Source organism: Dasypus novemcinctus, chromosome 17 (genome assembly GCF_030445035.2).
Source record: "Dasypus novemcinctus isolate mDasNov1 chromosome 17, mDasNov1.1.hap2, whole genome shotgun sequence".
Lineage (NCBI taxonomy): Eukaryota > Metazoa > Chordata > Mammalia > Cingulata > Dasypodidae > Dasypus > Dasypus novemcinctus.
In genome coordinates this window covers 18,494,770-18,638,948 of record NC_080689.1, presented here as the reverse complement: position 1 = coordinate 18,638,948, position 144,179 = coordinate 18,494,770, and the positions used below count along the sequence as shown (strand labels likewise).

General features: G+C 44.9%; 1 protein-coding gene across 2 annotated transcripts; it reads left to right on the top strand.

The window, feature by feature from the left end:
• Positions 1–58,090: 58,090 nt before the first annotated feature.
• Positions 58,091–123,222, top strand: XDH (xanthine dehydrogenase). Of its 2 annotated transcripts, none has more exons than XM_004451079.5 (36): positions 58,091–58,209; positions 64,835–64,892; positions 67,196–67,292; positions 68,685–68,793; positions 71,686–71,812; positions 72,711–72,772; positions 75,567–75,635; positions 75,948–76,034; positions 77,567–77,708; positions 80,242–80,334; positions 80,884–81,035; positions 82,163–82,256; positions 83,569–83,678; positions 85,746–85,930; positions 87,066–87,240; positions 88,652–88,735; positions 90,150–90,319; positions 93,628–93,751; positions 95,992–96,111; positions 96,562–96,658; positions 97,544–97,668; positions 98,446–98,579; positions 98,964–99,051; positions 100,279–100,365; positions 108,200–108,391; positions 108,588–108,733; positions 109,423–109,504; positions 110,081–110,176; positions 110,804–110,932; positions 111,572–111,646; positions 113,791–113,843; positions 116,860–116,974; positions 117,767–117,832; positions 119,119–119,307; positions 120,509–120,685; positions 122,584–123,222. In XM_004451079.5, the coding sequence occupies exons 1-36, from the start codon at positions 58,168–58,170 to the stop codon at positions 122,632–122,634; spliced, it is 4,002 nt and encodes a 1,333-aa protein (XP_004451136.2). In that variant the 5' UTR covers positions 58,091–58,167; the 3' UTR covers positions 122,635–123,222. The 2 variants fall into 2 exon arrangements, with proteins under 2 accessions (XP_004451136.2, XP_004451135.2); XM_004451078.5 differs by having other exon boundaries at positions 75,945–76,034.
• The last annotated feature ends 20,957 nt before the right edge of the window (positions 123,223–144,179 follow it).

Here is a 144,179-nt window from a genome sequence, read left to right as displayed (position 1 = left end):
TAAAATTGTGGACAACAATTATAAACATTCCTGTTCAAAAAGGGGGAAAATTGAAAGTAAAAGGAGTCACTAGTCCTTAGAAATTCTGAAATCCAACTGAGCAAATGTTGGAAGTTCTTTAATTAGGTCTTAAGCCTGGGAATAATTCTCTATACTTCTTGGCTCAGTCTTCTGGTCTTTAGATCCTTCCCTCTGAATCATCCTTTCTTTTCATGAAGGTATTACATGTCTGCAGCTAAGTAGTTTTCCCAGTCTGCTTCCTGCCAAGAGAATTTGGTGGTTCCAGACTTCTCTTCATTTTATACTGTTTCTGCATATGTAATTCTATTTAAAACTTTGTGGGTGTTCTGTGACTCTTATTGGGACCTACTACATTAGAAAAAATAGTCACACCCGCCGGTCTTTTCAAATCTTTTTTTCTCTTGGGCTTCTGCTGAGATGGCTGAGTGACAACACCCTTGTTTCCTAAAACCCTCTTGTCCTTTGAGAGAATCTGTGCTTTCTTAATCTCTTTAGAAGAACTTCTCTCTGACTGAACAGTGTTCTAAAGGCATCACCTTTGATCTTTCTGAAGTTTTCACAAAAGATTTTATAGTTATACTCTCACCTTCATCTTCAGAGCAGGTTTTTCTGGCAGTGCCCTGGATTTGATCTTTGCTCAGATATCATTTCAAATGTTAGCATTATTTGGCAGCGAGAGCGGCTAAGGTGTTTTTAAACTACCAAGACTTGGCTCCTTTTTCTTTAATAGTCATTAGTCTATCTCCTCTCTTATTTGACTAAAAGCAGCAGAAAGAACCAGGTGACACCTTTTCAATACTCAGGTTAGAAATCTCTGGCTTGTTAGGTACACCTCTAATTGCAAATAACTGCAGTGAGACTGTTGCTTTCTCCCACTAAATAAAGAAGATCCCCTTTTCCAGTTTCTAATAACATTTACCTCATTTTCCAGCAACACTCATTTATCAAAAATTGTGAGGTTTCAATTAACAACTTCTTCAAGTCTCTTTAGGCTTTCCCTAAATGCTCTCCCTAAAGTCCACTGCCTTGTTGCAAAAGCCTCTCCATACTTTAGGTTTTTCTTAATGGCAGCTCGCCACTCCTGGTGCCAAACGTGTTATCTATTGATGTTTCATAAAACGTTACCCCAAAAAGTAGCAGTTTAAAACAAGAAATATCTATTATTTCAAATATTTTCTGAAGGTCAGAAATTTGGAGCAGCCTAGCTGGGTGATTATGGTTTAGGGCTTCTCATGAGATTGCTGTCAGGCTGGAGCCACTGTCCTCTCAAGGCTTGAACAGAGCTGGAGAGTTCACCTCCATGCTCACTCAGCTCCTTTCTGGATGTTTGCTGGAGGCGTCAGTACCTCTCCATGTGGGCCTCTCCATCATGTTGCAAACCAGGAGGTGGGGCCAGCCAGCCGGGGGCGGTCTTGCTCTCTGGCCACCACTTTCACTGAGGTCACCACGAAGCACCTCCCTCCCTCCCTCCCTTCCTCCCTCCCTTCCTTCCTTCCTTCCTTCATTGTTTTACACTTTTAAAATTAAAGTTAATAGATAACAAAGAACGTTACATTAAAAAACATGAGGTTTCCATATGCCCCACTCCCCACTCCCCACCCCCATCATTTTTGTAAATTGTATTTTTTTTAAGAAATATAAGAGGTTCCCGTATACCCCCCAACCCCCACCCCACTCCTCCCACACCAACAACCTCCTCCATCGTTGTGGGACACTCATTGCACTTGGTGAACACATTTTGGAGCACTGTTGTACCACATAGATAATAGTTTACCCAGTAGTTCACATTCTCCCCCAGTACATTCAGTGGGTTATGGCAAGATGTATGAAGTTCAGCATCTGACCCTGCAATATCATTTAGGACAACTCGAGGTCTCAAAAATACCCCCACATCACATCTCTTTTTCCCTTTCCCTGCCCTCAGTGACTACTGTGGCCACTTTCTCCACCTCAATGCTACAATTTCTTCTGTTACAAGTCACAATAGTTTTATAGTAGAATATCAGTGAGTCCACTCTAATCCATATTTTATTCTTCCATTCTGTGGACCCTGGGATGGTGATGTCCACTCCACCTATAGATCAAGAGGGGGCTTAGATTCCATATGGATAATGGATGCAATTCTTCTGCTTGCAGTTGTTGGCACTCCTGATTCCCTGGTTTGGTGGTTGACCATCTTCACCTCCTTGTTAGCTGACCTGGCTAAGTCCAATGAACCAGAGAGTAGGAGTTGCAACTCTGCTGAGACTCAGGGCCCAGCTAACACATGGACAGTCCAGAGATTCAAGTCCCCTGAGTATGCACCATCCCTAGCTCCAACCACAGGTTCAGTAAAAGTGACAGAAGAGGCATGTGTAGGAAGGTCACATCTGAGTCCAGCTCCATCACACTTGGGAGCAAAAATTCCAAAGTAGGGTCCTCTGACATGGCACAGAACTCCAAATCCATCTGCCATGAGCATATAACCTGTGGATCTCTGTAGCCTTCAGGAGAATCAGCACCTAGGGTTGTATCTACTTTGGCTCTCTCTGGGGTTCTGCTGAGGTGTGCATAAGCGTGACCCCTCTGATGACCTCCTCTGATGACCTCCCAACTCTTTTTGGAATTCTCTTAGCCATATAAACTCATTTGTCTTTGCCATTTCTCCCTTTTATTCATGGTCAAAAAGCAGTTTTTTACCACATGATCCTACATGTAGGCTGATATTCTGCTGGTCTGAGTTGACCCTTTTATTCAAGGTCTCTTTTTATTGCATCATGAGTTAGGGATTGGTAAGAATCCCTTGGCACCAGGGAGGTCAACCCCAGGAGTTATGTCCCACACTGGGGGAAGGTAATGCATTTACATGCTGAGTTTGGCTTGGAGAGTGGCCACATTTGAGCAACATGGAGGCTCTCAGGAGGTAACACTTAGGCACCCTGAAGCTCTAGGCCTACTTTATATTTCAGGCACATAGACTCATAAGCATAGTCCTCAGTATCAAGGGCTTATTATTGAACCATCCTTCCTTGTTGGTCTTTGCCATTGCTCTTGGGGGATTATTGTTGTTCCATTGGAGAATGTTGTTGGAGATTTGGACCTGAAAGGTATGGGGAATGAAAGAAAGAGAAAAAGGAGAGTAAAAGAAAGAGAAAGAAAGAAAGAAAGAAAAAGAAAGGAAGAACGAGAGAGCTGGCATCAGGGGGTCTGGAGTAGAGACTCATTGGACAACTTCATTGTTTACAAGGGGCTCTCTATATACCCCAGTATACGTGACAACAAGCAGCAACATGCAGCCTATGTGACAACAAGCAGCAACATGCAGTAATCTATCAGCATTACTCATAGTCTAAGGAATTTTAAAAAATCTTATCTCAAGGTACAAAGTCTAAGTGTTCTATTTACTACAAAATATATGTGCTCATCTTTTCTTTCAGCCTTTAACAGCTTCATCCCATTTGCTGGGAACTCTTAATTATCGCAATCCTTAGGGGACAAGCGGAGCCATAGAGACAGTTCATCTCTCCTTGTGAGGCCACTGTGCCTCAGTTTCCAACGAATGTGACAGAGCTCCCCTGGGTAGGAACTCAGCACTCCCTCAGTTGACATTTTTAACTATAACTACTATAAAAATACCCAACATATATCAGAACATTTTTATGTCCCCTATATAAAAGCCCTGGAGAACTCCCCCTACTCATGTGCCCCCCATCAATAACATCCCACACCAGTGTTCCTCCCCTGCCATAGCTGAACCTCTCCATGGTCCAAAACTTTTTCAATAAGGAAGCCTAATATATTGCCAAATTCAATTAATAGGAAATTGAAATAAAGTGATGGGTTTAAAGTTTAGAAATAGAATACATAATAATTTAGAAATACTAAAATAAAAATAAATTGGGGTATTTAAAAAGTGAAAAATATTATAGAACTTTGTTTTTAACATTTGCCTTTCATCAGTGTAATAGGTGTTGACCTGTATGTACAGTGGCAAGGCACTTTCTTTCATTTCTTCCTCAGTGTCTACATCTTTTTTTTTCTTCTAATTTTTAAATTTTGTCTTCAAAAAAGTTTCAGATCACAATAATTCACACACACAATATAGGTGACTCCCATATATCCACATCAAACCCTTTTCCCATTTCCCCAGCAATGATCTTTTCACATGTTCATGTTATATTTGCTGCAGCTGATGTACAGATTTTGAAACATAGCTATCAAACATGGTTCCATTTGGTTTACATTATGGTTTATATTTTAGACTGTACAAATTTCTAAAATTTTAGCTTCCTTATGTTTTACATTATGGTTTACATTTTAGCTTATAGACTTTTATGCACTTATGGTGTAAGTTAACATGTCCTACATCCATCATTGCATGATCTTGTGGAGCACTTACATTGCCCCCTAGTTGCCTTGCTTGCATCTATTCTATACCTCACTCCCCCATCCCTCAGGCCCACAGTGACAATCAATCTTCACTACTTTGAGGGACCAGATTTATAGATATTGTAACAATACTGAGGGCTTGATATACTAGACTGCCCTAACTAATTGGGAGCCACTGATTCTCTTGAAAGACACAATTCCCTCTATTTTGGAACATCAGGTCTCCCTGGGTAGTGGGTACACCTTCACGCTCATTGTATGGGTCTCCACCCAATGATATAACACACTATGACAAGATGAGCACTCACACACTCCCTGAAAGTTTGCCCCTGTGCCAGATGACACCCCTCCCTTAAGCACCTTAAACATGTAATCCTTTCTTATTTTATGTTCTAAAGAGTTTTCTCAACATTATAGCTTCAAACATATACCTCATATTCTCCCATATTCAACTGTTTCCCCACCCCTCCCCCAATTCCTTTGGCCATCTGACCAATCCTCCCAACCCTAGGCCCCCTCAAGCTCACAAAGCCCCATCCAAATGTATTCCTATGCCTCCATCTTATCCCTTTCTGTACAAATACTTACCTCCAACTTATCAGACTTCACCCATGTAGGCATCAGCTTGCAACCTTCCTCTCACCTCAAATTCCTGTAAGCCTATCTTCCAATCTCTAGCTCTCTGAGACAGCTTGGTTTGCTTGTTTCATATCAGAGAGTCATGTAGTATTTGTCCTTCAATATGTGGCTTGCTTCACTCAACATAAGGTCCTCAAGATTCATCCATATCACCACATGTGCTTGTACTGTATTCCTTCTTACAGCTGAGTAGTATTCCATTGTATGTATATTCCACATTTTATTTATCCATTTATCTGTTGATTTGGGTTGATTCCAACTTTTGGCAATAGTGAATAATGCTGCTATGAACATTGGTGGGCATATATTGGCTTGTGTCCTTATCTTCAGTTCTTCTGGGTATATACTCAGCAGTGGAATTGCTGGGTCATATGGCAAGTCTATAGCTAGTTTTTTGAGAAACTGCCAAACTGTCCTCCAGAACGACTGAATCCTTCTGCATTCCCACCAGCAGTGGATGAGTGTTCCCATTTCTCCACATCCTCTCCAGCACTTGTAGTTTCTGGTTTTTTTTGATAGCTGCCAATCTTATGGTAGTAAGATGGTATCTCATTGTAGTTTTGATTTGCATTTCCCTAATAGCTAGTGATTTTGGGCATTTTCTCATGTGCTTTTTAGTCATTTGTATTTCTTCTTTGGAGAAGCATCTGTTCAAAATTTTTTCCCATTTTTTAAATGGGTTGTCTTTTTATTTTTGAGATATAGGAGTTCTTTATATATGCAGGATATAAGTCTCCTACCAGATATATGGTTACCAAATATTTTCTCCCATTGGGTAGGCTATCTTTTCACTTTCTTGACAAACTCCTTTGAGGTGCAGAAGGCTTTAATTTTGAGGAAGTCCCATTTATCTATTTGTTCTTTTGTTGCTCATGCTTTGGGTGTGAAGTTCATGAAGCCATTTCTTATTACAATATCCTGTAGATGTTTCCTATATTGTTTTCCAAGGTTTTTATGGTCTTGGCTCTTATAAGGGGTGATAGTGGGCATCCTGTCTTGTTCCTGATCTTTGAGGGAAAGATTTTAGGATTTCACCATTGTAAATTACATTAGCTGTGGGTTTTTCATATATTCCCTTTATCTTGTTCAGAAAATTTCTTTCTATTCCAATCTTTTGTAGTGTTTTTATCATGAAAGGGTGCTGTATTTTGTCAAATGCTTTTACTGCATCTATAGATATGATCATGTGATTTTTTTCCTTCAATCTGCTTACGTGGTGTATTACATTAATTGATTTTCTTATGTTGAACCATCCTTGCATACCAGGAGTGAAACCCACTTGGTCATGATGTATAATTCGTTTAATGTGTTGTTGAATATGATTAGCAAGTATTTTCTTGGGGATTATTGCATCTAGATTCATTAGAGAGATTTGTCTGTAATTTTCCTTTCTTGTGGTGTCTTTGTTTGGCTTTGGTATTAGGGTAATGTTGGCATCATAAAATGAGTTAGGCAGTGTTCCTTCTATTTCAATTTTTTGGAAGAGTTTAAGCAAGATTGGTGTTAGTTGTTTCTGGAATGTTTGGTAGAATTCACCTGTGAAGCTGTCTGGCCCTGGGCTCTTCTTAGTTGGGAGGTTTTAATGACTGATTCTATCTCTTTACTTGTGATTGGTTTGTTGAGGTTATCAATTTCTTCTTTCATCAATGCAGGCTGCTTATGTGTTTCTAGGAATTTGTCCATTTCCTCTAAATTGTCTGTCTTGTTGGAATATAGTTTTTCAAAGTATACTCTTATGATAGTCTTTATTTCAGTGGGGTCAGTGGGGATATCCCCTTTCTCATTTCCTATTTTGTGTATTTGCATCTTCTCTCTTTTTTTCCTTATTAGTCTAGCTAAGGGTTTGTCAATTTTATTGATCTTCTCAAAGAACCAGCTCTTTGTTGTTTTTTGTTTTTGAGTGCTTTCTTATTTTCTATTTCATTTAGTTCTACTCTGATATTTGTTATTTCTTTCTTTCTTCTGTCTTTGGGGTTAATTCCTTGTTTTTTTTCACTAATAACTCCAAGTGAGCAGCTAGTTCTTCAATTTTAGCTCTTTCTCATTTTTTGATGTATGAATTTATGACTATGAATTTTCCTCTCAGTACAGCTTTTGCTGCATGCCATAAGTTTTGCGATGTTATCATTTTCATTAGTTTCAAGGTAGTTATTGATTTCTGTTGTGATTTCCTCCTTGACCCACTGTTTTTCTGAGAGTGTATTGTTTAATTTTCATATCTTCGTGCCAAATCTGGGTCTCTGGCTCTTGCAGATTTCCAGCTTCATTCCACTGTGGTCAGAGAAATTATTTTGTATGATTTCAATCTTTATGAATTCATTGAGACTTTCTTTGTGGCCTAGCATGTGGTCTATCTTGGAGAATGATCCATGTGTGCTTGAGAAGAATGTATATCCTGCTGTATTTGGGTGTAATGTTCTGTATATGTCTATTAGGTTCAGATCCTCTAATATATTGTTCAACATCTTTGTTTCTTTATTGATTCTCTTTTGAGATGTTCTGTCCAATGGTGATAATGGTGTGTTAAAGTCCCCCACTATAATTGTAGAGCATCTCATTCCTTCACTTAGTTTCTCAAGTGTTTGCCTCATGTATTTGGAGGCACCCTTGGTAGGGCCATAAATATTTATGATTGCTTTTTTCTTCTTGAAAGATTATCCTTTTCACTAATATGTAGTGTCCATCTTTCTCTCTCACAATAGTTTTGCATTTAAAGTCTATTTTGCCCAATATTATTATAGCTATACCTGCCCTTTTTTGGTTATTGTCTGCCTACAAGATTGTTTTCCAACCATTCACATTCATTCTCCTTGAATCCTTGGGTCTAAGATGTGTTTCTTGTAGACAGCATATGGATAGGTCATATTTCCTTATCCAGTCTTCCAATCTGTGTCTCTTAACAGGTGAGTTTAATCCATCAACATTCAGTGTTATTACTTTCAAGGAGTTACTTATATTAGCCATATTTTCTTTGGATTTGTGTTTGTCAAATGTTGTTTGATTTTTTTTTCTCTTTTTGTCATTTCGTTGATCTTGTACTCTTCTCTATCTCTGTCTCTCCTGTTTTTTTTTTCTTTCCTCCTGCAGAACTTCCTTTAGTATTTCCAGAAGGGCATTGTTTATTGTTGGCATACTCTCTTAGTTTCTGTTTATCTGTGAATATTTTGAACTCTCCATCATTTTTGAATGCTAGCTTTGCTGGATAGAGTATTATTGGCTGGACATTCTTTTCTTTTGGTTCCTTGACTATGTCATACCACTGCCTTCTTGCCTCCATGGTTTCAGATGATAAATCAGAAATTAATCTTGTGGAGCCTCCCTTGTATGTTTTGGTTCTCTTTTCTCTTGCTGCTTTTCTTCTTCTTCTTCTTTATTTTCTTTTAAATGTTACATTGAAAAATATGAGGTCCCCATATACCCCCTACCCCTACCCCACTCCTCCCACATCAACAACCTCTTCTATCATTGTGGCACATTCACTGCACCTGGTGAATACACTTTGGAGCACTGCTGCACCACATGGACAGTGGTCTACATTGTAGTCTACACTCTCCCCCATTCTTTGTCTTGTGCATTGCATAATTTGACAAGTGTATGTCTCGGGGTAGGCCTGTTGGGATTTATGTTGTTTGGTGCATGTTGTACTTCCTGGACATGTACATGCATCTCCCTCAATAGGTTTGGGAAGTTTTCAGCCATTATTTCCTCCAACACCCTTTCTATCAATTTTCCATTCTCTTCTCCTTCTGGAATGCCTATAAAACATATGTTTGTGTGTTTTACATTGTCATTCAGGTCCCTAAGTCCCTTCTGGATTTTTTTCTATCTTTTTAGTAATCGATTCTACTATCTGTTTGGTTTCAGGTGTACTGTCTTCCACATCACTAATTCTTTCCTCTGCCTCTTCAAATCTGCTGTCATTTGCTGAGAGTGTATTTTTGATTTCTTGGATTATGCTGTTGATCCCCATCATATCCATTATCTTTTTGTGCATGATTGCAATTTCTTCTGTATGCTCTCTAAATGTTTTCTTAATATGCTTAATCTCTTCCTTCACTTCATTGAATTGGTCCATGATATATGTTTTGAGAGCTTTAATTATTTGTTCGGTATTCCACTTCTCTTCCTGGTTTTTAGTTTTTTCATTGGTTTGGGCCATGTTTTCCTGATTATTGGTTTGGTCTATAGTTTTTTGTTGCTGTCTGGTCATCATTTTATCTTGTTGGGCTTATTCAGTTGATTAGCTTCTTTGTCTTGGAGTTTAATTAGTTGTTGTTTTTGTATGCATGTTAAGTCTTCTCTTTGTCACTTTGTTCTTATTCTACTTCCTTGTTGTTGGCTAAGTTCCCTTGAAGCAAAATATTAAGACCAGAGAAAGAAAAAGGGGTAAGAAAATAAAATATAATAGTAGTATTGCTAGTGAATGTTAGCATGAACTATGTGAGATCTAGGAGAATGGATAGTGAACTCATGTAAGCTGTGTAGAGTTTTAACAGTAAAAAAGTGGATAATGAGATAATAAACTATAATGAGATAGTAAACTGAATATGGGGAGGAATATAGTATGAATTAAAAGGCCAGTGTGGTCAGGAGAGAGGGAAAGAGAAAAGAAATGACAGTAGCATAAAGAGTGAATAAGGGAAACGGACTTGGCCCAGTGGTTAGGGCGTCCGTCTACCACATGGGAGGTCCGCGGTTCAAACCCCGGGCCTCCTTGACCCGTGTGGAGCTGGCCCACGCGCAGTGCTGATGCGCGCAAGGAGTGCCGTGCCACGCAGGGGTGTCCCCGCGTAGGGCAGCCCCACGCGCAAGGAGTGCGCCCCGTAAGGAGAGCCGCCCAGCGTGAAAGAAAGTGCAGCCTGCCCAGGAACGGCGCCGCCCACACTTCCCGTGCCGCTGAGGACAACAGAAGCGGACAAAGAAACAAGACGCAGCAAATAGACACAGAGAACAGACAACCGGGTGAGGGGGGGAATTAAGTAAATAAATAAATCTTTAAAAAAAAAAAAAAAGAGTGAATAAAAGAGAGAAAACAGATTAAAGGTATTAGGGATAAAAAGTCAGAAATATTGGGGGCTAAACAAAGAGAGGTGGAATTAAGAGAAACAATAAATAATGGAGGATAGAATGATGTAAAGGAAAGGGGATAGCATTGGTAGGCAAAATCAGCACACACAGAAAAGAGGAAATTGAGTATAAGGAAGAATAGCAAATAAGAAATGTTGCCTGCAGCACCTAATATAAAAAAAGAAAAGAGAAGAACAGAAAAATAAAAAATAAATAAAAAATTTTAAAAAGCAAGCAAGAGAAAGGAAAAAAAGAAAAAAAAAAAAAAGGCCATGGGGGGCAGGGGATAAAGAGGAAAGGAAAACAAGAAAACAAACCAACAAAATAGACCAGATAAGGCCTCAGGCAAGGAATTCTCTTTGCAATTGAATAAACTGCTTAGGAGTCTGACATTCCCCCTTTCTCCCTTCCTCACTTCCCTCTCTCCCAGAGCAGCAGGAAGCCTGCATGAAGGCTCCTATAGGAAATTCAAATGGGTCCCTGGTGAGCCAACTCTCCTCAGAAAATATTGTCTCTTAATTTCTTGAAAGAGAGCACCAACACCTTGCCAGGAACCCTAAATATGCTACTGGAAGCCTGAAAAGCATGTTTTACTGTCCCTCTCCCTTAGGTGTGCTACAGGGGGGCTAGTTAATTTTCTGACTCCACCTTCTCCCAGACCAAGATTCCTCTCCCAGGGCATTTACCTAAATTGGGCTCTCTCAGCAGATTCACCTCTTCTCTCTTTCTAGGGTCTCCTCAAGTCAGCTGATATGCTCCTCCAAACTCAATAAAAGGGGGGCACCGGAAAAATGAACCTGCATTCCTTGGACCCTCTGCACCTCCCACTCCCAGAGTTAGTCCGTGACTGGAGGGTTAGCGCAATGCCGGATTGCCAGGAGTGTTGTGCTCAGGAACAGAGCCCTGGGAGAATGTGAACTTGGGGTATGTAGGTCTGTGAAATGTGGGTTGCGGGGGTTCAGGGAACACGGGCTTGGGGTTCATGTGCTTGGGGAACAGGGGGTTTGGGAACGCTGCCTCATGACTGGCATCTTTCCAGGAGTGCTGTGACACCCTCAGCCTAGGGGGAAGGGATTTACCTTCCCACAGCTTCAGAGTTCAGTGTTAGAAACTCACAGTTCTACCTTGAGCAAGCACTAATTCTGCTGCAGTCTCTCCAGATCAACGTCCAGACACCTCCTGCCCTGAGGGTTCCTGAAACAGTCCACTCTGGCAGAATTGTCACCCTGAAGCACCTCTTAATGGCCACATCCAGTAGACACTCTCCTGTCCTTACCAGATAAGGTATTTTCAATCTATAGAGGATTTCACTCCTCTGAGCACTCGATCCTAAACTCCCTTTCCTCTATAGGTGTCTGTGGTTTCCTCTCTCCTGCTTCTCCAACCCTTCTCAGGCATGTAATTCCTCACTTTGTCTCCTAAATATTGGCATGCTCCCCAGGGAAGTGTCTTCAGGTTTCTAATATTCTCTCCTGATCTTGGTGACCCTAAATTGAACTCACAATTCTCCTTTTATACCTTCTCCTTTTGTGTTCACTAGACCGCTGGTTGATTTGGGACCACAAAGTTCCCTATTATCAGTGTTATTAGCAATGTCAGAATGACTGTCAAATCAGAGCTTTCAAACCATGGAGCCTCAGGTATATATTGTTTGTTTGAAATTGAATAGGGTTTATAAAATCTGAAAAATAGCAAAGCCCTGATTTCCAACTACACTTGAATTTTCAAATGACAACAATAAATTGAAGCTAAGTGGCAGCTATCCCCTCTTTTCTAGACAAGTGCCATCTAATATCCTGTGCAGTTTGCCCTAGACCCCAATAATATCCAAAAATATACCTGGCACACTTTGCCTTTTTTTGTTACCTGCAAGGTAGACCTTGTAGGGTTATGAGCTTGTAACTTCTGGTCTAAACAAAATCAAACCCAGCTAAAGCCTAGGGCTGCCTTAATTGGCAGAAAATGAATATTTTCTTTCTAGATTCTGAATGTTATTAATTTTTCATCACTTCCACTAAGTTGCCTTTAAATTTAATCTTCAATCCTTGTCTCCAAGTATTATATCAAAGTAGGTTTCTGACCTAATCATTTACTTGAATGCTTCCACCCCAAAATTCTAGTTCTATTTTTTAAATTGTTGCCATTGTTAGAGAAAAGGGATGCAGAGACTGGTGATTGCAGGCAGAAAGTTTATTGGGAAGCTTTCCCAGTAGAGGGGGTCTGAAGAATAAACTTCAGCCCACCCCTGGAAGGGGGAATATGAATTTATACAGTACATTCCTGGGCAGGAAAATGATAGTCGGTGGAAGGGGGTTGAGGGTTTGCGTAAGGTGCAGGGACCAATAGTAAGCCCTAAAGGATGAAAATATTCCCTTGGATGGCTAGAGGGTAGTGGGTTAGGGTGTTATGTTTTTTTGGAATACTGGAGGAGGAGGTGGTGCTTTGATCTGGAGGGGGTGAAGGTGTCTATCTTACTTTATTCCCATGTCCATGTGGTTTCTTTGTTCAACCTTTGGGGGAGGTGTCATGCTTTCAGGCATGTAGGCAATGGGGGGCGGGGCTTGTCTTTCCTCAATGCTTGTCATGGGGAACTGAATCACAGCTTGTTAATTATTGCAAACCTAGTGAAGGGGAACCTCTAACAGCTATACTTCCTAATCTACGACTTTCTGAATTTGTTTTATTGTATGTGTAGCTTTATTTCTAGGGTATAGTTTTTTGCTAAAAGCAAGTTATATTTTATAGTTGTCTGGAAACATGCTGGTGCTTTTTTATGTTATTGTGTTATTCATTGCATGTGCAAAGAATATAGTGACTATTGCAATAGTATATTTGGACTGTATATTGCTCTAGATCAACTTCTAAATAAAAGAAAATGAAGTTTATGTCCCCTATGAGACTGGTTCCTCTTAGCATCTGCTGTTACTATTCTCTGTCATCTACTGTTGTTAATTATCCCTGTGTTAGTTTGTGATTGTACAGCATTTAGAAAGAGACCTTAGTTGTAGCATATTTGGTCCAAAGAACTCACCCGTGCACAATTATTAAATCGCCCAAGTTTGCTTAGTGATTTAGGATTTCTTGGCCCAATCCATTATATCTGAGTCAGGTGGGTTGTTGTCATCAGTTTTGATAAGGATCATATGTCATTTTTCTATTCCACTTACTTTTTCCAGTGGGAGTGGAGTCAAGTCCCCAGGAAGCTGGGCAGTAGTTCACTTTTCTTGGAGAGTCTTCTTCTTTCTGAACTGTGCCTGCAGGTAAGACATGGTGTCAGACTCTGAGAACTCTGGTTTATGGTTTGGTAGCTTCAGCATCATGTAACAGGGATAGCAAGGTCATACAGCCTGAGCCTGAGCAACAGCTTATTTATATACAAATCAGAAAACTATGCTTTTGAAAACCGCCAACAAAAATCCATCTCATTATTTAATCAGGGATAAATAACACCTAGGCACAGATAAATAGATAAAATAAGAAAACTTCTATGAAATGATAGATTGGTCTGTTTAATCTATTTCAGTTTCCTGATAACCTTTTATAAATGTAACCAGGGTTCAGCTCTGCTAAAAGGCTACAAACCATCCTTGCAACAGTCTGCCTGTGGTTTGCTAGTTGAATTTATGATTGTACTTGGCCACATATAAAGATCTCCAGGAAACTAATTCTTTCAAAGGTCTTCAATTCCTTACAAATGTTTCTGGACTTCTCCCCCATTTCTTCTTATAAAATGAAGGGTGCATTTTAAGAATAGGTTTCTTTTAAAAAGTCTACATATATTATTTTTTCTCTATTTCATTACACTAAATCATGTTACATAAATAAAAAGATGGTATGAGCCAGATACATTCATATTTCAACAAAACGAAGTTTCTCTGCAGGCAACAAAATTTAAATACCCTATCAAATAAAATCAGCTCCACTTGAATTCCCTTCCCTGAGCTCCCGTGTTTCAGAAATCTCATTACTTTTGGCAACAGAAGAATATGGTCGCTCTTACAGTAATTCAAGCAGGGAAAGGTAGGGGAGTTAAACCAGATCTCCCCAACCGAAGTAAAGCCAAAGAACTAAATTAGCCTCAAATGGCATAATTTGCTGCTTTAACCTGAAAGATTTAGTTCATGTCAAATTAAAAGTAGGGCTTGAGGGAAGCAGACTTGGCCCAGTGGTTAGGGCATCCGTCTAACACATGGGAGGTCCGCGGTTCAAACCCCAGGCCTCCTTGACCCATGTGGAGCTGGCCCATGCGCGGTGCTGATGCGCACAAGGAGTGCCGTGACACGCAAATGTGTCCCCTGTGTAGGGGAGCCCCACATGCAAGGAGTGCGCCCCGTAAGGAGGGCCGCCCAGCACAAAAGAAAGTGCAGCCTGCCCAGGAATGGTGCCGCACACACGGAGAGCTGACACAACAAGATGACGCAACAAAAAGAAACACAGATTCCTGTGCCGCTGACAACACACACAAGTGGACAAAGAAGAAGATGCAGCAAATAGACACAGAAAACAGACAACCAGGGCCAGGGGGAAGGGGAGAGAAATAAATAAATAAAGCTTAAAAAAAAAAGTAGGGCTTGAGAGTGTCTGAACAATTTGGCCATCTACTCAATTTCCATTTTATTTTGGCAGGATTTTCTTTTGCTGTATATGCATAAAGTTGACTTAATTCAAGAAGAAAGAGGCATAAAAAAGAATATAGGGAAAGCAGACCAAATGACAGCACTCAACTACCTGAGACAACACACCCGGTTCCTGATAAGCTCAGTAGGGGTGGAGCAGCAATCAGAATGTTGTGACCCAATGTGGCTGTCTGGTTAGTGTCCTTAGGACTGATGGATGGATAGACAACTAAGGTAACATATTGGAAACATTTGAAGTCTGAGAACAGGAACAGAACTTGTGCCACCACAGTAGAGAGTTAGGTCCTCTCACCTGGTTCCCAGACCTTAGCCGGTTCTGATTCTGAGGGAGAAAGTAGATCTCCTTGAGAAAGGAGCCTGTGATACTACCCCAAGTATATAGTATAAATATTTCTCCAGACTTTCCCCCAGGGCCCTGCAGCCATATCTCAGGATGACAGTGAATTGAGGAAAGAGAAATCACAATTTCTTTAGGAATTATAGGCAATAAATTGGAATTAATGTTAATCACAGGGACCTGAAACACATCCATGGTCCACCAGAGGAGGGGTTCATGGTGGTTGGACAATAAATGGAGTTTTGGTCTAGCTCTACTATCTCATACTGAGCCTAGAGTCTCTTTGAATGTACCTCGGAACTACTTCCAAAGTCCCTAAATGCATGGCTGGCGTCAACCCACTGGTAGCTGGCACAATCACCACTGGGTTCCCTGACCTATGGACTGAGTGCTATTAAGGTAGGAAATCCAAGCAGAAGCTTCTGGAACTTCGTCTCCCTACCAAAAGTAAGTCAAAGGCAATGCCATACACCTGGGAGAAGTGAATGCCACCTTCAAAGGCTTGAGAGTTGCAGGCATAAGGATAATGAATCCTCCCATATTCCCACTTAGCTTGCCTGTTGCCCTGGGCAGAGGCCAAAACATCTTGGAGAATGTGCACTTCTGAAGACAGAGTGACTCCAACTGTAGCAGCAATACGGCTGGAGTAAGTGGTATGGAAGTCTGAGCCACTTGTTCATGCAACGTAATCTCACATTCTGGGACCACTTCATTCAGCATGCTGCTGGGCATGTCCAAATTTGTGACTGGGGTTTCCCATACTACCCATGACGTAATGGGCAGCTTTGGTTAAATGATACTTTCTGTCCCATGGTCAGGCATTGAGGCTTACCTGGGCTCAGCAGCGAGCTAGGACCTGTTTTTCAAAGAATATTCATTTGAAGAAGAAGGTCTGTCTTTGCTCCACACCTTCAGCATCTATTATGGGGGCTTGCCTGAAGTTCCATACAGTGTCTTTCTCTGCTACACATACCACAAGCATCTTCTGGGCAAAGGCCCATGTGGCTGAGCAGTCTTAACCTGGACAAATTGCAGTCTTTCTTGCCCTGGGCCTCATTCAAAACTGGCAGCCTTATGGGTTCCTCAGTAAATGAGTCATACTAAGGTACTTAAATGTGGGCTATGTATAGGACGATCTTACATGCCAGTTTGCCCAGGCCAGTCCCAGTTCATTCTAAAAGATATAATCTTCATCAGTGAAATGATCCTTAATGCTTCATTCCCTGGGACAAACACTTTCACTCTTGTGTAGATCTTTGCCATTTCACTCTCCTGGACAAATACTTTGACCCTTTTATTGAGCTTCAGTATGCTATTTCTTGGGCAATGATATTCCCTGTGACCCTGTTTATATTTAATATTTACTGAGAAAATATGCATCCTCTTTTTAAAGTACCCAATTCAGTACCCAATTCAAATAGCCTATTTTGAAAAGTAATTCATGATTGCAAGGTCCAATTCTACCTTTCTGTTGAGTGTCACGTGGCCTCATGTCCCCTTCCTGAGTGCCAAGAGGCTCCTCTTCCCTGGCTGACTTCAGAGAAATTCTCAGGATTCCTGGCCTCTATCTGCGTAGGAAAGAAATGTCCTTGAGTTAAGGTGTGGCAATCAAGGCCCTAAACTGGTCTTATTTTAAAATGGCAAGTCTGTGGTCTTACATTTCCATAACAGTCTCCACTTGCGCTCCCCACACAGAAGCTTTTCTAACCCTAAATTAAAGAACTGAATTTAAGACGGGGGAGTATACATTGGCCCAGGCGTCATTGCCATTTCCCCCACAGACAGCTCCAGACAGGGGTCAAAATGAAAGAAGAGAAGGAAGGCGGGAGTGGTAGACATTTGTAGGAAGGGAAAATGGCAGAGAAAGGGCGGGGAAGACAAGCTCACAAGGCTTAGGCCGTCCTGCTCCTTTCCTGCTGGGCGGGGCACTCAAGGGGAACCATCTTCGTTTGGAGATGCAGCTGGCCTGTAAGTTAGGGGAAACCAGACACAGCGAGCTGCTGTGGGCCTGTCTCCTTGCTAGCCTGCCAAGGGAGGCTGATTACCCCTCAGTGTGGAACCTAGCCTTGCCGGCTCTGGCTCTCACTTTTGAGCACTGGGCCATCGGCTTCTGAAAAGCCCCTGCCCTGGCCCTGCAGGTGTCTTGGCTTTCTGGTCAGTTACTTCTTCCTCTCCTGCTCAGCCCCTGCTTAGTAGTGTCTAATACTGAGGCCTCCTCAGCCTTGAAGGGTGATGAAAGGGTGTCGCCATGGGATCTGGGGTCTTCTGAACTGTCTCCCTCTAGCCCCACCACCCCTGCTAAGGCCTGGGGTCCTGGGAGCCAAAGCTGAATTATGTTCTTCAGAGCCCTCATTATACCAAAGCCAGCACACTGTGCCAAGCCATGTTGGTAACTGGGGCCAAAAAAGAAAAATCTGCACCCCTATCCACATGTTTTTATGTATTTTTGATGGTTAATTTTCTTTCAGACCATGGAAGATGTTGAAAAAATTGATAAGTAGGTCTATTAAAATCCACACGATTATTTTAGGTTTAAATATTTTATTTATACCCCACAGAAAAAAATTTATTATTTTAATTTCCTGGCTTTGATGCAAGCAAAGTCATGAATAATATTTCAAAATCTACTTCTGGGTAACTTGCAAACAGCATGCCTCAGCCTGGCACTGTTAGAGCTTACCTTTATTTAAAATTTTGTTCATCATGGGTTTTTTGCATTAACTATGATTTTTAAAATAATGTATTGAAATATTCCTTACCCTGATAACTGGGTTTTGGGCACTCCCTTAAGTTATGTGTCTAAGGCGGTGCCTCATTTGCCGCATTCTGATACCAGCACTCGCAAAGCAATACCAAGTTCTAGTCCAGGGAGGCAGAGGCTTTGTCTCCCTCCACCGTTAGCCAACACTGGGGAGGGCTGCTCAAACGGCAGGGCTACATCTGCTGTCTCATCACTAAGAAAGAACGTTGTATGCAAACTGTTAACAGATCTCGTGCGGGATTTGGATGAGCTCTGGCTGGGCACAGGAGGAGCTGACTTATTCAGGGAGTTTGGAAATCACCCAGTGGAGAGGGCACTAACCCTCAACCTCATCACAGCTGGGGAAGGGCAGTCCTATCTAGAGCAGGGGCACAGTCTCCATGGCCTTCTCTCCAGAAGTCAGGCTGGCTTTGAATAGCTTTGTCTGGGCCCCAGTCTCATGTCCCATCTCTATGAGAAGTGCTCATTAGAAAACACCTGTGCTGAGGTGAGCCATGGACGCATCCGTCTTAGGTGCAGAGACTTTTGAGGAGGAAGTGGATGCCATCTTTGTCCCTTTGAAGTCTCCATACACACAGCAACTAGAGCAATCCTTTAATATTCAGTCTCTTTGTGCTCTGAGAAGGGTCATCACTCTTCCCTGCGCCTCCTTTTCCATGTCCTCTGCCTCCCTGGCTATGTTCCAGTCATGCTCATCTTTTTTAGTTCCTCAAATCAGTCAAGTTTCCTCCTACCTCAGAGTCTTCACACATGCTATTCCTTTCTCTAGAATGCTCTTTCCGTCTTTCTCTGGACAACTTCTTCTCATGCTTCAAGTCTCAGCTTAAATGGCCTTACTCAGGCCAGGACCTCAGGAAGCTAGGTGCCACGGTACCTCTTCATAGCTTTCCACCATTGTGATCTAAATGTTTATTTGTGATGTTAGTTACTTAAGGTATGTCTTCATTTCTAGATTAGATTAGGGACTCCAGGAAAGCCTGGGCTGCCTCTGTCTGCCTCTACCCATTGCAGTGACTGGTATTTGGAATGACCCAAATAAAAATTGTGTTGAGAATGAATGGAATGACGTTGAACCTTGTTTCCTCAGCACAAAGCATGGTGCCTTGCAGAGAAAAGAGCTCATTACTTGGTCATGGAATGAACTGGAATGCTGAGGTCAACAGACACATCTGAGTGTGTCGTGGCCATTTGCACAGTTGGACATGCTTCTCCTGGCTGCACGGGAATCCTGCTACTCAGCCTCAGCCTTCTACGCTGGGTTAGGAGGCAGAAGAGTCCTTTGGAACGAGCCCTGAACAGAGGTCAAGGGACCTGGGCTTTGAACCTCCTGCAGCTGGGACCCACACAGAGAACCAGCCTCCCTGCAAGGGCCTGCCTCAAGGCCAAGTGACTGGCAGCTGGAGAGACCAGTCTATCAAGACCATGCCATTCCCTCCTGGCCACTCATAGATGCCCCAGAGGCACCAGAATGTGCCTTTGCATTTGCCAGCACTGCAAACTTGCCCAGCAGCCTTCCTTCTCCTTGCCACCCGCAGACACCTACTTGCCTTTCCAGATTCAGCTCAATCGCTGGCTCCTCTAAGAAGCCTTCCAAGGCATGGCCTCACTCCTGCCTCCCCTAGGACTGACCACTCATCTAGTTATGCTCCCCTCTCCCATGCCCAGCACAGACTTTAGTCGTTGTTCCCAGACAAACTTGAGTGAGGGGATTTGCCTCCACGCAGCTCAAGTCCTTCTAGGATGAATTTCATGTTGGAGAGAAGATATGATATCATTGATTTGTTTGTATGTCCATGTCTCCCAATTTGACGATGAGAGGGACAAGGAACTCTGTTCATTATCTCTGCCCCTAGGGACTTGGCCCTTGTCAGGCATTTGATAAATTTATGACTTTATCTGATACACTAATAAATCTTGTAAATGAAGTGAAAGGCAGTATAGAGTAGGGGTAAAGAGCTAGACACTGGAACCAGACTTCATGGATTCAAGTCCTGTCTCCTTCACTTTCTAGCTGTGTGACCTGGGCCAAGTGACTTAACCACTCTGCACCCTAGTTGTTTACTTATCTGCAAAATGGGGCATAATAATAGTGCCTGCCTCATAGAGTTGCGGTGAGGATTAATGAGTTATGTAAAAGGCTAGATAGACTGGCACATGGCTATCCTATGTAAGGGTTTGTTTTTACTATTATTATTTGGCCTAGCTGACTAAAGCAATTGTCTTTCTGCAATTCACTCATTCAGGCATTGGGGAGTCAGTGGTGAGCAAATCAGGTGCAATCCTACTCTCCTGGAGCTTACATCTAGACGGGAAGAAAGAAAAGCAAGCAATAACAGAGCAACCTGTGGGGTCAGCTGCTTCATCTTTCAACAGGCTGCATCTCTAGGAGCCCCCTGGGGTCTGGAAATTCAGGGACTCACCCTTTCTCACCACCTTTCTTCAATAGGTCTCAATATAGCTGAAAATAGATCCTTTTTAGAAAGGCTGAGGTCTCTGCTCTCAAGTCTTACAGAGCAGGGGCTGCTGATGGTGGTGGCAGGAATCAGGCAAGTCTCTGTTCCTGCTCTTGCCGCTTCACTGTTTTATTCTGAACAGGAGACAAGGTTTGTGGCTCAGGACTTGTGAAGAGGGAGGCTATGTTCATGTAAGGGGTGTTTTGTTTTTTTTTTAATAATGTTTTTTGCATTATTTTTTCTGCCACCCTAAAGCTGTTTCTTTTTGTCTTCTGTTTTTCTCCTCTAGGCTTCACTGGGATTTGATCCCTGGGACTTCCAATGAGGGAGAGATGTTCCCTGTCACTTGCGCCACCTCAGTTCTTGATTTCTGTTGTGTCTCACCTTGACTCTCCCCTGGGTCTCTTTTGTTGCATCATCATCTTGCTGCAGCACTCACTAGGTCTGGGAATTGAACCTGGGTCCTCCCATATGGTAGATGGAAGCCCACTTGCTTGAGCCATGTCCGATTCTCTATTATTAATATTATTTTTAATCTTATCAGAGAAGTTGTGGTTTTACAAAACAATCTTGCATAAAATATAAAATATAGAATTCCCATGCACTGCCCCACCACCACCATCTTGCATTGATGAGGAACATTTGTTACAATTGATGACAGCATATTTTAATAATTGTACTTTTAATTAAAGTCCATCATTTAACACAGGGTTCCCCGTTTGTGTAGTGTAGCTCCATGGAATTTTTAAAAAATTTAAAAAATCATATTCAGATATATGTTTTAGTGCTGTTAATTGTGCTCACAATGTTGTGTTACCATCGTCACCATCCATTACCTAAATATTTCCATCATTTTAAATAGAATCCATGTGTATTTTAAGCCTCAACTTCCCACCCATTCCCTATCATGAAGGATCTTCATGACTCTCCTCTCCATCTCCTGCTGTCCTTTCCCTCTAACCCCTTAACACCCACACACCACACTCTAATTTCACACACACACACACATGTACACACACACACTCTCTCCTCTGCACCAAGATATGCCATGTCTCCCTAGAGAAGTAATCAAACCTCAGTTCTCATCAGATCCCTCAGAGTCTTGAAAAAGCCACAGTCTCAGGCAGGCACTGCACATCCATAGCACTTCTCCTGGGTTCAGTGATGGCTATTCTGCCAATGGGAGGGATGGCCCTGGTTCCTGGCCTCTTGCTGCCCCTTTGTGATGAGTAATGTGGAAGGCTTAGGGCTAGTTCTATTGATGGGAGTATGGGTTGGAAAGGTTAGATTTGGCCCTTGGAAGGAGGGGTCAAGAGAGATTTTCTGTAAAAGGCCAAATAGTAAATATTTTAGACTTTACTGACCATCTGATCTCTCATAAATATTCAATGCAGCCATTGTGGTGAAAAAGCAACCATACATAATATGTAAATGAATGTTCATGGCTGTGTTCCAATAAAACATTATTCACAAAACAGGCAGTGGATCAGATATGGTCTATAAACCATGGTTTCTTGACTCCTGTCCTAGAATATCTTAAATCAAGCAAATTCTGCCATCACAAGAATTCATTTACTTCCAAAAACTTGCCTCTGGTGTACCTCAGAAATCCCACTGAAACATTTAATCATATCAAGATCCATTGACCCCACCAGTCTTTCACTTTCCATCCCCCCTCCATAGCCTCATTTTTCTCCTTATCCCAGTTGGCTCCATGGATTGTCATTAACACCATAATCAGTTGCCTGGTCACGCTGGTAATTTTCTTGCCATGCTCGCCTTCCACCATCACACATCTGGCAAACACTCAACCCTGGGTAAATCTGATTCTCGGCCTTCCCTGGGCCTTCTCACGGAATTGTCACTCTCTCAATTGATGGCTACACATTTCAAAAGGGCCTCTAGTCATCCTACCACATTCTCCTCAGCTGTTCTCCTACTTTCTGAGCCAAACTTGTCCCACATTTTCTGCTCTGCAACCCTCCAAATCTCAATCCTTTGATCATTCTCTGTCAATGATGTTACCCCTTATTTCAGTGAGACAAGAGAAGCAATACAAAGTGAACTACCTCATCTCACCACCAAATACACCAGGGTAAAAACTTGCTGTAACATCACCTTCCTGTAAGAAAGCCTTCTTGACTCTATACCAACTCCAGTTACTGCCCCATGTTTCTGGTCCCCTTTACAGTCATATTCCTTGAAAGGTTTGTCTATACTTTTCTGCTTCTCATGCTCTCCTCAAATGTCACCTCCAATCAATCCCTCCCCTGAGCCACTCTAGTCAAAGCCAAGAAAACTTCCATCTTATTTTAGTCAATGATCAATTCACTTTCCTCAACAACATTTGAAATAGGTTTTCACTTCTTTCTACTAAAAACTGTGTCTTCACTTTGGTTCTGGGATCCTGCACTCTATTGGTTTTTCTCTTACCTCCCTGGTCACTCCTTATCTCCTTTATGGCTCCACCACTTCTTTCTCATCTCTAATTCCTGGAGTTCCCAAGACTCTTTCTTTACCCAGGTGATCTCAAATAATGGTGTGATTTTAAATAACATTTATATGCTGATGACTTCTAAATTCATAAATCTTAAATTCTGACCACTCCCTTTGTTTCAAAATTTTTCAATCTTTAAATCTACCTGTTCAGCCCATAAGTAAACCTGAATATTTAATAGACATCATAAATTTAACACATCCAGGGCAGAACTCTTAATCCTCCCCATGGTCTAGTAGCTGAGATCATACCTTTGGAGTCATCATAATTCTTTTTCCTACATACTTCACACCTAATCCATTTGCTAACCCTTCAACTCTATCTTCAAAATCTATCTGATATCTTTTCCATTTACCTTCATCTCCACTCTTATTATCTTGGTCCATGCTATTGTATTTGTTTTCTTGTTTCTCTCCTTCAAAAGCTAAAGCTTAATTCCCTTCCCTTTGAGTGTGGAGGAGACTTAGTGACTCACTTATAATCAATAAAATGTGGTGCAAGTGGCAATAAGAGATCACCTGTTCTGGAGGAGGCCAGCTGTCATGTCATGAGGACATTCAAACAATCCTTGAGAGAAACCCATATGGTTAGGAACTTGGGCCTACATTCAACAGCCATGTGAGTGAACTATCCTGGAACCAGATCCTTTATTCCCTGTTAAGCCTTCAGATAATGGTCAGACCCAGTGACACCTTAACTATACCTTCACAAGACACCCTGATCCAGAGTCACTCAGCTAAGCCAACCCTGAAAAATAAGTGTGTGAGATAATAAAAGTGTATTATTTTAAGCTGCTACGTTTTGGTATAATTTGTTATTCAATAACAGATAACTGATATACTTTATTAGTTTTGGACTGCTATAACAAATTACCACAACCTTGGTGACTTAATTTATTCTCTCATAGTTCTGGAGGCCAGAAGTCTGGAATCTAGGTGCCAGCAGGAAAAAAGGATTTCAGCAGGACTGTGCTTCCTTCTTATATCTTCCAACTTCTGGATGCTCTAAGAATTCCTTAGCTTATGGCAGTACCCCTCCAATCTCTTCCGCCATCTTTACATGGTCTTTTCCCCTCTGTCTGTGACTTTTCCTCTTCTCTCTCTCTCTTTTCTTTTTGTAACACTCTTTCCCCTTCCTCCCATCCTCTGTTAAGCTCTAATCTTCATTCTGTCACTGTGAATTTGCTATTTCTAGATATCTCATGTGACATTATACCATATTTGTCCTTATGTACCTTGCTTAGTTCACTCAGCAGAAGGTTTTCAAGTTTCATGTATATCGCAGCATGTCTCAGAACATTCCTTCTCACTGCCAAATTATATCCTATTGTGTGTATGTACCACATTTTGTTTATCCATTCATCTGTTGATGGACGTTTGGGATGTTTACATCTTTTGGCTATTGCGAATAATGCTGCTATGAACATTGGTGTACAAGTATTTGTTTGAATCTGTATTTTCACTTTCTTTGGGTATATAGCTAGGTATAGAATTGCTGCACCATATGGTAACTCTATATTTAACTTTTTTCTCTTTATTCAAGAAGTTGTGGGTTTACAGAAGAATCATGCATAAAATATAGGATTCCCATGTACTACTTTATTACCAACACCTTTCATTGATGTGTGGAGCATTTGTTACAATTTGCAATAACACATTTTTATAACTGTACTATTTACTGTAGTCCATGAACCTTGAAGATATCCTGTTGAGTGAAATAATCCAGACATAAAAGGACAAATATTGATCTAGAATATAGGTTACCAGGGGCTGGGACAGGGATAGGGAATGGAAAGTTAAGGCTTAAAATGTACAGTACAGAATTTCTGTTTGAAATGATGGAAATGATTTGGTAATGGATAGTAGAGAGGGAATGTTAGATTGTATATATGGTAACAGAATAAAAATTTTAAACATCCATGGAGCTCCGCTATACAAATAATTAACCCTAAGTTAACTTTTTGAGGAACTGTCATACTGCTTTCCACAGGAGCTCCACCATTTTACTTTCCACCAACATTGCATGGGAATTCCAATTTCTCCCCATCCTCTCCAATACCTGTTATTGTCTGTTTGCTTAATAATAACCATCCTTGTGATTGTGAAGCAGCATCTCATTGAGGTTCTGATTTACATTTTCATAATGGTTAATGATATTGAGTATATTTTAATGTACTTACTGGGTATTTGTATATCTTCTTTGGAAAAATATTTATTCAAGTCTTTTCTTATTTTTAATTGGGTTGTCTGTCTTTTTGTTATTGTGTTGTAAGAGTCTAGGATATTAAGCCCTTATCAGGTGTATGGTTTACAATAATTTTCTCCCAATTTCTGTCTCTAATAATGGCAATCATCACTGAATTTAAGGCCTGCCTGGATAGTCTAGAATAATCTCATCTTGAGATCCTTAACTTAATTTCATATGCAAATACCGTTTTTCCCATAAGGTCACATTTATAGGTTCCAGGGGTCGTATGTAAGCATATACTTTTGGTTTTCACCATTCAACCACTACATATACCATCATCATTTCTTACCAGGGTTGCTGCAATGCATCTTAACAGGTCTTCATATTTCCATTTTTACATCCCCTTAAACACACACAGGTCTAAGGTTTTATTCTACATACAGCAACCAGGCTAATATATATATATATTTTTAAGATTTATTTATTTATTTATTTTCCCTCCCTTTTCCCCTCCCCCGCCCTGCTGTTTTTGCTGTCTGTGTCCATTCACTGTGTGATCTTCTCTGTTTCTCTTTTTTTGTCTTTTCTTCTCATCTTTCTCCTATAGAACTCACCAGGATTAGATCCTGAGAAACTTTGATGTGGAGAGGAGTTTCCTGTCATTTGTGCCACCTCAGTTCTTGATCTCTGCTGCTCTTTACCTTGATTCTTCCCTTTGTCTCTCTTTTTTTGCGTCATCATCTTGCTGCATGACTTACTTGTGCGGTTACTGGCTCACCATGTGCACAACTGGCTTGCTGAGCAGGCACTTGGCTCACCATGTGGGCACTGGCTTGTGCACAGGCACTTGGCTCGCCATGTGGGCACTCTCATGGGCACTTGGCTCACTCACGTGGGTACTTGGCTCGCCACTCAGGCACTCCCATGGACACTCAGCTCACCACGTGGGCACTCAGCTTTCCATGTGGACACCCATGTGGGCTCTTGGCTCACTGTGCAGGTACTTGGCTCACCACACAGGCACTCAGCTCACTGTGAGGGCACTGGCTCACCATGCGGGCACTCATGTGGGCACTCAGCTCACTGTGTGGGCACTGGCTCACCATGCGGGCACTCATGTGGGCACTCAGCTCACTGTGTGGGCACCCACGTAGGCACTTGGCTCACCATGCAGGTACTCAACTTGCCACATGGGCACTGGTTCTTTGCACGGTCATGCTGTCTCTCTCTTTTTTTTTTTTTTTTACCAGGAGGCCCCAGGGATGGGACCTGGGTTCTCCCATATGGTAGGTGATGGCCTTATCACTTAAGCCACATCCGCTTCCCAGGCCAATCTTTTTTAAAACAAGAGTCAGATCATGACACTTCCCTCTATTGATCTCCTGTTACATTTAAAATAAAATCAAAACTCCTTACCATGGCCGACAGAGCCCTATAGATCTGCCTATTTCTGCCTCATTCATCACATACTACTGAAGTCATCCAGCATTGTAGGGGTCCCTTGGTCAGGGAAGAACAGAAGCCAAGCAGGTTCTCATGAGGATTGAAGGCAATCAAGGAGGAGTATGTGAACAACACACACCCTGAGGTTTAAGCTGAAGTCAGTATGTGAATATTATGGAGGCAGGAAGGAATACGCAGGGAGTGGGATGGCTAGGGCCACTTCAAGGGACTAAGACCAAGAAAGAAGAAAAGAGAGGGGCATCTGAGGGAGAAGTTAGTGATGCACTTGTGGGGGTTAGCACAGATGGGTGAGTCCACGGAAGAAGCACAGCATTGTTATAGCCACTGATGACAGTGTGTTCATTCTTCCTGGGTTCAAGGATTCTGCAAGTGTGCAATGATACCAGGAAGAAGAAAGTTTCCACTGAGGATCATAACTGACCTGTAGCAGTTTCCTCATGTTCAAAGAATGATCTCCTATGCAAAAGCAAATTGTCCAGATATGTGGAGATCAGAGTGGTGAGAATATGAGTCAGATATACCATTTTGTAAATTCCAATTCTTCCATTTACTAGATATGGATTCATTTAAGTTACCTGCCCCCTTTGAGCCTTTGAGAACTCATTTGTAAAAAGGAGATAATAACGTCTATGCTGGTTACTCTGGATCAGATCACACAAACTCTGTTTTGGCACTCTTTCCATTGGAAAAACTGGAAGACTAAAAACTACATTCCTCAGATTTCCCAGTAGTCAGAGTTGAGGATGTGAATAGGTTCTACCAATTAGATGCACTTGTAAGATTTCTAGAAAGTTAGAGGTAAAGGCCATTTTCTTGGAAAGCTGATTATAGAAATATATGGCATTCTTTTAGGTGGTTCCATGGCCTATTGTCCAGTTTCTGGGGGTAGAGAAGTAGTGGTAAGGTCCCTGGCTTCTTGATTTGATTTCTAGGTCTGGATTATAGCTGTAGGTGTCCTTTCTCCAAATTCCTGGGTATGAGAGGCAGTTGGGGCAGTGTCTAGTGTCAGGGAAGTGGTTTTTTGCTTCTATAGCTACAGTGACAGTCTCAAAGGAGTAGCTCCTATGGTAGATCAGTTTTATATTTCTAGGGATTATCTCAGCAGGACCAGTTTGGAACCTGATCTTTAAGCCCTCCTGGTGATTTTGTAAAGACCTAATTAAATCTGTTCTGGCTTAAAATTCTCAAAGTGGTTTCTGTTTCCTGAACTGAAGAATGGAACCCAAAGAAAGGCATAAGGGGTGTTGCCTGGGAAAGTCCAACTGACTCATGATAGCCTCACAATGGTGTATAGCATTTACCTGGGTGAATACACTGAGGGCCAAATGAGCCCTTGGCTTATTGTCTTCAAATTCCATACAGTTGATAGGGTTTGAATGTTGATTCATGCTAACAAAGCTTTCCAGAAAAGAATTTATAAAATCGGAATGCTGATTTAGTAATTTACAATGAGAAGTGAACTGCCAGGACGACCAGAAGCAACTATTGGCCTGACCAGCTCTTCTGCTGCTTGTGTTAAAACCATGTGGGATCTCAAATAATCAAAGACTGCTCGGTGGGCAGACAATGAGAGCAAAGGAAGATACACAACAGAGTGAATCTGCCTTCTAGATCAGACTGACCAAGGGTCCTGGGCACCCTCTCCTCTGAACAGTGCTTGAATGGACACTTCAAAATGAGTGTCCCTGAGCTCCTTCATTTCTGTGATTTCAAGGCAGAATACCCTCCCTTCTGATTCTAAACACCTCCCATCTGGTTTCAGCTAAGTTCTAAAGACCTAGAATGGATTCTACTTCTTTTGTGATATTGTATATCTCTGTTTTGTTCCATAAATAGTGGATTCTTAGTTTTAAGTCTTACAGGGTAAATATCTTCATGTTTTAAGGTCTTAGGGATTGCTGTGAGGATCAAATTAAGTAAAATCAGCATGGATATACAAACACCTATCATACTCTCTGGCACATAACCACTTAATAAATACTCATTTCTTTATTTTTATTCTCTTTCTCCCTCCTCTCCCCAATTCAAGCATTTTAACATGAAATATTTTACTAGAAATCTTTCTGAAGTACCTGCCTTTGTGAAGAGAGAAGAATAAAGTTAATTTGACTTTTACTTGTTGGCTTTAGGTCATCAATATAAATAGCTATTATTGTACTATGCTTAATATAATGATTCTGTCTGGGGTTCATTTAGATATGGATTAGCTTGCTTCTAAGCCCTATGGTCCTCCATTTCTTTGTTTTTCTGGTTCCATGTTTCTTTTTAAAAAATTTTAGTCTCCTTCAAATTCAACTTCTCATTTGTTATTTCTGGGTACTGCTGAGCTGCCTGTTTTTTGTTTTGTTTTTTTAATCTGATAATACTAACCTCCTGTAGACCATACAATCAGATAACAAACCTTGTCAGAATTTCATTTAAAATAAAAATTGCTGAAGTTCTGAATGAACCTCTCAAGGCCATGCCTATGGAATCTATATAGATGAAGAAATTCCAGGGCAATTGGCTGAACATTTCAGACAAGATGAAGATCGTGAGGCCAACCAGGACAACCAGGGACATTCAGGTGTCCTAGATCAATCCAGAAGGATCATAAAACCAAGAGATTAGTGCTAACAAGGAGTGTTGACGTCCTCCCAGGGCTTTTTCTCTCTACTCTAATACGTACTGCCTTCCAATTGGGAGTAAATATGTGTTACGAATATGTCTAATTCTTAGCATGTATTTACTAAAAAATATGGAAGAACTGTAGGGGAGTATGGCAAAGGTGCTCTGATGTATTGATGAGCAAATCACCACATGGGATTTTAACCCATCAGGTCCACACCAGAAGAATTCTCTTTGCAATTCTCTGTCTTGGTTTTTGGAACTGCATTTCTTCTTTTTCAAATCAGTCTTGCATTAAAAAGATGTGGATATTAGCACTTCTGTACTGATCTCTTACCTTTACCTTGAGTACAGTAGTGAGATCCCACAATCAGTAGCCCAAAGGTCCATTTCTGATGGGGAAAGGTAACCGGATACCAAGAGAAGATTGGAAAGTGCTGACACAGAGACAGGTCATGGCATGGAAGCACAGGCAGGCTAGGAGGGTGGGAGATTATAGTGTACACACAGGTTGCACTTCCCTGGATGATCTGCCAGCAAGAGTCTCCATGTGGAGTGTTTATTCCCAGAGCAGGACTTTGTCCTATTTTATGTCTGACCCTCATTATATTTAGAAAAGCAAACAGCACCTGAACAAAGGTCAGAGAGGGAAAGTAGGCTGAAATTTGATAATGAAGGTAAATTACGGCTCTTAGAGAAAGAATTGTATTTAGCAAAACATCTCAATATGTTATTTTTTGATATTGAAAGAGTAACTCTCAGAGAGTATCCCAGATTGGCTACCCATACTCTATGGTAGGTTCTGTGTGGTTTAGTCAAAGAAGACTAAACCATTCTGTACAAATCATGAAAACAGAATTTTGGTTGCTTGAGAGCAACCTGAGAAGGGAGAAGGAGAGGATAGACCCCCCTTTCCACCTGCTTTCTCCACCCCCAACATAGATAGAAGGAATAATTTAAGGCAGAGAGAGAGGTTGTGGTAAAGAGAGGGCCCAGCAAGATGGTACAAAACTGAGAGGCAAGGCAAGAAGTTCTATACTTACATTGGAGAATTTGTGGGGCTTGTGACCTCCCTGTCAGTGCTCCAGGATCTTCTATAAAATCCAACTCTTTGCAACTGCCTGTATGAGTGGTGCTTTGGAAAAACAAGGAAAAGGGGCTGAGCTCAAGGTTTGGGATGATTCAAGGTGGAGATGGAAGAAAAGTTGCAGGAGGAAAGATGTTACAGAGTGAAAGAGTTCCCTGAAAGGAAGGAATTCAAGCAAGAGATGACCAGAAGAAACATAAGACTCGGAGAATTCCCAGGGTTATTTAGTAGAAAGAAGGTCCTGAGTGCTCAAGGTATAGGATCAAGTTCAATCCAGTTTTATCCAGGGTAATCCAGGTGAGCTGGAGAGCTTGGCACACCCAGGATTAATGCAGTCAGGAGTGAAAAGTTTGGCTTAACAAAGGAGGAAGATGTCAAGTATAAGATAATGAGATGTACAGCCTGTGTCTTGCTCATGGAGCAGATATTTAGGCTTCTTAATATTCTTCTTGTCTTCTTGTAAGCTGGAGGGGAAAGCTTTTCCTCTGGGGTTTCCTAGACCCTTTCCCTCCCATCTCATCCCATGTTGTCTGACCAGCCAACATGATTTCCTTCTAATTCGTAAAAGCATCCTTGTAATTCTTACTGTATACAACATGAAGTCATGGCAGTTCATGCTTTTTGACTTTACAAACCACACAAACCTCTGTGTTCCATTAGTCTTACAAAGATTTGATGGCAAACAATTAATTGTGTCCCAATAAAGAAGCTAATTGAAGGGTTTTAAATACTTGATGAAAGGCTCTTTCCATTGAGAGGAGAATATATACTCCCAATGAGAAAAAAACCAGATCCTCAAGGTCAAGTAACACAGCTTCTTTTCTGTTGCCTATAAAAGCTTTGAAGTCATGAGGAATAAATGACCTCTTGTCACCAAAGAGGACAAAGCTGGGTAAAAGCACTAGGAATAGTGAGCTACCTGTACTCTCTGGTAGGTTCTATGTGGTTGGCTACATCTATTCCCTCTCAAAGAATGGAGCAAAGTACCTGTGAGAGATTTTCACACCAAATTGTCTAAAGCTTTCAAGAAACTTAGTCAGAGCCAGAAATCTTTAAGACTCAGAAAGGAAATTTGAGTGAAAGAAAAATCTTGGTCTAAGTTTTTTTCAATGACATGAATAGAACCAGAGTGAAATTTATAGTAAATAGTTAAAGATTAGTAAGACAGACAATGTGTTGTATGCAGAAGTTTGCATTTCTTTAAATGCAACACGGTCTTTCAACATGAGTTCCATAAGATCACACAAGAGAACAGGATTCTGTTGTTCAAATCAATTAGGGAAACCTGCATACACAAAGCACATTAATCATGTAAAAGTTTCTGAGAAAACCAATGCCAAAAATTATTTAACTTTATTTCGCCCAGTATTTTTTAACTCTTTTTTTTGTCTTTATTTATTTTTTAATGTTACATTAAAAAAATATGAGGTCCCCATATATCCCCTACCCCCTCACCCCACTCCTCCCCCCATAACAACAACCTCTTCAATCATCATGAGACATTCATTGCATTTGGTGAATACATCTCTGAGCACTGCTGTACCTCATGGTCAATGGTCCACATCATAGTCCAGACTCTCCCACAGTCCACCCAGAGGGCCATGGAGGACATACAATGTCTGGTAACTGTCCCTGCAGCACGACCCAGGACAACTCCAACTCCCCAAAATGCCCCCACATCACATCTCTTCCTCCCACTCCCTACCCCCAGCAGCCACCATGGCCACTTTCTCCACACCAATGCCACATTTTCTTCGATTACTAATCACAATAGTTCATGAATAGAATATCAGTAAGTCCACTCTAATCCATATTCTATTCCTGCATCCTGTGGACCTTAGAATGGTTGTGTCCACTCCACATCTATATCAAGAGGGGGTTTAGATTCCACATGGAAGCTGGATGCAATCCTCCTGCTTTCAGTTGTAGGCACTCTTGGCTCCCTGGTGTCGTGGTTGACCTTCTTCACCTCCATGTTAGCTGAGTGGGGTAAGTCCAATAAACCAGACTGTAGCAGTTGCAGGTCTGTTGAGGCTCAGGGCCTGGCTATCACATGGTCAGTCCAGATATTCAGGTCCCCCGGGTATACATTAAACCCCAGCAACAACTACAGTTCCGGTAAAAGTAACAGGAGAGGCTTGTGGGCAAAGATCACATCTGAGTCCAGCTCCATCACACAGAAACACAAACTCCAAAGTGGGGCCAACTGACATGGCACTGAACTCCATCTGCCATGACCATAGAACCTGTGGGTCTCTGTAGCCCTCAGAAGAACCAATACCTGGGGTATCTACTTTATCTGTCTTTGGGACTCTGCTCAGGTGTACATAAGGGCAACCCCTCTGATAACCTCCTGGCTCTTTTTGGCGACTCATAGCCATAGAACTCGTTTGTCCTTTCCATTTCTCCCTTTTATTCAGGTCAAAAAGCATTTTTAACTCCTGGTATTATATGTAGAATGAGATATTCTGCTGGTCCGAGTTGTACCTTTTATTCAAGGTCATTTTCTTGTTACATCATCAGCGGGTACTTGGTAGTAATCCCTCGACACCAGGGAGGCTCATCCCCGGGATTCATGTCCCATGTTGGGGGGAAGGCAACATATTTACATGCTGAGTTTGGCTTTGAGACTGGCCACATTTGAGCAACACGGAGGCTCTCAGGAGGTGACTCTTAGAGACCCTGCAGCTCTAGGCCTTGTTCTTATTTCAGGTGCACAGGCTTACAAGCATAGTCGTTAGTATCAAGGGCTCATTGTTGTACTTTCCTTCTTTTTTGGTCTTTGCCATTGGACTTGGGGGATTGTTGCTGTTCCTTTAGGGACTGTAATAGAGCTCCCCTGGCTAGGAACTCAGCACTCCCTCAGTTGTTGTTTTTAATTGTAACCATTATGAAAATATCCAAACATTTTTATGTACCCTAGATAAATGCCCTGGAGAACTCCCTGCCAACCATGTGTCCCCTGTCAATAACATCCCACCCCGGTATTCCTCCCCTGCCATTGTTGAATCTCTCTGTGATCCAAAACTTCCTGAAAAATGAAGCCCAATATATTGCCAGGTTCCATTAATAGTAAAATGGAATGTAGTGATGAATTTAAAGGTTAGATATAGAATACATATTAATTTAGAAAAGTTAAGGTAAAAATAAATTGGGGTATCAAAAAATTTAAAAATGCAAAAGCTTTGTTTTTGATGTTTGGCCTTCCATCACTGCATTAAGTGTTGCCCTGTTTGCAAATTGGCAAGGCAACTTCTTCCGTCTTTTCCTCAGTGCCTACGTCCTTTCCTTTTCTTTTTCTTTTCCTAATTATTAAGGGAAAGCACCATTTTAAATCTTCCTCCAATCTATATATGAGATGTAATAAGTAGTGTTCTACGCACTTTGGAAGCTCAGTTCTTTATAGACATAACTAGTGAGTTTTGTGATAAATAATTAGAGACTGATTTTTTCCTTATTTTAATTAAGAGACTATAAATAAAAAGCTCTCAGGGAGTAGAAAGGTCGTCAGACATACCCACTTGAAAACCAGCTGTTTGGATTTTGCTTATGATGGAGGCACCACTGTCATCCTGGTAGCAGCTATCTAATTGGCAGGCATGTGATGTGTAAATCAAGCTCAAGTGTAATTATCCCACAACTGGCCTCTCTTATCTGTCAGAGGCTTCCCTTTACCCTGATGTAAATAGTGTATTATTCCTCCTTGGATGGTGAGGCTGATGAAAGAAATAGTCTTGCTCGCACAGTTCATATTTCATGCTTAGATTTTCTCTGCATGTCCATTCATGAATAGTTGCAGAAAAAGAAATTGTCTCACACTGTAGCTCATGTCCACAAATTAACATTTGGGGCAAATTACTTCTACTTTCTGGGTTTCACATTCCCAGTCTTTCTAACAAGGAGCTCAGATTAGATTGCAAAGGCCACTCCCAGCTGTAAAGATACTACTTTTTCAGATCAAAAAGGAGTAATTTTCTTTTCTCTTGGCAAGTCAAAATTTGTCTTTACATTATGAAGATTTTGGTGTCTAGCTATTTCCCGAGTTTTGTGTTTGCAATTTTAATAAAGCATTTCTATTTCATAACCCCAAAACACTTTTCTTAACAGTTTTGTTGTTCTTCTGCCACTTTTATTGCCAGATTTTTGGCAGATTGTTTTTAGCAAAGGTAGAAGTTTTAAAACTTCAGCTGTAACAGAAGAGAACAGAACAAGGCAAGGTTTAAAAATAAAACAAAGCAAGGTTTAAAAAACACCTGTAAAATGGTAATACCCAAAGAAAACTATTAACATAATTGAAATAGAAAGCAAAACTTCTAAATCAGAAGAAAGCAGCAGAATGAGAAAACAAACATGTCACAAATTCAATATTAAAAAATGTAGAAAAAAGAATCATAGAAGCGAAACCACAAAGTAAAATGGAAGGAACAAGTCAAAATATATTAATAATCAATAGAATGTAAATGAACTAAATATGCTAGTTAAAATAGACTTAGAATGGATTTGAAAATAGTAACACAAAATTCAGCTATGAGCTTTTACAAAAGACATGCCCCAAACTTATGAACATGGGAAGGTTGAAAGTAATAAGGCCAAAACAAAAGCAAAAACTTACAAATACTAAGCAGAAGACATTAATTATAAATAATATAGACTTTAACATGAAAAATGTCATTAGGAATCAAGAGCTCTATACATAATGTTTTTAAAACTCAAAAGCATTAGAAAGATGCCTCAAAACAGTTTCAAAAATATAAATTAAAAATTGGTAACTTTCTTAGAATTATCGGGAGAAATGGGCGAATTCAGCCTCAGAGAGGTTTTGATAACATGGATTAGCTACTGAGAGGTGAAGCAGACACATGTTAGAGTTACTGTTGGATTTACTGATAATGTATGTACTTTAACTTACAAAATTTGACTGAATGCCTATTTAGTGCAAGGCATTATTCTGGACCCCGGGGGAGAGTGGAGATGCACACAGATAACCCTCCTACATCATGGCTCAGACTGTCCAAGCCCCCAGGCAGCATGGACAAAGTTCACCAGTACATCCTCCAACCATGCATGGAATGTGGCCCTGCAGCCATGTGGTTAAGTTCATGTGCTTTGGACTTAGCTCTTGGTTTGAATTCTGTCTCTAGCACTTAGGAATTATGATTTAGGACAGTAACTGAATCTCAAAGTACACATCTGAAAAATGGGAATAATATCAGAGCCTACCTTCAAGTGTAGGAAGGGAGGTCATATGAGATAAGGTATTTGAAGTAATTACCACAATGCTTGGCAAATAGTAAGTTTTCTAAATCAGTAGCAATTATTGTTACTTGTTATTTTGCAAAAAGGTTTGAATCAACATTTGTTACTAAATCCGATGATAAAGTTTTAGTAGCACTCTATAATTGATGATTAACAATATTTTGTGGATGAATATGGGATGGAAGACTATTTTCTCACAGATCCTCATTTTCCAGTTTTTTATTCATTTTAATCAACTTCTTAGTTTTTGAATATTTAGGTCTCCAAGTTGGTGAACCTAAGATCTGTAGCTGCTGCTATATTTAACAGTTCTTTCTCTGCTGAGAATTTTAGAGTCAGGATAATGCATCGTGTCTTAACATCCTGGTCAACATGGCTACTTCCTCCCCCATTTCTAGATATTATGTTTGCATAAAACTCAGAGTTTTCTCTAATTAAACCTACTTTTAAAAAAATATTATAGTAATTCCTTTTTCAGTGGTTGTCTGGTTATGAGCTGCCACTGTATTTGAAGAGGTCAGCACCAAATCTGGCCATGAATCAACATAAAGGCCCAAGGGCATTTCTACCATACCTATTCATTTATTGCGTCAACAAATATTGAGTAAATAGTTCTTATGATGTGGGCTATGGGTGGGAGACGCTTTGTCTCTTCAGAGATAACCTAAACTGTTTGACTTGTGGGTGTAGAACGTAAGAGGCTGCAGTCCTGCCCTTAGGGACAATGGCAACGACTCCAGTCCCAGGAAACAGTTTAACAATGCAAGGTCTATAAACTTTAAGTATTTAGGGGAAATGCAAACCAAATATGTTAAAAGCTTACCTAGAATGTCTGGAGTCCTAGCTAAAAGCTTACCCAAGATGTGGAAGATATATATGCTAATGCAAGCCTATTGAGAACTGAAACAAAGGGACCATTTGGCCTTTCATATCTGTATAAAAGACATTTGAAAATCTTGTTTGGGGCTCGGGATTCAAACAGAAAGCTCCCGAGTCCAGCCAGCCGTCAATAAACCATTTTTCCTTCTCAAAATCATTCCTGAGTCCTGGCCTCTCTATATGCAAATAATTGAACCTCTCTCAAATTCTACAACACTTAAATGTAGTTTCTTAATGGCTCATAAACTTTTCTATGTCTGGCATGGTGAAGAATACAGCTATGAATATTATGAATAATCTGGAGAATCTTATTGTTCAGTAGGGTGAGTATAAAAAATAACTCTACTATCCCTAAGCGAAGGTGTCTGCTTTCACCACTTGTACTCAACATTATTCTTGAGATCCTAACCAATGAAATAAGAAAAAAATTACAAAGAGAAATAAAATGCATGAGTATTTGCAATGAATAATTAAAGCTCTTTATTCTAAAAAAAAAACCTAAATCTTACAAGTGATTTTCCAGTGTCCAAGAGTATAAGGTCAGTATACAAAGTCAGTTGTATGAAGCATGGAAAATGACATTTTAAAAGTGGTACCAGTTACAATGACGTGAAAATATAAAATGCTTAGAAATAAATTTAATTAAAGATGTTTAAGCTCTCTACACAGGAAACTACATAACATTGTGGAGACATAAATAAAGAGATGTGTCAAGTTCATAGACTAGAAGACTCAATATTGTCAGGTGTCAATTTTCTCCAACTTAATTTATAAATTTAATATAATTTCAACAAAATCGCAATAGACATTTTCATAGAAATTGACAAGCTGATTTTAACACTTATGAAAATATAAAAGATCTAGAATAGACAAAGTGGTCTAGAAATCTTGATCTCTTTTTCCTTAACTTTGACATTTATAAAACTATAGCAATGAGGATAATACGGCATGGGCATAGAAATAGACATGCAGACAAATGCAGTAGAATAGAGAATCAGAAATAGACCTACACATGTTGGGCCAATTGATTTTCAACAAGTTGCTAAAGCAATTCAAATGGTACTAAGATAACAAGATTACTGGATGTAAAAAATAAAGATCCTCAGCCTTACCTCATGTCATATACAAAATTTAATCTGAGATAGATAATATACTGAAATATAAACACTAAAACTATAAAGTTTCTATAAAAAACATAGGAAAATATTTTTGTTACCTTGAGCAGACAAACATTTCTTAAATTAACCGTACGATAAATGATATAACAGACTGCATTAAAAGTAAAAGCATCTCCTCATCAAAAGACACAGTAGGACTCTACCACTTTTTCTTTATCCACCAGCTCTTTTTTCCTTCTCTAGCCTTCATATCTAGGATTGAGTCCTGGCCCATGATTATAATCTCTCCCTTACATTTGCCTCCTCTAACTCAATCCTGCAGAAAGCCAGCTATTGCCTTTACAGTGCCTACATGCATGCAGCTGAGTGTTTCTGGGCAAAAATCTTACAACTGGGTAAATTGATAATGACTTTTCACTCCTGTGATTACCAGTCTTACTCTAAACCCCTGAGTTCCAACCTCAAATGGGAGCTCATACTGCTGGTCATCACACTGCAGAGATAAGGTCATTCTTTTACTCTCCAAGTGTTGGTAGGGAGGTGATAGGAGATAAGATATTTGAAATTGTTATTTGCATATTCTCCAGTTTTCTAGCTGCACCATCCCACCCTTGTGTACCTCTCAGTTAATGATCTTGCCTCATGTTAATAAGAATAATAACAACAAAAATAAATAAAATAACAGCATATATTACAGAAACTCCACCTGTTTCTCCCTACTATCATGTCCAAACACCTGGTGGCATTACCACCCAATTTTACTCCTTTCCAGTTTCTGGGAAGACGTAGCTCTCCCTCTTCCCTGAAAAAAGCCAGGTTCTTCTTATATGTGCTCTGAGTCCAACCCCTTTTTGGCTTATGAGGCCATTTTTTTAAATAGTGTTTCTGCCTTCAATATCTTTAATACTTCCCTCCCTATTGGAGCCATCCAAAACAATAGTCAAACATTTGTATAGTGCCTTTCTTTAAAAAAACAGAAAATCAATTTGTTGGTTCCTCAAAAAGTTAAGCATGGAATTACCATATGACCTAGCTATCTCACTTTTGGGTTTATACCCCAAAGAATTGAAAGAAGGGACTCAAACATATTTTTGTATATGGCAGTACTTTTTGCAATAGCAAAAAGGTGGAAGTAACCTAGATATCCATCAGCAGACGACTGGATAAACAAAATGTGATATATACATACAATGGAATATTATTCCTAAGAAGGAATGACGTTCCAAAACATGCCATAACAGGTAGAGTGAAATAAGTCAGACACAAAGGGACTGATATTGTATGATCTCACTTATAGGAAGTAACTAGAATATGCAAATTCATAGAGACAGGAAGTAGAGTGTTGATTGGTGTGGTGAGAAGGTGAATGTGGAGTTAGTGTATAAGGGGTGTTGAGAAACTTTTGGTAATGGATGGTGGTGAGAGTGACACATCATTGTGAATGTGATAGATCCCATTGAATTATGTTTGAAGGTGGTTGAGTAGGGAAATTTTATGGTGTTTATGTTTGCACAATATAAAAAGAGAGAAACTAAAAAGACAATAGCAACAAACGCAATACATGATCATGCACTGGATCTAATAATGGAGGAGAAAAATGCCCAAAAGGTCATTATTGGAACAAATAAAAAATTGGAATATAGATTGTAAGATTTATAGCAATGTTGAATTACCTTGAACTTGATAAATGTACTTAATGAGACTATACAAGTAAATATTCTTGTTCTTAGGACCTATAGGTGGAAATATTAGTGTTCAAGGAGTATGATGTATGCAACCTACTTTCAAATACTAGAAAACATGTAAATAGACAGGATAGATAGATAGATAGATAGATAGATAGATAGATAGATAGAGAGATGATAGCTAGCTAGATGATAGCATGAAACAGCAAGTGGGGCAAAATATTGAAAGTCAGTATCTGGGTGGGGGGTATGTTGTTCTCTGTATGAGTTTTCTATTATTTTTGCAACTGTCCTGTAAATTTGAAATTATTTCAAAATTAAAAGTTATAAAAAACAATCCCACCCAAATCTATCTTTATCCTAACCCCTGAAGCTATTTCCTGAATTATCTGCTTCCTTATTTAGCCATGTCCTCATCTCTTATTCATTCTTCCCTGTACTCAGTTTTGGCTTCTGCCAACCCCACTCCTGTCTTTTTTTTTGCCAAGTCTTCTAAAAATACCACAGACTGGCTGGCTTAAACAAGAGGAGATATGGCTTGTGGTTTGGAAGCTAGAAATCCAAAGTCAAGGCGTCAGCAGGCCATGCCTTCTCCAATGTCTGTAACAATGTGATGGTGTTTGCTGGCAATCAATTGCTGATCTAGCACATGGTCATCTGTCTGTTTTGGTCTCCTCCTATGGCTGTACCCTTATGTTCAGTCATCTGTATCTCTGTCCAGATTTCCTTTCCTTGTAAGGACTCTAGTCATATTTGTTTAAGGTCTAGCCTGATTCAATTCAGCCTTATCTAAATAGGATCTTCAAAAATCTTATTAACAAAGAAATTCACAACCACAGGACCAGGGGTTAAAACTTGAACATGTCTTTGTGGGGACTTGACTCAATCTACAACAACTCCATAGGAACTGATCTTCTTGAATTCTTCATGCTGCAAATCCAATGTTAACTTCTGTCCTCATATGACTTGACTTTCCTAGACCAGTTTAACCACTTCCTTCTTAAAACATGCTTTTTTTTTTTGTCTTGGCTTCCACTTCCATAACACCATACTCACCTGGTTTTCTCCCAATGCCTTTGTCTTCTCTGACTCCTTTGCCATGACTCCTCATCTGTCTGAAATCTCACATTTCTGTTCCTCAGGGAGAAGACTAAGGTCCTTTTCTTTTGCCCTCCAAATTTCATCCCATTCATTCCCATGACTTTTGATGTTACCTATACACTATGACTGTTCACTGAATATGTCTAGCCCAGACCTTTCTTCTGAGTCCCAGACTCATATATTCAATGACTTACTTGATATTCCAACTCAGATGACTCACAAGACTCTCAATATTAACATGCTCCAAACTGAACTTTGGATTCCCCCATTCCTACCCCCAGGTATACTCCTCCATCATGCTTGCCTTTTGGGTAAAATGCTCTTGGCCAGAACCAGTTTCATCTTTCCTGCTCATTCACCTCCCTGTCACATGTACATTATAATTTATCATAAATTCCTATTGATTCTACCTCTGTCTTGAAATTATGCTACCATATCCATTTCCAGAAACATAACCCAAGCCACCATCAGTCTCTTGTCTGACTCCTATAAAACCTCCCTGCTTCAACTTTTGTCCCACTTCAATCCACTCTCCATATAACAGCCAGAATGACTGAATAAGTGGAAAAGTGGTAACCTGTCACATTAACACACAAAACCCCACTTCAATGAAAACTATCAAAGACTTTTTATTTCACTTAAAATACAATCTAAAACACCAAAGTCTCGAGGCCCTCCAGGATCTAGCTTCTCTCACTAACCTCCCCTTGAACTAAATTTTCCATTCATTGACTACACTGTTTTCTCTCTTCCCCTCAGGTGTACCAAACTGTTTTCCATCTCAGGGACTTTAAATATCCTGTTCTCTCTGCTTAGAACATTCCTTACACCTCTTTTTGCTTGGCTAACTCCAAGTTGGCCCTCTGGGTCTCAGTTTCAATATTATTCTCTCAGAGTGGCCTTCTCTGTTTTTCTCTTTCTTGGCAGGACTGTCTTTTCCATTAGAACATTTATACCAATTTGTAAATATATGTTTATTTGTGTGTTTGTTTCATGTCAATTTCCTTTAAGCTCCAGGAGGATAAAGACTCCCTCTTTTGGTCACCCCTGTGTATCAGTGGGTATAGTTCCTTGCCCATAGTAGATACTCAATAAATAGTTAATAAATGAATTTGTTGTTGAGTATAAGGTGGGTAATGATAAGTTCTCCACCTCCAGACCTAGATAAATTATCTGATTTTCAGTGTAGCTACCCTGAATCCCCTCTAGGCAGAGAGCATCATTTCTTCCTACAAAGTTCTATTTTTCTAGCCCTTGGAATTTATCTTTACTAAAGATAGACATGACTAATATTTACTAATAACCCATTGTCTTCTACTTCCTGTTACAGGTGAGATTACACTCTCCTACTGTGATCTATTAAATGTTCCCACGTATTTGCTACCCCTCCAAGTGATGAGATTATTATCAACCTTCTTCATGAGACTCGTGATGCCCTCCCTTTCAGGAGATCACACTTCTCTGATATCAGATATTGGCCATGTAACTCACCTTGGCCAAAGCGCAGAATCATTAGAGCCATAGAATCTAGCCATAAGTTTTCTTTTCTCTCTATCAAGAGAAAGGCAATTCCCCATAAAGAGGCTGCTTCTTCAGCCTAGATCGCAGAGCCTTGGAAGACCTTCAGGTTGACTGTCACATGAAGGAGAAAAAAAAATCCGTTTTTCTGTAAGTCATTGGGATTTGGGGTTGATTGTTACCACAGTTTAACCTAACCTAATATGACTGATACACTTATTTTATTGAAGTTAGGTGTGGCCATGTGACTAGTTCTGCCAACAAAAAACTGAACAGAAGTAACACATATCACTTCTAGGATGATTTAGCTCTGTTAACTTCCCCAGGCTTCAGAATCTGTGGCCTCTGAGTCCAAATGCAGTGGAGTGGTAAAGAATAGGAACAAAATGTAGAGCAGTTTACATATTTTTGACTTGGTAAACAGAGAGAGAATTAGATGGCCTGGAAGAAGATATTTTGAACCTAATACAAATGTGCCTTAATTCTATCATCCAAATACTTAATTCTGGTCATTGGGCCATTAATCTTGGATGCCAGAGACCACTCAGACCAATCTCTGCTTGACTCCCCATAGGTGAGCTTACTTACTTCAGCAGCATGGCTCAATGCAGGTTTCCCAGGAGAAATTCAAGTTGTGTCCTTGTCTGCTGGTGGCCGCTGGTGTGTTTCAATGTGGAATTCAGCATCTTTATACCCCAGTAAGTGCCTAATTATCAGCGTTTGTTCATTGCTGGATACAGGGCTGAATATTCTTGGGGGACTGACCTAAAATACAGTAACGATTACCTCCAACTTCTGCTTCAGGAAACATTTCCTGAATACCTGCTCTATTCCTGGCCATTAACAAACACTGTCTCCTTATAACCACCAGGTAAGGAAAATATTATTATCTGCATTATGCAGTTGGGGACATCAGTTCAGAGAGTAGAAGGACTATGCCCAAGGTTTCAGAGCTGGTGCATGGGAATCTGGGATTTGAATACAAATATTTTAATTCTATACCTCTCTCAATCTCCCTTTCCCTGCAACTCTCTCCCTCTCTCTCTTTGCCCCCCATTCCCCATTGTGTATTTGTGTCATTGAACACACCACTACTAATCTCTTAACAGTTCCCCTCTATACCTCATTCCTAGGATCTTTATCCTTGAATGTTCTTCCTAATGGCCTTGTATTAAAACCGCTTTTCAGTCTCCTGAAAACTTTTACTCTGTGACAAAAAGTTGTTCTTTGAAGTGAAATGGAAAAGCCCAGAAGGCCAAGCTTTGGAAATAAAATAGCAAAAATCTTCTTTCCTGACTCTAGTAGGTTACTCCAGGATGAGTAAGGCTGGCAAACCCCAGCCTCCAGCTAATGTAGGAAAGCAGGAGTCATAAAGCACCCAAGCTAGAGCCCTGTGTGAGACAGTCTTCTCTGGGAGACACCCAAGGCACCTCCTTGTGTTCATTTGAGTAGAGCGGGGTGTTCCAGAAGAGGAAAAGATCTGTTGCAGGGTCTCCCTAGAACTAAGCTTCCCAGAACTAACTGTGGGCCTCCCAAGTTGGAGAGCACACCGTAATTAGGGAGACATGTTGAGGCAGCCACAGACACCCATATCTCAGGTGGCGCCACCCACTGTTATTGCCAGTTGCTGCCATGTCTGTTCCCAAAGCCAGTTTTTGCAAGGTGACTAATGAACAGGTGGTGGCTTGGGTGTTTCAGGGCCTCCAGTAGCTTGGGCTTTCAGGAAGTTTCTGGTGGGAATATGAGTGGCACATCTGAGTTATGCTAAGTTTGTTAAGAAACAGTATCTTCCCACCCTCCTCCCTCACCTTTCTTTTCCCCTTAGTAGGTTGGATCTCCAGGTTCTTAATGAGGGGAAGACAGGTGCTCTGCGTGCGAAACGGGAAGCAAATCTGAGCTCTTTGATTCAGGGCACACCCAGAGTTGCTTCTTGGAGTTGGCATCTGCTTCTGCTACCCTATATTTTTGTACTCTGAAAGCTGGCCTGTACTGACACTATCTGGGCATTAACGTATTCAGCATCTTATTCTGCAAATGCCACCACCTAAATCTAAGGCTCCATGCTGATTTCTATGCAGTGTGAAAGTGAGTAACAGCTTCCCTATCTAATGTCCATGCAGAAAGAGACTTGAGTGGGTTGGGCTTTTGTTTTCTGAGAGGGCAGAGAAGGAAACCCGGGGAGAGGGAGCTTTTACTCCCGCAGACTGGTCGGAGAAGTGAGAAGAGGTCGCCTTAGCTTTCCAGTGCTTTAAGTAGAGTGGGGCAGACGAGCCCATGGTCTTACTCATTCTCAGTGACCCCTTCCTGTCAGAGTTGACTCATCTGGTGTGGTGGAGGGCAGGTTGGAATCATGCCACTGGGCCCATGAGGGTATAGAGGTGGACAGCTGTGCCCAGCTCACCTGCCTTTTGCCTGAGGTTGGCTTTCTTTGAGTTACTTTCTGGCTTTCTTCCTCATTCTCTGCCCAGACCAGTTTTCCCACCTGTCCCTTTCTCACTCTTTCCTTAGAGTCTTCATTGCCCCATTTCTGGATCATGTCCATCCCTTTAGTATATATTCTTTCCAAACACCTTTTGGAATGATTCTCATGAGATGGATTCCAGAAATCATTGCCCATGACAGAGTTCCAGACTGTGAGCAACTTCCATGACCTGCCTTTTTCTGAAAAGTGCTACTTCATTTAAGTCAGCATTTCCAGTGACTGGGGTTTACTTAAGTGGAACTTACTTCCTGATCCTTGGGTTTCTATTGCTGGTTTTTGCTGCTTTGTTTTTCAAACACGAGGGTTTACCCCCTGACTCTTCAATATTTGTCTTTCTAGCCAATGTTGACCTGATCTCTGGGCAGTCTGTTACCAGCACAGGTAGTGCTGCTCAGTCAGGGGAATATTTGGAGTCTGGTAGAGTGGAAGGAGCACTGACTCAGGCATGAAAAACGTGGGCTCAAGATTCAGTTCCACTGCTTGCTCAGTCTCAGAAGCTACTTCTTCAGATGAAAAGTGAGATTTAAATATCACACGTTTGTAATAAAGATACCAAGAAATGATGAGCATAAAAGATATGGTGGGGGCATTCCTAGCATGACCTGCCACCTTTCCCTGGGGCCCACAAATACATCCTGTGCTCAGGACCAGGGATGTCAGACTGCCAGGATAAAGTGCAAATCCCTAGCAGATAAGGGGACTGCTGGGATATTCCTTCCCCTGCTCCCAAGCATGTGTAAGCATTCTCTGGAGACAGTCTGACTCTGGTTGACATGTTTCATGATGTCCAGCTCACTCCCAGGTGGTTTACCTGTGTCTGGTGGGGAGGGAGTGGGGATTCCCCCACTGCAGCAGCACATGAACACAGAGGGGTGCTGGGCATAGAACATCTCCCTGGGTGGGCCACGGATTAGGACCCACCAGCTCTGGGGAACCAGTGCCCACAAGCGAAGCTGACTCTGCTCTGTCTCTTCTCTATGTGAGTAAAACATCTTTTCACCAGAGCCTGTGTGAGCTGTGCTTTTGCTGGTGACCCCGACACCTGTATTGGAGTGGGCTGACATCTCTTTTGGTGTCTCTCCTTCTGGCCAAGAAAAGAACTAAACAAACCATAGTGCATGGTTACAGCGCTGGTGAAGAGGAAGAAGGAACTGTAAAGACAAGAATAAGCATGAGCTTTCAATGACTTTCTCTTTGGGTGGGAGGCAAGCAGATTTAGGCAAACCATGTGAGAAGAATCAGTGCCTTCCCTTAGCCTTCTACAGATGAGCTGAGTTCATTGAGAAAATATTTATTGACTTAGTGTGTGTTACGTGGAATATAAAAATAAGATCTCTTCTCTGAGTTACATGCTATAATAGAGTAGGTATAAAATACAATAAAAATAAGTGAGGGACAATGGATTTTCCTTGGTGTGATTGGGTGGGGGAGTCTGAGGCCATGAGCTTTGAGGAGGTGGGTGCATTTAAGCTGAGCCTTAAAGGATATGTAGGATTTCAGCAAGTAATAAAGTAGTGAAGGGGAGTTCCAGGCTGAGGAAATGAGCTGGGCAAAGGCACAGAGTCATAAAAAAAGGTGGCGAGTTCAGGGAGCAGTGAATAGACTTCTATGGCCCAAAGAAGTACATGAGTAGCCGGAAATGAGGTTAGAGGTGGGCTGTGGTTGGATGACACAACACTGCAGAGCCAAGAGGGTTTATGCTGGGCTCTGTGGGTGAAGGGGGGCCATTAGGGTATTCTAAGCCGGGGTAGAGTATTGATAGGATGAGCTCTGTGTTTTAGGAAATACCCAGGAGACCATGTGGAGGATAAGATCTAGGTCCAAAATTGGAGATGGGGAGAGCAACATGTGAGGCGAGGGCCTCCAGCCGGGGCTGCCTGCCTTAGAGCAGGAGTTCCCAGACATGAGAGCTGTGGTGGGGAGAAGAATGGCCCCCAAAGAAGACCATGTCCTCGTCTACAGAACCTCAGAATATTTTAGGTTTCATGGCAAAGGGGAATTAATCATCTGACCTTCAGATGGGAGATTGTCCTGGACTAGCTGATGGGCCCGGTGTGCTACAACCCTCCTTGAAGGTGGAAGAGGGAGACAGGGGCGTCCACTGTTGCTGACTCTGAAGATGGAGAAAGTTGCTGCAAATCAAGGGCATCTTCTAGAAGCTGGAAAACGCAGGGAAACTTTCTCCCCTCGCGCCTCCAGAAAGGAACCCAGCCTTGCCAACACCTTAACTCTAGCCCGGTCAGACCCCTCTCAGTCTTCAAAGCTACTGAACTATAAAATAACACAAGTGTGTTGTCCAAAGTTACTAAGTTTGTGGTACTTTGTTCAGCAACAACAGGAAATGAATGCAAGTACACACAAGGATCCCCTGGGGAGAAGCTAAAGGGTCCGGTTCCTGGCCTTCACCCCCAGAGATTCTGATTCTGATTGGTCTGGGTGGGGGCTCAGGAATCTGCATTGCTAACCAACCTCTCGCCACTATCGCGACCCAGTGATTCCAATGTAAGAGGTCGTGGATCACTGAGTGACGCTGCTCTAGAGCACGGCTGAGCCCTGGCAGGATCGGCTGGTGGTGCTGTGCCCCAGTAGCTCTGCCTCCACAATCCCAGCCTCCTGTTGCTTTGATTCTGCATCTGTCTTACTCCTTGTTATATCCCCAGTGCCCTATACAAGACCTTGCACAGGCGTGCAGTAAATTTCTGTAGAATGAACGAATAAACAGGGAGAACTGGGATGATGCATGACAAATGGAAGTAAAGGAGAACTGCATCTTTTTAGGCTTGCTCCAGAGCCAGAAGTGATTCAGAGAATGGGGTTCAGTAAGAAAGACTTACACAAATCTGCTTCTGAGGCTGCTGAGATCACTTCCGTCCTGCCTGTGCTGGCAGCGAGAGGCCTCTCTGGACTCTGTGGCAGCACTGGCCTTAGTCTTGGGGAACCTGCATTTGAATCCCAGTTCTGCATCTATCTGTTCAAACCTAGGAACATGGTTTAAGCCCCAGCTTTCACATTTATAAAGGGGAAGTAATAAACAATAGTAAATATCACAGGGTTGCTGAAAGGATTAAATGAAGTACTACATGTGATAATAGTTGAAAAATTAGGAAACAAGAGGTATGTTAAGAATTTTTACTATTCGGCTCCAGGGGACCTACACTGCTAGCAGGAGAGACCACTCACTGCCCTGGAGTCAGTCTGTTTGAAGTTTTAGGAGAGAATTTCCCCTAAAGCTGTACGTCTTTGTAATTGTTGCAGGCATCTATGTTTTCAACTCTTTAATAATGTACATAACAGCTATTGGAACAGGCACTACTTTCCAGAAGCAACATTTGTAGGGCCAGAGATAAGGATACAAATGGCTATATGCTTACATATTTGAAAGTTGTAAACCAACGAACAAAATGTTAAATCAAAAGGTTGGTGTTTCTCATTTGACAAAGGCACCTTCATAACCAACTTGAGGGCCAGGTGTTAATTTATAATTTTTAGACTCTCCAAAGAACTCACTCGCTGCTCCTAGGCTCCCCCTTCTCACTCTCTCCAGCCCTTTACTTCCCATCTCCAGCCCTTTCCCACTCCAAGAAGGGCGTCTCTCAGGCAGAGCCTTCATGTTCAAGCTCTGTCCAACAGTAATCCCAGGAGGTCAAGGGACACACACATCAAAGGTCAAGGGGTGGGCATGCCGAGAGCATGGTTCTCCTTTGGAGGATAGACCAAGGGAAATGACCAGGCTGGGCCTTGGAAATGAGCTGGGGGCCACCAAGCAGAGTCCCTGGTTGGCTCTGAGTGGGCACTTTCCTTTGGCCCAACAGACTTCTCACCCAGTGGGAGGGGGTTGGGTATAACCTGAGAGAGGAGAGGACAGAGCCCACTAAAGTGCAGACCTTTTGCTGGGGCCTGTGGGTGGGCTGTATTGAGCCACCTCCTTCCCTGAATGGCTCCTACTTCATGGTTATAAGACTGAATTTGTGAAAGCACCAGACCTTGCCATTGGAAAGACTACTTGTCACCTCCATCTCCTAACTGGTCTTCCTCGGTTAAGTCCACTGTACTCTTCAGTGACAAGTGTCGGGCTGACAACATATTTTGTAATGTTACAAAAACATTACGAAAATTTTAGAAGCTATCAAAAGAGAGTTTACTCCGGGATACTCTTCTTTATAAGGAAATCCTGTTCCAAACAGTTTACATGAAAATAGCAAACGTTAACGTAGTTCAGAACACATCCGTGATGGATATTATACAGTAGTCACACTCCAGCTACACGAATGCTAGACACAACTTGCTCAGAGAAGGGTGAGGTATAAAAGATCTGAATAAAAAGGGCCATTGCACACTTGGGCAGACTGACACTGGAAAGAAGGATGAAAAAAAAAAAGCCCAAGTATTATCTCACACCATTATGTCCTGGAATGTGGTGTTTCACAAATGTAAAGGAGCTTGTCACAGGTGATGAGAGTATTAGGTCCTTGGCTGTCACTGGAGTCTCTTTTCCCCAGACTGGGACTCTTCCTATGGCTTTATCTCAGCCTAATGATTGGTTGCCAACATTCTCTAGACCAGTCGAACAGGGCTTCTGTTAACAACAAAGATATGAGGGGCGGTGGGAGGGGTTGGCAAGATTTTGCCTAGGAGAAAAGTATCCATTTTTTCTTTTTAATTTGCAATCTCTGCTCACAGACCCTCCCTTGAAGTACTACCAGTTAGTCTCCAGGCAAGGTGCTTTATGCAGGTCTTTGGGGCTACTGCTCCCTTGATGACCCAGCTGTGGCTCTTGGGGCTGTGAGACTTGTGCACAAGTTGCCAGTACCCAGATTCTTGTCATCCCAGTTCCTGCTTGTCCATGGGATTCTCAGAATAGTGGTGATAACAAGATAGAGGTGACAAATGGGGGAGTTTACTATAATGAAAATACTGATAATGATAAAGACTAGAAAATTATAGTTGCCAGGTCACTAACGACTAATAACTCATCTGGCTGGCAATTCAACTAGAGACAGAGATAGTAGGAAGCACAGGGATAGGAAACCTGCCTAAGGCCATTGAGTGGCCCCTGAGGTAACCATGGTTGCCCTTCTCCATTCATCATCCTTGGGGCCCACTCGCCATCTATTATTTCTTTCTGTCTTCTATTACCTTGTCCCTTAATTCTAAGTGCTAAGTAAGTCACAGCCTCTGCTCAGGCCTGTAACTCTTACTTATGGAGCCTTACAGCCTTTCCCATTCAGGTTCACGGTCCCTCCACATGCTGGGAAGCATCCAAGTCACTAAAGGGCACCATTTGCCAGAAGCCTCCTGGTCCTCCTGAGAGAAGGACCAAATCTAACCATTGGTCAGACCACACAAGACAGCTCTTGCCTGTGCCTTAAACACCCTGGGCCTGGAGTTCTGGGGAAGAGGTGGGAGTAGTTGGCATGTCCCCTCCATCTGCTTTTCCTGGCAGAGTGAGGCTGGGACCTGGTGCCCTTGTCTAGGTCCCTGAGGAGCCAAGTTCTGAGATGGGTGACAAGCTAAGAGTGCATTGACTTTCCACCATCTGGTTTTTCTCTTTCCCTGTGATTTTTTTATACCCTACATATTACTTTGGGATCACAGAATTTCCCAAGATTCCTGAAGCCAACCATCTCCAGGATACTAGATTTCTGTTCAATGGGTGATTCCATCCCCAAAGCACTTTATAGTGACTGGAAGAGTAAAATCCGAGACAAAACTATATCCATGTGTTTTTTAAGAAGACAGACCTGAAGGATTCAGAGCCTACTTCTACCATATATATATCAGGCTTCTTGCTGTTTTCATCATCTGCTCCTTCACTCTAATTCTTTCAAGGTCAAAGTTTCTCACTGCTGCTATCTCTTCAGTGTTAGTATGTCCTCCATCAGTGAAGTGATCTCTCATCTGCCCTTGCCTCCTGAAACAGGTAAAAGGATCATTCTGGGTGGCATTTAGCTAGGAAAGCCTAGCTTCTGCTTTTTATTGCTGCCAGAAGATTCTAGAACCAGAGATACTTGGTTTCCAGTCCTGACTCCGTGCCTTATCAGCCTTGAGGTTGAGTGAGTTACTTAACCATTCTGAGCCCAGCCAGTTTCCTCATCTATAAACAAGAAATTATGTCTATTTCAAAGCACGTAAGTGAGATACATATAGGAGAGCTGGCCTGGGACCTGGCACAAATTGGCAGTTTCGTAAACCTTTGTCTTCTACAAAATGTCTCCCACTCTGGCTGTGATTTAGCCTTGACTAGTAGGTTAACCTCAGGCCTGGAGACGTCCCGTTAGAGCAATTATAGCAAGAACAATATACTGTCCCCAAAAAAGTGTAAAGGTACTTCCTAGATCAATAATGAGATATAGTCCCCTATAAAATGCACTAAAATTTCAGTAATAATGTAAGCAATTCCCTTAAAATCCTCAATCAGAATTGCTCAGTGAACAAAGCATGCTGAGATGCAGATGCTGTGTGACCAATGGACCTCGCACATGAGCTAAGTGATTTTTTGTTACATGGAGCATTATAAGATGCAAACTCATGCTTCAGTAAAATGACAAATATTGTACCACGACCCTTTGGAGTTATTCAGGAAGAGCCAAAATCTCAAATATTAGCCCACAACTGCCAAGGATCACCTGATTTCTAACATTCTGGACAGAGGTGCACTGACCTCTTTCAAAAGTATGACAAAGGTTGGAAGGGAGGGTCCCACCAGCAGAGGACAGCATCAGCCAGACATGGATAAGACCGCCAGTGAGTGACATACTTGGTGGGAAGACTCTACAGTGAAAGTCACATCCAGTTTCCTTTTCCTCTCCTGCAGTTTTGTAAAAACTGCCCACACTCTAGGGATCAGGTCTGAGGTGACTAGCTTCTTCTCTTCCTTTGATTGCTTTGGGCTGTTTGCCTGGGCCTGCACAATGGTTTAATAGGCCTCTTTTGGTAAGAGAGAAGGGGTTCCTTTCTTTTTTAGAGGAGAAACAAAGCAAATAACAGCATTAGCAAATTGGGAAATTCTGGTACAAGGACAAATTTAGAATGAGAAGGACAGGAGATTTTTCTATAGTTTCTTGAACCCTGAATGGACTCTCCAGAAATGCTGTAATAAAACTAGGGAGACAGCCCAGGGAGGTCTGAAGGAAGCACTCGAGTTTTCATAGGATAGTAATTTTAAATATATCAATATATGAACCTGAATTCTGCAACCTTACTCTGGGGGAATGTTTCTGTTTAAAAGAAGCAGGTAAAAAGCTCTGGGTTCAGTTTCTGCATTATTGGGTTAGAATATCAGGGATTGTCTATAAAGTGCAATGGGAGTGCTATTTAAGTTTCTCAGGCCCTAGAGTTAATCAACACTCAGCACAAAACCTGACATGTGGCAAGGGCTTCATGTTCCAGCTCAGCTCCTGGAGGGAAAGGGTCAGGGTGGCTGCAAGACTAAAGAACACACTCAGCACTGAGTCAGACATAAGCTTTATTGGGACTTACAAACAGGAAAGTGTGTTCAGTGATAGCAGGCTGGAAAATCATTGTAGTGCTCCACAAAGAGGTGGGAAAATGAGGAGCAATATAAAGGCTATCAGAATAAAGACATTTTATAACAGGGTTTCTGCTAAGGTCTTATGAGGTGCATAAATGAGGTCTGGTGATGTTATTGTAGGAAGGAAGAATACAGCCCGGAGAAAATTACAGTCTATCATACCATCTCTACACTTTTTTCCTCTGAGGAAGCTTGTTACTTTTTAACTTATATCCAGGTCATGTGCTGTGGGCTTTGTTTTCTTTACTTACCCTTCATGTAGTAGCCTAAATTGACCATAGAACAAGCATTGCCTCCACATTATACAGCAAAGGTATAATAGACAGCAGAATAATAAGAGTCCTTCACCAAAAGTTAGTAGATCTACAAAGACAGGTTGTTAGGGCAAAGAAAGGGAATTAAACCAGTTAGATTGGGGATCTATAGCTAATTTATCAATGTGTTATATGTACTCTTGCATATTACTTAAAGCTTGTGAAATATGGGAGTGATTAGGAATATATACACCACATTGAAAATTAATGAGTCTCGCTATAAGACAGAAAAGGTCTCATTCCAAACTTGTTGATGGGTCCTACTCTACTGTGCCAGAAAGGTGATCTACACTGTCCAATTTGCTGGAGTGACAGTCCAAAGAAGGCCAGTGGCACCTTAGGATGGTAGGTCTGTGCAAACCCAATATTGGGTCCGATTGTGGGCATGGGTTTTGCTAAAGCCCACTGTAAAGGTATTGGCTAGGGCACTATGGGTGAAAAGAAAGATGTTTATGGGGAACAATAAGGGGCAGATCAAGTCCATGTAGACACACATTGGACCCTATCTATTTGCTGTCCTGATTGGTTGCCTTTCTACCTTCACCTGGCAACTTTCCAGGAACCAATGGGGGCAGGTCATAATGACAATTGTGTTTGTTTAAGTTCTACTCACATTACTCTGGTAATTATTGCTTCACTTGGTATGTCCTTCATACAGCCAGCATGCTGCAGCACCTCTGGCCCTTGGAAGGAAACCTTTCAGCACTAAGAAACAGAGCCAGTCTGGGGGCAATGTCCATTGTAAATCTGACCACATTGAGCCATTGCTGGCTGCTGCATAAGTCTGAAACAACAATGTGCTTTCCATTCACTTTAGGAGCATACCCAGAAGTGTGGTAGATATTTTTATTGTCTCAGGGGTCATAGTGACTGACCTAGCCAATAACTCAAATTGCAGGGTACAGGGGGCCTGGTTTGATTGTACAAGAAAATTTAACAATACTGAAGTCTATCTATTTTAATTTTCATACACTTTCTAAATACTTCCAATGCAGTTTATAACATACCAAATGAACTTAACTCTTTTTAGCACTTTGCTTTTTACTTTTACACCTTTACCATGATTATATTCATTAACAGGTATTTTATTTTAGCAGTATAAGAAAAAAACCTACTTTATTATTTTATGGAAACCTAAGATTCCCAATGGAATCAAGATTATCTTCCCCCTACCACTACCTTAATATGCAGATTGAGGTGACCTTTGACAGGTTTTTCTGTCGTGAAGTTACTGTTTGTTATTAATATTAATTCATGTTTCTATTTAATAATGGCTTCCTGGAATTAGTCATTTAAATATTTCAGCTTAGAAAATGCTTTTACAGACTTCCTATAACCATAAATTACTTTTACCTTTAAATAAGCTTATTAAATTACAATTAGCAGCCAGTGAAATTTACTTTTATCCATTTAAATCTTGTCTTACATTCCTCATTCTGTCCTGTGAAAACTAGTCATTTCACTTTAGGACAGATCTATATTTCATTAAACATGAACTTACAATGTTCACCGTCTTCAACATTTAATACATATAATGCTAGCTTATTTTAATATTATCCTATAAATTTAGGGAGATTACACTCAAGCTAAATAAAACGGGGACATTTATAGTTTATGCAAGAAATGTATTTTTTCCTTCCCTTGACAGTAGGCTTAGACCTTTACAACTTTTTTAAAAATAATTTTTTAAAAGGAGGTATTGGCAATTGAACCCAGAACCTTGTACTTGGGAAGCAGGCACTCAACCACTGAGTTACATCTGCTCCCCCATAAGAGTTGTTTTTTGTTTGATTGTTTTTAGGAGGTACCAGGGCCTGAATCCAGGGCCTCATGCTAAGGAAGTAGGCATTCAACCACTTGAGCGACATCCACTCCCAATAAAATTTTAAAATAGTGGATAACCATAAAAGCATACTGACTGCCAGGTTCTGAAATATAATTGTTTAATTAGCTTTCATTATAATTTAGGAAAGATTTTTTCATAGCCTTTAATGACTCTTTACTTACCAAAATTTGATAATTGGATTAATTACCCTCATTTTAAGGTTGCTAAAAGGTTTAAATTGGGGAATTACAGGACAAACTATTATTTTTAATTCCTCAGATTAGTAGATAAGTATTTTTGGGTAAACTTACATTTTCTTATTTTGCCATACCTGTCCTTCCCCCATAGCTCTTGCAAAGAGAAGGAGGCACTGGTGAGGCTGGGTAAGTCAAGGAGTTTAGGAAATCTTTTTCCCTCGCCCAATAGATTCTATATTCAGCTTTCTATAAGACCTTTCTATTCTGCTTAGCTTCTCTAATTTGGGTTCCAGGAATATCCATTTACATATAAGTGGTTATTTAATTTCAACAATTTGAATATAGTTCTTTCAAGAATTTTCATTTGTTGGGCGTCCGTCTACCACATGGGAGGTCCGCGGTTCAAACCCCGGGCCTCCTTGACCTGTGTGGAGCTGGTCCATGCACAGTGCTGATGCGCGCAAAGAGTGCCCTGCCACGCAAGGGTGTCCCCCGCATAGGGGTGCCCCACACGCAAGGAGTGCGCCTGTAAGGAGAGCCGCCCAGCGCGAAAAAAAGTGCCGCCTGCCTAGGAATGGCCCCGCCCACACTTCCCGTGCTGCGGATGACAACAGAAGCAGACAAAGAAACAAGACCCAGCAAACAGACACAGAGAACAGAGAACGGGCGGGGCAGGGGGGGAATTAAATAAATAAATAAATCTTAAAAAAAAAAGTTTAAAAAAAAAGAAAAAAAAAAGAATTTTCATTTGTTTATTTGATATCACCATCCTGACATATGAAGATAAACACTGAACAAATAGGCAGACATAAATAGTGAGTTAGACACAAAAACAGAACTTACTGACTTTATTTATAATTTTCATTCTCTTACAAAATAAGTTTAACTGTAAAATAACATTATATTCAAAAAATCTTTTTTGAAGTCTATTTCTGATTATTCCAATCTGCAGGTGCATATCTCTTTTTTCAACTTTAACTCTCTTTTAAGTGGTGCACAGAGGCCTTTGCCACGTGCTCTGCTTCAGTAGCTGCCCACAGTCTCCTAACATAGGCCATGCTATTGCAGCCGCTCTCTGGCAGTCTCCCTTTTTCTCATTTAAGTGCAGCTGCTTTGCTCCATGTTCTGAACCTGCTTTTGGATGATTCCACCTCCTGGATTTTAAAAGGACCTACTTCCAAGATGTGTGTAGGAAATAGAGAGTCGGTTTCCTCAGTATTAAAAAAATGCAGCCCTTAACCTGGGGAATATCAGCTGGGTACTTAATATTAATGGTAGAAGGTTAATTGGAAAGGAGCTAGTGAGGGGAGCCAAATGGTGTGAAGAATATATGGAACAATGGGAGAAATATCTATGTTTGGCAAAAGGCAGAGGCATTGATATTCCTGAAAACTCCATTTATTCCTTGCATTGTGGGCTCAACTGAACAAACATAGGCTATTTCTTATAGAACTAGTGCTATACCAGGCACTGGCAGCATAGGAATAGACACAGCTCTGCTCCTGCTCTCAGGACCTCGCCATCTAGCTGTGAGAGAAAGACCCTTCTCTGACCAGTAGGCTGGATTTCAGTTGAACTGAGAAAGGCCATACTTGGCTACACTAGCAATTTGGGTTTTATGCCATATGGTTAGTGAGGAATCATCAAAGATATCATTTCTCTCCTGGGAAGTGGGAGACGGCTTTAGAAACTGGTATTCACCAGTCATGTGACAGTTGGCATGTCAACCTCTTCAACCCTCTTTTTTTTTTTGTCAGAAAGGGAAGATAATAATAACTTCCCTACCACCTCTGGGGTTCTTAGCAGGATTAGATGAAATCATGGTATGGGAAAGAAACTCTATTCAGGTGTCAAGAACGATTATTAGGTCCAGTTAGTAATATAGATGTCTGGGAGAACAAGGGAGGACTTGGGTGCTGGGCAGTGAAACTCTGATAATATAGCAAACATTTTCATCCAGCACAGAGTGTTGTGGCATGTGTAGGAGGGAAACCAGTCTTCGTGTGAAAAAAAAAGTCTAAACAATGGAATATTTTGAAAGAAAAGTGATTCTTTTTTCTTTTCAAGTAAAGTTTGCAGTAAGTCAAGAAGATGAACAGGGATGCCTTCAGGTTTCAGACAAGAACACACGTACGGATCAGCAACAGAGTGAGCAGCCCAGAGGCTGGCCAAGGGCCTGTGGGGCGGTGGCCCTGGGATCGGGCTCAGAAGCAGTAGAAGCTCCACAGCAGTTGCCCCAGCCCTGATCAGGCCTTCACCTGAACATTTGGAAAGATTTCCCAAGTGGGCCCTTCCTCCAGGGAGCACTTGGCCCTCAGGAAGCTCAATTTCCAGAAATAAAGAAGTGGCTCTTGGCAGCATTTCCACTCTACTTATCTCTAGTGATTTCCTGAAAGACTTGTTCCAGGAGGGAAGACTTCTGTATCTGGGAGGACTGAGGGCTTATCTACTTTATGTAGACTTTGAGACCTCATATGCCAGCTGAGAGCATATTACAAACCAAGATACCCCTTAGTAAAGCAGAGGAGATGAATGCAATGGACTTATTCCCAGACCACGAAGTCCCAATCATTCATGCAAGTTAGAGAATTTGTAGTAACACTAACAGCATATAAAGCCTATTGAAGTCTTCAGCTTGGAAAAAGTGCTCCTTTTGACTGTGCTTTCCTAATTTATAAGATCTTGAAAAATTACAGAGAAAGAAATGCTCCCAAATATTTTGGTCAAAGTTTTTCGTCAAATACCATTATGTGGGGTACCAACTAGTTGTTACAGAAATACAATTTCTGAATGGCAGCATAAACCCTTATAGAAAATTTATTTCACTTTTGGTTTTCAATTCTCCATGGTACCAGAAAGGAATATTCACCTCTAGAGAAGAGAAAGGGGCTGAAGATTGGCTGAGTGAGGGAAAGACAAACCAGTATGTAATATATTGAGCATCTCCTGCGGGCCACACTCTCACGTAGTTCTCACTGACCTCTCACAGGCACTGCATATCTCTGTGCTCACACTGTAAGTTAATGGATGCCTGATGTAGGGCCATTTCAGCTCGGTGTCAACCTTGCCTCTGCTTGTGTATGTGCCTTTTCTTTTTGAGGTACCAGGGCTGGGGATTGAACCCAGAACCTCGAATGTGGGAAGCTGGTGCTCAACTACATTGGCTCTCCTGAGTTCATTTCTTCATTTGTTTGCTTGTAGTTTGTTTTTGTTTTGTTTTGTTTTGTTTTTAGGAGGCACCAGGGAATGAACCTGGGAACTCCCATGTGGAAAACAGATGCTCAACTGTACCTTTTAATTTATTTGATTGTCAGATACTCTGACAACTTGTCAAGGGCATTTTCGTGAGAGAAACCAATAAAAGAAACACCCCCAAAATGGTTTGCTTCCAGGATTATTTTCGGGGTATTGATGGAGAATTTATTTGTAATAATAACACATATTTCAGTTCTGTGCAAATTTACAAAGCAATTTCCAAATCTCTTATTTGTCCCTCAGCCTTTTGGTGTCGTTCTTATTCCTATTTCCAGGATTTAAAAAACTGAGTTTCAAAGATGAAAAGTAACTTGCTGTGGTCAAAAGCCAGGTTTTGAGCCTGGATCCTGGGGCTCCAATCCTGCCATGTGTATACTCCTTCAGGCTGTGAGAGAATGGGCCTCAGACGTCAGTCTGGGTTGCTGTAAACATAAGTGCTTAATTGACAAGTGTAGACGAGAAGGTGTGAATCAGCCCTACTGGCAGCAACTCTGGAAATGGCCTTCCCTCCTTCCCTGTCTGGCAGCAAGTGGGAGGATGAAGCTAGTTCCACAAGGGCAGTGGTTAAGATCCACAGCTGCCTGGCGCGGGACTTGCTAATACCTGGATGCACTTTCCTCGGTGCAACTTGACGTAGGTGTGTGTGGGGGGTGTGACTTGCTGTGTATGATTGTTTGCGTTTTCCTTGATTGTGTAAACTGGTGGCTTTTGCCAAGAACTCTCCGTGCCCAGAAGCTGCAAACTGGTTTCCTCCCACTGGCCAGCTTTGCTCCATTTTATTGGAGGTGTATTTCTCAAGCTGCAGAGCAGTGATAACAGCCAGTATCTCTTGGGACTCTTGGGAGTGAGGGACCTGGAGTTCAGGGTCCTCACCGGTGACAATGACAGCAGATGAGGTGGTTTTCTTTGTGAATGGCAAGAAGGTAAGCAGGGGCTGGCCTTGGTTTTGACCCCTCCACTCCCTGGCAATTGATGTGTGCTCTCCGGAAAGGTTCTCGTTCTTTCTCATCTGTGTTCTCTTTTCCTCAATCTTCTTCTCTTTTTCTCTCTCTCCCTGCATTTTTTGGTAATGTTGGGGAAAGAACTTCTCAGGACTAGAACCCAGGCAGGACACTCCAGGGGCAAAGGAGTAAGAGGAGGGAAGCAAGAAGAGAGGCGTCTGTGAACTCACTGCCATCTCTGGAAATAGAGGAGACATTGGTACTGGGGTTGAGAAGGGGAGGCTGAGTTCCAGGTGAGACGAGGTCATCAACCAAACCTCTATTCCTGTGTTTAAGCCAATATATCCTGATGCTTTTGCTGTTTTCTTGCTAATATCAGAATATAAAATGTACACAGCCTTTGATTCTGATAAATCATGTATATAAGTGTAGCAGCTAACCTCGATTTACTGTGTGAGGATATATACTGACACCTTGTGGAAAACCACACTTTTTTTCCCCCGCAAAGGGCATACTTCTTAGTTCTACATGTAGATATTGCAAATCTCTTACTTTGATCAAAATCACCCACTTGAATTAACTTCACTGATGCCCAAGGGCCCGAGGGAAGGTGGAGGGGGATGGGGAATAGGGGGCTTGCACTGGTCATTGGACACCACAAGGATGAGAATTCTGACAAATTTTAATGCAAGTCCAGGTAGAGAGGCTGCAAACACATCACAATGTCTCCAGCCTCCACTACCCTCCCCGTATATGGCTGAGGTGCTGGTACCTGCTTCAGCAGCCCATTCGGGAATGAAAGGTCTAGTAAAAGGGTAGCCATAGTTGTGTGTGCAAGGATGTACATGCCCTGACCTTGTAACTGACCACGGTGTGCACAGTGTGAGAGCTGCAGGTGCCCAATGCGCCCCCAAGAAGGGCAGTTTTATCTGTTTTGTTATATTGGCATTTTTCTGGACTATGAGAAATTGGGCATCATTTGAGGTAATTTTTAAGAACAAAATATGCCTTGTAGGCTTTCTAGGGCTGCACTGTCAGGGTGTGTTTAGCTGACTAGCATGGAAGTTTCTTGAGCAACGTCACTGTCAGTCCTCCAGAGGCTGTTTGATTCAGTTTGGGTGGTGCTACCAGGAAGTATTGGGAAAAGGGGTTAGAATTATCCCTTCAGGTTGCTTCCCTTTCAGAGCTGGAATCTGACACCAAACCAAGAGATGGGGCAAAGCTTCCATGTTGGTGGTAGTAAGACTTTTGCATCAAACATTTCAAACAAGTTCATTATACTCAGCAAGCACATTGTAAAAATTCTAGAAATAGTTGTAGAATGGGTTTTCTAGAAGTGTTACTTATGCGAAGCCAACTTCCGTGGAATTTTTATAAGCAATTTTTACATTGGGCGAGAGGCTGTATTAAATGACTTTCAAGGCCATGTCTAAATCTACAGTTTTTAAATTTATTAGCTATCAATTGGTGTGTGTCAGTATAAGTTCCTGCTCTTCTTGAGGGACGGCTGGCTGATCTAGAAAAGGGCATTTCAAGGTAAATCTGGTTTGGTAAACATTTTTTTCCCTTGAAGTTTATTTTTACTTTAGAGAAGTGATTTTTAAGTTTTCAGGTGGTACCATCTCTGGCAGCTTCTCCTATAGCTGGTTTGTGTGTAAGTTGCAAAAAGGCAAATAATGGTCTATCACAGGTATTCAGTGGCAGAGTTGGGCCTTAGCAACTATTGTCACATCTTCTGTTCTAGGGCCAGAGTCAAAGGGAAAGCTGGGGAGAGCTCAGGATGTGATTTCATTACCATTGGAATGACAGTCATTTCGGGGGTCAGAATATTGGCTTTTCTGAGCACTCATTCCCTATTTTGTAGAGATCATGGCATCTAGAAGAGTCTGGAAAAATTAGGCAGGTAGGGTGCAGCCTAGGGTGCTGGGGGTGATCCCAGGTGTGAGCTACAGAGAGCCTCAAAATGGCTTCCACTCCCTCCTCACTCACTCACTCACTCACTCACATAGTCCACATTTATCAAGCTCCTCCCAGGCCTAGAGCTGTGGGACATGCACTAGAGGAGTAAGATATCTAAGGCCAGGAATTTGTCATTCAGGAGCAACTGGGTGGAGAGGTGGATCGTGATAGCCAAAGAAATATATTCCCAAATGTATTTCACAGATAGTAAGCCCATGAGATACTCTTCTTGGATATTCTTAAAACCACATATCACAGTGCTTGGCACATAGATGCTCAGTTAATCTGGAATGACTGGATGACTATTAAAAGTCTGGTACTAAAGAAATCTTTTTAAACTTGTATTTAAAATAATTTTAAACTTGCACAAAAGTTGCAGGATAAATAGAAACATTAAAAACACGTTACTCTCATTTACCAATTGTTCATGTTTCACATTTGCTTTATCATCCTCTCTCCCTTTCTCTATAAATATATACACATACGTATATAAGCAAATCCATACATTTGTATATTTACTGTGCATATAATTAATATAAGCAAATATATAAAGTATAAAATATTCTTTCTGAACCATTTGAAGGTAAATTGAGAACATCATATCCTTTCACCCCGAAATACTTCAGTTTGTATTTCTTAAGGAAATTTTGTTTTCATACAGAATCACAGTCCATTTGTAAAAATTAGGAAATTTGACATTGGTCCAACACTCTATCTAGTCTATAGGCCTTACACAATTTTTTTTCAAATTTCTCAATAATGTCATTTATAACTTCTCCCCCCAACCCAGGACCATCCATTGAATTTAGTTGCCATGTCTCTTTTCTCTTGTAATCTGGACTAGCTCCTTGGCTTTTCTTTGCTTTTATGACATAGATGTTTTTGAACAGAACAGGTCAGTTTTTTTTTTACTATGTCCTTCATTTCGAGTTTATCTCATACTTTCTTAAAATTAGATTCAGAGTAGGGTCCACATTTCAGGCAGGAATATCACAGGAGTGCTGTGTCTTTTCTCACTGTGTTGTAACAGGAGGCACAGGATGCCAGCTTTTTCCAGTGTTATTGATGTGAGTTTGGGTCACTGGGTTAAGGTGGAGTCTGCCAGCTTTTTCTATTTGTAGTTAATAATCTGTGAGAAGATGCTTTGAGACTGTATGAACAACTTGTTCTTCATCAAACTTTCACCCACTAGTCTTAGCATCCATTGATGACTTTTTCTTTTTAAAGATTTTATCTTATTTATTTCTCTCCCCTACTCCTCCCCTGTTGTCTGCTCTCTGTGTCCATTTGCTGTGTGTTCTTTTGCGTCTGCTTGCCTTATACGATGGCACTAGGAAACTGCATCTCCTTTTTTGTTGCATCATCTTGCTGCGTCAGCTCTCTGTGTGTGCAGTGCCACTCCTGGATGGGCTGTGCTTTTTTCATGCTGGGCAGCTCTCCTTGTGGGGTGCACTCTTTGCATGTGGGGCACCCCTATATGGGGGCTCCCCTGCGTGCCATGGCACTCCTTGTGTGCGACAGCATTGCAGATGGGCCAGCTTACCACATGGGTCAGGAGGCCCTGGACCCTCCATATGGTAGACGGACACTCTATCAGGCGAGCCATGTCCACTTTCCCCATCAATGACTCTTGATTGGGTCAATTATTGTTCTGATTACAAGGTGGCCAACTATATTTATTAGCTGTCCATCTGCCATAAGGAAGAATTCTCCCTTTTCCCCATTTCTTTCTTAACTTACTATCAGTTTGAACTAATGGGTTTTATATTTAATGGGGTATCAATCCATTACTGCTGTTATTTGCTTTGATGCTCAAGTTTTCCCAGAAGAAATCTGTTTAGCCCAATATTTCCCAAGCCCCCTTTGCCTCAAAGTGATTTTCCCTCAGCATACCCATTGACACCCTGCTTAGAGAGTGCTCTGTGGACAACACTGTAGGAAACTCTGCAGCCAAGCTGTGAGAGTGGCAGGGACATTTTCTGTAGGAGTTCAAGGATAGGGAAAGAACTCTTTGGACTGGGGTGATCTGGAAGAGCTTTACAAGGGAAGTGTTTGGGTTTCTTGAGAAATCAAGTTGCAGGTGGAAGGGGAATGGAATGGGAAAGGCATAAGAGTCAGAAGGCATAAATTGTATTCTAAGAACAGTGACAAGATCAGCTTGGCAGGGAAGTAGGAAGGGGAAAGGTGGAAAGGAAAATTGTGAACATATTGAAAAAGGCCTCGAAAGAGCCTGTGCACTTGAGCGTTACCTTGAATATGTGGAAAGTCACTGAAAGCATTGCCAAGGAAATTGACCTGATGTGGTAAAAGCAGCTCGGCAAGATAAGAGGAAGAGCTGGGGCCGAGGAGGTAAAAGGCTAATGGAAAGGTGATAAAGGTCTTTCTTTTGCTCTTTTGCGGTTTCTTCTCCGAGAGAAAAGACGTGGCTCTCTGAGTGACCTTGGTAATTAGGATCTTTGATTACAACCACCTGAACTCATGGGCCTCATCATAAAAGAAAATGGATTTTATTTCCACTGCCCTTTTAAACTTTATTCAAGGAGCACATTCTAGCAGTTTATGACTTTTTTGATTACTCGTAGTCAATAAAAAATCCTTGGGAGGCGGCTGTGGCTCAATCAGCTGGGCTCCGGTCTGCCATGTGGGAGGCTCTGGGTTCCCGCCCCAGGGCCTCCTTGTGAAGATAGGCTCTCCCCAAGCGCCCTGGAGTGTTGCCCGCTGCAAGCGCCACAGAGAGCCGACTCAGCAAGGGGACGCAACAAAACGGGAGACAAAAACACAGAAGAGTGTGCAGCGAATGGGCATAGAGAGCAGACAACAAGCAAGCCACAAGAGGCTGGGGCAGGGGGGGGGCGATAAATAAAAATAAAATACAGACACAGAAGAACACACAGCGAATGGACATAGAAAGCAGACAGCAAGCAAAAAAGTCGTAAGGGGGGAACAACAACAACAAAAACACGTACACAAGGAAGACAAAAAAAAATCCTATGGTCAGTTTAAGTTGCCTAACAGTCTCCATTCAGGAAGGAGATGTGAGAGCAACAAACAAGTTCTTCCTTAACTGATGTAAGGTGGCTTCCTGCTTTCTGGCCCTATCAAGGGTTTGGAGTTGACCCTTTTCTTTCTCTTGTGATTGCTTTCAAGGAGTCTTCAGGATCCACCGCTGGGAACATCCTATTGCATGTCTCATGATATAAAAAAGCATATTCCTCAGGCAAGCTGCTCTCCCCCAGCCTCCGGTTTCGGGGGTCCACTCTTCCCTAGACTCTCTCTACCAGAGGTTCCATTGCCCCCTCTAGTCAGCCTTTTTGAGAAAGATTAAAAAACCTCCAATCCGGCTCTCTCTCTCTCTCTCTCTTTCTCGCATGAATGCACTATGCTGGGCCCATGATAAACTCTAGGAATGCACACCACTTCCAACAATGCTGCCTCTTCGTCAGCTTCTCTGTCAAGTCTTTCTCTAATGGTCTAGAAATGACACCCCACCACATACCCCATCCTGCAAGGTGGCATTTCAGCTTCATGTGTAGAGCTGTGGAAGCCCCCTCACTTCATTTGGGGTAAGGGACACCTCCTCTCCCACCCCCCTTCAGCACGTGAGGGATTCATAGTACAGTTCTCTCTAAAGAAAACATCACAAATTATCTCCCCTTAATCATCCCAACAACCCAAAACCCTTCTACCTTTGATAAGGTATGAGAACTTTGAGAGTAGTTGACAGGTTTTCATAGATTTCCTTTGACAATTTGCTTCTGGGACTGGCACCTCACTCATAGACAACATTTTCCACCTTCACTAAATTTTTTTTTTTTTTCGTCCATGTTTTTTCTTTTCTTTTTTTTAAATTAATTTTTATTTTTATTTTTTTATTTTATTGACTTTGTAATAATATTACATTAAAAATATATATGTGAGGTCCCATTCATCCCCATTCCCCCACCCCACCTCTCCCCCCCCCCCCCAGCAACACTCCCTCCCATCATCATGACACATCCATTGGATTTGGTAAGTACATCTTTGGGCACCTCTGCACCTCATAGTCAATGGTCCACATCATGGCCCATACTCTCCCCCATTCCATCCAGCCTTCACTAAATTTTGATTTGGGATTTCTCCTCCATTTCTGACATATTAACATTGCTGACTATGATATCCCATCACACACAACACTTCACTGTGAGGACAGGTTAGCAGTCGGGCTTTTTCCAGCCACCCAGTGGTCTGAGTGCAAACCCTGGAGGAGGCAAAGTTGGGGGGTTGCATGCTGATGCAGTCAGTAGTCCCTGGCATTCCTGGGCGTGACCCCATGGCTGGAAATGAGAGGACTCCCTTGATTTGAGGGAACTTTGCTTTGATCAAGCCAGCATGGCGGGTGCGACCCCTGAGGGTTCTGTGGTAGACCCGGGGCTGGGCACTAATACAATATTTCAGTGTTTAAGTATATGAGCACTTAATGGGGTCTGACTTGTACTTACCATGCTCATTCTTATGGAATCGTTAAGGAAATCTTAGTTTTCATGATGTATGCAGCACGTCCCTATTATCTCTAGCAATTCTTGGGTGAGATGTTGAAGGGAGAAATAAATCACAGAAGGATGGCTAAGGGTCCCTGTGACATATTTTTCTTTCATTTCTTTTCCTGTAGGTGGTAGAGAAAAATGCTGATCCGGAGATGACTCTTTTGGTCTACCTGAGAAGAAAGTGTATCCTGACTTTGAGGTGGGCCTTATGTCAGTTTCTAGCAACCAGTCAGGTGGAGAGGAAAGAGCACTGGATGGGGATCTGAGCGCTTGACATTTTAGCTGTGGCTCTGTCTCTCCATAGCTGTGTGACCTTGGGTAGTCATTTGAGCTCTCTGGGTCTGAAAATTTCAGCTATCAAATGAGAGGATTTCTTTTTGTGTTCATTAAGCTCTCTACCAGCTAAGACTCTACTAGTGCCAAGTTTTAAATCCTGCACCTGTAAAAATAAGCCCTGGGGAGCTTCAGGGTCATTCCCCTTTAGGAGGAGAGGGAGGTGACCTTTGTAGTTAATACATGAATGGGCTCCTTGGGGAACAAGTCCAGCTCTGCTTGAGTAGAGAGAAAGATGGGGGAAGGGTATCTAGTACCACTGGAAGGTGGTACTGGAAGCACGGCCCATTGTGGAAACACGCTGGAGGCACCTGCGGCAGGTGCCTTTCAGAGGGGCTTTGGATGAGTCCCTCCCTTGGGCATGGAGAGCAGGTCTGTAAAATCCCCTGTACATTTGGGTCTTTCAGAGAAAGAGAAGGAACGTGTTCTGAGACCGTGGAACAAAATCAAAACTAAAAATTAATGACAGGAGTTGACATTTAATGGGCACTTGCTATATACAGGCAGTGTTCCAAGTGAATTGCGTAGGTCATGTCACGTCACCTCCACTGCAGTCCCACAGCAGTGTAACGCTCCCTTTACCCAGATGAGGAAGTGAGGCCGAGACTGGCCACATGGCCTGCCGATGGCTAGCGTGTCCTGGGCCAGTGCTGGCAGAGCCTGGACTAAAACCTAGAGCCACGCTTAACCTCTCGCCTCACCTGGCGTCTGCTCAGGACTGCGCTCCACCTGCCCTCTGGCAGTGAACCCCTTGTTCCCACCAGGATAGGAGTGGATGTCATTCTGGTGACATATTTGGGGACCACAAAGGATTGCTTCAGCACCCACGGAAGTGAGCCGGAACCCATGGCCTTCACTCAAGTGCACTACCCCCCCATCACACAGCTGATGCCTTGGATGTACTTTGTCCAGGACTTTCGGCCTAGAGTGGGCAGGTCGAGAGGTTCACAGCAGCCCGAGTTAGGACTGTCAGCTTTTTTTGTCACAGAGGATCCTCTCGGTGTAATCAGGAGACTGCATGGGACTCCAGTCCAGCCCACCTACCTGGGTGGACTGGGAAGAGACTCTCATTCTCAGAGATTGTTGATAGCATGTAAAATTCTCTAGTAAATTTTTGAAGACCCGAAAGCTTCAGAAGTTCCACGTCATAAGCAATTTGCTGGTTTAAAGGTCAATCTGAAGTGAAACTGATATCCCAAACTGAAAGTTGGCACACAAGTGTAAAGTCCCTGCAGCTTGTTGCTGTTCGTGTTGAAAGGTAATTTCTGGGAGGGGAGAAAGAGCAGGGCTTCTTTCTTCTAGAAAGATCCCAGGCTAGAAGGAGACCTAGCTAGGCTTTGGGCTGCCACCGTCTGTCCTCACAAGCCCCTAGAGTCTGTGCAGTTGTACATACATCCTGACTAGTGAAGAGAATAATTTAAGACAGCTATTCCTCTCTACAACATGATTTGAAAAAGGCAGTGTGAACGCCATTACTTCTTTTCTCTGGAACGACCTATTAGGTGCTTTAAAAATGTCAAGTATCAGATTACCTGTTTCCTCAAGTACGTATAAAAGATAGTTCCAGTTTTGATCTATGATTTTAAAAATCTCCTTCATTTTTATTTTCATTCACATATGCTATGGGCTGGATATTCAAAAGTCCCTGTCCAGCCCTAATTTTGGTTCCTGGGACTTGATCACCCCAGAAGGTTCAGGGTGAAAAGCTGGAACTCAGCGTGTTCCAGAACAGGTCAGTGTCTTCTTGTGGCCCAAGTGTTTTCCTTGCATGCCCAGCGGTGGCTGTTGTGATGGCTGCCCACACATCTGGTGTTTGGGTAGCATGACTTACCTGCCCATGAGACCAGGGCTTGGGGACGTGTGAGACCATGTCTGGAAGATCCCAGCCCCATGGGAGGTCCCCAGAATCTGGAGAGTGGACCCCTGATGCTTTTCCTCAACTGTGCAGTGGGACCACCCCATTCCTGGTCCCCCAGGCTGCAGTGCAGCCACTCTGACTGAAGAGGGGGTGAGGCGATACCTCCCCAGGTCAAGGGGCTAGAGCCTGTGAGGCTGTGGATGACTCTGCACTTGCAGGGATGCCCGGGCCATTCCCAGGGGCCTGGCAGAGACCCCCTTCCCTCGAGTCCGTACTCCTTAACCTGACCACGCAGTGGGGCTGTGCGGGACCAAGCTTGGCTGCGGAGAAGGGGGCTGCGGGGCTTGTACTGTGATGTTCTCCAAGTATGATCGTTTCCAGAACAAGATCGTGTATCCTTTGTCTGCTGGTTGAGTTCCCCTGAGACGACTGTGAGGCAGGGATTAGCTGGTGAGTTTGTGTGTGTGTTTGAATGGGTGCATCTGTGTGAGTGTATGTGAATGTGTGTGCATGTATGCATGCAGGCGGGTGTGAGTGTGTGAGTGTATGTGTGTGCATGAATACTCGTGTGTGTGCCTCATGTGAATGAGCTGCTATGGTCCTGGGTAGACTCTGATCCTGGGAAGTACCTGGAAGTAACGTCCTGGCTTTCATGAGTATTGAAAAGATTGAATTGCTGCCCGGATTTTAGATCCGGGATCTTATCAATCCTCATAAAATCCTTATCAGTCCTCATAAAATCCTTTAATAGCGCCCCGTTGGCCCCAGGATAAATTCCAAGCTCTTTCTTAGCAGGGAAGGCCCTTCACGATAACCCCCTCTCTGGTTTCTGTTCTTGTGCTGAGCCCAGCACTCGGTTCGTGCTGAGCAAGGTGTGAACTACCAGCATAGCAGGCCCACTCATTTCCTGGTCTTCCCATAAGCTGTTACCCAAGTCTGGAATGCTCCTCTTCCACATCTCTGGTCTCCACCTGGTGAACTCTTACTAGCTCTTTAGGACTGGACAAACGTATCACTTCCTCCAGAAAGTCTTCCTTGACCTCTCAAGACTGGGCTAGGTGCCCTCTGTCCGTGCTGGTTCCACAGTGCCCTGTGTGCCTCCCTCCAGAAGCACAGACCCCACCCTATTGAAATTGCCTCCCACAGCTGCTTCTAGCTTCCCAGCCTGAACACAAGCTATCGATGGCAACGATTTTGTCTTACTCACCTTTATATCCTCCGTCCTTAGCCGAGTGGCCGGCACATGCTTGGCACTCCATAAATGCTGTTGACTGTATACATGAATGAGTGATAAAGGAGTGGATGAAAGAAAGCTCCATCTAAGGGATTGGTGGCTCATGTGGATTCCTTCAATCCACAGAGGAATGACAGAAATAGAGGTAGGTCAAAGCAGGGAAGCAAAAGGGACTGGAGGTTCTGAAAATAAGGATGCCAAGGAGGGGCCCTGCAGAGAAAGGGGCGCACTTCTTTGCTGGTGCTTGCCAGAAACTTCCTCCTGACTCGCCTGCGGATGGGGGCTGAGCGAGAGGTAGCGGGAGGAGGCCCTGGTTCCCTTACCTCCAGCTTATAGGCCTGGGGTGCACGAGATGGTGTCTGACCCACAGACTCTGGAGGGGCCCAGACCTCGCCGGGAGGAGGGTTTCCTCTCCTCCTTGTCCCAAGTCTTGGGTATGAGAGAAACCAGAACATAATGCAGCGGGAAGAGATGTGACATACAGCCCTGCGCTCAGGCCCACTGTGCTGAGCTGCCTGCAGAATGGAATGGCCTTAATCTGGACTCCCAGACACTTTCCTGCCAACGCCTGCCTGGCCCCCATCTGCTCCTTGCACCACGTTGCGGTGACGACCGTGGAGGGAATAGGAAGCGTCAAGACCAGGCTGCATCCCGTGCAGGTAAACCAGAGGAGAGGGAGCGGTGCTCTCTAGAAGCAGAGGTTCTGCCGGGCCTCGGGCCACGGCCTCAGGATTGCCGTGTTGTGGGGCTGAGTTTCGCTGCCTGAGCCAAGGAGGCGTTGTGCCCCATCCCCCTTCGGTCTCCTCGGGGTGCCCTGAGGCTGATCAAGTCTGAAGCTCCCTCTGGTGGCCGGGGTGAGTGCAGCCCTGCACGGTCCAGAGGGAGGCGGGAGGTGCTGGAGTCTGGCGGTTGGGGCAGCGAAGCCACCGGACCTGGAATGAGGGGCGTGGAGGAAAGCTTGCTCACCTGTGCAAGGAGTGTGCTTAGGAAATCTGCCTTCCCAGATTCAAGAGTCCAACTTCTTGGTGCACCTTGGTTTGAAAAAAAACAAAACCAAGTGGTAATTCCACTGCCCGCCCTGGATAATACAAATGGGAACTCCTTAAACGGAGGCTAGCAAGTGTTAAACAAGTGCTTAAAAAGACATGCAAGTGTCTGACCTTTAGGCTCCTCCTGGAAACCTAAAGACCACCTGAAGACAGATGGAAATTGGAGCTCTCCCGGGGAGAGTGAGCAGCAATCTGAGAGGGCTTGTGGGGAGAAACAGGAGGTTCTAGGCTCGTGAAAACAAGGGGTAAAGGGGGAGCAGAGCACTGCGGGCAGGAGAGGGCACTGTTCCTAATGCTTTCTGTTTGGGGAAACCGAGGCAGTGGTTCTTTGGGAGATTACAATCACAGAAGATACCAGAGCCCGGTTCAGGTCTGAACTCCCCTGGTGCGTTTGACGATCTCCTTTGCCCGTCATTCAGATCAGAGCTTCCTCAGGCACTTTACGTGACAGTGACGTCTTAGAACTGGGGCCTTCGGGCTGAGTGAGCTGGTCAGGATCCTCAGGAGGAGAACGTGGGCCAGGCGCATGAGTCAAGGCAGGGTGGGGATGGCGTTGCTTCAGCTCCACAACTGCATTTCTCAGGCAGGGGAGGAGGAAATGACTAAACTGGTTTAACTAGGGCTTGTGAATTTCTTTGCAACAAATACATGAGAGAAAGAATTAATCGTTGGAACACAGGGATCATGTCCATATAATCTAGCTAAAACTTTCCTTTTCCAATGGTCCAGATCCTGATTTTGGCTTCAGATAAACGATAGATCTTCTCCTTCCATTTATTTTTTTCTTGTTCTTAGTTTCTCTGACGTTATGTTTTCCTGATTCTCCTTCTCTCTAGCTCCTCCTCTGTCCAGTCCCTAGAGCTGGGGTACCCTGTGGCTCTGACCTCAGAAATCAGACTCATATTTCCAATGGCCTATCTGACGGCACTGTATAGATGTTTGATCTCAAATTTAACAACTCTTTATTATCCCCCAAACTCCTCCCTTCTGCACTCTTTCCCCATCTGAGACTATGCAAAACTATGTGGCTGTTCAAAACAAAATCCCAGCAGGCATCTTTGATCCTTTGCTTTCTATCCTACCACAGCCACTCCATCAACCAGTGCTGTCCACTCTACCTCCAAACAGAAGGCCTTCATTTCCTCTCAGTTTCCCCGATGACTGCTTGGTCCAGGCCATAAGCCCTTCTTGCCTGGACCACTATAGCATCCTGGTCCCCTGCTTCCACTCGTGCCCTCTACATCGGTTTCTCTATCCAGCCTCCAGAGTGACTCTTGAAAAACATAGACTGCATCACATTGTTTCCTGCTCATATACAACCCCCGATGGCTTCCCAGCACACCTCCAAGTCCAAGTACCTACCCTGGCTTGTGAAGAGCGCCTGCCCAGCTGACTCCCCAACCCCAGTTGGCCGCTCAGCAGCTCTCATGCAGGAGGCTATCTCCATCCTCAGGGCACTGGCACTTGCTGGTCCCTCTCCCCTGACCCAAAGCATGCCCCTCCTTTCCTCTTAAAGGCCCTTTTACTCACCACTCATAGCTGTTGGTTCTGGATTGTGTCATCTGGGTTAATTTTCTGCATAGTAGTGTTTTTCACCTGAACTTCTCTTGTTTACTTGTTTCTTTGGTCACTATTTCTTCTCCTAGGATGTGAGTTCCATGAGAAGAGGGACCTTGCCTTCTCAGTAAATATAAAGTGAGTGAATCTATATGTTAGGCACTTGAGGTGCACTATTGTTGCAATTGAGCTGAAAAAATACCAAAAGGGACCCCTAAAAGGCAAAAACTACTGTGAATGAGGAGGCTTCCATAATAAAAATATTCCAGGCTTGAATGAAAATTCTGTGACTTTCGATGCATATAGTGAATTCTATTTGACGCACTTCTCATTCTTATGTTCCCACTGGGCCTCAAGGGTTGCCTTCACTTAAGAATACCACAGGATTCTAGTTTGGGATAATATCTATTCAGTTGGTTCTTAATGAAGCCTCGTTGCTTTGGACTGCAGGGTAGTATAGTTAAAAGAACATGGCATGGCTCTTCCATTCACCAGCTCTCTGATTTTGGGTTAATGTCTTAAATTCTCTGGGTTTGCTTCCTTTTCTATAAACTACAGGGAATGAGGGGTGAGAAGACCATCCATTTCTAATTGCCGCTATTCTTTGAAGGGACTTTCCTACTAAGGAATAACATTGATTGACCAAACACTGTGTGCCAGGTATAATGCTAAGAATTTTACATAAATAAAACCCTTCCCACAACTCTAGAAGTAGGTACTAGAATTGCCCTCCTTTTACAGATGAGGAGCCTGTGGCTCAGAAAGGCTTAACAATCTAAACTATCTGGCCAAGGTCGCAGTTGTAAGGGGTGGCACTGGGACTTGGCTTCATGCAGTGACTGCTACCCCACCCTGCCTCCCACTGAGGTTTGGCTTTGGCTGAGCAGTGTAGCGAGACTGGGAGAGGTTCTGCCCACACAGACGGCTATTTGCGTGCCCCTCTAGGAGAGAATCGCCAAGAGCCATGGCTCCCAGTGTGGTTTCTGCACGCCCGGCATGGTCATGAGCATGTACGCGCTGCTCCGGAACAAGCCCGAGCCCACCATCGAGGAGATTGAGAATGCCTTCCAAGGTACAGGTCTTCAGGGATAGCCTAGGAGATGGGATGGAGAATGGGGCCCTGGAGGGGTTGGGGCTGGGCCAGGGAGAATGTCAGGAGTGGGCACAGGGGCACTGCCTTCTGGAGGACAGACTCAGGCCACCCAGTGTGGCAGCCAAGATCTGCCACAAAGTTAGTTCTCTTAGGTTGGAGAGTGTGCAGGTGGTTTGGATACATTTTTGGTTCTCCTGCCATGGTACTCCTCTTCCCAAGGTGTCTTCCTGCCCTCCCAAGTCTTGGGATGGGGCTGGCAATGGGAGGTGAGCAGAGGTCATCTGGGAGACTCCAAGGACTGGCAATGTGGCTTCCTTTCCTCTCAGCTTCTACTGGAAAAAATTTGTTCTGGCAAAGGTCACCCATGAGGAAGGTGGCTACGATTCTGAACCATGGAAAAGGATTAGCTTCCCATTTTGCCACCTGTGAATGTCTGTTGAATATAGAAGGCTCCCTATGCCCTTGCCCTTTCAATACATCACCTATTCAATCAGTTCTATTGAGTCCTGTCACATGTCAGGCCCTTGTTCAAGGTACAAATGAAAGAAACAGTTGCTCCTCTCAAGGAGTTCATGCTCAGATGGGGAAAAGAGTTGATACTCTAGTTTGGTAAGCTTGCTGATCATTAGGACCAGGCACCAGAGAAACACTGGGGGGGGGGGGGCGGGTATTCTAGGAAGACTTCCTGGAGGAAATGATGATAGATGTTTTGAAATCAGGAATACATATAGGAGCAGGGGCCTTCCAGGCAGAGGAAATAGAATATACAAAGGTATTGCGGTAAAAGAGCACCAAACTGAGCCCTGAGCAAAGCCACAGACCCCTACCCTGCCCTGGGGGTCTGTATTAACGCCACACCTCTTTGCTTCACCCGCAGGAAACTTGTGTCGCTGTACAGGCTACAGACCCATCCTGCAGGGCTACCGGACCTTTGCCATGGTAAGCGGGGCCCCAGATAGCAGTGGCCTTGCTCTTCACTTGGAACTCCTTTGGGAGGGATGCCAAAAGCCTCCGGACTACCACAAGAATTAAGAGCTAACGTGGACAGTTAGTGGCATTTGGAGAGTTCTTGGCCATTCTTTACTCAGGATTATCCATAGTGCAGGAGCTGGTTCCTGGAAGAGGCTTGCAGCCTGAAAGGAACTTTTCCAGGGCCTGCGGGCTTGGCACCTTTCCCTTGGAGGCTGGCACCCTCAGCCCATGGCACAGGTGCTGAAAGTGGCATTTAATGACCACACAGCCTGGCTCAGCACCTGCATCCTCTTCCCCTTTCCTGGCTGCTTTCTGCAGTTGGCATCTGCTGGGCTGATGGAACAGATAATTAGCTCTCCAGGCAGTTCGTGAAACCCTATGGCTCTCGATAAGAAACCATAGCCAAGGCCTGTGGGTGGTCCGTAAATGCAGACACCCACCCGCCATCTGACCAGGAGGACTCAGGCTGGCTCTCCTTTCTTGGCTTGATCTCCCAAGTTTTCTCCTGATCCCCTGGCTGGGTCGAGATGATCCTGCCTTGAGTCAAACCATCACATCTCAGGTTGACTCTGGATCTAGATGAGAGCTAAGAGCTCCTACATTTTTTGCTATTCCTTAGGGTGAGCAATTATGAAATGGAACCTAGCATCCAAATAACCCACTAAGGGGTGGAGCTGGAACTGGGGCTCTATAAAGGTGGAGATGGTGTTGCTGATGAAAAACAAAGAGGTGTGGATTTAAACTAAAATAATGGAGAGAACAGATGGGGAGTCTGCAGACTTGGGTGCAAGTCCCATTCCATCATTCAATGGATGCATGACCTTGAGCAAGCTTCCTCGTTTCTAAAATGGGGATTTACAAAATGGTGTTTGTGAAAGTTAAATACTTCTTTAAAGCCCATAAAACAATTCCTGGAACAGCTGAAACATTCAGTAAATGGCAACTATAAATGCTGCTGCTGATACATTTCTTCCATGAGTCACAATTTTGTCTTCAGCAATGGCTCAGGCTTCGGTAACAACCAGGGATGGGTAATCTTGCCCATCTATTTACTTCATAGGAGCCTCCTTAAGGAGATAAGATCTAATCAGTCCTTCTAGTTTCCCAGAAGAGAACAGACTTGGAGTGTCTCTTTGATCACCACCGAAGTGGTTCCTGATTCCATCATTGGGAGCATCTTCTTCCACCCAGCTACCCTGCCATCCAGAGCAGAGCTGACTGCTCGGAGCAGTCAAAATACCTGGTCCACGGAGGGTCTCAGAAGCTCATGCATGTTACTCACTGGAGGCCCTTCAGCCTTTATTCAGAGCCTTTCACTCTAATTTTAGCCACAGTGCTAGCAAACTTGGTTTTCTTGTCCATTGCTCACTAGAAAAGGGTGAGAGTGTCTGCTTGAGACAAACACAGTGCTCACTGCCAGAAATGGCCACGTCCTTCTGGTAACAAGGAAGGAAACCCTACGAACAGGCACAAGTCCACTGGTCTTAGCTGATTGGGTACAGTGAGAATCTCTGTAGGAAAAAATAAGACTTCTCCAACCTTGGTAGACTTCAAGGGTAGTGATGCAACCGTCAATGCCCATGAATTGTCAAGCAAAAAGATCTTAAGGAATAATGAGCTAGCACTTTCATTACCTGCAAATAAGGCTTTTCTCTGGAACATGCCCTTCCCCAGGAGGGCCAGCGGAGAGGGCCTGGCTCTTCCCCAGCCTCACTCCTACTAAGAACCCTGCTAAGAAGGCCTTACGAGCCCCTCTGCCTTCCTTCCAAATATACAGGGGATGGGCAGGAGGGCAGAGGCCTGGCACAGACAGAGCAGCTCTGGCATCCAGTGGGGAGCTGTGAAGACAGGGGATCCCCATGTGGGGCAGCATGCAGTGGGGGGTCGAGGTGAGGGGGCTTCTCTCGATGCCATCACCCAACGTGATCAAAGGCCACAGCTCCAGCCTCCGTGGCCCACTCCAACCACGAGGGAGTGCCCGTGAGCTCTCCCACCTCTGCCCTGCAGCATAACTCCATGATCCGGAAGCGCCTCCTGCGGCCCCGAGCTGTGCCCCTGCCCTCTCCCGCCACCTGCAATGCCTCAGTTGTGGGCTGGATTCCGTGCTCTGCCATTGGCACCCTGAGAGGGCTGAAGCAAGTCCTTCCCCTGTGGGGGGGTGGGGTGGGGATCAGACCTGTCCCCTTTCTCCAGAAGGACACAGGGGCTTCTGCTTTCTAGAAGCATCTAGACCGCCTGGACACAGCTGGCCTGGCATGGGTCTCAAAGCATCCTTGGCAGGAGTTTTGCAGAAATCTCTGCCTGGGACATGCCCTGCCAAGTCCTGTAGGACTTGTCTGATCTAGAAGAGACCCCTGAGGGCTGAGAGCACTGGTGGGAATTTCTCCCATACAGGTTTTCTAAGAAATGAGGCCTGAAGAAAGAAAATGTGAAGAGACACATGTTTTGATAAAGTAGGACTGGCTTTTCATGGGGAAATTTTCTTGACATTCAATTCCCCTGTTGCTTCCGGGGCAGGTCCTACTTGTTTATCGGGGAGTTAATTAATGTCCACCAGCCAGGCAAGAGAGAATGTAGCAGAAGCCTCAACTCTGTGCAGGGAGGCACGTGGGACGGGGCGGGGGTCTCTGCTTCTCCTACTGGTGCCGGGAAAGGTATCAGAGCTGCACTGCACCAGGCAGTGATCCAGTCATCCAGGGTCTTTAGCTGGCGGGAAAACACTTTGTAGTTGTCTTCTGGTGAATGCTGGTTCTCTCTCCAGGATGGTGGATGCTGTGGAGGAAAAGGGGGCAACCCAAACTGCTGCATGAACCAGAAGACAGACCACACGGTAAGGGGGTCCTTCTCTCCCTGGCAGCCTGGGGCTCCATCTCAGGCCAGGGGAGTTGGTCAACTCTCTCCATACCCCCGGCAGGGGTTGCTGGACTAGGAAGCCACGGGCAAGAGGCTGTGACGCCCAGATTATAGGTGTGGGAGTGTGCCCGTTTGCCCCGGATCAGCTGGCAAGGCCCCCCTGTTCCTAGGAGAAGCCTGAGCCTCCGCCAGCCTGATGGGGGCCGGGGACAAGCTCACTGGGAGGAAACGCTGGTCGGTCTTTCGGGGCATTTGGAAAGAGGAACCCCATCGGTTGCTTTCCCAGCAGGTCACTCACTCGCCATCTTTATTCAACCCAGAGGAGTTCATGCCCCTGGACCCTACCCAGGAGCCCATCTTCCCCCCGGAGCTGCTGGTACGTGGGGCCTCAGCAGGGGGGCTGACCAAGTACGAGCCCCCAGAGACCTGCTTTATCTTCATACCCAGGGGGCCTTGGTGGCTTCTCTGTCCTGTAGGTTTCAGCCTCCACTTCCCTTCCTTTTTTGGACACCCCTGCTTGTCCCTCTGTCCCACACTCCCACAGTGCCCTGTCCTTCTCTTCTTCACATAGATAGCACTTAGAATGGCTCATTGAGTGTCACTGCTCCTTACTAGATTATCAGTGCCGTGAGAACAAGGCTTGGATTTCTTTGGCACACTATACCTGGTCTCTGACCTTCCGGCTAAATCTAAAGTATCAGCTCCTCCAGGCAGCCCATTTTCCCTGAAATCAGCCCGTTTATTTTTCTAAAAAGCAAACCGTCTGCACAGGACACAAGGCTGTGACTCGTGGCTCTGTTTTAAGGACACCCTGAACCTGATTTGCCCAGCTTGGTGATTCTGCTTCTTCACTCCAACATTTAGAGAGGAAATAACCAGGCGGCTCTCAGCCGGTTCTTCCAGGGCAGGTGGCTCAGGGGTGTTGAGCAGGTGGTGACTGCAGAGGTTTCCCCAGGCCAGCAAGAAGGGCTTTGGGGCAGGCGGCCGGAACGTCTTCCTCCAAATTGTGAAACCCTGAAAAAACCGTCGGTTTGGTTTAGGAGCTTTCATTCCCAGCCCAGAGCCGCCCCTCGTGCCCCCAAATCAGCCTTTCTGAGAAGCTCACTCTGCCGCCCATTCCTCTGCTCCCTTTGTCCCTCCTAGACCTTGTTCGCGGAGCCTCTCGGGGCCAGGCGGGGGTTGTGCAGGGAACCTGGGCTTTCCCTCAGTCGGCTCAGGTGCGCTCACGGTGGGAGGGCCTCGGCGGGTCCCTCGACCTCCTCGAGCCTATAAAAAACTGGGACTTACAGTCTTCCTTAGCTGAGTCATTCAGATGAAAGAGGGTACATAGCCTCAGTACACATTCATTCTCCTCACTTCTCCCTTGACATACACTTCTTTTTTTTTTTTTTAATTTATTTCTTTCCCTTTCCTTCCCCTTCTCCCCCTCACCCCCGCCTGTTGTCTGCTCTCTTTGTCATTCGCTGTGTATTCTTCTGTGTCCGTTTCTATTCTTGTCAGCAGCACTGGGAATCCTTGTCTCTTTTAGTTGTATCACTTGTTGTGTCAGCTCTCCATGTGTGTGGTGCCACTCCTGGGCAGGCTGCACTTTTTATCACGATGGGTGGCTCTCCTTACGGGGTGCACTCCTTGCACGTGGGGTTCCCCTATGCGGGGGACACCCCTGTGTGGCACTCCTTGTGCGCATCAGCACTGCGCGTGGGCCAGCTCATCACATGGGTCAGGAGGCCCTGGGTTTGAACCCTGGACTTCCCATGTGGTAGGCGGACGCCCTATCCACTGAGCCAAATCCGCTTCCTGACATACATTTCAATAGAAGAGTGGCGCCCACTGCAGATTTAAAGCATTTGATCGGGGGAAGGTGGTAAGAAGGAGACAGTGCACTAAAGAAAACTGCCTACTTCCCAGAGGCTGAAAGACGCTCCTCGGAAACAGCTGTGCTTTCAAGGGGAGCGTGTGACGTGGATCCAGGCCTGCACCCTGCGTGAGCTGCTGGACCTCAAGGCAAAGCACCCCGATGCCAAGCTGGTGGTGGGGAACACGGAGATCGGTGAGGGACTGGGGGCAGCGCCACAGCGGCTGGGATGTGGGAGGGGTCCTGGGGCCCCCACGCCTTCCCGGCTCCCTGTGGAGCTGCCTCCTGCCTGCCCTGGAGAGCTGCCCCCTGGCTGTGGGGTCACACAGACCTGGTTACCCTGAGGCTGAGGCTCAGAAAAGTTCTGTCTCTTCCCCTACCCTCATTTACCCATTTCTTATGGGGAGGTAATAATACCTCCTCCTGCAGATTGTTACAAGTAGTAGATGAGATCCTTTCATGCTTGTTTGCTTTACTCCATAAATGTTCATGGAGTATCAACGATGAGCCAGCTACTCTGGGAGGGGCTAGGGATGCAAACATAAACTGACCTTCACTCAAGGCTCTCCCAGTCTAAGGGAGGAGTAAATGTAGGTCAAGTGTCGAGGCTAGTGCCTGATGGGTGCTAGGAGTTCCATGTATGTCACACTTTTGGCTCCCCCTTTTCCTGGAGGAGAGGAGACACTCAAGTATGGCTGTGTTTGTGCTCCCACTTAGGGCATGGGACACACGACATGCAAACAGGCATCCGTTTCTGTACCTGGCTTGGCCCCTCTCCCCTTGGCTGGGTCCCAAGCCCAGGGAGGATCCAAGGAGACGATCACAGCCCAGCTGAGCCTGCATGGCAGGACCTCTGGTTTTAGGGGCATGGTGGACTTTTAATTGAAGCAGCCAAGCCCAGCTTGTAGGAGACTCCTGGCTCTGGTTCTGAAAGGAGCTACAGACCTCTGGGTTCTGGCTGGATTCTCAGGCCCAGGGAGGAGGCTTGGCTGGGTGCCATGTCCCTCGGTGAGCCAAGGTGTGGTTGTGGAGCGCTCAGCCTTGTTGCCACGTGCTGGGGTTGCAGGGTTGGCTGCGAGATGGGCCACGAGTGAGGAGATCCTCGCGGCCAGGGAGAAGAGGACCCATGGCCCATGGGGTCATGGCCCTGGGGCCAGGGGAAACAGAAATTAAGGTGGAGAGTGATGGGCTGGGAGACTCTTAGGAGACCCTTTGGATGTGTGGCATCCTCTTTGCCATCAGTCCCACAGTGTTCAGGACCCAAGAGAAAGGATTCATAAAGACTTTATAAGCTCCCCAGCTAGAAATCGTTTCTTAGCAGGGCTTCCATCTGCTCCACCTCCCTTAGACACACAACCCCCGTCGGTGTAACTGCCTCCAGCCGTGGCAGGCTGTGCGGGAGAGAACCTCACTAAGATGGGCACTCACTGCCTCAGTCTACCTTCTTTGTCCTGAAAACTGATATTCAAACTTCCAGATTCCTCAAAGCCTGGGCCACCCTTTGGAAATCCTAAACAGCACATGGGTGGGGGGAGGAGAAGGGGTGCAGGGACCTTCCTTTTTTAACCTGTGGAAGCTCTAGCCCTGTTGGCAGATGAGGGAGGTGCTGTGCTAACTGGGTCCAAGGAGCAGAGGCATGTCTGTTTACCAGATGTTTCTACCTTGATTGGCCAGGAAGGATGGAGACCAGATCAAAAAATGCATGGCCTCACAAAGCTGTGGCATCTTCAAGATCTCAGGCAGGCCCTGGGGACAGGCAAGCAGGGTGGAAATTTTCTTTCTGAGTCAGTTTTCTTTTTTTCTTAATGTCAGCCTTTCACCTTATTAATACTACAATATCCCAACCCTGATAACAATGAAAGTACTGAAATTTGCCTATTCTTAGCTGTGTTAGCTGAGCAAGAAACTTAACATCTCTGTGCCTCATCTGTAAAGAGGGATAATCACAGCATCTACTTCATAGCATTGTTCTGAGGATTAAATGAGTTAAAATATGGAAAGTGCTGAGAACACTTTCTGACATGTGTTAAGACCCTGATTTTCTAATATTGTTATAACATACACAGAGAGATACACGTGCATCCACATTTGAGTGAGTTCAAATCCATTCCACTTGAGTTCTGAGATGCCTCCTTTTTAAAAAGTTTAAAAATTCTTTTTACAAGTCAGCTTTATTGACATATAATTCACATGCTCTGCACTTCACCCATTTCAAATGTACAACTCAATGATTTTTAGTAATTTCATGGATGTGTGAAACCATCACCACAGTCAATTTCAGAAACTTTCATCACTTTAAAAAGAAACCCTGTACCCCTCAGCTATCACCACCCCATCATCCCCAGCCTCAAGCAACCACTAATCCACTGTGACTTCCTGATTCTGGAAGTTGATATAAATGGTATCATACAATATGTGGACTTTGGTGCCTGGCTTTTTTTTTTACTTAGCATAATGTTTTCAAGGTTCATCCAAATTGTAACAGGTATTAGTCCTTCATCCCTTTTTATGGCTGAATAATATTCCACAGATCACAGTTTTTAATCCATTCTTCCAATAGGTTTTCCTGAGAGTTTTAGGGTTGAAAGTCCGAAGACTACACCTAATGCTGGGGCACCCATGGAGCTTGTTATGTTTGTGACTACATCAAACATCCCATGTGTAATGACACAGAAAAGTGTCTGTAATGATGCAGGCCTCCAACTTGAAGCTTCTCGTTTCTCTTAAGGCGTTGAGATGAAGTTTAAGAACAGGCTGTTTCCTCTGATTGTCTGCCCGGCCTGGATCCCTGAGCTGAATTTGGTGGAGCACAGACAGGAGGGTAAGGGGCGCCTGCCCTGAGTGCACACGGGGCTCTGATGCTGGCCCGGGTCGCAGAGGGGGGTGGCAGCCTCCCCCTCTGGCTCTCCCTGCCGCTTGCTTCTCGCTGCCCACCCTGCATAGGAGAAGGTGGGACTCAGGAATGGGGGGCACTCTTCACTGCCTTTCCTATTACGAGCTCCCATCAGGCAGGGGACTGTGAGCTTTTCAATAGCCAAATCTTGGCTACGTGTTAGGATTGCTCATGATGGGGTGGCGGGAGGGGAATGCTTGGGTGTTTTCTAAAAACTTCCAGGACTTTACCCCCAGAGACACTGATTTTTTTTGAGTTGTGAATTCCTGGTTTGGAGAAAAGAGCACTGGTTATAGGACCAAGAGACCTGGGGCTGTGTCCTGTTACTTTGAGTAGCTGTGTGGCATTGGCCAGTCCCTTAACCTCTCTGGGCCCTGGTTGTCTCATCAGAGAAGGCTGGTTTTGACTTCCCCAGGTTCCCGGGAACTGCCTATGAAAGTAAAGGGGCTTGCTATTACTTTGTGCATGTGTTCCCAGGTATCTCCTTTGGGGCCGCCTGTCCCCTGAGCTTGGTGGAAAAGACCCTGGCAGAGGCAGTTGTTGAGCTTCCTGCCCTCAAAACAGAGGTGTTTCGCGGCGTCCTGGAACAGCTGCGCTGGTTTTCCGGGAAGCAGGTCAAGTCTGTGGCGGTGAGTTCAGGCCCAGCAGGCAGGGGCCAGTCCGTCCTCTGCCCAGAGGACCCAAGCTTTAGTGTGTTTAGGATTGCCAGGGGTGCTAGCTAAGATGCAGATTCCTGGGCCTGGTAAGTCTGGGGTGGAGCTCAGGAGCCAGATTTTTAGCAGCTGGAGGTGTGTGGGTCTCTCTGAGAAACACTCACTCTACTACCCCATCTTCACCCCTCAGGCCACCCCTCAACCTGAACTTGGCTGAGGCAGTCAGTAGGTGAAAGAGAGAGCTGTTAGGGAGAAGCCAATGTCGGGAGGGGCGTTGCTTTTCAGATTCGGGGGTGGGGGGGAACCAGAGGCGGCGGTAGTGCACAGTCAGCCTTCAGGTTAGCCCCACACTTCCCAGGTGGCAAAAGGTGTTTGCACACTTTGTGCCATTTGAGGTTCATAAAAACATGTGGTGTTGGGAGGAGAGCTAGCCCTTTCCTTCTGTCCTTTGCTGAAAAAAAAAAAAAAGAACAATTTGGAAAAACAGATACTCTCTCCCACCCCCCTCCCCTCCACCCTAAGCACCTGCCACTTCTGGTTATAGATGAGGAAACAAACTCAAAATATTTTCCTGAGCTCTCTAGTTCTGCTGGAATCTACTTCCAGGAAAGCTGTTATTTGCATTTTGAAACTAGTTTTCTTCCTCTTTGCTAATAATGAGAACCCTGTACCTGATTCTCCTTACACTTTTGTCGAGTTGCCAGGAACCTCAGCTCCAAACAGAGCACATTGTTCATCCTCAGGCTTCCTCCTCTGTTCCTTGATCTTTATCTTCCATTTCTGTTTCACTACCTTCTGCAACAAACCGCCTCAATCTTTTCAGTAAATAGTTGGGTGAAATCAAACAAAAAGTTCTAAAGGGGCTTTCCCCAGTTTATCCACTAGTAAGTTTAGGAGCCGGGCCCAGTCCCAAGTGCTCTGGCTTAGGTTTCATGTATTTTTCTGCATGCCCAAGTACTTTCTGTGCCGGTCCATGCCTACAGGGGTTGCAGGTCCTCGGGGCTCTCCTTCCAGCGGGTGTCCCTACGCGCCTGGGTTCAGGCGTGGGCTGTGCTCCTGAGTCCTGGGCTGGGCTCTCACTTCACGCTCTGTGCTTGTCCTAGTCCATTGGAGGAAACGTCATCACTGCCAGTCCCATCTCTGACCTCAACCCTGTGCTCATGGCTAGCGGGGCCAAAATGACCCTCGCGTCCCAAGGTGAGTTGCCTGATGCAGAGGTCAGGATAGAAGGACTTGGTGGGGAAAAGGCTCACAAGATAGTTCATTTTCTGGAGAAAGAGAGAACCAAGTTCAGTGACCCAGTTGCCCTGAGGTTTGGATCCATGGAAGCTACAAGGGGCATGCACCCAGGCTGGGGGTCAGGAGAGCTGGTCCATCTCTTGGTGAAGAATTCACAACGTACCTGCTGCCTGGATGCCTTACCCAGGAGTGTCTGGGGCTGGCCTGCCCTGGCTCGTGACAGCAGATTTCAGAAATTCTACAAGCTGGTTGTTGAATACAACCACTATTAAATGGTATAAACTTACAATTTATTAAAAATTAAATGGTATAAACTTACAATTAATCACAGTAAAGGCAAAGGTAAGAAATACTGAACGATGACCCTACTGCACTTCACTGACATCTTTGTTCTTGAGGTTATTTACGTACGTTGCATCCATATGGTGGAAACAGTACTTAATGGTGCACAACTGCTCATCTCTCCCTGTATCAGAGGGATCCCAATACCACCCCTGGTTGCTAGGGGGCTCTGAGGACTCAGCATATAGTTGTGCTAATGGCTAAGATTCATTCTAGTGCAAAGAACCAAAGCAAAATCAGCAAAGGGAAGAGGCACAGGTGGCAAACAGGAGGAAACTTCCAGAATCCCCTCCTGGTGGGGTCACACAGAATGTGCTTAATTACTCCAGCAACTAGTTATGATGGTGTGTGTGAGATGTTGTCTACCAGGGAAGCTTGTCAGAGACTCAGCCGCCAGTGTTTTCATTAGTGGCTGGTCATGAAGGCACCCTCTGCCTGGCACATACTAAAATTCTAGCCACCCAGGACAGCATGTGTTCAGCATAAACGGTGTTGTTTGTACTAACAGTTTAGCACAGTGAGCCTTTCTTATCAGGGAATGGTAGAAACCCTCCAAAATTCCAAGTTCCCAGATGCCAGCTAAGGATCGACCTTGCCGGCAAGACTTTCTAAGGATGGCAGCCAGGGCTGCTCTGCTACCTTTTCTTGTGTGCTTCCCAACTTCACATTCAGGGACCTCACTTTGGTAGCTTGAAATTGGCTATGGAGGGAGTATTTCCAGCACAGAAACTGGCAAATGCTACAAATAGGGCTTTTTCATTCAAAAAGCCCCTGCTGGTCATTGAGCAGCCACGTTGCGTTAGGCCTTTGATGGAGGCCTCAGCTGCTCCCTCTATGGGACATCAGAAAGCAGGATAAGGAATCTCAGGGGGTGTTGCCCGATGCTCCCCCGGGGTCACCAGTCTTCCCTCATTCTGCCTCTGTACAGGCACCAGAAGAACCGTTCGGATGGACCACACATTCTTCCCTGACTACAGAAGGACCCTGCTAAGTCCAGAGGAGATCCTGCTTGCCATAGAGATCCCTTTCAGCAGGGAGGTGAGCTGTCGGGAGCTGGCCCTAGGCTGTGTCCAGATCTCCTCCTGCTCCTGCCAGACCCTGGGCATGGAGACCAGAGCCTGCCTTGGACCAACTTCAGAGCTTTGAACTTACCTCGAAGGGCCCAAACGTATTCTTCTCTGCAAAGGGAGAAGTCTCATGGTAGGGTGCAAAGGGCACGGGCTGTGAGAAGAGGGATGTGTTCTCCCAAGTCCCTTAAACCTTCTCATCCCCACTGTCCCCGCCTGTCAGATAAGAGCAGGGCTACCTGCTGTGCAGATAACTGTGAGGACTGAAAAACCAGGAGTTCACAAGGCCTGTCTCCACGTCCAGGAGCCAGCGGGAATCACCAGCAGGCAGCTGACCAGACAGTTCCAAGAACAAATTCAGCTGTGGGGGATTCCTGCCCGTGGTGGGAGGTGGGGTGGGGTGGGGGAGGGGATGGGGGGGCGGGGGCGGGGCGGGGGACGACAATCATTTTCACACGTGAACGGCAGGGGGTTCGTGTGCTGCGTGGAGAAGTGCCCTGGGCGTCACATCCCCGCATCCCCAGCTCGGGCTTGGCGGGTGTCTGTTCACTGGCCTTGCTTGGGGTGGGCCCTGATGCTGCCTCCAGCAGATCTTCCCGCCTGATTGGCATTTATGGGCATGTCGGGCTGCTTTGCTCTTGTTCTCTGGGGCCCGTGGTGTGGTTCTATCTTCTCCCGGCAGCTCAAGACACAGTCCCACAGAGGGCCTTTTCAGAGAAGTAATCTGTGAGGACGTGGGGAACCAGCTAGCAAACAGGATTAGAACACCCGCAGCTAGCGCTTTAGTGGTGTTACATGTTATGTTTGCCCTTACGAATTTTGACCTCTTCAATGAGAAAGCTAATTAAACCAGAATAATTATGTCCCTGAGGGGGTTTCTTAAAGACTTTCTAGCATGTCCCCGTAGACCATTTTGAGCAGTGGTTCCCAGAGTTTTGGATTTCGCAGATCAGCAAAATTTTTTTTAAAAAAATTATGACGTGGGGGAGCCGGAAGGAAACGTTTCACTACATTGCTCAGTTTTTATTTTGCCAGGCAAGGACCTTAACAAAAGACAGAAACAAACTTGACCCTGTACTTTCTCCACCCTTTTCTGAAAGAAAGGAGATTTTACTACCCAGAATTAGGAAAGGGCAGTAGGTGACCTGACACTGACTCTCCGGTGACAGCACTGCCTGGCCTGACCTGTCCTTGGAGTGAGCACCTGAGAACCGCTGCCGCAGCCCCAAGCTCAGGCTCTGGCTCAGTGTGGCAGGGCCACCGGGGACTCCAGGATTCTGTACTATCGCCTCACTGGAGGGGTCAGGACGACTTCTTCAAAAGAGAGCCTGGGGGCACTCTGAGACCTCAGCAGTGGACCCCTGTGTACTTTATCCTGTCCTTAAACTTCCTGAATTTGTGGTGCCAGAGTGAGTTCACACCTCAAGAGGAACCTGGCAGGGAAAGGCTTGAAGTCAGCGGCTCTTACCTGGAAAGTAACTCACCCCACCCCTACCCGCAGACTCGAGGCACAAAAGCAGCTTTTGTTTCATGCTACCATACTTTCAGGAATCAAGATTTCTAAAAGCAGCCAAGAGGCTCCTGAGAGGGACAAGTTAGAGGGAGCTCCAGGAGCTCCCGGAGCTGAAGGTGTGTTCTCAAGCACCCCTTGGGCACCACATTGGCAGTCAGGGCGACAGGGTTTGGCACGCCTGAGAATCATCGGTGCGGGCTCGGATGCTGGACACCAGGGTGGGGAAGACTGGTGGGCCTTCCCAGGAGCTTCGTTGAGGCTCCTGCCAGCTAGTTCCACTTTGTCCTTGACGTTCAGCTTTCCTGCCTAATAGGGAGCAATCCTGATCCTTTCTCGGCTTCTGGGAAGCCAAAAATGGGATAGTCAGGAATTCCTCCACCTCTGGTTCCTAGTACTCGTTCCTCTGCTGAGCGGCCATGGTGCCCTCGCCTCATCTCCGCTCACCTCCCACGCCCGTGGTTAGCTTTCGCATTTGTAGGCCTTCACAACAAGGTGGAACCCGGGCCCCTTTCTGGTTTTTGTTAGGGCGAGTTCTTCTCGGCCTTCAAGCAGGCCTCCCGGAGAGAAGATGACATTGCTAAGGTCACCTGTGGCATGAGAGTCCTGTTCAAGCCAGGAACTACAGAGGTAAAGGAGCTAGCCGTTTGCTACGGTGGGATGGCCAACCGAACCATCTCAGCCCTCAAGACCACGCAGAAGCAGCTGTCAAAGTAAGAGCTGGCAAGGAAAGAGCTACTCCTAATACTGGTGATACTACAACTACAATCATGATTATTACTACTGGTAGTGTTATTGCTGCCTCTGCTACTACTGGTACTTCTGCTCCTACTGCTGCTTCTACTACTCCTAGTATTACTGCTACTAATACTAATGCTACTGCCCCTACTGCTGTTACCTATAGCTCCTATTACTACTATTACCCCTACTCCTACTACTCTTACAACTGCAGCTACTCCTACTGCTATTACTGTTGCTACTACTGCTGCTACTATTCCTACTACTATTACTACTGTTGCTTCTCCTACTGCTATTACTACTCCTGCTATTCCTACTGCTGTTACCACTGCTGATACTCTTAGTACTATTATACTGCTACTATTACTATTACTGCTGCTGCTACTCCTACTATTACTGCTACTATGGCTGCTATTCCTACTGCTGTTACTACTGCTGCTGCTGCTACTACTATTACTATTGCTGCCACTCCTATTGCTTTTACTCTTGCTGCTACTTCTACTCTTACTGCTGTTACCACTGAGCTACTATTATTAACTGCTCCTCCTACTTGTACTCCTACTACTATTACTACTGCTGCTACGACTATTACTCTATGCCAGGTACTGTACCAAACACTTCACTGGCTTTATCCTATGTAATCTTTACAACAACCACATAGGATCAGTAAATCCTAGCTTTGCAGTTTGTCTCCTTGGGTCTAATTCCTGACTCCCACATTTACAAGAGGGGTAAAATAAGTCTACTTACTAAACTCCAAATGCCTCAATTTTCTCCTGGGTAAAATAGATGTAAGAATAGTGCCTACCATGATATTTAATTTCAATTTAAATGATGATTCATATGAAACACTCAGGACATGGCTTAGTGTATTATAAGGACTCTGTAGATTTAACTATTATTATTTTTATGGTCCTCTTTACTGTCATTTTAAGGGTGAGCAAACTGGGACTCAAGGAGGTTAAGTAACTTGCCTAGAGTCGCATAACTGAGTATCTGAGCCAAATTTTGAGCCGAGGAGGAGTCTGAGGCACTTCTCACTACTGCTCCAAACAACACAGATTCTGTGGGCTGGGTGGGTGCACCTTCCCATGACCTGCTCTCTGGCAGGGAGTGGAACGAGCAGCTGCTGCAGGATGTGTGTGCGAGCTTGGCGGAGGAGCTGCATCTGCCCCACAATGCCCCTGGCGGCATGGTGGAGTACCGGCGCACCCTGACCCTCAGCTTCTTCTTCAAGTTCTACCTGACGGTGCTTAAGAAGCTGGGCAAAGCGGACTCCAAAGATGTGAGTGTGGGGCCTGGGCGAGGTGCAGAATCTGCAGCACCACTGCTGGGGATCTGGGGAGCTGGTCTGGGTGAGAAAGCACTGCTGGATCCAGTTGGGAGACTCGGTCTTCTTCCCTGGAAGTCCAAAGGTGGAAGAGCAGGGATCAGGGACAAGCCCAGGAGCCACCTGGCTGGCTGAGAGGCAAAGCCCTGGGCTGGGAGTCAGAGCGTGGGTACTTGTGCTGGCTGTGTCATTACATCGCCAGCTCTAAGGTCACAGCGCTAAGTATCAATTGTAAAATCTGCCAAAGGGGGTCAGCAGACCACATGATCTCTAGCATCCCTTCTGGAAGTATAGTTGATAGGACTGTAGTTTTGAAGGTTAGAATGGGAATAGAAAGTGTGATGGGGAAGCAGGGGCTGTTATAGCCAGGGGGAAATGTGGTCCCTGCAAGGATGTGCCTCCAGGAGAGGCCACAGGCAGAGGTGGAGCCCAGCTCCCCGAGATGAGATTTGCTGAGATTAGTTAGCCAGTAAGCACTTAACTTTATACCTATCTATGTGCTCGATGGTAGGGAAGCACCCTAGTTTGGGAGCTAATTCTGTCCTAAAGTTCCCCTAGAGTGGCAGGTAAGGAGCCTGGAGGCAAACCTGGCCAAGGAGAGCCTGGTCAATTCTGCCTGAAAGCCACAGAGTCAGCGAAAACTTTAAAAATCAGGTCATTTAAACAAACAAACAAAAATGAATAAAAATTACCCTACACTCAGATTCCAGAGAAAAACACTGCTAATCTTATGATTTATTCCTCTGACCTTCTTTCTGTGTTTATCTGTCTGTCCTGTTTGTATGCTGTGTAGATACATAAAAGGTAGATAGGTGAACTAGTTGGTTGATTGCTAGATATCTGTCCTCTCATCCTTCTATCAATATATCTATCATCTTCCTATCTATTGATCTGCTCTGTCAATTTTTAAATAGATTTGGGGCCATGCTGCATAGAGAGTTTTACATCTTCCTTGCTTCAGTTGAGATGACATTGTGAGCATTTCTCATATCATTAAATAGTAAAATTGAGGAGAGCAGGGAACACTTTTCCAGGAAGGCTGGGGGAGAAGGGTGTACCCCATGGAAAGAGCGGCATGCACAAATGCAGGAAGGAGGGAAGCAGCTTGGTATTTTGGAGAAAGTACCAACTATTCATCGTGCAGGGTGCCCGGGGCAGGGGTGGTCTGAGGGGAAGCTGAGGGTAGCATTCACTTCTTGACTCTGAGCTCACTTTCAGACACTGACACAGGTCCAGCTGGTCCTAGGAGTGTCACATGAAGGGATGGAGGGAAATGCTTGTGACTTTTATTACTTGGGGACCAACCAACGAAGGGATCAGAGATAGAAACAAAGTCATGGTCACTTCCGTTGTCTTGCCTCCACAGAAATGCGGTCAGCTGGACCCCACCTATGACAGTGCCACTTTACTCTTTCAGAAAGACCCTCCTGCCAACGTCCAGCTCTTCCAAGTGAGTAGCACATGGGATATGGGTAATATCAGGGAGCTTGCAGGCCATATTTTCCTGAATATCAGATGACGCTGGCCATTGGTGCCTGGCCCACTTGAACTGCATGTGTAAGTTCAAGCTCCTTGCCATTACACGTAAATACCCAGAGAAGTAAGTGGGAATCACATTGCTGTCTCAATAGCCACTCACCCTTCCTCCCACCATAATTTCTCTTTTGGGATTAGCCTCTGATCTTCATCTCTTCCTTAAAGAAAATTTTGTTTTTAATTTTTTTTTTCCTGGCCTCTCTTGGGGGCTACTATGCAAAGTCAGAAATTCTCTGAGCACGTGAAATAAATCTATCAACGGAAGGTTTGGGAGAGGCACTAAACTAGTGTAAAAGGTCAGCAACATTTTCCTGTGAAAGATCAGATGATGAACATTTTAGACTTTGTGGTCCATATAGCCTCTGCTACAACTACACAACTCTGTTTTTGTAATGCAAAAGCAGCCCTAGACAATATGTAAATGAAAGAATGTGGCTGTGTTCCAATAAAACTTTATTTACAAAACAAGCAATGGGCCATCGTTTGCATTGCAACACCTGCTCTAGGGTGTAGAGGTGAAAAGCGTGAACTCTGGGGCCTGGCTGCCTGCATTTGAGCCTTGAACACACTACTTATCCTCTCTGTGCCTCTTGGACAAGTTAATTACTCTCACCTGCAAATGGGGCTAATGTTAGTACCTGTTTCATAGCACGGTTTTGAGGATTGAGTTACTAAAAGTAAGTTGCTCAGAATAGTACCTGGCACGTAATAAACATTATCAATATTAGCTCTTATTATTATTACTTTGAAAAACAAAACAATTTTATTATAAAATCAATACATTTAAAGATTTTTAGAAAATACCAAATAGTATAAAGAAGAAAATAAGAATCACTCTGCATCCCTCCAAGGGAATATCATGATTATATTTTTGTGTACTTCTTTACACTTCTTCCGGTGCATATATGGACATGTATACACTATAACACATTTTCTTTTCTTCTACAGAAACAGAATCATTATTAACATACACGCAATGTTTTATGTAATGTTTTTACACTTACCATGGGCATACATTTCCTGTAGCTAAAATTCTTCAGGAGTATGTTTTAATTGTTGTTTAAGATTCCAATGTACGAATGGAGCATAATTTACTGACCCAGTCCCCAGTGGATGGATACTCAGGCTCCTCTCCTTTCTTCTCCTCTGTACTACGACATCAGGGCCAGGCTTATCAACTACTTCTTAGGTGCCGCCCGTTTCCTCCTGCCTCCCGCCCGCCCCTCCTCGGGTTTGCGGGGTCCTCTGGCCTGCTGCCCTCCAGGGTCTGGGCCTCTAGGCAACAAGGTTCTCCGCAGCCCGGCCTGACTGTGACCGTGTTGTTCCAGGAGGTGCCCGAGGGTCAGTCGGCGGAGGACATGGTGGGCCGGCCCCTGCCCCACCTGGCGGCATCCATGCAGGCCTCCGGCGAGGCCGTGTACTGCGACGACATCCCTCGCTATGAGAACGAGCTGTCTCTCCGCCTGGTCACCAGCACGCGGGCGCACGCCAAGATCAAGTGAGTGCAGCCGCCAGGGAGGCTCGCACCCGTGGGGAGGAGGGTGCCGGGAGCCCCTTCAAGGCTACACACACCGGCCAGGCCCTGGAGACCCAAAAAGAACTGCTCCCGGACCTCCCAGTCGGGGAGGGAGACAGAGGGCGCACCTTAAAACCAGTCTGGGGAGGAGCAGACCTCAGGGGTGCCTGGGAGGGGTGGGGCTGGGGGGAAGCATGAATTGGAGAGGTGGGCAGGGCCAGAGAAGGAACATCTCTCTGCACTAAACCCAGAGATAACTCCTGTTCCAGCAAGCTGGGAAGAGCTACTGGAAAGGCTTTTAACGGAACAAGATTAGATTTACGTTTTGGATATTGAGCCAAACTTAAATGCAAAGTAGAACCAGAGTCGGCACTAAAGGAAAACAGTGATCTTAGAGTCCGCGGGAGCTGGAGTTGCATCCCTGCCTGGGTCTTAGTAGCTGTGCCCTTGGACTGTGTATTTAAACTCTCCCATCCCACCTGACATAGGGTGGTGCGATGAGGATCAGCGACAGGCTGTGCAGAGCACACAGAACAGCTGCTCGTACCTGTTCGTTGAAGTTCAAACACTTGCATGGCAAGAATCGCCACTCTACACTGTAGTACCTAACACTCCTCTGGCACTTACTGGTTGCTCCACCCTGGTTTACAGCATTTTACATAGATTGGCTCATTTATTCCTCACAACAACTCTATAGGGAGGTCCTGTTAACATTGCCGTGTTCTGGATGAGAAACTGAAGCACAGGCAGGTGAAATGACTTGCCCAGGCTGCACAGCTGGTGTTTGAATGCAAGCAGATTTAGCAACTGTGCTGTGCTACCTCCAGATGCTCAAGTCAGGGAAACAGGAGCTTCGTTTCCTGGTGGGCATGAGCTGCACCCCCTTCGGAGTAGAAGAGCTGGGAGAAGCCCTGCGCGGAGGAGGGATCAGCTCTCCGTGGAGTGCTCTTCTCTCTGCCTGCTGCCCCCGGCCTGGGCACAGGCTGCATGAATGGTGAACTAGGCACAGATGTGACTTAGCTGATAAATAAACTCTTTCAGGACCCTGAAAGAGCTAAGATGCTTGTTTATGTTGATATGGTCGCCAGCTACGCGGTACCATGTTAGAAATAAATCTTCTTCTTCTGGAAGAAAATAAGGCTCACCCGATTGTGGAGAAGAAAAGAATTTATTTTCAATCTTGCAAGAAGGGGCGCACAACCAGAAAACATGGCCGTTGCCCCGAACAAAGAAAAATGACACAATTTATACCCCTAAGCCTAGCACACAAGCCCTTCCTCTGTTTCTCTATAGATTGGATACTTCAGAGGTTACAACCAGTTACAACCTATCCGAAAAGATCTAACTTTCCCGCACAAAAGTTTGTGATTAACTGCTTCCCTCATCACATTCCAACCATTTTTGTTTTTACCTGCTCCCCTCTGCCAAATAAGGAATGGAATGTGGTGCTGAATTGGCTTAGCTCTTTCTTGGGCATCTTGGGCATCTTCTTTTTTTTTTTTTTTTTTTTTTTTTCACTCCCTATAGGACTGGCTTAAGCTGGTTTCCTTTGTTGCTGTTTAACCCGGGAGAGGGAGACTGAGGCAGTAGGCTGCCAGGTTACATTCCTTTATGTGAAAACTAAACTAATCTTTGTTTCTTACAACCATTCATTTGATTCTGTCCTGGTCTCGAGCCCCTATTGACACTATCAATACCCACACTGTCTACACTCAAACAACTTTGCTCCATCCAAACTGGCGGAATGGGTTGAGCAGGTGGGGGCAGAGGCAGGGGGGCTGCAGCAACTGCAGCAATCTAGACTGGCATGGGCTGCGTGTGCTTGGAAGGGAGTATGGTAGAGCAGAAGTGGCCCTGGCTTTGCCACTCCTTGTGACTTACCTCACATCTAATCCCACCTATGCTACCTCCTGGCTGGGTGATTTAGGACAAGCTGCTTAATGTCCCCATGCTTGAGTTTCCCCAGATGTAAAGTGGAGATAACAATAACTCATTTCTGGGGTTCTTGTGAGGATTAACTGTTTGGAAGATGGTTGGTGCTTCATAGCAGTTTCCATACTTTTCCCCAAGGTGCCTCAGAGGCACAGGTCAGAGTGATCAGGGCATAGTTTAAATGGTTAGAATCGATAAGCTTTTTAGGCATCCTCCCTTCGAGGTCGGTGTTGCCTAATTATGCCATTCGTGTGGGAAGGGCCATTTGGCTGTGTGAGATGCTCAGGGCCATTGGCTTTCTGTACAGCAGACCCCCAGATGCTAGTTGGGGATGGGTGTTAGCTGGGCAATGTGGCTTTTAGTCAGTGCTTTCTGAAATAAGTGTAATGATTTGGTTCCCTTGTGCTTGGAGACCAGAGCAGGGCAGAGTAGAAGCTCTGTAGGGCACATCTTATTTATCATTTATCTCAGCAGCATTCAGCACAGCATGTGCCCAGGGGGGAGGGTCTAGTTGCCATTTGCAGGATTGAATCAAATGGAATAGAATCGAATGAATCAGAACAGAATAGAAGGTGGAGAAAGGAGGAATTAGGGTGGAAGGAAACTGTTTTAGTCAGCCAAAGGGGTGCTGATGCAAAGTACCAGTACTCTGTTGGCTTTTATAAGTGGTATTTATTTGGGATAGAAGCTTTACAGTCACTAGGGCCTGAAGAGTCCAACTCAAAGTACCACAAGAGGTGCTTTATTATGCCAAGTCATTTGCCAGGTGTTGAAGCAAGATGGTGGGCAATGCCTGTGAGGGTTCAGACTTATTTCTTCCTCTTAAGGCTCTGTGGTCCCAGCTTCTTCTGGCCTCAGCTGTAGGCTGGCATAAGGCTCATCTTTCTCCCAGGGGCTCATTTCTTTCTGAGCCCAGCTGCTCTGTTCTCTTCACAAGATCAGCTGTAGACTGTCAGGTTCATGTCTCTTTCCCGGGCCTCTGCTATGTCTGATGAACTGTCCCTCTTCCCCAGTGTTCTTCTTCTCCATGTTCTCCTGTGTATCTTCTTCCGTGAGAGAGTCTGTTTTATCAGCCCACCAAGGGTGTGGGGACTCAACCCTGCTTGCCCTTATGATGTGGTCAAATCACAGCCCTAATCTTAACATAAATTAATCAGACAGCTCAACTGAATTTAATACAATCAAAGGGTATCTTGCCCAGATTACAAACATAATCAACATTTTTTTTTTTTGAATTCATAAATAATATCAAACTGCTACAGAAACCCATTGAAATAAGTACAGTGTTATCCAATCAGGTGATGGATCTTCTGCTTCATTTGTCGTGCCTCGCCTCCTCACACTGCTCATTCTTGCAGGTCCATAGATACTTCAGAAGCTCAGAAGGTGCCAGGGTTTGTTTGCTTCCTCTCCGCTGATGACATCCCTGGGAGTAACATAACTGGACTTTTTGGTGATGAAACAGTCTTTGCAAAGGATAAGGTATGTCTTGGATTTGATTTTCACCATATACTGTAGTGACATGAGTATTAAGTTTAACTTTTGCTCATTTCTCCATATTTCCAATCTTGAAAAATTATGCATTTGCATATATTGTGGCAATCACCCAATTAACCAGTATTCAAGACAATCAGAGATAGAATATGCCTGGTAGCACTGTAGTTTAACTCAAGATTTTTTGTTTATTTAATTGAGTTCTGACGGCAACAATATTAAGCTCCTTTATATAAAAAAAAGTGAGAATACATTAAATAATCTAACCGGAAAAGAAATCACAATACCATGACCATGGGTGCTGGTAAATCCTTACATAAAAGTTCATATATTGATTTCAGCTATGTGGAAGCCAAAAAATGTTTCCGAATATTCAAGACATCTGCTACAAAAATCCATATACTTTACTCTTAGAATAGTCCTCAGACAGTCACTTTATAATTCTACTATAGAGCAAACGTTTCAAATGAAAGGTGCTGCTTATGGGTAAATTCTCCGTATCATGGATGTAAAAGTGAAGGAGGGTCTGAACACCTTTAAACATCCTTTAAACATAGGGTGTAACAGCTGCAAGGGGAGAGCGTTTGGTAGAAGAAGAGAGTGCTGTACACACTTCAGTGACCTCGGAGATCATCTCTAGCAGTACGGTTTGTGAGAGTCAGCCAGGGACAGGAGCCACTGCACTTACCAGGCAATGCCTTTATTAGGTCCTCAAGAGAACTTTTGCCTGTGGTATATACATACAATGGAATATTCTTAGCTGTAAAAAGGAACAAAGTCTGGATATATGCAATAGCATGGATGAGCCTTGAAGCTATCATGTTGAGTGAAATAAGCCAGATAGAGAAGAACAAAAATTGTATGATATCACTGATTTGAAATAATTGGAATAAGCAAACTCAGAGTTGGAACCTAGAGTGTAGATTACCAGGGGACTGGGGCGGGGGGGTGGGGGGGACGGTTAGGGAATGGGGAGTTAATGCTTAAATTGTACAGATTTTTGTTTGGGTTGATTGTAAAGTTTTGGAAATGGATGGTAGAGATAGCACAACATCGTAAATGTAATTAACAGCACTGAATTATACATGTGAATGTGGTTAAAAGGGGAAATTTTAGGTTGCATATGTGTTACTAGAATAAAAGTTAAAACCTGCATAGGATTGTACAATATAAAGAGAGCCCTCTTGTAAATGGTGGACTATAGTAAATAGTACAATTAGAAAAATCTTCTTTCACAAATTGTAACTAAAGGTACTGTGCTAATGCAAGGTGTTAAAAATAAGGTGGTATATGAGAATTGAGCATTTTATGCATTATTTCCTGTAAACCTACAACTTCTCAACAAAAATAAAGGAGGCATTTATCAGAGACTTGCATGCAAATTATTGGTTCTTATAGTCAGAAAACATATTCAAAGGGATGAGTTGGACAATATTTTTGTTACTTGTTTTTGGGGGGATGTTGGAAGAAAATAATTCCTGGAGAATATCTATTAAGCTTTTATGGGAACTAAATGATTAAGGGAAAAGAAAAGGACAACCATTAATCTATAAATCCAGCAAAGACTGAGTGTTATTTACAGAAGATCAAGACTGAAAACCAGCATTTGGAAGCTACTGCTTTTGGGCATCTAGATGTAGTGTAAGTTGTGATTGCTGTCTCTGAGAAGCTTTTGTTATAAATCTGGGAAATAGAAATAAAAGAGAGTGGTGTGGTGAAAAGTAATGAAACGGGGGGGTCAGGGCCTAAAATCTAGACATGATCTAAGAACAAGAACTAGCCATTTGTGGCCTTGCCATCTGTGTCTCCAACTCTTCATATGAAGAACAAGAGAGCTGGAGTAGATATAAGTTGACAAAAGCACTTAATGGTTTTACACTTCCCATTCTGCTCATGGTAGACATCACTAATCAATTACCATATCTGGCAACTCAACGGGCTGCCAGTACTAAATAATCAAAATTAGCTCTTGAGATGAACTCCATTTGCTAGCCCTATACTAGTGACCTCTAAGCCCTATTCTAGCTGTATTGATTCTAAACACTTATGAAGATGCACATAATTCCAATTAGTAGAATAAGGAAACAAAGGTCGCAGGGCATTCCTGAAATGTGCCCTAATTGGAGATTGTGGGGGCGGGGACTTTTGTTGCCTTTTTGAACAATCTAAAGTGATTTGCTCTAGGCACTTCTGAGCTATGCTCTTTACCAGTCTAGCTCCTCTCCTAGGTGACTTGTATTGGCCACATCATTGGTGCTGTGGTCACCGACACTCCAGAACATGCGCAGAGAGCAGCGCAAGCAGTGAAAGTCACCTATGAAGAACTTCCAGCCATAATCACAATTGAGGTAACCAAGAATGGGCTGTCCATGCAGAGGAGTGAGTTTCCTGTTGCTGGAGCCACATTTACTAGGGTACTCTAGAGGAGATTCGAGGAACAGGAAGAGATTTGACTAGATGGGGTTTAAAATCCCTTCTGCACTGGGACTTTGAGGTCCTAGGAAACCTTCCCCAATGGCCAAGTTGCGTTTCTCCTTCCCAAAATTTCACCTCTAGTTGGTTCCCTCCAGGATTCTTTGGTCTTCCTTAGGATCCAGGGTTGTTCAGCTATACTTGAGGAAATGGGGGCATGTGATTCCTTGGGCTACACTAGAGCTTACTGTTAGTCTGTATTTAGAGCTTATTGAGATTTAAACGTGAGAAAAGAAAAACAATTCAGAGAGCTTGTCTCCCTCCAGTCAGAGACTGCCTCCTGCCCCCTGAATGCCAAGTTACTGAAACTTCTTTTTGATCCTCAGGATGCGATAAAGAACAACTCATTTTATGGGGCTGAGCTGAAGATCGAGAAAGGAAACCTCAAGAAGGGTTTTGCCGAAGCTGATAATGTTGTTTCAGGTACAGCTGTGCCTCTCAGCAGTGGGGATGGGGCAGCCCTGATTGGAGAATTTTAAATCCAAGATGTGTGCATTGAGCTCTAGAGAAGGGAAGTGATTTCCTCACATAGAGGAGAAAGATTCCCTCTACCGCATGCAAAAATATGTAAGAAGATGACAGACTGTTGGCCAGGTACCCTCTTAAATCTTATCTCCCACTGAATTCCCCTCAAGAAGATTGACTAGGGAAGGGAACAGCTGCTGAGGCCTGATCAGCCCTGGGTCTGCCTGGCATCTAACCTGGCATCTCACCACACAGACCCCTCCCACTCACCATCTGCTTGATGGCAGCCCCTCCCCATCCTCAACTAGCACTCCCCCACCCCCCTCCTCTTTCCTCTCCTCTCAGCTCTCCTCTCTCCTGCCCTCCCTCATTCTCTCTCTCTAACCCTATGACAATAGGTCCTTGGCTGTCACCCCAGGATGAGGCTTCTGACAAGACCCCTTTGGAATTGTTTTCTAGTCTGACTGTTGTGGATTGCTAAGTCACTAGTAAGCCAACTTTCCTACAGGCCTGGTAGCTTCAGTTCTTTGAAATTGCCCGTATTTTCAGTCTTTTAATCAAATCTGTTCATTTCTCCTTTACCTTTTCCCAATTTTCCCAATGGTAGTTTAAACATTCTTGATTCCTGCTGGATGTAGTGAGAAGAGAGCTCGGCACCAGATGCGTTTATGTTTCTTTGGGGAGGGGAGCTCAGCTGCCAGATGGCTGAGACCCTTTTCCACACCCGCCAGGGAACCCTGCTGGTTCCTGCCCAGGGTGCCTGGCGGTGTAGTCCCTCCTTAAGCAGTTGTGCCCCCCTCTGTGGCTGCGGGCTCACTGCGGGGCACCTGGCTGCTTCCCCAGGCGAGTTGTACATTGGCGGCCAAGAACACTTCTACCTGGAGACACACTGCACCATTGCTGTCCCGAAAGGCGAGGAGGGAGAGATGGAGCTCTTCGTGTCCACACAAAACACCATGAAGACGCAGGTGGGTGTCCTGCGGGTCAGTGCACGGGGCTGGGAAGGGCACCTGGGAGCTCCTGGCAGCCAGGAGAGGCAGTGTGGGAGGAAAGGAGGGGGTGCTAGGCCTGTCCCAGCCAGGGATTCAGGGTAGTGACAAAGGAGCCGTCCTGGAGCCAGACCCTGTCACCAATGAGCTGGTGCCACTGAGGGCTTGTCACGTGACCTTTCTTGGCCTCAGTTTCCTCATTAGTAAAACGGGGCCTGGAAGGGTTGCTGTAAGGATTAGATGAGATTTAATACTTGGACTGGAGCCTGATAAGGGCGAGCTATCATCATTCCAGGTCATTCACACGACCTTGGTCAAATCATACCCTGCTTCGGTTTCCTCATCTGTAAGAAGAAGGGATTAGACTATGTGATAGCCTCAGAGACCCCCAGATTATGTGCAGCAGCTCAAAGAGCCCCCATTTCAGTCCTGCATGTAATGTGACCCTCTAGCTCCTGGTCAGATGGAAGGAGGGTTGGCTCTGAAAGTGTGCCGGGATCAGCTGCTAGCCCCTCTAGTGAAAAACCAGGGACCGACTTCTGTCTGCAGTGACCGATGTGTGCCAGACCCCAAACCACTAATCCAAAGGCTATCCTGTGTTGTGGTGGGGGAGTGTGGGGGAGTGGACTTCAGAATCAAGGAATGTTGGACTTCTTTGACTACGCTCCCCCGCCCCCCTCATAGGGCTGTCTCTCGGGAGCCTGAGGTAAGTCCAGGTGATGCATTCAGTGAGAGCGCTTCCTCTTTCGTCCATAGAGCTTCGTTGCAAAAATGTTGGGGGTTCCAGAAAACCGGATTTTGGTCCGAGTGAAGAGAATGGGAGGAGGCTTTGGAGGGAAGGAGACCCGAAGCACTGTGGTGTCCACAGCAGTGGCCTTGGCCGCACACAAGTGAGTTCCCAGAAGGCCCGGAACAAGGCTGTCAGTGCTGGGAAGTCTTTCTGGATTTTGCCTTGTGAAGTGGTTTCCCCTGCTCTGAATTCTCTCAGCACTCATTTTTAGAACTCTGGGACGTAGGGGTGAGAGTGCCATTGCCTGTTTCTTCTCTGTGTTTTGACACAGCATCTGGTCCTCTCCCCCTCCCTGGAGGGGAGCTCCCCGAGGGCAGGGCACGCAGCATGGCCTTCCTCACCTGCTGGCCCCGTTCTAGTCGTGTCTGCTCAGTGTGACAGGTGGGAGAAGATGGCTTCCTTGCTGTTTATATCCCTGAGACTCACAGGGCCGGGTTTGTGTGGAAGGTCCTGAGGTTTCTAACCCCCTTGGCACCCCCCTCAGGACTGGCCGCCCTGTCCGCTGCATGCTGGATCGTGATGAGGACATGCTGATAACCGGTGGCAGACACCCCTTCTTGGCCCGATACAAGGTTCTGGATGTTGGGGGCGGTGGGCAGCGCCATCTGGAAAGGAATCCTGGGGATGAAGGTCCAGGACTATACTCATATATATTCTTTGCTTAACTATCTGGAGAAGTTCAAAGTAGAAATAGCAATAAGAGAAATTCAAATTTCTATTTGAAGTTGCTGGGGAGGCTGGGGTAGGAGTCACTTCCCAAGAAACATCACAGGGTGGCATTTGGTTTGTGAATTTGCTGTGGTGCAAATCTGGGTTTGGCCAGCAGGCTCAGAAATACGATTTGAAGCAGACTTAGAGTGGGCTGGTTTACATGTTCACAGCCTCATGTGAGAAAGGGAATGACCAGTTGGTCAATTTACAATGAGAAGCAAAACTTCCCAGGGGCCTGGGTGAGCACAGGTTGTCAGTGCAGACCCCAGCGCTGCTCTGTCACATCTGTCACATGGGCTGGGAACTGCCCAAGTGTCCCTCTGGGAAAATCCCTTTTCCAGGCTTCTATCAGTGACCAGTCCCTGTTCTGACCAGTTCATCCTTCTTTCCCCCTCACTTTAACATAGCCTTCCAGGTCACAGTCTAGCTCTATAGACTGGGGAGATCTCGCTCTCCACAAGCTGGTTTTGAACCTCTCCCCTTGACCTAATCTGAGTTTCTTTCAAGATTTAACTCCCAGAAGCAGATTATATTTCTCTTATTCTCAAACTCTTATGGGCTCAGATATACCGTGATCTTGTGGGGTCCAGTTTCCTCACTTGTGACCCTTATAAAGGGTTTGATGACATTGATGATGTCATATGGATGTGAAAGCATTTTATGCCATGTGAAGCCTAACTTGTATTGTCTGCTGGCTAAAGGCTGTGAGGGAAGTCCCCAGTTTCTTTCCTAGCTTCTCTTTCCACACCCTTCCCATATCTGCCCTATCTTGAGCAACTTTCTCCTTTCTACCTTCCCATTCCATCCCTTCCTTTAGAACCACACAGGCTGAGCCTAGAAAAGGGGAGGAGGAGTGTGGAGAGATGGTGGGACCGTCCTCACCAAAGATGTCAGCAGGGAGATGTTAGTTCCTCTCCCCACCTGTTGAGTTCTCATGGTCCTTAAGTTCACCTTCTTGTTACTCAATGAAATCTTTGGTGGGATTTCTTCTTCCTCTCTCCTCTAGTTAGCATAAGTGGGGGTGGGGGGGAAGGTCAGAAATAGATGGAGAGCAGGAACTGTTGAGAAATCAGTCTGCTTCTCCTCAGGTTGGCTTCATGAAGACTGGGAAGGTCGTGGCTCTGGAGGTGGATCACTACAGCAATGCAGGGAACACCATGGATCTCTCTCAGAGTGTGAGTAGGACCTGCCTCCTGGGTGGGGTGGGGTGGGCTGGTCAATGGCAGGTCCCACAGCCACTTTGCACACATGGGCAGAGTCTCCACCACTGCACAGTCCTCCTCCAGGCTTCCCAACACTGTTGGAACCACCTCCTAACTAGTCCCACCTTTGGGTTCTCTATCCTTAGTTACTCTCTGAAGCCCAGAGATGATCATGTAACATCGTGATTGGAAACCCACCCTTCTTGTCCAAGATATTTTGCCTAGGAAGCAAAACTAGTTGCAAAGCTCTTTGTATACTAAGGTGACATTGTATATCAATGCATATGTGCACATGCACATATGCAAACACACACACATCAGCATTGTATAAATGTTTTAAGTATTTCATTTATTTTCAATGATTGCAAATAGTATTGCATTTCAAATATTTGTGTCTATGTATTTGTTGCATGAATATAGAAATACAGTTGACTTTGTTGTTTTTGTTGCTGTTGTTCATAGCCACATTTTTTTCTTTATTAGAGAAGTGTGGGTTTACTCAACAATCATGCATAAAATACAGGATTCCCATATACCACCACCTCATTGGTGTGGAACATTCGTCACAATTGGTGATAGCAAATTTTTGTAATTGTTTTATTAAGTAAAGTCCATGGTTTAACTTAAGGTTCATTGTTTGTATAATGTAGCTCCATATTTTTTTATTCTGCTATCATATATATACTCTAACATTTCCCCTTTTAGTCCTATTCAGACATGTATTTCACTGCTGTTAGTTGCATTCACCATGTTGTGTTACCATCACCACCATCCATTACCAAAACATTTCCATCATTCCAAACAGGAACACTATACATTTTAAATCTTAACTTCATTCCCTATCCCCACCCCGTCCCCCGGTAACCTGTATTCTAGATTCTAATTCTATGAGTATACTTATTCTAATTGTTTCAAACCAGTGAGATCATACAATATTTGCCCTTTTATGTCTGGCTTATTTCATTCAACATGTCTTCAAGGTTCATCCATGTTGTCTCCTGAATCAGAACTTCATTCTTTTTTACTGCTGAATAATATTCCACATTTTATTTATCCATTCATCAGTTGATGGACACATGGATGGCTTCCATTGTTTGGCAATTGTGAATAATGCTGCTGTGAACATTGGTGTGCAAATATTTATTTGAGTACCTGCTTTCAATTCTTTTGGGTACATATCATATGGATCATATGGTAGTTCTATCCTTAGCTTTCTGAGGAACTGCCAAACTGTCTTCCACAACGGCTGCACATTTCACATTGTCACCAGCAATGAGTGAGTGTTCCTACTTCTCTGCATCCCGTCCAACACTTGCTATTTTCCATTTTTTAAAATAACAGCAGTTCTAATGGATTGAAATGGTGTCTCATGGTGGTTTTGATTTGCATTTCTCTGATCGCTAATGATCTTGAGCATCTTTCCATGTGCTTTCTGGCCATTTGTATATCTTCTTTGGAGATATATCTATTCAATTCTTTTGTCCATTTTTCAAAATAATTTCATTGATACATATTAATAAAGCATGCAATTCCTCCAAGGAGTACAATCAGTGGTATCTGCTATAATCACATAGTTGTGCATTCATCACTTCAATCATCATTAGAACATTTTCATTATTTCAATATTAATAAAAATAAATAAAAAAATAAAGAAACAAACAAGAAAATTTCTCACCTCTCAGTCTCTCCATGCTTCCCCCACTGTGCATAGCTGCTGTTTCTGGCTATTCTATCCAAAGTATATAATCAATGTTTTGTGCATTTTAAAATTGAGTTATTTGTCTTTGTTGTTAAGTTGAAGGCTTTAAAATAGATTCTGGATATTAACCCATTATCAGATAAGTGGTTTCCCAGTATTTTCTCCCTTTGTATAGGTTGACTTTCATGATAAAATACTTTGAGGTGGAAAAGTTTTTAATTTTGGTGAGGTACCATTTGTCTATTTTTTCTTTTGTTGCTTATGCTTTGGGTATAAAGGCTAAGAAACCATTGCCTAACAGAAGGTCATGAAGATGTTTTCTACGTTTCCTTATAGGAGTTTAGGAGTTCTGGCTCTAATATTTAGGTCTTTGATCCATTTTGGGGTTCATTTTTGTATATGATGCGAGGTGGGTTTCTCTTATTTTTTTGCAAATGGAGATCCAGTTTAACCTGCACCACTTGTTGAAGAGACTATTCTTTCCCATTTGAGTAAAAAATCATTTGGTCATCAATGCAAGGGTTGATTGTTGAACTCTCAGTTTGACTCCATTGGTCTATATGTCTATCTTTGTACCATTCTTTTCTGATTACTGTGGCTCTGTAATAAGTTTTAAGAATGATAAGTATGAGTCTGCTAACTTCATTTTTATTTTTCAAGATGGTTTTAGCTATTTGGGGCCCCTTACCCTTCCATATATTTGATGATTGGTTTTTCCATTTCTGCAGAGAAGATTGTTGGAATTTTGATTGGGATTGCATTGAATCTATAAATTATTTTGGGTAGGATTGGTATCTTTTGTGTGTGTGTGTGTGTGTGGTATTACATAATTATTCATGTACTTCTTTTTTGTCTTTATTTTTTTAATATTACATTAAAAAAATATGAGGTCCCATATACCCCCCACCCCCCTCACCCCACTCCTCCCCCCATAACAACAATCTCCTCCATCGTCATGAGACATTCATTGCATTTGGTGAATACACCTCTGAGCACTGCTGCACCTCATGGTCAATGGTCCACATCATAGCCCACACTCTACCACGTTCCACCCAGTGAGCCATGGGAGGACATATAATGTCCAGTAACTATCCCTACAGTATCACCCAGAACAACTCCAAGTCCCGAAAACGCCTTCACATCTCATCTCTTCCTCCCATTCCCTACCAATCTTTGGATTGGTATCTTAATGATATTTAGCTTTCCAATTCATGAACATGTAATGTGCCCTGCCACCCCATGTTCTGAAGTTGCTAATCAGAAACTGTAATCAGCCTTGCCCACCCCTGGTCTTGGGGAAGAGGATTTTTATATCCTTTTCTGTCACTAGCAAGTTCCTTTTCTGTCACCAGCAAGTTAACCAGGGGCTGGGCCCCAAGGCTGCCTGCCTGGAGAGTGGGGGATGAACTTTAGGAGCTGCTGCATGGAGAGAGCAATTCACAGTTCTTTACTGTAACTTATCAGCCTCTTCCTGCTCTGCTGTGGATACAGTACAGTGTTCTTCTGGCCTCTTGAGTTTCAAAATAGTTGTTTCAGACAGTCCCTGCCTGTTTAATAGTTGTTTTGGTAGAAGGACTGAGTCCTGGAGCTCCCTACTCTGCCATCTTCCTATAACCAAATTCACAGTTGACTTAAACATTTTTTTTTAAAGGAGCTTTAGATTACATAAATGTTATTTCAAAAATATAGGGGATTCCCATATATCCCAACCTCTCCCCCCTCCCACACTTTCCCGCATTCACAAAATCTTTTATAAGTGTGGTACATTTGTTATAATTGATGTACACACATTGAAGCATTGCTACTGACCATGGACTATATTTTCCATTATAGTTTACACTTTGCTCCACACAATTTTATAGGTTTTGACAAAATATATAATGGCCTGTATCTGTTATTGCAATGTCATGCAGAACAATTCCAATGTCCCAAAAATGCCCCCATGTTACGCCTGTTCTTCCCTCTTCCTCTCCTCAGAATCTCTGGGGGCCACCACCTTTTTATCACTGATAAAGTTCTTCCATTGCTAGAATAATAATGTCTATAATAGAATACTAATAACTTTATTTTAGTCCACTGTTCATTCCCCAATCTTGAGGATTTGGGGATTTTAATGCCCATTCTGTTTCTGAGTGAGAGGAGACTTAGATCTCATGGGGCAGATGGATGGAACTGTGTTGCTTGCAGTTGTAGATACTCTCTGTTTCTTGTGATAGGCCTTGTACATCATTAAGCTTTTGTTAGTTGTCCTGGGCAAGTCCAATGAACTGGAGAGTAGGTGTTGCAACTCTGCTGAGATTCAGGGCCCAACCAGCATATGAACAGACCAAAGATTTAAGTCTCTGTGACACATAATTAACAAGTATAGTGCTAATTATAGGTTTAAATTAAAGATGACAGAAGAACCATGTGTAGGGAAATTATAAATGAGTCTAACTCTGTTACGTTGGGCAGCATATATTACAAAGCAAGTCCCACTGACAAAGTGACGAATTCCCCAGATTTTCTGCCCAGCTTATAGTGTCTAGATGTCTCTAGAGCAGGAGTTCTTAACCAGGGGTTAAAATAAATACCATGCAATGGATTAGATTAAAAACAGGAATTTACTGCCTCATAGCATTAAGGCTAGGAGTCCAAAATTGAGGCGTCAGGAAGGTGATGCTTTCTTCTTGAAGACTGTGGCGTTCTGGGGCTGGCTGCCCTTGATCCTTTGCCCTTGACTTTTCTGTCACATAGCAATTCCACGTGGTGGTGTCTTCTCCTATCTCTTCTGGGTTCCACTAGCTGGGTTCTAGCTACTGGCTGCTCTCCATGGCTTCTTCTTCCATGTCCAATTTTCTTTGCTTATAAGGACTTTAGCCATATTGGATTAAGGCCCACCCTTATTTGGTTTGGGCTCACTTTAATTAATAACATCTTTAAAAGCTCTTTTTATAAATGGGTTCATGCCCACAGGACCAGGGGTTGGAATGTGACCTTGCCTTTTGTGGTGGACATAATTCAACCCTCAACAGCCTGTTATTATGATGGATTTTATTGACTGATTTATGAACACTGCATGCACCAACATCCCTGGAATAAATCTCATTTGGTCATGGTGTATAATTATTTTTATTTATTTATTTATTTATTAGAAATAATTCTTTTTTTAAAAATATTTATTTATTTATTTCTCTCCCCTTCCCCCCCATTCCGGTTTTCTGTTCTCTGTGTCTTTTTGTTGCGTCTTCTTTGTCTGCTTCTGTTGTTGTCAGCGGCACGGGAATCTGTGTTCCTTTTTGTTGCATCATCTTGTTGTGTCAGCTCTCCGTGTGTGCGGCATCATTCCTGGGCAGGCTGCACGTTTTTTTGCACTGGGCGGCTCTCCTTATGGAGCGCACTCCTTAAGCGTGGGGCTCCCCTACGCGGGGACAACCCTGCATGGCAGGGCACTCCTTGCGCGCATCAGCACTGCGCACGGGCCAGCTCAAAATGGGTCAAGGAGGCCCGGGGTTTGAACTGCGGACCTCCCATGTGGTAGACGGACGCCCTAACCACTGGGCCAAGTCCGCCGCCATTATTTTTATTTATTGCTGAATTGCTAATACTTTGTTAAGGATTTTTAGCTTTTTTATTAACGAGAGATATTATTCCGTAGCTTTCTTTTTTTGTACTGTCTATGTCTGGTTTTGGTATTAGAGTAATAAAAGCTTCATAAAGTTAATTGGGAAGTGTTCCTGTGTGTTTCATTTTCTGGAATGGGTTGTGTAGAATCAGGGTTAGTTCCTTTTAGATGTTTGGTAGAATTCTCCAGGAAAACCATCTGGGCCCCATGATTTCTTTTATGGGAGTTTTAAAATTGTGGATTTAACTTCCTTAATAGTTACAAGGCTATTCAAATTATCTATGACATATTAGATGAGTTGTGGTAATTTGTGTATTTTGAGGCATTGGTCCATTTCGTGTAAGTCTAGTATATATATAGAGAGTTATTTGTAGTAATCCCTTATTATCCCTATGATATCCTCTCTTTCTAGAACTTGGTAATTTAGGTTTTCTGTCTATTTTTCCTGTCAGTCTTGTTAGAGATTTGTTGATTTTATTGGTCTTTTCAAAGAACTGACTTTTTGTTTCATTAATTTTTCTCTTTTGATTTTGTTTTCGATTTCAGTGAGTTCTGTTCTTAAATTTATTATTGTCTTCACTTTGGGTTTATTTTACTCTTCTTCCTCTAGGGGTTCTTGAGGTGGGAGCTTAGATTATTGATTTGAGACTTTTCCTCTTGCTAATGGATGCATTTAAGTACCATAAATTTCCTGGTCGGCACTGCTTTAGCTGAGTACCACAAATTGGGGGATGTGATGTTTTCATTTTCATTCAGTTCCATGTAATTTTTTATTTCCCTTGCAACTTTCTCTTTGAGCCATGTATTATTTAGAAGAGTGTTATTTGGCTTCCAAGTGCTTGGAGATACTCTTGTTACCTTTCCATTACTGATGTCTAGTGTGATTCCATTTTAGTAGAAAAATATAGTCTGAGTAATTTCAATTCATTGAATTTGTTGAGGTTTGTTTTATACTCCATGGGTGCTTAAACAAAACGGGTATTTTGCTGTTGTTGGGTGTTATACCAGTTTCTGTGGCTGCCATGACAAATTACCACACACTGGGGCTTGAAACATCCAAAGGCTGTGTGCTCATATTCTGGAGACCAGAAGTCAAAACAAGTAGTCATCAGGACTGTCTTCCTTGGCTTTATCAGTTTTACCAGTGTTTGCTTCGTGTATTTTTCAGTTCAGTTTGGTACATACATTGCTGTATATTCTTGGGGGGTTGACCCTTCTATCATTATATATTATCCCTCTCTGTCTTCGGGTGTTCTAGGAGAGAACATATTTCTTTCCTCATCCAACTTCTGGTGACTGGCGGCAATCCTTGGCTTGTGGAGGCATCACTCCTGTTTCTGGCTTCACACCACCCTCTCCTCCATGTCTGAGTCTTATCTCCCTCTGCCTCTCCCAAGGATACCTGTGATTGCATTTAGGGCCCACATGGGTAATCTAGAGTAAGTTCATCTTCTCAAGATCCTTAACTTAATCACATTTTTGCCATATGAGGTAATAGTCACAGGTTTTGGGATTAGGAGGTGAATATATCTCTGGAGGATCATTTTTCTGCCTACTGGAGGTGGGGTGTTACAAATGTCAGCTAGATTCTCTTGGTTGATGGTGTGTTGAATGCTTCCATACCCTTGCTGATTCTGTATTTTTTGTTCAATTGTTGAAACTACCTAATCTAAAAAAAAAAATAGACTGACAAAATGATCAAGCCTGAGGGACCTGTGGGACTATAAGAAATGACTTAACACTTTTGTCATTGGAATACTAGAAGGAGAGGATAAAGAGAGCAGGGTTTAAAAAGTACTCAAAGAAATGATGGTTGTAAACTTCCCAAATTTGTCAAGAGACATAAGTGTGCAAAGTCAAGATGCTTAGTGATCCCTAAACGGGATAGTCCCAAGGAAATCCATGCCATATAATAATTAAATTTCTGAAAACTAAAGACAAAGAAAAAAATATTTAAACAGTACAACTTTATGAGAATGAAGACGAATTTAAAAATGAATTAATAAAATAACCTTTTTTTTTTTTTAGAGGCAGGTGATCCAACCTAATTAGAAGGTCTGGGGGGCGGGGTGCTTCCTCATAGAAGTATATAGGATTTTAATAAGTGGATAAGGAGGGGGCATATTTCAGGCGAGAGACTAACATAGTTAGAAAAGAGGCTACAAAGATGGATGGAAGCAAGATAATAAAGCGTCTTAAATTCCATGCTTGAAGATATATGGACTTTACACTGGAGATAATAAGTGTCATTTTAAAGCAAGTTCTTGACCTGAAATGTGACCTTATCTTGTAGTGTGTGGCATAAGTTAGAGAGAAGGAACTGAAAGCCAGGAATACAGTGAGGAGGGCGTTGCATTCTCCCAGAGAATAAATTGGGCCTGGATTAGCACAGTGGCAGTGGGGCTGGGAAGGGCAGGGATGGGTGCAACCTCTGAAGTTCCTTTTTGACGGCGACAATGAACTCAATGTGCTGTTCTTTTCCGTTTTGGTTTCCTCTGCTTCAGATAATGGAACGAGCTCTATTTCACATGGACAACTGCTATAAAATTCCCAACATCCGGGGCACTGGGCGGCTGTGCAAGACCAACCTGGCCTCTAACACGGCCTTCCGGGGTTTCGGGGGACCCCAGGGGATGTTCATTGCTGAGCATTGGATGAGCGAAGTTGCAGTGACCTGTGGGCTGCCTGCAGAGGAAGTAAGCTGGCAATCTGGAGGCACAGGTCCGAGTGGGTTAGTCTACTTTGGGGAGAGTGGCTTTGTACTGGGAGCATCTCCCATGGGGGCAGAAGAGGGGCAGGTGCTGTACCGGAGCTGGTAGCTTCACTTTAGGTCACATGCCCCCTCTGATCACTTGTCAACAACAAGCTCTTGGTGCCTCTCTCCTTGGGAAGGTGCGGAGGAAGAATATGTACAAAGAAGGAGACGTGACGCACTTCAACCAGAAGCTCGAGGGATTCACCTTGTCCAGGTGCTGGGAGGAATGCCTGGCCAACTCTCAGTATCAAGCTCGGAGGAGTGAGGTCGAGAATTTCAACAAGTAGGCACCGGGAAGGGGGAAGTGCACACTTGGGTTCCATATTCGGCAGCCCCTTTTCCTGAACCCAAAATAGGAAGCTAATAATTTAATGGAGAAATTACGAAGCTGTGGAATTTTCTACCTCATTCATAGCCACATCTTAGACATCCTGTAATGATTTTCAGCCTGGGGGCAGGCATGCTCCCAGCCTACACGGAGAGTCGTGGTCTATCAGTCATACACCTGGCTCTGCCATGAATCTCTAAACTTGATCTTGGCATCTCCTCCATTTCCCTGGGCCCCAGTTTCTGTAAAGTGGGGTAGTTCTGTCAGCTCCTCTGACAATGGGTTAGAAAGTACAGAGAAGGCATCATGACCACCGGCAAGCCTCAACTCCTCCCTTGGATGATGATGGTTGGAAAATCACCAGGGCACTTGGATTCTATCTGAATTTTGCTCAGAAAAGAAAGTGCTGGTGTTTTTGAGTCGGTATTTCGAGAGATGGGCCCTGCTCTGGCTGCACAGGAGGACCAGACTCCAATTCCTGCCTTTCTGATTTCTGCCTACACTACTAGAGCACTGCTCAGTTGTGACAGTGACTATTGGGGATTCCCCCTTCTGATTTGATACAAAGATGTTGACATAAAATACATCCAATCTGACATAAAGATGGTAGTGAAGAGTCTCAGAGAATGTTCCTTTTTTCCTAGGCAGAATTGCTGGAAAAAGAGAGGATTGTGCATAATTCCCACCAAGTTTGGAATAAGCTTCACACTTTTTTTTCTGAATCAGGTAATTGTTTTTATAATATTGTCAGTCTCCATTGGACTGGGTTCCCATTTTCCCCATTTATAGTCTTACAAGGAAAATCCTATCATCACTGGTAACAGCTAACTAAGGAGCACTTTGCTATTTAAATGAATGTTGAGCCGCGTGTTCCTATTTCTCCAATACATCACAAGATGGTGAAACAGCGTGGGGCTTGGTGACTTGGGGTCAACCTCTAGTTCTTATTCTTCCTGAGTGTGGGCCTAGGGACAGTTTACTTTGCCTTTCCAATTCTTTATCTTCATCTGCATAGAGAGAATAAAGGTATTTGACTTACATTCCTCTGAGGATGAAAGATGAAAGAAAGGAAGGGAGGGAGGGAGGAAGAAGAAAGAGAAAGACAAGCAAACACTTTGCAAAGTACTGAAGGGCTATATAATTAAACCACAAGATTTATACTGCCATAATGCTTATTTGTGGCTTCTATCCAAAATGTTGCTGCTGGTTGCCTTTTTCCTGGGCTCCAGTTCCCTCGGTCCCCAGCTTGAAGCCGAGATGGACTTGCTGACTCTTGAGCCTGACATCTTTCTCTCCCCTTAGGCAGGAGCCCTAGTACATGTGTACACAGATGGCTCCGTACTCCTGACCCATGGGGGCACTGAGATGGGCCAGGGCCTCCACACCAAGATGGTCCAGGTGAGTGGCCAGAGTTCCTGGAGGGGCCGGGGGGCAGTGGGAGACCTATTGGGCACTGGGGCATAGGGGAAGATGCTGCGAGAAATTGAGCAGTGGGCCATTCAGAAGCTGAAGGGGGCCTGGCCTCTGGGCATGTCTCCTCTCCATCTTGACCTCGATTTCCTCATCTGTATAAAGAGATGAAGATACTCTCTTAGGTCACTCCCATTACTGATGTCCTGGGCCCCTATGACTGTGTGAAGGTTGGCGTGTGCAGTGTGCAAAGAAGCCAGTTCACCACCCACAAAGAGATTGCATAGCAGAGCTAGGACGATGGAGCAGGAGTAGTTGGCGCATCTCTTTGGCTCATGGGGCTGGCCAAGTTGGATGGAAAAAAAAGACCATGGTTGGCTTAAAAAGTCACTGTTCATCACCATTAGGTTTATGAAATTTTTATCCAACCCAGCATCTCTGTAAATTTCTGCTTCAAAACTGGCCAGATGTGAGAACATCCCAGTCTCAACAGGATTCGATCTTACCAGATTGTTTTTCTCCCCATCATGGTGACCATAAATCCTTCCCTGGGGAGAGGACAGCCAGGCACTGTGCAAACACCTTCGCTGGAGGGCTGCGTCTTCTCTTTCACAGGTGGCCAGCAGAGCTCTGGATATTCCCACTTCCAAGATCCACATCAGCGAGACGAGCACCAACACTGTGCCCAATGCCTCCCCGACGGCCGCCTCTGTCAGCACCGACCTCAATGGGCAGGCTGTCGTGGTAAGGAGCCCATGGGAGCCTGTCCAGGGCTTGGAGCCTACAAGATCCCCCAGGGCGGCAGCAGCTGGGATGGGCCTGGCAGGCTCTTTGGCTTCAGCCACCCCTTCAGCTCTCTTATCAAGAAGACACTGTTCCTATAAACTCCAAGTGAGAAGAGAGGCCCCAAGAACCATAAGACTTCCATCAGGCCAGGAAGGATGAACACAGGAGGGAGGGGGAGAAAGCTGGAGTGTTAGTGGGAGAGTGGGAGGGTTTCTGGGAAGTTATTCTCCCTGGGATTAAAACTGGCCACTAGAAAATGCACGGAAATGGAGATTTGATTGTGGCTCCTGCCCGGTTGAACCCACTTGCTTCTTCTTAGTTGTACTCAAACAGGGGAATTTGATGGGAGGAGGTTCCTCCCTGGGGGTCTGGCAAACATTTTTGTCCTCCATCAGCCTAAGAACTGGGTCATCAAGTCCTCACCAAACAGAGGCCAGAGGTGGCCCTGTTGGCGGCCCTGTTTTCCACCCTAAACTGTGGTTTAGGAGGGTGGCAAGAATGTTTGAGTAGCACCCTGGGCACAGCATTGCATGGAGGTGGCCTCCTGGGCCATGGAATGCAGAGGATTCATGGGTCTGTGGGGTGGTGTTTCTTTAGAAGGCTTGTGAGACCATCCTGGAACGCCTGAAACCCATCAAGAAGAAGAATCCCCATGGATCCTGGGAAGAATGGGTAAGTCTGAGCTGATCTAAGTTACCTTTGAAAATGAAAGGGAGACTAATAGCAGGGCCTCTATCCCAGGAGATAATAGTCTAGCCACAAAAGAAATGAGACCAGCCTCTGTGGAACTTGGGCCATGTACAGTCTTTGAGTAAATGTTCAACCTTGCTGGACCTTCTTCTCCATTCATTCACAGCTGAGAGAATTCACTTGAGGAAAATGTTTGAGCTAGGATCCTCACAGTCCTATGGGAATTGTGGTGTTGGCTGCCCGAGCCTGGGAGAAGGAGAGTGATGCCTGAACCTGCCTCGCTGTGAAGTGTGGGCTCACTCGGGCCTGGTCTGGTAGCCTCGATGACCTGGTTTTCTTCAAGCCTCTAACTCTCTGAAGGCCGCCTCTAGCAGCCTCTCTCCTTGCCCAGCTCTCAAGTCTGGGTCCACTGAGGTTGCATCTGTGGGGGAGCAGGAAAAGCCAGTACCCAAGATCTTATATGAGTACTATGATACTATTACTCATAGTAAGAATGGGCCTGAGTCTCTGATTTCTAGATCTGAGGCCTGCATGTCAGAAACCCTCAGAGGGAGGCTGCAAGGAATTCTCTCCAAGTTAGGAAACTCCCAGCTCCTCCAATGAGCAGAACTAGCGATGGTGGCTCTGCAACTCCATCCCCAGCTGGTGGAAGTGGGAACTGTAACTGGGCACGATAGTAATGCATGAAAGATGTCTGAATGTGAACTGGCTCAGATAGTACAAATGTCCCTCAATAGAGTCCAAGAAAACAAGCTGTTTCTCCAAGACCTCCTCATCTTAATAGGCCTCACAGGACCTCTTCACTTCCCACACCTGTGGCTGTCACATGCCTGAAGACCAGGTGAATGCTAGCTTGGTTTTAGTGTGGATTTGTCAGGCAGTGTGAGTATTTTCAACAACAGCCTTTACAACTCTTTACTAGTGCCTGATCTGATAACCTGAGTTTGGTTGTCAACTACCAGCCATGGGGTCCAGTGTTCCTTGTGAGCAGATAACCACAATAAAAGCCATTATCATCATGGTATGATCAGGAGATGACAGGCATCAAGTTTCCTCAGTCTGTTCTGTCCTGAGAAAAAAGCTACAACCCCTCCCCCACAGACATGCATGTATGCATGCAGATATAGATAAATATGGATATAGTATAGATAGTATATGTATACATAGATTATTTTCTATGCTTTAATTTGTCTGTAAAAGGAAGATAATGGTAGTATCTGTCTTATAGGGTTGCAGTGAGTATTAAGTAAGATAATACATGTGACATGCTCAGTACATCCAGTACATAGCGAAGAGATTAGTATTTGACATTGAGAATGATGTGAATTATATCAATCACAGATTAAATCTTAACATTGAGCTAGTTCTGTGCATACCAAAAAGCCTAAAGAGATAATAGAATGGATGGATGGATGGATTTATTAATGGGGAAATATAACACAAGGTTAACATTTTAATATCAAATAAACAATATAGAAGGTGTTTTTATAATGACAAGAGTTGGAGCAATCACCAGGGAGAGGCAATTGGAGAGGCAATTGGAGAGGCGATTGGAGAGGCAAGCTTGAGCTGGTCTTTGAGGGAAGAAACAAATGTAGACAGGTGAAGAGTAGGAATGGGCCATTCCAGGCAGGTGGAACCATAGAGATGGAGGTGCAGGGCTCGGGAAGGGGCGGGAGAGAATGAACACTCCGGGCTGCCTGGGTGTGCTAGAGCAAGCTGGAGAGAACACCGGGATCCTTACCATTAGGCATTTGCTCTACATGCAGTGGGAGTCATCGAACACTCTAGAGTAGAGGGTGACGCAGGCTCTGTGGTGAGCTGATGATCATCACTCTGGCTGCAGGGTGTAGGCTGGATCACCCGATGGGTGGAGGGCTCCTTGCGGCAGGAGGACCGGCTAGAGGCTCCTGTATGACCCCGGGCTTCAGAGGATGAGGACCTGGTGCCAGTGGTGCCAGGGAGAACGGGAGGCAGAGTGCAAAAGTGAGAGTCACCAGGAAGAGCGCGTGTGGGCTTGCCGCGAGGAGGACGAGCTCTGCGGGCTTAGAGGGGCGGGCCAGGGTTTTTGGAAGCACTGCTGTCCACGAGCTTTGTGCCTTCCTGATGGCATTTCCTCTCCTCAGGTCAAAGCCGCCTACGAGAACTCAGTGAGCTTGTCCGCCACTGGGTTTTACAGGTAAGTGTGTCGCTCTTCTCGGTGGCCTCATCTAGAGGCGGGAAAACTTGTGGTCAGCCTGTGCTCAGGCAGAGAGGTTCTGCCAAAACTCTTCTTTCTTCAAAGGACCCCCGCTCATTTCAGTTTAATGATGCTCTAGAATATGGGATGTTACCAAACCACCCGCCAAGGAGGCAGATGTGTGAGATGTGTTGGAAGAGCCGCATCCTAGTAGTGCTCTTGAAGTGTACTTTGGGGGAAGCCGTGTTCTCTCTGAGCCTGTTTCCTCATTATGACTTCCTGGGGCAATCACCCACCACCCCTCTGTCAGAGTGTCCTACAAGAACGGGGTGCAGCCTTCTGGGCACAGCATCGCTGCTAGCCATGTGCTCCTCATGTGTGATGCGTTGGATTTCTTTATGGAGGCTTTCCTTCCAAAGAATGAGAGGATGGTCTAGGGCATGCGGTCTAGTTGCAAAGTGCAGAAGATAGTGAAGCTTTTGAGGTGAGACTTAGAAAAGAAAACTTAACCTTCTGCATCTTTAAACTTTAGTAGCAGCAGGTATAGACAGAGTTCCTGCCCTTCTGACTTAGAAATTGTAAAAAGATAAGATCATATTTGCTGTCAGTCATAATGTTTTCACTTTTTCTGGGAAGTTTAACTAGGAGCTTTTCTTTCACAAATCTCTAGATTTGGAAAATAGTTCAATGTTTGCTTTAAAAGATCTTGTGTGATGGTGTGTATATGTATGCATGTACACTCTTTGCTTAATATGTGTATAAAGCAAAGAAACATTTTGCCAATGTTTCCTCGGTTATGTAATATCTGATCTATATGAACACAAACTAATGCAGAGTTTCTGACAAGTTCCTCTTCCATTTTTGGTGCTACTAAAACTGGGGTTGGGGAAGCAGAATAGGTCCACAGTCCAAACCTCGGGCCTCCTTGACCCGTGTGGAGCTGGCCCATGTGCAGTGCTGATGCACGCAAGGAGTGCCGTGCCACGCAGGGATGTCCCTCATGTAGGGGAGTCCCATGCGCAAGGAGTGCGCCCCGTAAGGAGAGCTGCCCAGCACGAAGGAAAGTGCAGCCTGCCCAGGAGTGGTGCCACATACACGGAGAGCTGACACAACAAGATGACACAACAAAAAGAATCACAGATTCCCGGTGCCGCTGATAAGGATAGAAGTGGTCCCAGAAGAACACACAGTGAATGGACACAGAGAGCAGACAACTGGGGGGGGGGGGTGGTAAGGGGAGAGAAATAAATAAATTAATAAATAATAAATAAATAAATCTAAAATAAAATAAAATAAAACCTATTAAAAAATAAAAAATAAAACTGGGGTTGTGTAAAGATAGGACCCCAATGAACATGGTGAAGTTAGAGGCCAGAGGAGGTAATACTTGCTCATGGGAGAAGCCTTTCCTCTCAGCCCTGTGTTCTTGTGATTTCATGGCATATTCTGGCCACACCATCTGGTTATTTCTGTGTGGTATGTAGAATAAAATAGATACAGTGTACCCTGAACTCTGGGTGTATGAATACACACATACATGTGGTGTGCATGTGCAGGCAGGCATATGACTCATGAAAAATTGGAGTCATATAAGGTGGTTAGGATTGAAATAGAAAAATATATTGTTGGAAACTGAGGCACAGTGGTCTCACAAGTAGAGATGTGCTGTCTCCATGGCTATGCTTGCAACCTAAGGAATGCAGTAATTAAAATTATTCCAGCATTACACTTCTGCCCTAAAAGGTTTTGCCTTGTTTTGTATGTTTCAGATTTATTTGATGTGTGCACTCATCTGTTTCTCCAAATAAACAATTGCAAACAAACAAACAAACAAAAAAAGAGTTCCTGGCAAATAGGATGAAGCTGTTAAAGGCTGGAAGAAAAGATGAGCACTTACCTTTTGTAGTAAATAGAACACATAGACTTTGTACCTTGAGATAAGATTTTTTGAGTTCCTTAGTAATGCTAATAGTTAACTGCGTGTTGCTGCTTGTTGTCATGTAGACTACATGTTGCTGCTTGTCCAATAGACGGGGTATATAGAGAGCCCCTTGTAAACAGTAAAGTTGTCTGATGAGTCTCTACACGCAGACCCCCTGATCCCAGCTCTCTCGTTCTCTTTCTTTTCTTTTTCTTTCTTTCTTTCTTTCTTTCTTTCTTTCTTTCTTTCTTTCTTTCTTTCTTTCTTTCTTTCTTTCTTTCTTTCTTTCTTTCTTTCTTTCTTTCTTTCTTTCTCTCTCTCTCTCTCTCTCTCTCTCTCTCTCTCTCTCTCTCTCTCTCTCTCTCTCTCTACCCCCCTCCCCCCTCCCTCTCTCACCCCCCCGCCTTCTCTCACCCCCCCCTCCCCCCCCCCCCTTTCACTCTCCTTTTTCTCTTTCTTTCATTCCCAATACCCTTCGGTCCCAAATCTCCAACAATATATGAGATCATCTGCCTCTATTAAATGACATTTTCCTCAGATCACTTGTTGAGATTCCAAAGGGGCAGTAGGTTGGGAGCAGGGCAGGCAAGAGGCTGCCAGGCTGATGTGAGATAGAGTCTTGCTAACTTTCTCCTTGAGAAAGGCGAGCAGCTGCGAAGGCAGGTGAATTTGGGAGAACAGCTGGGGAGCCGCAGCAGGCAGTACCATTGGTTCTGAAGCCCTTGGATTTGAATTCGGTGGATTCTTTAGAGGGTGACTTTCAGGTCCTCTGTGAGCGCAGGCACAGCTGCCACCGCTCTCATCCTGTGTAGAGACCAGCATGCCGAGTCTAAGCCCTGCTCTACCGAGTGGTTCCTCTAAGGCCACTGGCAAAGTTAGCAGAGACTGCAGGTGGAACTCTCTAGATACCAGGGTTTTATTCGCAGAGTCAACATATTCAGAGCACATGGACTCTGCTGGAGAAGAGCAGAATGAAAAAAATTAAGCCTTTGGGTTTCTAAAACGTGGTAGGGCAGGCTGTGCACATGCATGTGTGTGTATGTGGGGGAGTTATTCAGTGACATACCTTGCAATATTTCCTCTTTTCTGCCCCAGCACACCTGACCTTAACTACAGCTTTGAGACAAACTCAGGAAAGGCCTTCCACTACTTCAGCTACGGGGTGGCTTGCTCCGAAGTGGAAATAGACTGTTTAACAGGGGATCATAAGGTAAGAAGGCTGCAAAACTTAAGTCCTGAGAAGGTAAAAGAGCAGAGGAACAACTGAATTGCAATACTAGGGGCTGATAGAGACAAAATTTCTTATTGGGGAATTGTTCCTTATGTCAGAGATCAGCACCCTGTTTCATAAAGGGCTAGAGAGTAAATACTTTGGGCTTTCCAGGTTATCTGTCTCTGTCTCAATGACAACTCGACCTCTGTAGCACAGAAGCAGCCACGGACAGGAAGGAAACAAATGAGTTTGTTTCAAACTCATTCAAATGAATTTGTGTTCAAATAAAACGTTGTCTGCAGACACTGAAATCTGAATTTCAAATAATTTTCACATGTGATGAAATATTCTTCTTATTTTTTATTTTTCCAGCCATTTAACAATGTGAACACAATTGTTAGCTCACAGACCATTCAAAACCCAGGTGGAGGCTGGATTTGGCCCATGGGCTGACCCCGGCCTTTTGTGATCTACTCAGACCCTGGGAAGCGGCCATTCCTCCTCACCTGAGAACATGCGCAATTATTCCAGCTAACAGAGAGAGCACTGTCACTTCCCATCCCTTTTCCAGCTGCAAAGAGCTAAAGCTTCAGCAGTGACAATGAGAGCAGAGACCAGGGGGATGTTGGTGCTCCTGGCCGAGTGTGTCCAGAGCACTCGTGGGAAAGTCCTATTTGGATTGGCACTTGTGCAATGCCCTAGTGAAAATACTATCTGTATTTGCACTCACTGCCTAAGAGTCACCAAGACCCGTCTCATTTCACACATCCCTCTCCTCTCAAAATTTAGAACCTCCGCACGGACATTGTCATGGACGTCGGTTCCAGTCTGAACCCCGCCATTGATATCGGGCAGGTAAGATTTGGGGGGGCAGGGTGGTGGTGGACTTGGCCCTGGATAAGCCCCCTCCCAGGATCACCAGCCATAGCATGTTGTCCAAAGTAGGTTCAAAGCACGCTTGGGCACGGTACTGGGTGTGATTGAGAGCGATGAGAGCCTGCCCAGCTCTCAAGGCAGAAGACAAATGAATACGGATTAATGTGGGAAAGGCACTCACACCAGAGAAAAAGATGATGAATGGGAAACACCTTGGATGTGCGTATGTGCACACGCATGCCCACGTAGTTTGAGAGGGAGCACAGTGTGGAATGAAAATTAAATTTAGCATTGATGCCAATGCTGTAGGGTCTGAGGTCTGAATAGCTTTTTTGCTCCTCAGTCCTCTTCCATCCAGGACACCTTCTGTACTAATGGAAGTACATGCCAAAAAGGATGGGGCAGCGGAGGGCACTGGGGGCAAAAGACACACATTAGAGCAGGAGCAGTAGAGGACGGCCCAAAGAAAATCACTTTGAGACAAGAGGAGATTATTGGGCATCTCGATGAAACAGGAGAAGACAGAGAAAGAAATCAAGAATTCAAGTCCTGAGCATTGGGTAGAAAATGTTCATGGCATTTCTTAAAAATGGCCAATTACTGAGTACACAGAAACCTGGTCTTGAATTGATCTGTGCATTCATTCATTAAATGACCGTTTGTGGAGCACCTACTGTGTGCAGGCACCGTGCCAGCCCTGGGGGTTGCAAAGATGATAATGTGTGGTGCCTCCAGAGCATGTCTTCAGCTGCGGAGGTGCCACCTGTCCCTCTTCTGAGCTGTGGGGCCAGGAGAGCAGGTGTGCAGATTGGTGCAGGGTGGCTGGAGCCCGGATGGGGCTGTGAGGTGCAGGGAGGACCGGGAGCTCAGAATCTGCTACCCCGGAAGTTGATGCCCTCCGGGACTGCCTGAATGGCTGCACTCTCACCCGGCAGAGGAGGGGCTGTGGACCCTGAGGGCCTGTGGACCCGTGTCTCAGCTTTGGGGCACCGTTTCCACAGTGGCCAACCGGGAGGGGCATCTCCATCTGGCTTGTGGCACTGTGTGACCCCCCTAGAGTCGCCGGCCCCTTCTGTGCTGAGGCCTCTGGTCTGCCTGTGTCCATGCGGTGAAGGCCGATAGGCTGTCTCGGGGCTGGGGCAGCTGGAGGGCTGTTTCTAGCTCCTTTCCAGGCCCCCCTCGAGGTGAGGCTTCGTTGTGGGAAGCAGCACCCATCCCCAGGGAGAAGGGAGGCGCCCTGCAGCCACGGTGTCTGTCGCCCGCAGGTGGAAGGGGGGTTCGTGCAGGGCCTCGGCCTCTTCACCATGGAGGAGCTGCACTACTCCCCCGAGGGCAGCCTGCACACCCGCGGGCCCAGCACCTACAAGATCCCCGCCTTCGGCAGCATCCCCATCGAGTTCCACGTGTCGCTCCTCCGCAACTGCCCCAACCAGAAAGCCATCTACTCATCCAAGGTCTGTGCTCCTGTCCCCTGCGCTCGGGAGGCCGCGGGGGTGAGGGAGGGCCTGGCACCCACCCATGGGTCTTCAAGGGGCTCCTCATGGAGAGAGAAGAGGGCGTGGCACCGGCCTTGGCAAGGGCAGTGGGCGGCGGGCAGCCCTGCCCCAGCACTTGGGGGGTCTGAAGCCAGGTCTTTGGGTGGTCTCAGGACTGCTTAACCTAACCCTGCGGGTCAACCCACACCTCCACCCGGACCTCAGTTGTGCCCCGAGGCGTGGCCCTCCGAGCAGGTTTTACAGCCGCAGCATCTCCGTGGCCCCTGCTGGTGGCTTGTCAGCTGCACTGCAGCTGCGGCAGAACGTCTGTCCACACCCACTTACCAGCCCCACGCCTTGGCCGGCGGGCCCGAGGGCCGTGAATAATCGCCCTCTGTTCCTTCTCTCCCCCACATAAGTAGGAAAAATGGTCGGAAATTAATTTAATGGATCGATACAGTCCTAGGTCTAAGGGAGAAGATGTATAACCCCTTATCAAACACATCTTGTTCGCTTGACTATGATGTCTGGGACGCATTACAATTTCTTGCCATTGGCTCTCCCACTTTTCTAGGTGTGGAAGCCCTGGAGGACACGATAAACATGCAGCTCTGTGGGCCTACCCCTAGAAGGTTTGATTTAGTAGGTCTGGTGTAGGCCCTGGAACCTGCATTTTTAACCAGTGTCCCCAGTGATACTGATATGAGTGGTCTCTAGGCTACGTTTTGGGGGAAAATAAAACAACCTCTGCTCAAACATGTTTTTAATTCCTGTTGGCCACTGTGGCTATAATTCCAGTAGCTGCTGTAAAGATAATTATGGTGCCTGTGAATGTTAGTGCAGAATTGCAGGTGGATTGTTTCCTTAGGCTATTACCAGTGAGGGAGGGGTTAAAACGGGGCAGACAGACATTTTTGACTTTATAATATTATCATTTAATATACTCTTAGTGTATGATATTTGCACAGTGTCATCAGAGAAAACCATGTAGTAAGAGTTCAAGGAAACAGGCCAGTGGGGGCCACTTTCTAGAGGGGCGGCTCTCAGCCCTTCCCTCCTTCCTTGGTGTTGTCCCTGCAGCACCTTCTCTGGCGTCACCCCACCCTGGCCTCCCGGCTCCCCTCCATGCGCTGGTGTGGAGGCAGCCCTCACCTGGTCCCCGTCTGCTCTGTCTGTTCAGGCCGTCGGGGAGCCGCCCCTCTTCCTGGCTGCCTCCATCTTCTTTGCCATCAAGGACGCCATCCGGGCAGCTCGCGCTCAGCACGGGACTTATAATATGAACGAGCTTTTCCGTCTAGACAGCCCTGCCACCCCAGAGAAGATCCGCAACGCCTGCGTGGACAAGTTCACCACCTTGGTATGTTGCTGAGACAGCCGCGTGGTCTGGGTGGGGTGAGGCTCACAGAGAGGAGGGGGTGAGGGGAGGCGCTCTCGACGGGGCGCTCTGTGTCCGCGGCCACCCTTTGTTGGGTGGCGTGAGGTATCCGCTCCACCTTGTGGGAGCGTAATTAGAGACCTTACAGCTGTGGCTGGTGGCTGGGAGGGCTGTGTGGTGCCTGACCACCACCCAGAGATTTCAGAGTGCTCCAGAAGAGCCTAATCTTAATGCAAGCTGCTTTTTGAGACATTTCTTTGCTAAAAACACTGCTTGAGATACTTTGGAGATGGCGGAAAAAAGAGGAATTAATTCATTAGATGGACCACCTTTGTTCCATGATGGCCACGTGCCATGTGCATCCTGATGACATGTAGGTGTCCTTGAGGACTTGGCACCCTTTTAGGAAAAGAGATGCTTTATATCGTGACCAACTGCTACCTTGGAAGGGTTATGTCAGGAGAGCACAGAGGAGATCCGTGGTCATCAGAAGCACTTTGGGAAACCCACATGTGGTACTTTTAGGGACAATTCCTAGCAAGAGGCCATGCTAAGACAGCTTCGTCCAGCCCAGTCTCTGGTTGCACTGAAGTGAGTGCTGAATGCACAGCTCTCCAATTGCTTTTTGCAACAGGAAGAACTGGGCTCTTCCTGATACCTGAAATTTGAGAGGTCGTTGGGTTTATAGGCTAAGTGGGTGCTCCAGATCCCAAAGTGTTACAGGGATGGGGAGGGTCCAGGTGAGCCCCCATGGGGCAGGAAAATCTGCCATCCCAGAACTCAGCACTGAGGGAGAGGGAGTTGTATGGGTCACCAGTAAGTCTACCCATCAGGTCCACTGGAGCTTCAGCTTTGGAGTGAGAACCAACAGAGCATGTGCTGAACTCCCGGTGATGAGGAGGTACGCAGCTCTGCAGCAGCCTTCCCACAGCCTGCAGCCTTCCCACTGGGACCTCCAGAGCTGACAGTTACCCCAACCCCATTTCCCTGAGAGGAGAGGTGCTGCGTGACCCTGAGAAGCTTACAGAGGTTGCACACCCTCTGATACCATCACTTAAAGAGCACTTCTGAAGCCCCAGCCCTACAACAAAGAGTCTAACCCAAGCCGCCTTTATGTGTTACAACACACTGGTGACTTAGAATCCCTGCAATGGCCTCACACAAGCAGCGAATGGTTCTTAAGGACTGTGAGCACCATGAAGGCAGGAGGTTCCTCACCAGTCTCCCCAGAGCCAGTCATGATGCCTGTCCCAAGGAATAAGCAAATGATAAATGAGTGACCAGGAAATTAAGGGGCCCACTCCTGGGAAGCTGACTTGGCCCAATGAATAGGGTGTCTGCCTACCACATGGGAGGTCCACAGTTCAAACCCTGGGCCTCCTTGACCCGTGTGGAGCTTCCCATGTGCAGCGCTGATGCACACAAGGAGTGCCGTGCCACGCAAGGGTGTCCCCCACGTAGGGGAGTCCCATGCGTAAGGAGTGCGCCCCGTAAGGAGAGCTGCCCAGTGCGAAAGAAAGTGCAGCCTGCCCAGGAATGGCGCCGCCCACACAGAGAGCTGACACAGCAAGATGACGCAACAAAAGAAACACAGATTCCCGGTGCCACTGATAAGGATAGAAGCAGTTACAGAAGAACACACATCTAATGGACAGAGAGCAGACAACTGGGGGGTGGGGGGAGGAGGGGAGAGGAGAGAAATAAATAAAAATTAAATTAAAAACAAAAAAAGCGAGGGGGGGGCACTCCTGGGGACATCCCCAAAGGCTAGGGCAGCAGAATGGAGTTTGATCTTGGCAATGGTGGTTGGCAGTGGTGGGAGGGGGTGCCACGCTCTCTTGGAAGACGGTGGTGCTGAGTACTGTGTCCTTCCTTCCCAGGCTGTCACTGGAGTGCCAGAAGACTGTAAGCCCTGGTGTCTGCGAGTCTGAAGAGAATGTCTCTTGGGGAGTCTTCTCGGGCTCCACTGGACTTCTGTGGCGCAGGAAGCGTGTCTGCAGAGCACGGGTCTATAAAAGGGGACAAGGAAGCTGTGATTTGCCAGGATGACGTTTAGAAGAATATTGAATGCCTTGGGAAATTTTGATCAACCGTGTGATTTGCAAACGTAATCATAAATGAATGCAGAACTTTTCTGCCCATGTCGCTAATATGCAATCAGGGTCATTCGTGACTGTTTTAATTACCCACATTTGTAATAGGTGTAGGAGGAAGCAGTGGTGCTACAGATTGAACTTGAAAGTTCATCACTATGACCAGACCCACTGGACAGCCTGCTCGGCCCCAAGTGCTGATGGTGTCCTTCAGAGAGGATCACCACAAACCCCAGAAGCCTAAACCAAAGTTAGTCTAGCTCCATGTGCCTTCCTCAGAAAGCCTTTCCTTCAGACCAATGAATGTCATTTTATAACCTCAGAGCCATACTCAAATTTTATAATGGGGCAGTGGGGTAAGATTAAAACCTCTAACTGCCTTTGGGTCATCAAAGAAAATAAAGAGTGAACTGATTTCAAGGTTAAGTGGACCCAGTTTTGTTAAGTTGCATGAAGTTAAGATCATCCTTTAACACAAAACTCCAACCAACCCTGTCCCTCAACACCTAAGATGTGCTGGATTTTCCCCCTTTCCCTTTGTGTGTTTCAGAAAAGGTCAGGTTTTTAAAAAATCTTCATTTAGAACTGGAGCAATTTCCAACCAGAAATAATGCTTTCAAAATCAAGATCAGCCCAAGGAAAAATATTCAAAGGAGCGTAGTTTCAATCCCAGCTCGGTCTCTGTGTGACCTTGGAATGTCACTTCCACTTTCTGTGCTTCATTTTACTGCAGAATGAAAGGGTCGGACTGCACAATCTCCAAGGTTGTCCCCAGCTCTAAAAGTCTATAAATATGTGACCTGAAAAATCCAGTTATGTAAGGCATCTTTAGCTATCAAAGCCTTGGCTCCCTGCCTATCATGTGCTCCCTGGGAGTGACGTGCCCTGCTTAGATCCCCTCAAGTTCCTGAGGCTGGAAAGAGAACAGGAGAAAACCGAACATCCTCTCCAGTTGCTCCAGTGCTGGGTGGATGGTGTCCTGCTGCGACGTGCCTTCATCATGCAAAACACCCAAACCTCGGCCAGGCGGATGTAGTTCCGTGGAAGGAGCATAATGGGAAACGTTGAGATTGAGCATGGTGTGGTGCTTGATGTTACTAATAAATGACACTGTCAGCTGGTTGGCACGATTATTAGTTACCATAATCACAGCAAAAGCCAATACCTGCCATTTCTTTGCCAGACTTCATGTCCAGAAAATAACCAAACATTCTCATTCTCTCTCTCTCTCACACACACACACACACAAACACACTTTTTAAAAAAATGAAATTCCCCTTTTCAGAGTATTCTAGACACACTGGCTGATTTACCCTCAGGCCTGTTTCAGATGATTTTCCAGGATGTTTCTGGCCAGGGCTGACGACTTGCCACTTGACTTAGTGAGGTCCTAACTTGAATTCCATTCTGTGCTTAAGCATCAAGGCAAAAACAAAGTGGTTGAGAAAATAAAACAGGCACATGTTTTGTGACCTATAAATCACTGTGTTACTCTGAGGCTCTCCTTGCCCTGCTGCCTTAATCTGTAAACTACCCCAAATCTGTAAAGTGAGGTTCCTTGGCCTTTTCGATGTTACACGAGAGGCATTTGACGCTGCCTGCAGTGTGGCACTGCAACCAGCAGAGGGCGGTAGCCGATAGACCATGAGACAGTATTAGCCAGCGGTCCTGGCAGTGTGGCCTCTGTGGCTAGTTACAGAGTTACTAGGGTGCTGATTTAGGATCTCAGAGGACTCCAGGTGTCCTCAAGGACTCTTCAAGAGCTGGATTCGAAGCTGCTTTAGGTTTCAGACTGACAACCATCTCCTCAAAGGAGCACTGTCATCCCTGGCCGGGCATGGGAGTCTGAGCTCCAGATGAATGGCGGGCAGAGGGAAAGCAATTCTTATTTTCTGAGTGTCTACAACTTGCCAAGTGCTGGATTTAGTGCTTGACAGACAGCTTCTATTTTAATCTTCCCAGTGGCCTTAAGAGGAAGATACGTTAGTCCTGGTAACTCTGAAGGGGAAGCCCCCCGGAGCTGTGCAGAGGGGCTTCCTCACACGACCTCTACTCTGGAGGTGCCAGCACAACCTTGAGGGATGGGGAGCCCGTCTACTGGGGGCAGATCTGCTGCTCAGAGTGGACCCCCGATGGGGGCATCAGAATGCCTGCCTGTTCACCGTAGGCAGGGGGAGAGTCCTCACGGCAGCATGGCTGAGCTGCTGACCTGTTGTCAGAAGGCAGCTGTGATGCTCACTGTTCTCCAGGCACCAAGGTGGTGGAAGGCCCTGTGTGGAGGACAGGACGGAGGCTGGAGGACGAACCTGCGCAGGGCGTGAGGACAGGAATAGTCCTGGGTGATTGACAGAGGACTGGGAACACCCCGAGCCCAGGTATTTTTGTCTTCTGCCGAGGCGGAGCCTGGACGCCTTTCCACGTGGCAGCTCGGAACATGCAGCTTCCTTAACTGTGCAGACTTGAGATCACCCTGGTGCCCCCACCCCGGGGCCTGCCCTTTTGTTTTGTCTCTTTTTCCTGAACTGGGGAGTAGATGCCGGAGGTGGATCCCGTGACAATCTTGTCACCTGGAACAAAGCAGTCCACTGACGGGAGTGGAAGGGTCCGGCCCTGCCCGAAAGGACTCTGGCGTCATCTCTGTCCTTGAACTGCCCCGCTCCTGACCTTGCACAATCCCCTGGACCAACTCAGCATTTCAGAGCCAGAAGGACCTCAGGGGCCATCAATCTCTCAGAGATGACAGTCCTGAGGGCAGGGAGGGTAACTGACTTGTCTGTGGTCCCACAGGCCTTGGCGGGAGAAGGATTAGGACAAGGTTGCCCGACCCCCGGTCCAGGCTACTTAGATGACACCACGCATGCACGGGCTAGGCGAGCCTTCTCTTTGCAACCTTGGTCATAGAGCCGGGGGATCCGGTAGAAAGCTGGTTACGCTGGTGGGCAAGAAGACACAGAGGGCTTGGGGCCCAAGGCAGGCACCGTGGAAAAGGGGCGAATGGCCCTCTCCTGCCTGTGCGCCGACGGCCGGATGTTAAAGGAGCATCTTCTTAAGCCTCAAAGGCAGGTGACAAAACAGTAAGTGCAAAAACATCCATTCTTTCCAAATGAAGTGCCAAAGCATCTGTGCATCACTTGCAAAGGGGGTGGCTGGGACAGACTTTGCTAACCTTAGTCTGTCACCCACCTCAAGGAAATAAAGGACGGATGCGTAGAGGTGGAGAAATTGGAGAGAGGCCGTTTCTTTGGGAAGAGCATGTGTCTTCGTTTCCCAGCTGCTGAAACAAATACCTTGCAGCGGGTTGGCGGAACAACAGGAACTCGTTGCCCAGAAGGCTGCCTTCCTCCTGCGGCGGGAGTCTCCTGCTGGCCGGCAACCCGGGGCTTCCTTGTTTTTTTCTGTCTCTGGCAGGGCACGTGGGGCATCTTCATCTTTCTCTCCCGGGTTCTGTTGACCTCCGGCGTCTGGCTGCTCCCCGTGGTTTTTCTTCCGTGTGCAAAATCCTTTACTTCTAAGGATGAAGGGCCACCCTTGTTCAGATTGGGCACCCCTTAACTGGTACCATCGTAAAGTTCCTATTTACCAGTGGACTCGCACCCACAGGGCCAGGGGTTGGGGCCTGAACGTGCTTTTGTGGGGGACACGGTTCAATCCCCGACAGAGTCTGCACATCCTCCCTGCCAAAGAGCAGTGTGCTGGTGGGGGGTGTTACCACCAGGCCGAGGGAGGGGGAGCTTCAAATGGGCAACTCCGAGATCCAGACCAGAAGATCTGCTTGAGAAGATGGGGTTGGGCAAGCCTGAGGCAGCAGGTCACCAAGAAGAGGGCGAGAGAGACCCGCACTTCCTCCAGTGCCAGGGCAAAAATACAAAAATGTGGGCATGCTGGAGGGAGCCACCCAAGAGGGCTGCCTGGAGGGCGTGATGAACCCCGGTAGAGAGAGGGACCAACTGCTGCTCAGGGACCAACTCAGCTTCAGGTGAGCTCTTGCCGGTGGGGCGGAACATGGCCTGTGAGAACTATCCACACGTCGTTGCCTGCCTCTTCTGTTCTAGCCTGACATACTCCCCAGACACTTTGTAGCCAGAAGGAGGGCAGCAGAGCTCACACTGTCGCTGCCTGATGGTGAGGCTGAATTGGCCCTGGCTGCTGGGGGGAGGGGAAGGTCTGAGATATTGGTGTGGCAGGCCCTTCCCGTGGCACTGACGTGGCTCTGTGACAGTCCTGAGAGCACAGAGACATTTCTGAGAGTCTCCTCCTGCTTCCCCATCTCCATGCATCCTAGCTGGGATGTCTTCCCCTGTCCAGCCACTTGTCCTGCACTGGGAGCTTTCAACAGCTGTTGAACCGGCCTGCACGTGTGCCCGCTCTCCCTCCTGCTACGTGAGGCTCGCCCCGGCTATCCCACATCCTTGGAGGCCTCTTCTTTTCCTTGCTTCCCACCTAGGCTAGACCGAGTACGTGTGCTTGGGCATGTGCATGCTTTGGGGGCAGGGGCATGTGCACGCTTCAGCCCACTCTTGGTTATTTGGGAACTGAATGGAAGCCTGTGGGCTCGCCAACTCCCTCTGTTTCTCCTCTTCTTCCCTCTTCTATCTTGAGCAAGTCACTTAACTCCTCTGAACCTCACTTTTTTTCACCTGTAAAATGGGCATGGGTAATCCTCACTATCTTGCTGGGCTGTTGTGAGGAATGAAAGAACGCATGGGCTTAAAAAGTGCTTTGTGGAGCACAGGGTGATCGTCTCCGGGCCTTTGGCCACGTCCCAGAGCTGGAAGGCTGCATGGAGATGCGGAGTACATCCAGAACACAGACGGAAGGGTCTGTGCAGGAGTGAGTCCAACTCTCCACCAAGATGAGCTGTGGGGTGATGGGGAACTGGCAGGGCAAGCAGGTGAGGCCAGCTCACATTATAATCTTTGGGCATAAATGATAAAAATGATTGATGCGCCTGCCTGAGCTTCTCACACAAATGAGATTTCCTAGCATGCTGGGCAAAGGGGCGAGTCAGCTCTGAGCTCCCCAGGGCGGATTAAGTGGCACAGAGGACAGTGTGTGGGGGGGGCGTCGGGCCCACCCAGCTGTCTTTGCAGGCCTTTCGCAAAAGCTGGAAGGAGAAACTTGCTCTCTTTATTTGATCTTATCTGAAAATGACAGCCACCGGCGTTTTTATGGCAGTGCCAAGGCTCTTTCCCATATGTTGTTTCATTTAACTCAAAATAAATTGACGCGGCAGGGATTATAGTCATCTTCCTGGTCCAGAGACGGGAGCTGAGGCTCATGGGGAGAAGGTCGTGCTGGAATCAAGAGCACTAGCTCTGAAATCAGCTGACTTGTTCTGATCGTGGGTCTTTGGTTTAGCTGCCATGTGATCTTGGGCAAATTGCTGAATTCTCTCCTCCTCTGTGAAATGGGGCTAATGATGGCCCTTCTATGTGGTCGTGGGAAGGAGACATCAGACACGCTTGGAAAGCGCACAGCTCAGTGCCTGGCCAGGAAGCGTCTACTCTTTCCCAGTAAATGCTTGAGAACTGACTCAAGCCCAGGGCCCCAGGCGCCCTGGGTTTCCACGGGTGGAGCTGGTTCTTACAGTCTTACAGTAAACACGCCAGTTGGCATCTGGCTCCGAAACACACACACCTCACTCGCCCTTCCTACTCTCCTCCATCAGAATCCAAGGAAAGCAGGGGAGGGATGGGGCTGCTGGCTCATTGCCGGAAGGAAAGGGCCTGCGCAGGGGGCAGACTTCCGGTCTCCACTGAGGTGCTGCCTGAACGGCCCCCGCAGGTCGGCGCGGCCCCTGGAGAACCAAGCCCTCTCCCGGTGCTCCAGGGCCCCTTCTTCCACACCCTGGTTCCCACTTTACAAGCCTCTCCCCAGGAGGGAGGCAGGCCTATTAGGTTGGCCCTGGGGCAGGGGATCTGCACACCCCCGCATGGGGCCTGGGCTTCTCCCTCCCTGGGAGCCACCTTGGGAACGAGCGAGGGGAAGTGTTCTGGTCCTCTCGAGGAGAGCCCAGGGCTCCTCGCCAGGACCTGAGGCGCGTCACAGGCCCCTGGGGTTGGTGACGGTCCCTCGGGGCTGTGGCTCTGCCACTGGGGTGGGCCAGGGCTCCCTCTAGGTGCTCTCATCTGGCAACAGCCCCCTCCTCACGCTCTCTGCCCCCAGGGGCCGGGAGCATCCCCTCCTGGGGCTGGGGCCCTGCGGAGTTGCTGGAACGTGCCTCCTCAGCTGATGAGATGGGCGGACAAGCAGCAGGCCATGGTGGCTGCTGGGTGCGGGGAATGGGAGGAAGAGATGAGATGTGGAGGCGTTTTCGGGACTTGGAGTTGTGCTGGGTGGTGCTTCACGGACAACTATGGGACATTGTAGATCCCCCCAGGGCCCACTGGATGGAACGTGGGAGAGTATGGGCTATGATGTGGACCATTGACTATGGGGTGCAGCGATGCCCAGAGATGTACTTACCAAATGCAATGGATGTGTCATGATGATGGGAGAGAGTGTTGCTGTGGGGGGAGTGGGGGTTGGGGGCGGTGGGGCTGAATGGGACTTCATATTTTTTGAATGTAATTTTTTTTAAAAAATGAATAAAAAATTAAAAAAATAAAATAAAATAAAATTATTGAAACCAAAAAAAAAAAAAGGGCAGCACAGCGCCCACTGGATGAGGCCCCGACCGGGCCACGCTGCGCCTTCCTCAATCCTGGCTGCAGTGGCTTCCTAAGGGCCGGGCCCCAGGCTTCATGCAGGGTGCAGAAGGCTGGACCTCGCCTCAAGGTGTGACCACCTCTACTGGTTGTACAGTTCCTGCTCCAGAGTGCCCAAGGGATTACATGGAAGCCAGCCTGAGCTGAGCTCCGCAGCTTCGCCTGCCCCACCCTGCTTCCCTCATGCTCTTTGTCCTGAGAGCACCAGCCAGTAAATCCCAGCATCCAAATCCCCTGCAATCATTGCTTCTTGGGAAGATCCCCATATCTAGATTGTGGTGCTCCTAAGACAGGATGTGTGCTGTTTTCTGCTCACATAATTTTAAAACACTTTGCATTCTTGCATCTCCACCCTGGGAATCCCCACTCTGTTGAATGTAATGTGTAACTGGGCATCCGAGTCTCAGTCTAATGAGGTCAAGTGTGTATGCTCCACTGATCTTGACAATGCCTTCAGGCTCAACCATTAGTCAAGGCCACTGGCCCTGTTCTCACAACAGCTCTAACCCAGGTCTAAGCCTCACCAGCCGCCTCTGCTGCCCTCAAATGCCCCTCCCTTTCTAGACAGCAGCTGAGTGCCCAGTAGGACCCACTCGAACATGACCATTGTGCCTTGATATTGTGGCTTCTTGTGATTCAAGGTTACCTGGGCTCTGAGAAAATTACATGTATTGCTCAGATGGTATAGCTGAAGCATAACATTTTAGAGCTGGAAGGCATGATCCCAAGGGGTGTAGCCCAGTGGTCCCCCAGAAGACATTTGCCATGTCTGGAGCACAAGACAACCTCCCACAACAAAGAATTATTCAGCCCAAATGCCAATAAACACCAAGACTGAGAACACGGGGCTGGCCTACCACCATGACATCAGCGAGGAGGAGACTGAGGACCCAGGAAGACCCACAGACCCAGACGGTGGCATGATTCAGACCCAAGTTTCCTGACTTAGGAAATCCAGCTGATTTGCTGCCTCATGATGTAATATCAGTATCAGCCCGACATAGTAAGTATAGGACAATCTTTCCTCAGAATAGAACTCTCCTAGAACAAGAACGTATCACGAAATTCTTATTTCTAAGCGAACACCCATGAGGTATCCACTTCAGCATGGTGAATTACCCTATCTGCAAAAAATGATAAATGGTAATACTCAAAGTTTACATTTGCTTTTAGTCCTTTTTGACAGCTGATCAATACAATCACCTGTTTAAGGACACCTTACTTAACACATATTATTGATACCTATGATATCAAAATCGTGGCCAACAGCCCCATAACTCCTGCCTGAATGAAGCCTCTTGAACACGTGCGTGTTTTCCAAAGGCACATCTCAGCCTTCTTGCACTTAGGAACACTAGACAGCACTTTTGCACTATGCTTGGGGACCATTTTAAACAGCAAATTCTCCAACAAAATGTACAAAAATATGAGAACCATGGCAATAAATATACCGTGAAAAGGACACTGTTTACAGCATGAGAGCAGAAACCAGAAGGCAGAGGCCTTGTACAACCTCAGCTGGGAATGCGTGTGTCGGGTGACTCCGGTTTTTACACTGCTCTGCACATGTCCACAAATGACTATAAAAGCACCGTATTTATTTTGGAGTTACAGATAAAGTTTGCCAAGTAAGTGAATTAAAAACTATGGAATCGTGGACAATGCGAACTGATGGTATTTTGCACTTTAGTTTCTGAAAACATTTCTGCATATTGTAACCGTTGTTCTTGGACAGGCAATGCCTGGTCTCTTTGTCATGCTTTGAATGCTGTTTATAACCAGATCCCCTGGCTACTTGTCTGCTTCCTGGTGGAGGATCTAGTTTTTACCTTTGAAAACATTTTTCTTAAATAAAAAAAAAATTACAAAATGTATCAAACATAAATAAAATGGAAAACATTAAAAGATATATATGTACTTGCTATTCAGTTATAAATTGTTCACCTATTTTAAAAAACTAATGTTATAAGTAGAGCTGAAGCCTCCCATTTAATCCTCCTACCTCTGAATTTCTATCCTGAGGTTGGTGCATTATCCTCCCCATTCATGTTTTTATATTTTTACTTCATGAGTATATGTCCATAAACATGTAGTGTATTTGTGTATATGTGTGTTTTTAAATTCATATCTATCAACCACCAGAATGGCTAAAATTAAAAAGACTAAAAATACCAAGTGTGAATAAGACAAAAAGCAATTGGAACTCCTACACCGCGATGGAAATAAATTGGTACAACCACTGCTTGGGGTTATCTACTGAAGTGGAAAGTCTGCATAACCCCTGACTCAGCTATTGCTGGGCATAAACCCAAGAGAAATGCATGAATATGTGCATCAAAAGAAAAGTACAAGATTGATCATGGAAGCAGTACTTCTAATAGCCCCAAGCTGGAAAACATCCAAATGTAAATTACCAAAGTGCATAAATTAATTGTAGCCATGCAATGGAATACTAGTGCAACAAAGAGAATGCTGCTGTTACCCTACGGCAAGGATGCAGCTCACCAACATACTGCTGAATGAAGGAAGCCAGAAACAGAAAGAGTGCACACTTATATGTACAATATAAGAGTACAATCCCTTATATGTAGAGAGAGATGGTAAGAACAAGCAGAACCAGTGTAGAGGATTAGAAGTTACAATGGTACTTCCCTTTGGAGGGGCGTGGCGACCTGGGGGAGAATGGATAGGGTTAGTGTTCTGTTTCTTGATCTGGTGGTGGGTACAAGGATGTGTCACTTTGTGAAAACTCATTTAACTCTCATTATGATTTGTGCACTTTTATGAATGTATATGGTTCTTCAATAAAAAGTTTCCTTCCAAACTTGTGGGATGCATCCTTTTGCAACTTATTTCTCCAGTCAACATTATGCTTTTAATAATCATCCATCTTGGCTCATTTGATCAAGTTCTTTCATTTACCTGTTATATAGTGATTTTTTTATAGGTTTATGTCAAAATTTATTTTTTTCCATCCCATACTAACAGAATGTTTATGCTGTTTCCAATCTTTCATTATTACAAACAAGCCCGTGGCAAATATCCTTGGACATGTCTCCTTGTGCAATGTGTGAGCATTTCCCTCAAAACTGGAAATTCTGGGTGTATCTCCTCTGTTCCTTTAATTTCAATTGTTTGTGTTATGTTTCAGTTGGGTCTCCTATAAATGTCACATAAGAGGATCTTTCTCTTTTAACTGGCAAAATAATGCCTTTATATTAACTTACATTATTTAGTATATTTTTTTAGTATGTTTTTCTTTTTCCCCTTGTTCCCTTTACTGGTGTGGCAGTTACACATTCTATTTCTATACTTTTAGAGATAATCTTTAATTTTTTAGCATCACACTTGATTTAGCAAAGACTGTTTTTAATTAATATTTCTATGCTGTCATCAAACAGTATAAGAACCTTAGAATGTATTACCTCTAGCATCCCCTCTCTTCTTCCATGTTACTGTCATCCATGTTTTTGGTTTCATCTTGTTTTAATGCTTCCTTTAGTCATTGTTGTGGATATTCTTGAACGGTCGAACATTTGGTTTTACTAAAATGATGATGTAGCTGGATATTGAACTCCAGGTGGGTAGCTCTTTTCCCTTAGCCCTTAGAATATAGTTTCTGATGTTAGTCTAATTGTCTTTTTTTAAGGTAGTGTCTCTTTTCTCCCTGGCTGCTTTTCATTTGTTAAGGTATTCCGTTTTAAGGATTTCCATTGTCTGGGTATTAATTGACTTTTCACTTGTTATGATTGGGATTTACTCTGCTTCTTCAATCTGAGGACTTTTCTTCAGTTCTGGAAAATTCTAAACCCTTATTACTTTCCATATCATCTCCTTTCCCTCTTAAATGTCTAATGTGATTTAAATTGGACTTCTTCATTCTATCCTCCACGTTTCTTAACCTTTCTTTCACATTTCTAACCTCTTTGTCTCTGTGCTGCTTTCTGGGTAATTTCCTAGATCGAGATTTCCGTTCATTAATGGTCCCTTCAACTCTGTCTCTTCACCTGTTTAAGTAAATTGAGTTTTTATTCTTAATGACTATAGTTTTATCCATACATTCTTTTTTATTCTTTTCCAATTCACACAAATTAAAATAGACTAGGTTATGCCACAGAAACAAATAATCCCAAATCTTCATGGCTTACTACAACAACAGTAGGTTATTTCTCACTCCCTGGAATCCAGTGTAAGATGGGGGTCCATTCTATACAGTCATTCAGAGATCAAGGGTAACAGAGGATTCATTTCTACTAGTTGCACCAACCGTAATAGGAAGTCTGTAATCTCATAGCTGTGGCAGGGAGAGAGGCTGCTGGAGGAGCCCATACCTGCCATTCTGTGGGCCAGCCTGGAATTAACACGTATCACTTTCTCTCACCGCTCACTGGCCAGAATTAGTCATATGGTTCTGCCAACTGCTGGACGTGGGAAACTTTGGTAGCTCCTGGTATGTTTGATGAGTAATGCTGTATTTTTCACATTAATTCCATTCTTTTACTATGTTCTATTCTTTCTTTTATCTCTTTAACCTAGGAAAAGTTATTATAATAGTCTCAGACATATAATAAGAACTTTAAAAAAGTGCTATCCATCATCATCATTTTTAAATTAAACATATTTTATATATTTTACAGTTTATTACAGGTTCTCATAGTGCTAATTCTCTCCTTCAAAGTGGATTATATCTTCATATGATTTATAATTTTTTATTATACTCTCGTCTTCAATGAACATTATATTTTATGTGGGAAACTTGTGCTCCCCAGGTTGGGGAAACTATCCTATAGAGTAGACATTTATTTCCTCTGGGAGCCCTAAGGCATTTACTGAGCTTTCATCAATTTATGTGTTAATTTCTACCATGTGTGTTGTGAAAATATAGATCCCATACCTGCCCATTGAATAGGCCTGAAGGTTTGATTTTTTTTATATAAACATTTTTTCCCTTCCCACTCATGATTAGATTAAATGCTTCCTTGTTGTTTCCATGGGCCAATGGATCAAGTTTCTGCTCTTCCTTAACTTTACATAGGGGTCTATATTTTGGTTCTCTATTTAAGGACATCTCATATTCACTTGTGGGTGTGAAATCCCAGACCCCAAGCCATGAGAACCTGTGTCCTGGCTCAAGACCCCCTTGGGCTGCTGCAACAACAGTTTCAACTCTTGCTCTTACTGACTTGAGTTCCCTCCTTTTTTACTGGCCCTTGGAAGTTTCCTTTTCCATCTTTTGAGCTTAGCAGGGTGCTAGAACATTATGTTATATTGTATCCAACATTTCTACTCATTTGAAGCAGGAAAGGAGCATTCATTTGCTTAAATCTTCATGTTGCTAGTGTTGAATCTTTTAAGAGGTTATAATCTAAAACATTTTAGCTCCCTACTTGCAATCCCATTTATTTTGGGTATTAATATATACTTCAAGGCCAACTCTATAAGCATTGTCAGACTCCAAGCATCAAAAAATCAGTACAACCCACTTTTGTACCTTCTGGTTTTTCTAATGGTAGTCACTTATGCTGCCAGTTTTCATTACCAGTAAGATATTCCTTTCTGTATTTTGGGGGCCTTATCTTGTCTGCACACAATTGCAAATATTTCTAGCATCCGTCTTTCGATTTCTAATTGCCACAGACATTCATTTCATTAAAAAATAACCATCCATCCAGGTATGGAGCCATCCTTCAAAGAAGTTTAACTCTGATCACATATGAGGCAATGTGCTATGCCCTGAAGGAGAAATAGAGGAACCAACCACAGACCCTACCTAGAGTAGCCAATAGTCTAGTAGGAGAAATATAACACAAATGTACACAAATAACCCTCATGTCAGCTTTGCCATGTCGTGGCTGAGGAGACTTAGGGGCAGAGTGCTTTGAGAATTCAGAGGAATGAACACTCACCTATAGATGGAGGAGTCAGAGGTTTCACAGAAGTGTTATTTGTACTGACGCTGAACGACAGAATCTTAGTTTTCTGTTACTGCCATATCAAATTACCACAAACTTTGCTACTTAAAACTACACCCACTTACCATCTCACAGTTCTGTAGGTTAGAAGTGTGGATACACCATGGATGGGTTACAAAGGCCAAAATCAAGGTGGTCACCAGGAATGTGCTCATTTCTAAAGGCTCTGGGAGATGAATCTGCTTCCAAGCTCATTCAAGTTGTTGTTGGCTTTGGTTCCTTGTGGTTGTAGGACTGAGGTCTCTGTTTTCTTGGTGGCTGTCAACTGGGGTCTGGTCTTTGCTCCCAGAGACTGCCCTCATTCTTTCTCATACTTTCCATGTGAACCTTCCAGCAGTGAGGGGTCGGGTCCTTCTCAGGCTTTGCCTCTCTCTGACTTCTCCTTCTGCTACATCTCTCTTACTCCAGTCAGAGAAATTTATCTGCTTTAAAGGACTTGTGAGATTAGATCAGGCCCATCTATTTTCATGTCCATAATCATAATTGCACTTGCAAAGTCCCTTTTGCCATGTAAGGCAACGTATTCACAGGTCCCAGGGATTAGGCTGTGGACATTTTGGGGGCCTTATCCTGTCTGCCACAGAGGGATCTTCAGGCAGAAGAAATGGAAATAACCAAGCCATGAAGGCAGGAAATCATGCCCAAGGAGCAGTGAGACTTGCCTGCCTTCCAGCCATCTCACTCCAAACCAAGAGATATGTGTGAAAGCACTTGGACAGAGTCAGACCTTCTGAACAAGAGTAAAGCCACCATGACCCCTGACTTAAGAGCTATGGGGAGGGCAGTATCACTCCCCTCAGATCTGCAAGCAAAATTGCTGTCGTAGCAATCCTATACTTCCTGAGTTTGTTTTGTTCCTAAGACATATCAGTGTAAAGCTGAGGAACTTCAATAAATAATTTTTATTTACTATTACACGTTCATTGCACAAAGTACTGGCAAATCAGAAGATCACCCTTCATCCCGGCATCCTGAAAGAACATCTTTATCACTCTGGTGTTTCGTGAGATGCCTTTAAAACTTAGCAATATATCCGCCCAGCTTTCCATGTCTATTAATATTCTTCCTCAATGTTATTTTAAATGGATACACAGTATTCTATTGTATGGATGGCACCAGAGTTTATTTAATGACTCCCCCAATGTTGACATTTGGCTTATTCCCAAGTTATTTTATGAACAACACAGCGATGAACAAAACAAGGGTTGTTTTTTCTCACATGTTAAACAGGATGCCATCAGCCTCTCAGCAGGAATCAGATGGGAGGCTGTGCGCAGTCACAGCTGGTCAGGCTGGGTGATGCAGCCAGAGGCAAGGAAGACAGTGAAGAAGCCCAAACAAGGCGGGCTCTCTTTATTGGAGAAATATTTTGTCTACCCCTTGAGTTGTGCCAGCTGAGAGGGAACAAGACCTTCTAGAGGGCAGATGGGACTGAAAGATGAGACGCTTAGAGGTGGGGGCCTGAGATGCGGGGTGAAGGGGAGGGGACCATGGGGGTGATGGAAGAACACAAGAAAGCTACTAAAGGAAAGGAAATGCACACCTATGTGGCACTCATTATGTGCCAAGGACTTTACCCAGATGTTGTCTCCTTCACAGAAATGCCCTGGATAGACAATAGCTTCCCTTTTTACATAGGATATGGAGACTCTGAAAGATCAACCAGCTGGCCCATAGTCACCAGGCTGAAATTAGTATGGAAGTCAGGATTTCATTCTAGAATCATATGGCTCCAAGCCTCTTGTTCTTTACCTGGTACTTCTTAAGGTGAGTAACTGATGTGAAACCACCCTAAACATCTATGCATTTGTCATTATTTAATTCAGTCACATAACATTTATTGAGCTTCTACTAAGTGCCAGGTGCAGAGACAGCAGCTGGGGATTGACTGGTAAACAAAAAAAAGACATTGTCCTTTCCTCTTCCCTAGAGTTTAATAGAAAACACCGATATTGAACAACCACACATATAACTAGAGCTTTCCAAATAGTTTTAAGAATGGAAAGGGAAAATTTCAGGCTCTATGAGAGAGAAAGCCAAGCAAGTAGACTGGAGCTTCAGAAAAGGCCTCTGTAGGGGTGGGATGTTTAAGATGACACTTGAAGGATGCATAAGAGTTAGCCTAGGCATTGGTGAGGAGCAGAATGCTCTAGAATGGTGCTGTCCCAAATAACTCCCTGTGATAATGGAAATATTCTAGCCATGTTTCAAATGCAGGCACATATGTCTCCTGAGCACTTGAAATGTAATTGGTATGACTGAGGAATTGAATTTTTATTTTTCTCTAATGTCAATTAATTTAATTGCATATTTAAATACGCAGCGGCCACCATATTGGATGACACAGATGTAGAACAAAGGGAAAGCCTGTGCGAAAGCCTGAGCTAGAAGAGGGTTTGAAGGCTTCTAGGAATCTAAGGTGTGTTGGTTGAAGGAGGGGGGGCGGGAGCAGGATGAGGCCTGCAAGGAGCAGAGATGAGAGTGGACAGGCACTGGCAGCCTCATGAGTGGTTCTCAATTTTACTACGATGGGGAAATTGTTGATGGGTTTGAGAAGAGGAGTAACTTGGTCAATTTTACATTTTAAGATAACTCTGAAGAAGGGAAACCAAGGAGGAGGCTAATATTGTTTTCTTGGCAGGGGATGCTGGTGGCTCGGCTTAGGATGATACTTGGAATTAAAGAGAAGTGGATGGATTTGTGATAAAACTTTCAGGTAGAATCAACAGAACATCCAGATTTGTTTTGGTTTTGTTTTTTTTTTAATTCAGTACTTTTTTTTTCTCGTCCCTTCCCCGCCCCCACCCCGGTTGTCTGTTCTCTGTGTCTGTTTGCTGTGTCTTCTTTGTCTGCTTCTGTTGTTGTCAGTGGCAGGGGAATCTGTGTTTCTTTTTGTTGCATCATCTTGTTGTGTCAGCTCTCCATGTGGGCGGCGCCATTCCTGGGCAGGCTGCACTTTCTTTCGCGCTGGGTGGCTCTCCTTATGGGGCACACTCCTTGCACGTGGTGCTACCCTATGTGGGGACACCCCTGTGTGGCAGGGGACTCCTTGCGCGCATCAGCACTGCGCATGGGCCATCTCCGCATGGGTCAAGGAGGCCCAGGGTTTGAACTGTGGACCTCCCATGTGGTAGACGGATGCCCTAACCACTGGGCCAAGTCTGCCACCACATCCAGTTTTAAAAAAAGAGAATCCAATTATCTAGACTTGCATCATCCAATATGGTAGCCACTAGACACTTGTGGCTACTTAACTTTAAATGTTAATTAAAATAAAAAGTAATAAATCTTGTTATGTGTTTGCACTGACTATACTTCAAGTACCCAATGGCTATATATGGCATGTAGCTACTATTACTGGATGGTGGAGCTTTAGTGAACATTTCTATCATTGTACAACATTCTCCTGGACAGTTCTGGAGAGACTTAGAAAGGAATTTAAAAATTGATCCAGAAAGGATGAAAGAGGTCATCTCACTTTAGGGATGATGTGCCTGAGGACAAACAGCCGATATCACCAGAGTGGCCCTTGTGCCAGCTTCTCAGGTGGCAGCCATCTGTGTTCCGTATGCTTTGTAAATAGGAGAGACAGAAATGGCAGCTTCCTAAAGGGCTTTGTTTCCACAGAGAAAGATCCTGCTGCATGAGCAAAGGGCAGAGCAGCTCTTGCTCCTATCCGAGTTTTTCTCCAAGGGGCAGAGGAAGGAACCAGGGGCGAAGGGCACAGGTAGGGCGAGATGGTTCTCATTTGACGGAAGGCTAAACTAAGGAAGGAGAGAAGGATCCCCGGAGTCTCAGATCATTTAGTAATTCCATAAAGCTTGAAGAAAGAAGTCTAGGACAGGACAACAAAACAACCACCCTTATTGTTTCCAGCTGACATAGCCCATTACTGGAGGCTCAGAGAATGTGTTTTCAGTTGCCTTTCCAAAAAAGAAGGCTTTACTTTCTGAAAACTGCACGTCACACTATGAGCCTCATTTTGTCATTTGGTTCTGTCCCTTCACTCAGCCTCTGCAATGAAATACCAAAGAAAAGGGTTCCAAAGTAATGCCTCCATCTCACGCTTTACTACAAGGCTAAACCCCAGGTGGCCTTTGTTGTCTCTAGAGAAGCAAAAAGGAAAAAAAAAATCTGAGCTAGCAAAGCCTCCTGGTGACCTTGTAATTCTGGGAACAATGCAGCCAGTTCACAGGAAGTAGGTAAAGAGAGAAAGAAGCCTTGTTTTCATCAGCTCCAAGTTTCTGGTAAGGGCAGGGCTTAGCTTCAGCTGAGTCAAGCGGAAGAGGGGGAAGGAGGAAACTTCCAGGGGAGCAGGCTTGGGAATGAGAGGAGTGCACACTGGGAGGCCAGCAAGTGTGCAATGGTAGATGCCCCCTCCCTCCAAGACCCTGATTTGCTAAAGCACAGACAAACTTCACTGTGGAACAGTGGCGTTATCCACACATCCCCTTGCCCAGGTGAGGCTGCTCCAGCCTGTAGGACTCAAGGTCACAGGCCCAAAGAGAATATCATGCTCCATCTCATTGGTGGCTTTCCAGGATTTCTTGTTGCCCTGCACCTTCATGGAGGGTAGACAGATGGCCTGGTACTATGGCATATCTATATGTCATAGCCCTCTGTCACTGTTGGATTCTCACCTCTGGTATTAGTAGAGTTATTAACATTTGAATGTGATAATAAGGACAGTTATTATTAGTCCAGCCCTGCTGATGCACCAGGCACTGTGCTACCTGTTTTGTGTGCATTATCTCAATTACACCTCACTATGGTCCAATAGAATTATTGTTATGCCCATTTTGCCAGTGAAGAGAAGGAGGCTCAGAAGAGTTCCAGTACCTGTCCAAGGTCCCAGCACTAGTGAGCAGTGGATCTGGAACCCAACTGCAGGGATTTTCCACTCCAACTACCATGTCCTTAACCTTCATGTCATCCCACCTCATTGTACTTTTGATTTCAAGTCACAGCTTTAATACACAATGAGCCAATGAATCTGTTTTGCAGATAAGGAAATAGGCTCAGAGAGCTTAGCTAGTTCACTCAAGTCACAGATGGGTGGGTAAATAGCTGAGTCAGAAGCTGAATCCAGGTCAACTACTTCCCATGTCTGTGCTCTTATTAACATCCTGACCCCTTGATCCAGAAACTCATCTGATGTAGAAACATACAGAGTGGTATTTGGGCTGATCACCTTCTCCTGGCAGGTACTACAGGACTTTTCCCAGAAGTCAATTGATTCCATCAGTTCCTTGCAGTGGTTGGAGCTCATGTGCACCACAAGACTTGGATCGCATCATCCCCAAGGCAAGATGCCCCCAAACCAGCTCTGTCATTGACCCAGACTCAGAACAAAGGAGTGTGTGATGAATGGGGTCAGGAAAGGCAAGGGAAGCAGCTGGACTAGGGTGCTTGCACCTTATTTCCTACCAGAGGAGTCTCGCTCTTCTTCCCAGCTGGAGTAATGGCATTCTGGGCTGCCACATGGGAGGCTTATACCAGCAATGCAGAAGACCCTGGGGCTATTTGGAAACGCTCTTCTCTCTATGTGCCTTCTCTAAAGGCAAGTTTGCCAATGCTGTCCTTTCCCCTGGAGCCTGGAACCTGGCCCACCTTAAATCCCAAGCAAGTGCTGGCCAGTCCTCTCTCTTCCCTTTGCTTCTGGGCCAAGCTCCTCTCCCACTTCTCCCCAAGGAAAGCGGGAGTGGGGCAGTGCTGCCTGTGTCTGCCTGTCAGGTTGGCACCTGTTGTTCCTGGCTGAGTCTACACGTTGGCCTGCCGATTCCCCTGTTCTGAGAGGCCCACCAAGAGCTCGTTAGAGTTAAGCACTGAACACCTGCTGTGTGTTGAGCCCACAGCCACAATGCTGCAGAAAAACAACTCAAAACGGCCAATGTGGCCTGGGGCAGGTTGTGCGCCCCAACGGAACCCGGCCAAGGGTGTGAGTGGGGCTGAGCAGAGAGACCTTACTCTGTTCACCAGGCTGCAGCCGCAGTGAAGGGCTGAGCCCACCCCACGGGGGCACCTCTCATTCACACTCAAGTGGCCCTGTGGGCTCAGGACAACCAGGAGCAGGGAGGTATTTTAAAGACCAACGGTGATCACTGTCTGTAATCTGATTGCTATTATTTTTATTTATTCCTAAAATACCACTCGAGACAGCATGGGAAGAGGCTGGGCTCTGGACTCAAGGTCTTGGGCTCAATCTAGCTTCTCCACTTACCAGAGGTAGGACCATTGTTAAGTCTCTCAGCCTCACTTTATGCACCCCCAAATGCTTCCAAATACATTTTCTCATTGTCCCACACAAAATACCTGAAAGGAAAGCAGAGCATGGATTATTAGCATTCCCATTTAGAGGAAAAGTTGAGTGGACCTCCAAATTAGTAAGTGGTGGAGAAAGCCTAAAACTTAGTTCTCCCCTGTTAGTTCCAGTCCCTCTCCCGCCCCTCTGTGCACACAGAGCATCTCATGCCTACAAACAGCATTATGTGAACAAAGCATATTCACATTAATTGTCTTATTTGAGTCTCAAAAAGGACCAGAAGGTGTTTTTCTCCCGATGCTTTGCTAATCCAGCACCAGGGAGATGTGTGTCCAGAATCAGTCACCAATAGTGAACACAATTCATTGACCATCTGCTTCATAATAAGCTCTTCTTTTTTCCCCTCTTTGCAGTTTATAATCCACATTCAAATAAAATATCTCCCTTGGCCTTCTCCTCGACCTGGGGAGGAAGCCAGGGGGTCCAGAGGATGGCCAGTTTATGGAGGAGGATGGTGCTGCACAGAGGAGGGCTGAGCTGAAGACCCGGCTCTGACTCTAAACTGCCCCCTGCCCAGAGCCCCCTTCTGCCCTGAGGGCTGCCCAACCTAGTGGTGTTACCTCCTGAGACCTCCACGGAGCTAAGCCCTTCTCTCTATGAGGCATGTGTACATGGGGTATGAGGGCGATCAACAGCCTCCTGCCTTTGCTTGGACTAGGGCAGCTCCTTTTAATCTGTCCTAATAATGTAATTATTTTAAATTTTAACAGGTACTGCATGCACAGCGAACGAGCTTCAAAAAGGTGTTTTATTTCTTTTTTTTCTTCTTCTTTATTTTCTTTTAAAGGTTACATTAAAAATATGAAGTCCCCATATAGCCCCCACCACACCCATGCCACCCCTCCCACATCAACAAACTCTTCCATCATTGTGGCACATCCACTGCACCCAGCAAATACATTCTAGAAAACCGCTGCAGCACATGGACAGTGGTCCACATTGTAGTCCACACTCTCCCCGAGTCCACCCAGTGGGCCACGACAGGATACACAACGTCCAGCATCCATCCCTGCAGCACCACCTAGGACAACTCCAAATCCTGAAAATGCCCCCTCACCATATCTCTTCTTCCCTCTCCCGACCATTAGTAGCCACCGTGGCCACCCTATCCACATCCTACTACAATTTCTTCCTTACTAATCAAAATAGTTCCCCAGCAGAACACCAGTAAGTCCACTCTAATCCATACTCTATTCCTCCATCTCATGGAGCTGGGATGGCTATGTCCATCCTCCTCTACATCAAGAGGGGGTTTAGATTCCACAGGGATGATGGATGCAATTCTCCTGCTTGCAACTGTAGGCACTCTTGGCTCCCTGGTATGGTGGTTGACCCTCTTCACCTCCCTGTCTGCTGGCCATGGTTAGTCCAGCAAACCAGAGGGTAGGAGCCTCAAGTCTGCTGAGGCCCAGAGCCTGGCCATCAGTCACATGGACAGTTCAGAGATTCAGGACTCCTGAGTATACACCAACACAAACGCCAACCACAGGTCTGGTAAAAGTAACAGAAGAGGCACGTGTAGAAAAGTTATATCTGAATCCAACTCCATCACACTCAGGAAGACCAACTCTGAAGGAGGGCCAACTGACATGGCCCTGAACTCAGAACCACCTGCCTTGACCATAGAACCTGGGTTTCCATCTACCTTGGCTGTCTCTGGTACCTGCTGAGGCATGCATAAGCATTACCCTCTGATGACCTCCCGACTCTTTTTTGGAGACTCTTAGCCATATAAACTCACTTGTCCTTTCCATTTCCCCCTTTTTATCCAAAGTCTAAAAGCAGTTTTGAACACCTGGTATTACATGTAGGCTGAGATATTCTGCTGGTCTGAGTTGACCTCTTTGTTCATGGTCTTTTTGTAGTTACATCATCAGCTGGTGCTTGGTAGTAATCCCTAGGTGCCAGGGAGGCTCATCCCCGAGAGTCATGTCCCATGCTGGGGGCAAGACAAGGCATCTACATGCTGAGTTTGGCTTAGAGAATGGTCACATTTGAGCAACATGGAGGCTCTCAGGAGGTAACTCTTAGGCACCCCACAGCTATAGGCCTAGTTCCTATTTCAGGCACACAGGTTCATAATTGGAGCCATCAGTATCAAGGGCTCATTGTTGGATCATCCATCTTTATTGGTCTTTGCCATTGCACTTGGGGGATTGTTGTTGTTCCATTGGAGAATGTGATAGAGCTCCCCTTGGTCAGGAACTCAGCACTCTCTCACCTGTTGTTTCCAACTGAAACCACTATAAAAATATCCAAACCTTTCTATGTACCCTGTATATATGCCCTGGAGAACTCCCTCTCAACTGTGTGCCCCCCGCCAATGACACCCCACACAAGTGTTCCTCCCCCACCATAGTTGAACCTCTCTGTAGTCCAAAA

What these genes read in the sequence shown, in the direction of transcription:
- XDH (XM_004451078.5), top strand. Translation starts at nt 58,168, where the DNA reads ATGACAGCAGATGAGGTGGTTTTCTTTGTGAATGGCAAGAAG. An exon ending in GATTGAGAATGCCTTCCAAG is followed by an intron (nt 71,813 to 72,710) that starts GTACAGGTCTTC and finishes CTTCACCCGCAG; the next exon opens with GAAACTTGTGTCGCTGTACA. An exon ending in TCTTCCCCCCGGAGCTGCTG is followed by an intron (nt 76,035 to 77,566) that starts GTACGTGGGGCC and finishes CCTACTTCCCAG; the next exon opens with AGGCTGAAAGACGCTCCTCG.